The sequence below is a fragment of the Diuraphis noxia genome, unplaced genomic scaffold (genome assembly GCF_037042655.1).
Source record: "Diuraphis noxia isolate RWA-SAM2 unplaced genomic scaffold, SU_Dnox_SAM2 contig0001, whole genome shotgun sequence".
NCBI lineage: Eukaryota > Metazoa > Arthropoda > Insecta > Hemiptera > Aphididae > Diuraphis > Diuraphis noxia.
Genome location: NW_028301711.1, coordinates 91,444,324 through 91,565,686, shown reverse-complemented (window position 1 = coordinate 91,565,686; position 121,363 = coordinate 91,444,324). Strand labels below are relative to the sequence as shown.

At 28.5% G+C, this 121,363-nt stretch overlaps 10 protein-coding genes and 5 pseudogenes across 13 annotated transcripts in view; 6 read left to right on the top strand and 9 right to left on the bottom strand.

The window, feature by feature from the left end:
- Positions 1-1,423: 1,423 nt before the first annotated feature.
- LOC149062443 (uncharacterized) lies at positions 1,424-1,984 on the top strand. Its single transcript, XM_089215328.1, has one exon. The coding sequence runs from the start codon at positions 1,424-1,426 to the stop codon at positions 1,982-1,984; it is 561 nt and encodes a 186-aa protein (XP_089071454.1).
- Positions 1,985-13,714: 11,730 nt separating this feature from the next.
- LOC149062442 (uncharacterized) lies at positions 13,715-16,254 on the top strand (annotated as a pseudogene).
- Positions 16,255-18,533: 2,279 nt separating this feature from the next.
- On the bottom strand, positions 18,534-20,460 carry LOC149062441 (uncharacterized; annotated as a pseudogene).
- Positions 20,461-24,413: 3,953 nt separating this feature from the next.
- Positions 24,414-25,668, top strand: LOC149062440 (uncharacterized). Its single transcript, XM_089215327.1, has 2 exons — positions 24,414-24,758; positions 24,850-25,668. Exons 1-2 carry the CDS (start codon positions 24,414-24,416, stop codon positions 25,666-25,668), a joined length of 1,164 nt encoding a protein of 387 aa, XP_089071453.1.
- Positions 25,669-53,799: 28,131 nt separating this feature from the next.
- Positions 53,800-57,219, bottom strand: LOC149062439 (uncharacterized). Of its 2 annotated transcripts, XM_089217313.1 has the most exons (5): positions 56,767-57,219; positions 55,921-55,965; positions 55,444-55,646; positions 55,235-55,352; positions 53,800-53,968 (listed from the first exon to the last, which is right to left on the bottom strand). In XM_089217313.1, the coding sequence occupies exons 2-5, from the start codon at positions 55,929-55,931 to the stop codon at positions 53,830-53,832; spliced, it is 471 nt and encodes a 156-aa protein (XP_089073439.1). In that variant the 5' UTR covers positions 55,932-55,965; positions 56,767-57,219; the 3' UTR covers positions 53,800-53,829. The 2 variants fall into 2 exon arrangements, with proteins under 2 accessions (XP_089073439.1, XP_089073438.1); XM_089217312.1 differs by lacking the exon at positions 56,767-57,219 and having other exon boundaries at positions 55,444-56,019.
- Positions 57,220-59,647: 2,428 nt separating this feature from the next.
- On the bottom strand, positions 59,648-60,510 carry LOC149062438 (zinc finger BED domain-containing protein 5-like; annotated as a pseudogene).
- A 7,596-nt stretch (positions 60,511-68,106) lies between these two features.
- LOC149062437 (uncharacterized) lies at positions 68,107-71,383 on the bottom strand. Of its 3 annotated transcripts, XM_089217419.1 has the most exons (5): positions 71,074-71,383; positions 70,228-70,272; positions 69,751-69,953; positions 69,542-69,659; positions 68,107-68,275 (listed from the first exon to the last, which is right to left on the bottom strand). In XM_089217419.1, exons 2-5 carry the CDS (start codon positions 70,236-70,238, stop codon positions 68,137-68,139), a joined length of 471 nt encoding a protein of 156 aa, XP_089073545.1. In that variant the 5' UTR covers positions 70,239-70,272; positions 71,074-71,383; the 3' UTR covers positions 68,107-68,136. The 3 variants fall into 3 exon arrangements, with proteins under 3 accessions (XP_089073545.1, XP_089073546.1, XP_089073544.1); XM_089217420.1 differs by lacking the exon at positions 71,074-71,383 and having other exon boundaries at positions 70,228-70,357; XM_089217418.1 differs by lacking the exon at positions 71,074-71,383 and having other exon boundaries at positions 69,751-70,326.
- A 4,840-nt stretch (positions 71,384-76,223) lies between these two features.
- LOC149062436 (zinc finger BED domain-containing protein 5-like) lies at positions 76,224-77,081 on the bottom strand (annotated as a pseudogene).
- Positions 77,082-81,222: 4,141 nt separating this feature from the next.
- Positions 81,223-81,843, bottom strand: LOC149062435 (uncharacterized). Its single transcript, XM_089215325.1, has one exon. It carries the CDS (start codon positions 81,841-81,843, stop codon positions 81,223-81,225), a length of 621 nt encoding a protein of 206 aa, XP_089071451.1.
- A 7,743-nt stretch (positions 81,844-89,586) lies between these two features.
- LOC149062432 (uncharacterized) lies at positions 89,587-103,351 on the top strand. The gene is made up of 3 exons (XM_089217838.1): positions 89,587-89,814; positions 101,611-101,770; positions 102,615-103,351. The coding sequence occupies exons 1-3, from the start codon at positions 89,649-89,651 to the stop codon at positions 103,189-103,191; spliced, it is 903 nt and encodes a 300-aa protein (XP_089073964.1). The 5' UTR covers positions 89,587-89,648; the 3' UTR covers positions 103,192-103,351.
- Positions 91,800-93,959, top strand: LOC149062434 (uncharacterized). Its single transcript, XM_089221830.1, has 5 exons — positions 91,800-92,221; positions 93,043-93,235; positions 93,331-93,453; positions 93,529-93,684; positions 93,760-93,959. Exons 1-5 carry the CDS (start codon positions 92,201-92,203, stop codon positions 93,957-93,959), a joined length of 693 nt encoding a protein of 230 aa, XP_089077956.1. The 5' UTR covers positions 91,800-92,200.
- LOC149062433 (uncharacterized) lies at positions 94,138-96,207 on the top strand. Its single transcript, XM_089217839.1, has 5 exons — positions 94,138-94,270; positions 94,372-94,607; positions 94,674-94,833; positions 94,909-95,052; positions 96,070-96,207. Exons 1-4 carry the CDS (start codon positions 94,219-94,221, stop codon positions 95,025-95,027), a joined length of 567 nt encoding a protein of 188 aa, XP_089073965.1. The 5' UTR covers positions 94,138-94,218; the 3' UTR covers positions 95,028-95,052; positions 96,070-96,207.
- Positions 103,352-105,456: 2,105 nt separating the features above from the next.
- LOC149062431 (uncharacterized) lies at positions 105,457-108,979 on the bottom strand. The gene is made up of 6 exons (XM_089216929.1): positions 108,885-108,979; positions 108,480-108,748; positions 107,637-107,681; positions 107,160-107,362; positions 106,951-107,068; positions 105,457-105,684 (listed from the first exon to the last, which is right to left on the bottom strand). The coding sequence occupies exons 3-6, from the start codon at positions 107,645-107,647 to the stop codon at positions 105,546-105,548; spliced, it is 471 nt and encodes a 156-aa protein (XP_089073055.1). The 5' UTR covers positions 107,648-107,681; positions 108,480-108,748; positions 108,885-108,979; the 3' UTR covers positions 105,457-105,545.
- Positions 108,980-111,408: 2,429 nt separating this feature from the next.
- On the bottom strand, positions 111,409-112,266 carry LOC149062430 (zinc finger BED domain-containing protein 5-like; annotated as a pseudogene).
- Positions 112,267-119,007: 6,741 nt separating this feature from the next.
- Positions 119,008-121,363, bottom strand: part of LOC149062429 (uncharacterized) — a 3,523-nt gene continuing 1,167 nt past the window's right edge. Inside the window, exons 3-6 of the mRNA XM_089216927.1 lie at positions 121,188-121,232; positions 120,711-120,913; positions 120,502-120,619; positions 119,008-119,235 (exon numbers count right to left, since the gene is read on the bottom strand). Of these exons, the coding sequence (XP_089073053.1) occupies positions 119,097-119,235; positions 120,502-120,619; positions 120,711-120,913; positions 121,188-121,198 (471 nt within the window). The 5' untranslated portion in view covers positions 121,199-121,232 and the 3' untranslated portion in view covers positions 119,008-119,096. The remainder of the gene's footprint in view (positions 119,236-120,501; positions 120,620-120,710; positions 120,914-121,187; positions 121,233-121,363) is intronic.

Here is a 121,363-nt window from a genome sequence, read left to right as displayed (position 1 = left end):
TTTTGAAAGTATCCTTTCAAAGGCGGGAGGATTTTGGGTACAGCTCTGGAATGATCGAGAATATTCTCGATATTCTCGATCTTTCTATAATGCACCTGTGTCATTGCGACAGCACTAGAATATTCTAGACGCGGCACCCCCTTCTTCTTCTGCTGAGCTATCCCCAACGGTCCCTATATATTATACGGGCCACCACGACCGTCTGACGGGTTTTTTTTATTCACTGTGACTTATTGCAGTAAGTTCCGCGTCATTTGTGATCTTTTATTTTTACGTTGATATTTGTCGCGTAAACCTTATTATCGGCTGTTGCAGTGGCGCAGTACGTGGTAAGAGTTGTGTTTACTTTAATTTGCTTATTGTTTTTTTATTGGTATAATTTAATTTATAAATATTGTAATTATTATATTGTAATTTCGTACAATTATTATTTTGATATATTTGATCACTTATATTGACTTGGTTATATTTCAAATACATTCTTTTGTATATAGTATATATGTTATATGTATATTTAATTAAACACATACAGTCCACTTGTCGTTATACATATCCATCAAAAGCGTGGTTACCCAGAACAACAATTTGCTAGGGACATCGCTTACATCTCCAGACATAAGCCTGTTATAATTTGGTCTGGTGAAATCGTGTTCATTAAAATGATCTTCACACAGATACTTATTTTTAATTTTTTTCGGCGATAAACCATCTAATGCAATGTTTCCTATAAAAATAATAACTTATTTATACTACATTCATCTTAATGCTTTCAAATTAAAATGTATTTAATTTACCTGAATTAATAATCTATTTTCTACACCAATCTCTATCTGTAGGAAATATACATTTTTTTTTTACAATTTGAACGACTATTTTTGAAAAATTGCAGCTTCCGCCAGGCATATTTATTAATGAATTTAAAATTTGTAACAACAAAAAATTTTAGGAATATCACTATGACGAAATTCACAAAACTAATAAATCCAAAAGTTAATCCTTAACGAATTACCAAAGTTCGTTAAATTATTTTTTAAATACTTACATAGAGAAATTAATAGTTCGTCTTTTCTTCTAATATATATCCGTGTTCTTTTCAAATTACATTTTTGGTGCTCTATGTACAATTTAATTTTACAGTATTTTAAATATGTAGGTACAATAAATGTTATGTATCATTGATAGGTTAGGTAGGCACAAGATATCATGCCACGCCGGTCCACGAACCATGACAGCCCTCATATCGCGCGAGTTCTGGATTGTGGCCATTAAATTTATTTTACACCGTGTTACCCACGCATGTCCGGTCTACGTACGTTTTGATGCTAAGCCACCGCAACCTATAGTGGCAGACCTACCGGCCGCATGGGTATAGCAAAGCCGGCCTTTCGCACGAGTGGGTGTTGATTACGCTGGCCCGATACAAATGCACGAAGTCCGGTTGCGAAAAAGTCGAGTATACAAGGTTAACATCGCCGTATTTGTGTGTTTCTCTGTCAAGGACGTGCATCTGGAAGTAGTCACCGAACTGTCAACTGAAGCTTTCCTCGCCGCTTTTGATCGGTTTGTCGCGCGTCGAGGCCTACCGTCAGACATATTTTCTGATTACGGCACAAATTTCATCGGCGTGGATAAACGGTTCAAATTACTGATCAACAGCCAGGACAGTCATAATGTAATTGCTCAAGTGCGCTCAAGTTGCCGATGGCATTTTAACTCCCCCAGTGCGCTACACTTTGGTAGCCTCTGGGAGGCGGCGATCCGGTCAGCGAAACGGTTATTAGTTCGTACTATGGGCACCCATGTAATCACATACGAGGAGTTTACGACTCTCCTCACTGGCGTCGAAGGCGTACTCAATTCAAGACCCCTGACGCCGCTGACCATCGATCCAGCTGATCTTGATTATTTATCTCCAAGACATTTTTTAATCGGGCAACCTCTATTGGCTCTGTTCCGCCTCGAGTACCGTTCGAGTCACCCATAAATCTGACGACGTTGGTCAACCGAATACCTTACTTCGCTTCAAGGAAGGTCCAAATGGGCTACTGAAGCCCCTAACGTACAAGTCAACGATATGGTAGTGATCATCGACAACCAATCTCCAACGTTGGCAAGGCGCCTCGGACGTATTCTCGAAGTACTATAGTATCGGCTGCTATCCCTTTGCTCGTACCTATCACATATTTCAGCTATAGATGGTCTCTCTATACTATCTATACTCAATGGTACTATGTTGAGCAATGCACAGTAACTTATCTTTGATTGTTGACAAATTTACTATCTTAATTATTTTAGCGATTGTGCGTGGACCACAGATATATAATACAACTAGATAGCCGACTACAAACTAATATTGAAGTCCAGTAAATGGCCGACTTTTCTTATCAAAGAGCCCCTTGTTTACATGATGATTATTGATAATAAAGAATCAACGACTATTTTTATGTAGGTACTGGTACTTCTGTTATGACAAAGTAGTATTTTAATTTGTCGTTATTTATGTTAAATATTCATATGAAAATTAAAATAATAGAAAAAGTTTAGAATATAGGTATTAATTCCAATGAAAAGCCTTTTATTTATTTTTACAATTAATATTTAATACCTAATCAAATTTGAAACAACTAGGTACGTAACATAAAAAAGAAACTTTGGTAGGTAATTAAAACATAGGAACATTACAAATTATTATATATAAGTATAACAAATAAAACTACTAATATTAAAAACTTACTACATGGACATCTTACATAATTATATATAAGAAGTAAACAAACTAAAACAACATACTAATGAAAACTGGTTATTAAATAACATAGGAATAATACACATATAAACATTTTAAAACTTAAAGATTGTTGTAACAAAATAAAACAACCCTTTTATTGGTTCATAAAAAGTATCTGTTTGGTTAATTTTTGTCTGTCACTAACTTCATTCTAAATTTCAGTGGAAAACATTTTTCCAAATGAATGGAGCCTTATACTTAAATATTGGTTGACTAATAGGGAAATTAATATCATTTTGTGCAATGACCCATTGCATGATAAATTGGCTGCATACTAGTTGCGGTCATGACGATTTTTGAGATAAACAGATATAACAGTAGCGGTCACGCCAATTTAGGTAATATCTTAATTGCGGCCATGGCTTTATTAACTCCAATTCCAGGAGAAATTTATTTTATACGATAAACATATTTTTCGATATAATGTACACAGCGTTTATAAATAAAATAGATTAAATTGTATACTCCGATCATAGTTTCGAATATTCGAATAATTTAAACATAAGTATCAACATTTTTAACCATACATGTTGTTATGTAACAAAAACTGTAAAGCATTTGGCTGTCGATGAACTTAAATTGAGCAGCAATTTTAACCTTCATTTTATTTTTTTCCCATCTACTGTGTACACCTGTTAAGTTGTTTGCAAACTTAAAACCCAAGTCGGTTTGCAATCGAAGTAAGTTTTCAAAATAATTCCACTTAATAAAACCACTAGGTGACTCAAGTACCAATGTGTTTCCTAATGTATCCCGAGCTAATTTTAGCATGTGACAAGCGTCAGGTATAATGAAAACTTATGAGTTATCTACAGGGTGCTTAATCTATGGCTTACAATTCTCAACGTTGTTACCTAATTCACAATCAAATATTTTAAATATTGAGAGATTGGTAACTGCTCCATCAAATGTTACCCCCCACCCTCAGTGGCACGAACTATATTTTAAAAGGGGGGGGACAAGTAAAAAGTTATACGGACCACCACCCCTGTTTACAAAATAAAAACCATATATTTTAATAGCTTAGGAGTTAGGAGTTAGGATGGACCGATGGACCCCTACGACCCTACCCACCGAAAAAAAGGGGAGGCGGTCGCCTCTCTTGGGTTATAGGTTCGGTGCCATCCGAGTTCTAACCCCCCATACGCGCAAACCAGAGTTATGAGCAAAAGTAAGTACAGCTTTGACTAACTAAGCTTGACACATAGTATTGAGTTGATTCTGGAAAACATAACCCACCGGTATTTTCCATTTTCCTGTTAGACCGACAAGGATACACACTAATGCTTCAGTAGCAGCAGTTTCTGACCCTTCAATATTAAGCTGTACACCAAAATCACTATAAACTATAAACTTATGTGCTTTTTTTATCCCAGATTACTTGTTTTTTTTTATGGACATTGCATCCAAAACTAAAATGCAATGTCTATTTTCAAGTTTTAAGGTTTTCAAAGCTTCAAAAACCTCAATGAAAAATCTGGGCTCCACATTAACTGTTGAAGTCCAATTTCTTAAGGCAGTTTCATTAGGGAGTTTGAACATTGATCTATAAAGTATTACAAAATAATAGTTAAAAAAAAATTTTAAAAATTAAAAATAATCAATAGAAAACGTATAATTGGTGTTGGAAATTTGTAATTACCAACATGTTTTGATAATATAAATAATGTTATTCATAAAATATAATAATAGCAGATAATTATTATTATATATTGTAAATCATAAATTGTAATAGTTAAGTATATTATTATTTTATTTTACAAACAATATATTTAAACATTGGCTATAATTTCACAAAAGCAATTATTATTCTATTAATATCTAAAATAAAAAAAAATATTTTTATAGTATTCTAATGCTTCATTCAGAATACTATTTTTCATGAATATTCGAGTATTTATTCCAAATACTTTTAAAAAGTTTTTTACCCAAGATTGTTTCTTACTTAGATATTATAGTCTGTTCAAAATAAGAAACGCCTGCGGCGGCCAGCTACTGCGCATGGGCGTGGTTTCACTAAAAGTTCGGCGTTCGAACGATGCCACCACGGTGCGTCGGCAAGAGCGACGTAATTAGTCAATCCTAGACCACTGGCATAGACACTTAATTTAAAATACATTGTATACTCCTGATTGCGTCATGAGGCGATTTATTTTTCGTACGAAAGCGTCGGGTCAGTCGGGCCCGGTCGGTGGAGTGGGGAAAGCAGCTGGAGAATAATGGGCGTGACCTGACCGCCGGCGACGAAAACTGGTCGCCGCCGCAGGCGTTTCTTATTTTGAACAGACTATAGTAGGTACTAACAGACAAAATGTATTTGCCTAAGGCAGTAAGGCAAACAGTAATGAAGTGTAAGAGCAAATTTTTTTATGTCATCGTTTTATCTACATCCGGTAGCCTTTCTTTTTTTATTAGTCAATTCATTTTTCAACATTTTGAGTTGAACGCCTTCAAATTCATTTTCTATAAGATCACATGGATCATTTTCGATCAATCCTTTTTTTTTTTGAATTCTTCCAAAACATCGTTAAGAGTTTTTATTTTAGTTTTTAGTCTTCTTACTTTTTGTTGTATGGTTTTAACTTTGCTTATTAATGTTTTACGAGGTTTAGCTGGACTTTTGATTATAGGTCTTCCTCTTTTTAGCAGCGTGTATGATGACCGAGAAGGGCTAATATTATTTTCAGTTTCAACTAAGACATAAGTAAGTTTTCTTTTCAGTCGCTTACACGGTGCGACTTCAGACTTTTCTACTATATAAGCGTCTTCATGCTGCATATCTATAGAATTATCTTCCAATAACATTGCTGAATCAACTAGTTGTATATTAGTATCTATAGCATGTGTGCACAGGATTTTCATTTGATGCAATTTACTATGTACTGACGATGACGTCCCGCTGAGACATCTAAACACGCATATACACGTAGATATATATAAGTGACTCTGGGGCGTATGATTTCGCCAACCAATTATATTGTGTAGGACCTCAATAGCTATATCGAAGGCCAAACTCCTAGCCTTTCCAAAATATCACCATAGTTGGAATTAGATATACGAAATATTAAATATAAAATCGTAGTATTGACAGGCGTATCTAGAGATATGATTAATGTCGTCGGGTTATTTAGATTACGTATCGCGAATAACCAGGATGTGGACCAACCGGTTGCATGGACGTGGGAAGCTGCGATATTAGAATAATACACGCGTACGCTTTTGCACGACTCGGCCATGGACACATACTTATCTTATCGATAGGAGAGGAAACGCAGGGAGTAGGACTATCTGGACTATATAGGAGAGCCCCGATTAGACCCAATTCAGACGTGAGCCACCAGAGTCAGTGCAAGCACCTTCACGCCAGACACCAGTCTAAATTTAATTATTCGGACTTAAAATATTTTGCAACCAAATAATTTTGTGCAGTAAAAGTGTTTTATTTACATAATAATCAAATAAATATCTAATAATTAATCACAAATTAAGTTCTTATACTTATTACACTCAATCCATCTACCTCAACACCAGTCGTTTGTCCTCCTGTATGCTGGGACGCTACAAATTCCTATGTAATAATGTTGTACATTAATTTTTCCTGTTGTTCACTTAGCAGTAAAAATTGTAGGAACAGCGTCCTTATTAAATAATATATGATTACGACTTGCCACAATAATTTTAAAATCAATTTTAGTAAAATGGTCACTACAGACACTATTATGTTTTGTTTGTACACCATTCTTTAATTTTATAGATTTTAACCATCATTCCTTTTGGCCATCGTCTTTTGGAAATCTATTTAAAACAATACGTTAAATAAATTATATGAAACATAATTTATAGGTAATTTTAACTTTTGTTATATTTATATTTGTGATATTAAATTATTACTTACGAAAAGAAATGAATACCGCTTCCAGTTACTTTTTTATTAAGAAAATTTCCAACAAAACATCTATGCACCTCCTTGAATTAATTTCAAAAAAGAAATTAATTAAAATAAAATAAATTGTAATATTACGATTTCCAAATTTCTAATACAGTATTAAAATTTACAATTTACAGTAATGCGTTAATACGTTATTACAATTTTATCAATTAGAACTATGTAAACAATGGGCCCTTTGATAAAAAAAGTTGGCCATTTTCCCAACTTATAACTACAATATTTGATATCGCTGCTATAAGAAGTCGGCTATCTAGTGTTATTAAATATTTGTGGCGTGGACATTATATTTTATTATAATTTATAGGTACCTAACCTATATTAACCAACCTTTTAGTACACCGTTTGATTTGACCCGAGTATGTTGTATTAGTTTTCGTAATTATACCCGTAATATTCAGTCGGTTAATAACGTGTTTTATTAATTTTTTTTTTCATTTTCATAAAATTATATTTTCCAAAAATTTCGGATGCAAAAAGAAAATGCCGTCAATTGTATACGTCTATACGACATATTTAAAGTTCGGATTTATTCCATCGCAATCCAACATGCAGCTCCCAAAGTATTCTCCAATGAGGCAATGAAACCATCTCGTTTGCAGGAACATTTGCAAAAAGCCGTTGGAAAATCCTTGTAGCACACCATCTGCTTCCATGCAAGTTGAAGCCTTTTTCCAGTTGAGGAAACATGTATGCACAGGTTTTTCTTTGTCCTTCATACTTGAAGACCTTTGACAAATTATGCAATATTTATTTTGAATCCCGAAAAATAAAACTTTTTGGGTTCTACAACCGATTATTGATACCTGTAAACAAATATATAATAAATAAAAAGATTAAATTAATTAATAAAATTAATATATACTATATAAATACTAAATACTAAATAGGTACATTGCACGAACACAAAATATTTTTAATATATAGGTACGATATACCTAAATAATAAGTACGTACGAGTTCTATAATTTTTATATTTCAATATTATTTTCTCAAACTGGGGACCCGAATCATCTAATGATTTTGATTTCAACAAGAGATAGAACAAAAAACGTTATATATTTATTATACTCAGAAGTTTTATAAAATTATTTATCAACAACAATATTAGCATTTTTTTTTTTTGTATCTGTATTCATTTTTAATACAAATATATTTATTACTAATATTAATATTTTTCATTAACCATTTTTTATATTTACTTACTCAATTAAACTAAAATATAAAATTTGAATAAAAAATGTTATATAATATCATCTTCTGAAGGCAAAATAAATAGCTTATCACAGGCGAAGCTGCGACGGGTCAGCTAGTAACATTATACAATTTGTTGAGTAAAAAAGCGTGAAAATTGAATATAAGGCTCCTGATATATTGTTACAATAGCAGTTCAAAAATAATAAAAATACATAGGCACAATGTTTTTTAAAAAAGCATTATAGTTTGAATATTGATAAAATTTATCGACACCTACTTGCCTAACTTTTTTTTCTCTTTATTTTCAATTTAAAAAAAATCAATGTTTTAAATCTTCAAGATCAAAATGAAGTTAAGTGACGTGATGTATGTCGAACCGCGGTGTTTAAAAACTTTAAATTCGACCGTTATATGTTTAAATGTGCGATGGCACAGTGTTGATATTATATATATAGTGTGTAAAATCGGAAGAATGTACTTACTTGAATTGAGATAAAATCTGTCTTATCGCCCTTTTTAAAAACAGGTGTAATAGAGCTTGTCTTCCAGGCTGACGGGAAGACACCTTCTTCTAATGATTTAGAGTATAATATATATATTGGAAAGGATATAGAGTCAGCACAACGAGCTAAAAATTAACCAGAGATTCCATCAGGACCAGGAGACTTAGAAGTTAACCCTTTCAGACCCGAATTAATTGTAGTAGAGAAAAAAAAATTTGCGATTTATATATGTTATTAAAGATACCTAATTAAGATTATTTTCAAGTTTGAAGAGATTTTGACCATCTGGACCAAAAATACAACTATGCACATTATAATGTCCATTGGGCCAATATGGAGATACTTGAGTGCACATTACAATGTGCATTGGACTTTCTAGCATAAAACACTATGCACATTAAAATGTACAAAGGGATTTAGGTGATAAACTTAGTGTTTCAAAAAATATAAAATTTCGTTAATTTATGAAACGAAGACATGTATTGTTTTCTTGTGCACACATAGTAATAAATTATTAAAAAAAAATCGTTTAAAAAAAAAAATATATAATATATTATTGATAAAAAACATTTTATTGATAACAATATTAAAACAATTTCACCAAGCATAAAAAATAAACGTAAACAAATCTTATTTGTGTAACACTAAACATTAATAATTAATAATTAAAAAAATTAAATCAACATTTTAACTAAAAAATACAAAAAAACGCCTACTTGGCAGCATGAAACAAAATTAATATGTTGTCAATTTAATAGGCTTTAAATAAATATGTGTACACTACACAATTTTATTCATGAAATTTACGAAAACAATTACTTTTTTTAGTAAAACACAAATGGGTACCGCATTTTATACAATAAACATGTGTACGTCCTGTACAACCTTCAAACTTGCACCGTATTGCTTCTTTTCGATCATCGTACTCTGGATGGTGTCCGTATTGATCTTTCCTTACTTCTTCGAGCGGTCTTTTATCAACGTTTTTTGGTTATCTAGTTGGAGTTATATTTATTGAATCGGAACTACTGGGACGTCCTCTTCGTTTTGATGTAGGAGTTGAAGGACTACCAATCATAATTAAATTTTCGGCAAGGTGTTGTTTAAAATGTATCAAATCCATAATTTCTTTTGTAGGTTATGTATGGTTATGTTAGTCGAGAGCTTAAGGAGTTGGAATTTTCAAATAGATGACAGGATAAACTACTATAAAAAATATTGGTTTGCTACAGAGATATTATTATCTTTGAAGTTAATGGAAGAAACCTATTGCTGTATAACAACTAATAAATTGTATGAAACAGATCAAATGATAGGAAGTTTAGAAGAAAATCATCTGTTAAAAACCATAAATATAATAATGAATTTTGCTAACCGGATGTTAAGTTGATTTGCATTGTTGTTAGTTGCTTCTAACTATTCATTCCTCAACTTTTCAAATTTGGTAAACCAAGTAGGTGTTTTTTCATGAAAGTTTTGTTTAAATAAAGATTTTGGTGTTTCTGTAATCTTAGATGATACAGATGTTAAAAAAGGTAATATTGGAGATTCTAACCCTGGTGTTGCTACGGAACTGTTGGTGCCTTTTGATGATTCATGTAACAAACCTACAAATTTATTAAAATAGGTATATAAGGATATATATACTTTAAATATACATATTTATTAATCATATATAGAAATTCTAATTTGAATAAAGTATATATTTTTAAATTGTACATATAATACATTTAAGTTTCATTAGTAAATAAACAATAATATTGAAATGATTAAAGTAATTTAAGATAAAATATTTACTTTGTGGTGGAGAAATTGTTTGTAGAGCTGTTGGTGATATGACATTTTCCATTAATATATAATATTGCCATTTTATTCCACCACTCCCAGACTTTTTAGATGCATCTCTCACTTGTCGAAAACGAGTCAATAACCTTCGCCATTTTTCGTCGCATTGCTTAGGGCTCACATTAATATTTTTAGTTTTCATTTTTTTTGATATCACATCCCATTGCTCTAATTTTTTCCCCCTTTTTTAATCTTTTCAAATTTATCATTGCAAGCTCCTCTTAGCATTATTAATAACTTGGTAGCAGTTTATGACCACAAATCTAAGATAAAACACATATATAATCTCAAGTTTAAACATAAATTGTAAATACAATATTTACTTAAATCCCCGGTTTCTTTATCTTGAGTTCCAGCAGCATTTACATCAAACTCCAAAATATTATCGTTTTCCAATACTAAAACAAAAAATAATGGATCATTTTCATATATATTATATATAATATAAATTGGGAATGCGGTATTTAGTTATATTTATTTGAATCTGTTGTTTCTTCATTTTGAATACCAGCAGCACTAATATCAAAGTCAATAACATCGTTTTCATATACTAAAATCAAAAATGATAGTTTATGGGCAGGTTATATTATATTATATTATATTATATTATATTATATTATATGTATATACACATACAAAACATCTCTGAAACATGGAAGTAAGAAAGAAGAGTTAAGCCACCAAAATTAAAGTTAATAAATCATACATGATATTCTAATACTCTAAAGGTTGATTCACACTAACGTAAAATATATCTATGTATAATATAAATATAGATATATTGTACCTATCAAAGGACCGTGACCGTACCTACCATTAGAGTGAATCAACCCTAAATGTGCTCTTTTTTCAAAACTAAAATACCTTTAATGGTTTCTTCAAAATAAACAATTGAAGCAATTTTCATTATAGCAAAATAAAAGTAAAATATGATGCAAACAGAAAAATGTTGAGCTATTAAGAAGAATATTGATTGTTGTATATACAGATGACAGTCTGAAGTCTCTTTTATTTTATAACAATATACCTACAGCAAATTAACAAACATATAGGAGTTATGAATATGCACATGTGGTATTTTTAGTAGGAAAAGTGCATATTACCAAACAAAATAACTAATTTAGGTACTATAATACACAACAAAAATAAACCCAAATAATTCAATACTTATTGTAACTATAGTAAGTTGTACTTCAAATGTAAATAAAATATATTCATTAAGATAGTAGGTACCTAAAAGAAAAATTCCTATCTTTTGTTCAAAAATATTTATTTCAAAATGCATATTTTGTATATTTAATTGCATAGGAATTTGGTGATTTTTTAGAGCTACAAGTTCTCTGCTCTAGCTATTACTAATGAATAGTTTAAGTTAAGACATTATAGGTACCTTGTATGTAGTTATCCATTATATTCTGGTCCTCATCAATATCATTCCAAATACTTGCCATAATGAGTTAAGGCTATATATAATAGGTACTCAGTAGTCGCAAAAAAAATAAAATTTATACGCACAGACGCACCTACCTTTTCAAAACTATTTTATATTAATATTTACTATTTAACATATAAAATATTATAATTTTACACAAAAACAATTATATTTATAAATTCTATGATACTAAAAATATAAATTCGTAAGGGATAAAAAGACATCTATGATAATAGAATAATTAGGGGAATTATTAAAAATTAGGAGGGGGTGAATATGGATTTGTGTTTTTAAACCACCTAGTTATGGTGGTCTAAGAAAAATAAACCAGTGTGTCATATTTTAAATCGGTTTAGTTCAGTGAATTTCTTAAAACCAAACCGCTTTACATTTTAAGGGGAAATTTAAACCGGTTTAGCCTAGCGAATTTCTTGATTATGTGTTTGTTAAAGTATACAATATATTATTATGTATAATATTGTGTAGAAAAATGTAAAGTAGTTTCTTAAAAAAATTCTATGACTATACTGTGAAGAAATATATACATGTATCTTAAGATTATTTAACTATAATATTATCATAATTTTAGTTACTTATCAAGAATTTTTCTATAATTCTGTAGTGTCATCAATTATTGAAAGAATTTAACACATTTTGTTAACTAAAATGTCTTTATACGTTTAAAGTTAGAATATCTAATGATATTAATACTAAATCTATCTAATGAATTTCACTTTGCTTTGAAACAACTTTCAAAATTTAATATTATTCTTAATTTTCAATTTTAACTACTTAACTAATTCCTTTTAGAAAATTTTACATTATGAGTAATCTTATTGTCTAATTAATATTTATGTATTTTCAATAGTATTGGCAAGCATACATTTTTAATTTTATTATTGTCAAAACTACCTAAGTATAATATGTATATATTAATATTTATTATAAATCAAAATATCTCCAAGTGTTCACAATAGTTATCAACTTAGTAATATTAGATGTAAAATATCAGATGTATAAAATAATTTGTATTAAAATATTGCAGCTTATATTATAGGTACATATGTATTTAAATCTTGTGATTATAAAGGTTTCTGAATATTTGTAATTACATAAAGGGATAAAAATAAAGTATATAAAATGTTTAAAATTGAATGTAGATGTACCAGATATTTATGTTACATTTTTATTTCTAGGGGCTTGGATGTTGTTGCAGTAAATATGTATATACTATTAAACTTCTTAGACTTAGTTTTACAAATTATACTTTTTATTCATATTATAGTTTGTTACAGTGTTATAGCTATCTAATAAGATCATGTATACATTACATATTTGTATAGAAACAATTTTAAGTTTGATATGCATAATCAAACAAAATAAATGATGGGTAATTCAATCAATTTTTCAAATTTCCCTTTAAGAATATATGTACATAAGTTTTAAGTTGAAAAACAGAATTAAGTATATTGAGTAAATTTTAAAAAGAAAAAAATTTCATATAAATACAACCTAACTTGAGATTCAATTATCACACAACTAAAATATTTATGGAATAAGTACTATGTAAATATTGTTAACTGACAATAAATTTGAAAAACAATAAATAGTAGTAAATTTTACAGGATCCAAGCCCTATTTATTATTATTATTGTGATTTTAATATTTGGTAAAATCAAAGCTTTAAGTTGTGAAATGGTTATGTTTTTGCAAACATTGTCTGATTTTATAGCATCATTTATTGTTATGTTTTACGCAAAGTTTAATCATTCAATTTTTAGTAAAAATGTGATATTCTTGCAGTTTTTAGAAATTAATTAACATTTATTTATTTTGTTGATACCTACTACAGAAGTAAAGGAATCCAATTATGCAAGTACAAAAACAAATTTTACAGGAGAGATAAAACAAAATAATATTATATAATTTTTGGTAAAATTTCTGTTTTTGAAACTTTTTTCGTTAATAATTTAATTTATAGTAACTGCCAAATAATAAATAATATGACAAATATAGTTGATTTGGTAGGTGTTGTGGTGATACGGTTCTATCGAATCACGGAAAAAAACCAAGGAAAAAAAACAAAAAAAAAAAAAACAAAAAAATTAAAAACCAAAGGAATAAAAGACCAGGGGGAAAAACAAGCGAAAAAAAACCATGAAAATAAAAACCAAATTTTTATATTTTGCCAGATATTATTATGTCACATTTCATTAGACATAAGTTTTAATTTTCTAATTAAAAATGTAGATCAATGATTCAACTGCCCAGGTGTTCTATCTGTTGAATACTTTGGTAACCAAATTTGTAAATTTTGAATAATTAAAAATAATATATATGTTTTTAAATTTAAAAATAATATTTAAATTGTTCAAATTTAAAAATATATGAAACAGCTTAACTTTGTTATGCAATATTTTGGGAGTAGTATTTCCGTGTTGGGGAATTTTAGTTAACATCACTCAATTAACATTCTATATCTTATATCTTATATTTTATACCTATGTATGGCTATAATTTGTGTATATATTGCATGGTCATAAAGGTACAATAGACTCAATAGAGGCATAGAACTATCATTAAGATTCAAAAGGTACTTATACTGGCCTAAAAGTTGTTTGACTTATTTAGACTGTTAAGATTATACAGACGTCAGGCACACCTGCATAATTTTATTGTAGGTATTACCTAGTGGCTAGTTATTATAGAGATTATTTAGTTGTTACACAGTGCCCGAGTAGCAAATTCAGTTCACATTGCGTGCTCTGCCATCAGTAAATGATTGTTAAAAGCACGGTGCAAATTCTCTTCACTGCACAGTGCAGAAGGTTGATTTGAATACCGAACTTTTATACAGAGAACACCGTGCATCATCCGCGCGTGTAAGCGTCAGTACACGGTGCTACTGTGAACATTTTAACCGTGCGTTAATGGTGCAGTTGTCGGTTCAAAAACGGAACCAAGGTGGTTTTTCTGACCGTGCATCATTAGTGAAGAAGTAAATTTATTAACTGTGCCACGGTGTAAAATATTACGGTGCTGTAATTGCTCAACGGTTTGTAATATTACCGTGCTTAGGTTTAGGTATATCTAAATATATATTTTATGCATAAAATATATTTTAAAATATAATATTTTACTATAACATTATTAAAACTAATTTATTGGTAAAAATAAACAAATATATCAATAAAATGCCAATTCATATTATGTTTGACTAATTACCTTATTAGCATAAATATAACATAATATTAAAAAAAAAAATAGTAAAAATAACTTTACACTTATCAATATATTATATATATATAATTATTTTGCATGTCTTAAGTAGTTATCAACTACTTTATGGAATGTTGTTTCATTTTATTGACATTTATAATAATTATAATAAAAAACTAAAAAACTAAAAAAAAAAACAAAAATATGTTGAAAATTGTATGGTGTATATAAAAATCTATATTAATTATTTTATTAAAAAATAATAATAAAAACAAATCATTCTAAAATCAAAACATTCAGTTATTAATTTTATTAATTTATGTTTAGGGGGAGTGGTGTTCTACAGGAGAACCACACAACAAAGTTCTGTTACTTGATGACAACGGGAAAGAAGCAAATGAAAGGATAGTGATGTTTGCAACACATGAAGGGCTTGTCAATTTAGCAAGTTCTTCGAAATGGTATATGGATGGAAACTTTGCTTTGGCTCCAAAACTTTTAAGTCAGCTGTATGTCACACGTGTAGAAATAAATAGAAATTTTACAACATCAGTATACATTCTCTTACAGAATAAAACTTTGACAACTTATGAGAAAATACTCACTACGCTTTTAAAAAAATGTGAAGAACAACATTTATTTCCTGATCCTGTGGTAGTACATGTTGATTTTGAACGTGCAGTTATCACAGCTATCACACATGTTCTTCGACCAGATATACACATTCAAGGTTGTTTCTACCATTTAACTCAGTCGACTTATCGGAAAGTACAAGAGTTAGGGTTGCAGACACAATACAGAGAAGATCAAAACTTAATCGAATTTTGTGGAAAAATGGATGGCTTGGCATTTTTACCCGTTGGAGATGTCAAATATGGTATGGTATATTTAAAAAACACTGTTCCTGAAGAGGCAAAACGTTAATGGCAAGTACAGGCAAGTTATAAATGAAAGTAACAGAATAGTCTTAAGAAACTGCCCCCCTATTTTTCCACCAAACTTATGGAACGTACACAATTCAACTTTAAATGATGAAGAACGTACGAACAATTCAACCGAAGGATGGAATCATAGGTTTAGTAAATTAGTAGGACAAACACATGCAACAATTTGGACTATTATAGAAAAAATAATGTTAGAAGTGGCAGCTGATGAAACAAAGCTATCCCAAATTCAACTAGGAGTACCACAACAGAAAAGACAAAAAACGGTGTACAAAAAAATACAAACCCAATTAAAACAATTATGTGAAGATTATAATAATGGTATACGCGATATTGAAAACTTTTTAACTGCTATCTCATTTACAATAAGGTATCGATAACATACATTTGTATACACATTTTTTTAAATTATTATTTTTACTTATTCGACTGATCACATTTTTATTGGTAATTTTATTATTTTTACTTTATTTAACTGATCAAATTATTTTATTACCGACCTTTTAATAAAAACTATGCCAAATTCAATAAAAAATATATTTTAAAAATTAAATTGAATTGATATTATTTTTTTTTTTTTTTTAACTTAACCGGAGGAGGAAAGATATTATTATAACAATGTTATATGACATAATATAGCAAAATTCAAAAATTTGGTTTTTATTTTTATGGTTTTTTTTCCGTGGTTTTTATTTTTTGGATTTTTTTACTTTGGTTTTTTTTCCGTTTACCGTTCTATCACCAGCATAGCGCGCCCGTTTTGACCGCGTTCACGGTTCTACCGTACTGCTTGTAGTATATTATATGCTCATTGTATTGATTGTATTTATTGTGTCTTATTTGTATTTATTGTAAACTTGTACCATTTATACCGTAGCCATTTTTATTGTATTATATTTTCACCCGTGCAATTATTTCGCGCGTACCGCGCCCCACCGCTCGCGAGCGTTTCGGCGGCGGCTAACAACGCTCTGGTCCGTCTCGAACAATCGCTCGCAACACAGTTTTTTTCCCTACGGTAGTACGGTCTACACGAACGACAGCCCAGTCGCAACGCCGCTCCTGACCTTACGCGTCGCCGTACATTTAATCATTTTATTGTTTTATTTTGTTATAAATATATCGGCGATTCAACGCCTTACCGTGAACCACACGCACGTTGTTCAGTCTCTTTATTTGCCTTACCTTCTGAACAGAGTAATAAAAGTCGGTCGTTAGTGAGAGACGGTTTTTCCTCCACTAACGCCACAGTGTTTATAATAGGCTATCATGAGTTCATTGTCGTATGGAAAAACACATGCTGTTGAAGCTAAGATATCATTCATTGACTTACAATTAAATACTTCAACAATTTTATTTTATATGATTACATCCTGAACCAGAAGATAACTGGACATGTTATTAGGGTTGCCATCATTTCATCAAACAAAACCGGGACAGATTGAAAAATAGTAAATACATTTAGAAATAAAATATCATTAAATTATATAAGCCATTGGGTATGTATTAAAAAAATGACACAATAGGTTATAGTGTTAAAACTTATACACTTTATTACTGTAACATATGAACAATGTAAACTTTTTTTAAAATTTATTGTTTAATAATATTTAACAATATTAAATTCGTCACGAAAATGACATTTTCTTTTTGGTGCCATAATAACAAATAAAATAATAAAAACAAACAATCTAGGCTACGACCTACACTAAAGCTAGCCATACACGTTCCGGTTTGCCGGAGAGGTCGGACTGCACAGTTTAACCTGCACAGTTTTTACCGATTTCCGATGACGACATACACGCCACGATTTGCCGGATACGCAGGACTGCGCAGTCACACGCTTTCCGGCCAAAATAGTCCTCAGCTGCGGGTCGTCGAATGTTCAAAATATTTATATTTTTTCGCCGTTTTTTCAATCAGATTCTTTAACATATTTTTCACATTATTTTTTTAAATTCACATACAATATGTCAGTCCTAGACGACGACGCCATAGCTTTGGTAGGCTTAGCTCTAATTCTTAAAAACAAAAAACAAAAAAAACGCGAAAAATGGGCCAAAGATTGGCTCTTAAAACGAAAAATCTACAGCCATGTCAATTTATTAAATGAATTGAGATTCGAACCACTGGATTTCAAAAATTATTTACGAATGGACGAGGATACTTACCGTAATCTACTGTCAATGGTTGCGCCTTTAATACAAAAACAAGACACTGTAATGCGTAAAAGTATTTCTCCGCATGAGAGGTTAGCAGTTACCCTAAGGTTCCTCGCAACTGGAAGGACTTACGAAGACTTAAAATACACTTCAGTCATTTCATCTCAAGCACTTGGAAAAATTATTCCAGAGACCTGTGATGCTTTGTACCGAGTATTACGTAGGGAATATTTAACGGTAAGTTCTGAGTAGAACGAAGAATGTATTGATTTTACAATGATATGTTTTTTTTAAATTTTTTATTTTTTTTTGTGTCTGTCATCACAAAATTTATCAAAATTATCAATCACTGTAATTAAAAAATTATAAAATGTTCAGTTATTATAACTAAGGATTGAAAATTTAAAACAAAGATTCTCATAAATAATTCATACTGTAACCTAAAAATCTAAAAAATACATAAACACAGTTTTTTTTAAATTAATATTTATTTAAATCTATAATATGTAGATACATTGTTTAGTTTTTATAAAATTAGTTATATAATGAGCAGCATTTTCTGGTTGAGTTTGTTGTTGATTAGTAGCAATATCATCATTTTCTTGATACACGTAGACACCATTTTCAGAAAAAGAACTCAAATTAGAATTTGTACTAAAATTGGAATTTGAACTATCATTTCGCGAGTAACAGCTTGATGTAGTTTCTGCTGCTATTGTTAACTTATGGTTTAATGTCAAGCTACCCATTTCACCCTCGAAAAGGATATCATTCATCAACTTTTCAGCAATGATTCGCTGCCTTTTTTCCAATTCCCTCATTCTCATAGCAAAACCTTTTGCACTAACGTCATACCGATCTTCATCCATTTTCGGTCGTTTAAAATGATCACGCACCGATAGAAACACCTCAGTTTGCAACTTTGCATCGTTTTTTTTGGATTTTTCTGCCCTTGGTGGATTAACGATATCTGATTGCGCAACTGTCGAATTTACTGAGTCGATTCCTTCTACTTCATTTTCCAGATTATCATCTATTCCAATCTGAAATAAAAATGAGATAAATTTAATTTTAAAATTAAATACAATTTTAATTTAATATAATTTTTAATTTAATTTTTTTTCAGTTTCCTACAACTGAGGAAGAATGGAAAGACATTGCACAATTATTCGAGGAACGTTGGAACTTTCCACACTGTATTGGTGCGCTCGACGGAAAGCACATAAATATTGTTCCACCAGCTGGAAGTGGATCCGAATTTTTCAATTATAAAGGCCACCATAGCATGGTTCTCTTAGGTTTAGTAAATGCAAATTATCAATTTCTATTGGTAGATTTTGGAACAAATGGCAGAATTTCTGATGGGGGTGTTCTTCAGAATACAACGTTTTTCGAAAAACTACTAAATGAAGAATTAAACATTCCTTGCGCAGACAACATTGAGGGAAGTTCCAAGAAATTACCATATGTTTTTGTTTGCGATGATGCCTTTCCGTTACGAACTGATATGCTTAAACCGTTTCGACAATCACATTTGGATTGTTATGAAAAAAAAATATTCAATTACAGGTTAAGTCGCGCACGACGAATCGTGGAAAATGCGTTCGGAATATTGGCAAATCGATTTCGTGTATTCCATACTCAAATTAATATTGAACCAAAAAAAATTGAAAAAATTGTAATGGCATCATGCGCATTACATAACTTTCTCATTGTAAATTCTGCTACTTCATACGCGCCTCAAAAATGTTTTTACCAAGAAGACATAGCAAACGGAAGTATAACTACGCTTGGATACAACGTTGAAAATAGTAATATGCACAGTTTACATCGTCGTAACTCGGGGAATATTGCAAATAGTGCAAAACAAGTGCGAGAAAATTTTATGAATTATTTCTGTAATGAAGGCACCGTGCCATGGCAAAATAAGTTTATCGCGTAATTTAGTATATTTATTATAAACGATATATTTGTATATTTGTATTTTTTTTTTATTTGTATATTATTTTGTTTAATTAAATATTTCAAAAAAAATAACCTTAATTGTTTTACCAACCTCAGATATGCTTTCATCTTGTATGTCCAAATTTGATGTTGATCCTCGAGGCGTATCTTGGTCGTTTAAAAAGCTCATCATATCATAATACCACAATTTAGGCCGATAAACATCGTCAGAAGAAGCTCCTGACTTGAGAGAAGCTTCATATTTTTTTTTTCTTTTCGGGCACTGCTTCTTAAATTGTTAATTTTCTTCACAACTAAATCTTTGTTAGCATCTGGTTCAAATTCTTTTAATTTTTCGATTAATGCTTTGTAAGCCGCTTCCCTTAGTGGGCGGTCATGGTAAAGCTTCGATTTTATTTGCCACAGACATGGATATGATTTATATAAATCTATAAATTCTTCCAAATTCCTACGGTTCATTATTATATTATATAATATAATTTAATAAAATATGTATATTATAATATAGTAAAATATGTTAAATAACTTGTAATAAATTGTAAAATAAGTTACATTGACAACAAACAAAAAAAACAAACCTAAACCTTAAATAAACAGCAAAAGTACTATGCCGCAAAAGTGAACCAGCCGGTCGAACGACGGTTATATCAACACACGGGCACACACGATCCGGTATGCCTGTACAGTCATGACTGTACAGGCCAAAAGAATCGTTTTTCAATTGTTTTCCGGCCGCCTGTGCAGTCCCCGAAAACTGCGCAAACTTGTCACACACACGATCCGGTATGCCTGTGCAGTCCGCCTGCACAGTCCGACCTCTCCGGCAAACCGGAACGTGTATGGCTAGCTTAATATACAATATACTACATATTCTACTGTTATAAAAGTCATTAGTCTGCCTCTGATCGAATATAAAAATAAAACGTAAACTGCACAGTGCACACGACTCGTTTGTTGTCCTCGAATATTCCCGATATTATTTTATATTTAGCTTATGGATTTATCAATTATTTGTTGTCTTTAACAATAACATTTTGACTCTCGATTTCAATTAGTATATGAAAAAAAAATGTCAAAATTAAACACTCAACATTTTTCCTAAAACCGGTACATATAGGCGTCCCGAAAACATATTTCGGGACACCGGGACACAAAGTCGAAAACCGGTGACTAGAGATCAGCCCGGGCCCGGGTCAACCCGGACCGGACCGGAAAAAACCCGGACCGGGATCGGGTTAGGTCCGGTCCGGTCACTTGCTTTTATATTCTTGGTTTAGGCGTTTCCGGGCCTGGAAGTAATATAATGGATTAGGTTTGGATTAATCATAAATATATTTTTCACTGGTTTGGTCCGGTCCGGTCTTTTGTTCTTTTGGTCTGGGTTGAAAATAGTATTTTTTTTTTCAATTTATATCTAGTTATTTATTAATAGCATAATATATTCGTATATCTTGAAATAACTTTATAAAATACGGCCATTTCACTATTCGTGTATTATCGGTTATTAATATTATTTTCCTCCGGGCAGGAAATTGTAAAAATAAACGTTGTTTACTGTTGAATAAACCATACTATCTAATACGATACACAATATAATATACTATATATATACATTATACAATTAATAATACTGTGAAATGTGAATGTCTAAAATTGTTTTATTTTAATTCGCTCGTTTGTCGGAGAAGCATCGTATCTGTATTTGATTGATCCATTCCACGAACATAAAAGTAAGCATAAGAATTTAGTAATTACTACGAAATTGTTATTTCAAGTTATAGATATTAGTAGGGCTGGGATTTGTATGTAAATACATAATTTTATTGTAAATGATAAATTCGTTTCACGTGATTTGCAATGAAAAAAGACATATTTTATTTTACATATTTTGGAAAATGTCTGCTTTTTATTACATATTACGTAAATTTTGACGATTTCGGTGATTTAATTCATACTTCGATAATAGTACTCGTATAAATTGTAAGTGTATGCAATATGCATAATATGGGAAATAAGTATTAGTTAAATATTAATAACTTAATTATAGTTTATCTTATTTGTTTCTGTTCGATAACCATACATTAATATTATTAGATTATACTTTGTATTCAACAATTATTAGACAAAATTGAAAATATATAATTTACAAATTTTCAGCAGTGTCAGACGTGTAAATACTTGCGTTCGCATGGTTGTGAACATATCTTTATATTTTATATTTTTTTTAATTTAATTGGTTAGAAATTAAAAACAATTAGGTAATTGTATATTATTCAAAAATTATTTAGAATTTAATTTTAATTTTACATCAAGTTGACATAATTTAAAATTTTTCTTATTACATATTTTTTGTGTGTAATAATTCAATTTCTATAAAAAAATACCTAATGTTGGAGCATGTTTTAAAAAACTTAGTTAATTTAAACATTTAGATATTTTTAGATTTCAAAATTTCAAATGGAATATTAATCATATCAATAATAAGTAGTAGGTACTAGGTACTCTAAATTTTTTTTTACTTTTTCAGTATACACAGAAATATATTATCACCTAAATTAAAAATTATAAAATGTGTAAGTTTGGTTCAGCCCATGATAAGTTATGGGATACACTTTTCAAGAAGTGCTTACCATATTCACATTAATAATTAATAAATTAAAGTTAACTATGAATTCACTTTTAAACTTATATTTTTCAAACCAAGTCTATAACCTAGTAATATTTTAATATCTTAATAATTAATGAACTGTCTATCTAATTTGGATAATTGATACCTACATTGTATTATAAAAAAAATATGTATGTTTATTGTTAATGTTAAATTATAAGGAATTAATAAACTACTTGTGCTACTAGATATAATAGTTTAATTGGGATTATAAACCTTATATTTTACACTTTTACATTGAGAACTGAGTTCAATAAGTTTTATCCGTTATTGGCTTTTTGTAAAATGTGCACATGCCACATGGTTTAAAATTAATATATCTATTTTTAATAGTTAATAACTCTTTTAATTTTAAGCATTACCTACATTGATAAAATAAAATTCAAGGATTTAATAATTTAGTAATATTTGTATAGGTTTTATTTGCATAGGTTATATTTAATTTGACTAAAAACTATTGTTAATAAAGTTTTTTATAAGTAGGTACCTAATAGTTAAGTAATATTTTAGTTATTATGTCATATTATCTGTCATATCTTAACTCTACTCACACCACAGCCACATACTTAAGTGAGTAGAGGAGTAGACGTATGTTGTAATAAAGCATGTTGTCTCATTTGTACTAACATTTTGTTGGTACATAAAAAATCAAATACCAAAATACCACCTAGTACCTACTACCTACAATACTCAAAGTTTTTACTGCATGTTTTTAATTTTTTGATGCACAAGTGCTAAAGTGCATATTGTTTTTAAATGAATGCCTATTTGATGATTTTTTAGTACTCCTTACTCTAATTATAATATATAATCTGAGAACGAGAGAATAGGAATACCTAAGTGAGTAGAAATACAAACGTATAGCATATGCCCTATAGGTACTATCAATGGTAATACATAATATTTTATATTAGTTAATATTATGTACGATTATAGGTTTGTCATTTTGTACAATTTTAGTTCCAATTGTTCTATAAATATTTAATTTACACAATTCTGATGTTAAAATATGGAAGTTAAATGGAAGTTGATGAGTCGAAATCTAATTCTGAATGTGAAGCAGACATACTTCATCAAGTTGAAACAAAAATAAGGATAAAAAAAAAAATATTGAGTGGAGAATGTATTTTAATGGACAAAAAAGGTACAAGTGCCGTTTGGGAGGTTTTTAAAAATGTGGTTTATAATAATGATGAAAATATATTTACGGGTTTTGTTGCATGTACTAAATGTAAAGCGCCGTTTAAGTACAACCATAGTAGTGGTACATCAACATTAAGCAGACATAAATGTGTAATTGTTAATACCAAAGACGGTGCTCAAGCCAGTATGGATTCTTTTGTGTCTAAAAAATTAAAAACTTTTCCTGATAAATTAAAATCTGAATGCATAGATCAATCAGTAAAGTTTTGTAGTTTGGACATTAGACCACTGTCTATAATAGATGGTTCTGGTTTCAAAGAACTTGGACAATTTTTAATAAAAGTTGGTCGTCAATATGGGGATGTAGATATAAATGACTTAATCCCACATCCGACTACTGTGTCAAAAACACAATAAAAATTGCTGAAAATCATAGAAATACACTTTTTGAAAATATTGTACCGTTTATACAAGACAAATGCTGTTCTATGACTACGGATATGTGGTCCGATAAATATAAAAAACGGCACTACATCACTATTACTGTTCATTATATTGATATAAACTGGATTTTGCAAAAAAATGTACTACACACTGGTCAATGGCCAATATCAGAGAAAAAAATGGCAGAAAATATAAAAAAATTCAATTAGTACCTACTTTTTTAACAAGCTTTGAATCTACAAAGTCTCAGATTCCTAATGAATTAATGGAAAAAATCACATTTGTAACGGACCAAGGACCAAACATGACAAGTTCAAGTGGACTAGGAGCATACAACAGATTAAATTGTTGTGCTCATATGCTCAATACCGTATTGAGACATGTTTTTGAACCTAAGTTTTTAGATGCTGAAGATGAAAGAAATAGGAAATTGTTGGAGCCCGTTACGAAACTTCTGTCAGGAGCTAAAAGCTTTGTAAAATACATGAAAACATCTGGAGAGGTAAACAAATTATCTAAAGGGTTAATTCAAGAAGTGGAAACTAGGTGGAATACTAGGTTGGCAATGCTATATAATATCGATACACGAACAGTGGGATGAAATAATTAATGAATATGGTGAAGATTTTTGGCGACTTCAAAATATAGATATCGATTTACTCAAACAAATTACTGAATTTTTCAAACCATTTAAGACGGCTTCTGATGAGTTGGAAGGAGATATTAACCCTACTATACACAAAGTTCTCTTATACAAAGTTGTTCTTGAAAAACACATTAACAAGTACTGTAATTTGGAAGAAGACATGTTTAATTCATCGGATGAATTAAATTCTATATCCATAACTCAAAAACTAGGAATCCGCGCTAGAGAAATGTTTAAGAAAAAATTTATTATAAACAGAACACATGAAGTTGCGCGTTTTCTATGGCCTAATTTAAAAAAACTAAAAATGGTGTCAGACGAGAGTGAAAGGAAAAGAATTATGAACAATGTTAAGTTAGAGCTTCTAAAAATAGAAATTGAACAAAAAGAAGAATATACTGAGACTGAATCAATCGAAAACCCTGCCCTGAATTCATCGCAGTTTTCTGAATGGGGAGATGATGTACCACAACCAAAACAGTCGTATGAACAAGAAATAGACAACTATTTAACCTGTTTTGTAGGTAAAAATGTAGATATCGACATACTCAATTTTTGGAAAAGTCAAAATGAGAAATTTCCTCTACTTTCCCGATTAGCTGGTCGAACTCTCTGTATATCAGCATCTAGTGCAAGCAGTGAACGAGTTTTTAGTGTTGCAGGGAGAATAATTGAAGAGCGCAGAAGCCGTCTAAAAGGAGAAACAGTTGACTCGCTCATATTTCTACATGACTACTCTAAAAACACATATGTTTCATTTTCCTAACAAAATGTATAATATTACATTTTTTTATAATAAAAGTAAATAAAGTGACTAGGAGTTTCTAGTGAGTGGTACTTTTGAGTACTGACTATAATCAGTGTTCGTTTATTGTTAATTAATAAAATAAAATAAACAATTGGTATTCTTAATCAATTTCATGATTTTTTAATTTAATAAATAATTACTGTTCCTACCTCCTATCTCTAACCTAAGTAACAAATAATAAACAAAACTCAATAAATAACCATAAACATGAAATTATATTAATGAAGATTTCAATTGCATGTGTTTAAATTATTGTAAATAGTTATTTATGGGCCAGTGGTAATATTTTAAATTAGCAACTATAGGAAAACTGAGTAGACAATAGACTCGATCTAAGTAAAATAAATAACCCGAGTGGAAGTAATGCGAGAGCAATCCGGTTAAACAAATCGTCTTAAATATTTGGTCCGATCCCATTTTTATAGGACCGGGCTGTTCTCTACCGGTGACAGTCCCGGTTTCCGGGACGTATGGCAACCCTGCATGTTATACTATTGTCTTGTGTTACTTTACTTCTGTGGTATAATAATAATAGTAATACAATTCTCACATGAATTGTCTACAGTTTAACAGTTAAAAAATGACTTCTACATTTTTTCTGAAACATACTTTTTTTTAAATGACTATAAACACGTTAATTTTAGATTGAAAGCAGATTTCTGCGAATAATTATAAACTTTTGGTGTTTACATAAATTAAGGTAAAAGTACTCAAGTATTTTTTCTATTAGAGGAAATAAATTATAAATATAAGGTAAAATTATTTGTTGTACAATTTATTATTACATATAAATTACTATATATTTATAATAAGTGTTCAAATTGTCTTCCTCTTTGATTAAAACATATATTTAATCTTTTTTTAAAGTTATTTATACTGGCTGCTTTATTACTTTTGGTGGAATATTCTTGCATTCAGTTATAGTCCTCTCCTTAAGTTCCATAATGTCTCTTGGTGGAGTTAAATATACCTTTGTCAAAAAAAAAAAGAATGGTATGTATTTAAAGAAGTGTTATACTTTCAATTACACAAGTTCTAAATTATATTTTGATTATATGAATTATGAAAAAAAGTGTAGAAAATATGACAATATCTATGCTTTAAATTAAATGTTTCAATATAAATACATATACATATTGAAAAGTCATAGTTAAAATGTATTTTTTGTTTTGTTCTACATATATTGTAATATTAGGTTCATAAATTATAATTTTAACTTGCAACTCGCTTCATTACAAATTTAATTAAATCAACTTTTTTATATTACAAGTGTATTTAATAAACACAACAAAATTCTGATGTTGAATACCTAACTTATTTTTTAATATCCCCATAAAAAATAATCTAAGCATGTTATATCTGGACTTCTAGGCGCCCAAGGTATGATTTAGATGATTTAGATAGAGCTATGGATTTAAAAAAATACTGACCACTGTAAAAATATGGACCTATTAATTGATCGCACACCAAACATTTACTCCATGAAAGGTTTGAAATTTAGATTCTCTCATCCAATGAGGATTTTCATCAGTCCAGTAATGAGCATTATGACGATTCAGGATTCCATTTGTCATGAATTTTGATTCATCAGTCCATAGTATACTATTAAATATTAAAGGTTCTAATTCTTTTTTATTTATTAGCCATTGAATAAAACTCAATCTTCTATCAGTATCACCAACTCTTAGTTGTTGTACTAAGGTAATTTTGAAGGGATGCCATTTATGTTTTTTCAAAATTCTCTGTATACGACTGTATGAAGTATTAAAATATACTGAAGCTTCCCTTATTAAAAAATGTGAATTTTCAAAAAAATACTTAAATATTTGGTTTTCAATTTCTTCGTTTTTAGTATTTTTTTTTTTTTTTGTAGATCATGCTTACTATTAGGAAATTTACCTTTAAGTCTTAAGGAATCCACTAACCTTTTGAACATCATGTGTGATGGTATACGTCTATCTGGGTACTGTTCCCTAAATGCTGCCACAGAATGTCTACTATTTTTTTTACACTCATAAAATATTTGAACCATATCAGTTTGTTTTTTATAAGAAAAATTAACCATTTCTAACAAAAATTATACTAAAACTTAATATGTGTGTATTACCATTGAGTATAGATAGTATAGAGAAACCATCTCGCCTATATTATGATACGTAATGAATTAATTCACCGGAATGTCAATAGGGCGCGCACCGTGTTTTAATGAAATAAAAAAACTAATATCAATAATAATTATTAATTGTAATTATGTTATAGTGCATATAATTATATTTGATTTTGTAGACATGCAGTTGATACCGCTACGTAATTAATGTTTCATCACTATCATATTCTTTGCTGTTCAACGTTGCCTAATTTAGTCATAAATAAACGTTGCCATTTGCAACCTAAATGTATGAATTAATAATTACAATATTGTGATTTCCGTCTTTCCGATCTGCGGCAAGTTGCGGCCACCCGACCGCCCTTGCTATCACGACGCGCGTTGTGAAGCGTAAAGCTATCCCAATTCTCGATAGTCGATATTTTGTATTTGAATAAAATAACTTTAACATTATAATGTTTTATAAATATATATATGTAAGTCAACTACAAACAATTTTTTATTACCATATTGATATTGTATACGATATTTGAAAGAAAACTTACCTACCTTTATGCCAAATTTCACGTTTCTACCTATACGGGAAGTATCTTATAATTTTGACGATGAGTGAGTCAGTCAGTCAGTAACAATATTACAAATTTTGACATCTTCCCATTTTGGAATGGTACAATATTAAGGGCTCATATTCGTACAGCGTCCTATACTACTTAAGATTAATTTGTGTTTTAAATTTCAAAAGTTTATCTTAAGAGGAAACAAAGATATATGGGTTAGAAAAATTGGTTCGTGTAAAGATACACTGTCATTGCTGGAACTTGGCCTGGCGCACTGCCGTGCGCTCAGATTTTGTTTACTTACTGACATTTATATTTATTTTTATTAAAATAAAATTTGCGCATAAATTAAAACACATTGTTACAACAATCTAATATGAGAGTTCTTTATTAAGTAATGCACTTTTAGATTTTGAGCGGAGCGATGAATGTATTGATTTTACAATTATGTGTGTATTTTTTTTTGTGTGTGGGTGTGTGTACATGATAAGTTGTCGAAATAATGCTTCGATTTTCAACTTCAGTAGCTTTCCTGGTTGGAAAGTGAATCTAGTTGGTACATTAGGTAGGTCAAATTTTTAAATTCCCAGTAGTTTTCAAAATCACCGGGAAAAATTAAAAATAATTAAGGAAAAACGGATATTTTTACACAAAATTAATTCTGAGAAAATTGAATTTTGATATATTGGTGTAACTCTAAGACAATTTGTCACCATAGACTCATGAATTGTTCACTGAATGTTAATGCTAGTATTTTCTATACTTGATACATTTTTCAAAATATTTCAAATCTTTTAAGTTTTTTAGTAAAAAAGCTTCAAAATTTAATACAAAGCTTCTAATATATTGTCACAATTGTAGTTAAAAAATATTAAAAATACTGTTTAAATAAAATACTAATATACTAATATAATACTGTTTTAATATTAGTACTTTAAATTATATATACCTACTATGAATGACTGAGGGGCTGCGCCTGTTTTACAATAGTTCAACTAAGATTAAACCAAAAAAAAACGGTGGGTTAAGCGTAACCGAGGTTTAAAATATAATTGTAAATCCATCACTGAGTGAGTCGTGTGCATAACATAATGAATCTGATTGATTAATTTGGAATTTATTTTATAAATACCTATGTTTTTTTAATGAAATAATAGTATTATAATTAATAATGTATAAAATTATAAAATATCCTAGACTAACAAACAGTTTTTGCTATGTTACGCACTTGTAAGATGGAGACAACACATGCGGCCTTTTAACGAAATACAATGACAATCAATAAATAATGATATTATCAAGAATTTTATTGTAACATTAAGCTATGGAAAAACTCGAAGCGTTATTAATAATCTACTCCGGAGAGAGATTAGGGATTTTTATTGTTCGTATAAATAGAAATACCCATGATAAATTAAATGTAAATACCTAATGTGCGGCCGCAATACAACAACCAATGGACTGTGTGCCCACTGTGTCTGTGTGAGTGGCACTAACGGCAACAGTCGTGTTTAACTGTGCGTTGTGCACTTGTGCCCCTGTTGCTTTACTTTCTAGTATAACTTTGAAGGTAACTAGGTAAGTTTTAAGTGTTTACCTATTTATTTATTTTTTATTTTAACCGATTAAAAACTATTGATATTGTAGAATACTATATAGAATGTTATAATGTAATCCTTATGCACGGTTTTTTGCAGTGCTTTTGCATTGTTTTTTTCAAGACGACACTCATCAGTCATCACTTATTAATTTATTATTAAAAGTATTGTCATTTTAAAACTAGATTTTCCTTTTTGTTTTTATTTAAAAATTTACAAGTATAAATCTTCATAAATTACATAGGTACTCCATTATTTTATCTTATTTTTTAGATTTAACAATTTTATATTTAATAATTAAATTTTAAATTTTAAATATGTAATTATCAATTATCAAGATTTTAAATACTTAGGTACCTAATATAATACAATTAAGATGTTATAAAAATCAACATTTTTTAATTAAGTAATAATTACCATAAGTGGATTATTTATTTATAATATTTCTTATTGTTTTTGGTATATATTATACATTTTTATTGTTGTATTCAATTGAATTTTTAAATAGAAACTGCTGAATATGAAATATTGTTATGGGCTTCCTTGTAAGTGTTAATTTTGTTGAAACTTAATTTAAAAAAAAATCATTTAATAACTCAACACATATTTTAAATTTAGGTACCTATTCGAAACATTTAAATAACAGATCATTATTAATTCCTAATATTTGTATAATTTAATTAATTTTATACTTGAAGTATGATAAATAAGAATAACAGTATAAAAATTATTAACAAATAAAATATAATTATGATTTATGATAATAACAAGTAAATAATAGATATAATTTAAAAATTAATATTTAATTAAACTAGAATTGTATTGTATTTAATAACAATATACTTATATACCTAATAATAACAATTGAGTATAGGCAGTAAATGTATTCTAAATGATAATACAAATATAATTTGGTATAATAATAATAATAATAATTTTAATGAAATATACCAATATAATGTTTGAATTTAAAAAATATATGAACAACAATTGAAAAATCTTTACTTATGTCGAAGTATAATTAATTTAGAATTTTGTTTTCCTTTATTTATATTTTTTAAATTATCCATAGACCATTTGCATTCTTTATAAATTCTAATTGAAAATAAATTATTTAAGATAAATTTTTTTTCTTTTTGACATATATTTTCTAATAAACTGTTTTTTATTTTTTTTTCAGCCATGTTTACTAATGTAGATACCAAAGTTTTTTTCCATTTTATATCTTCATAGTAGTTTTGAAAAATCATCAGACTTTCTTGTACAAAATCTACTAATTCTTTAGTAGGCGCCTTTAAACCTACATCTGTAGATGTCCATTCAATATGATCAAATGTCTTGTGTAGAATAAACAATTGATCTTTGTCATCGAGGCTTTTATTTGTATCAACTAATTGGTTGTAGCATTTATTGCATTCAATTTTTTTAGCACATTTCATAGCTAAATATCCTGCATAATATTCTAAGGAACATTTTTCTAATGACAAAGAAGACATAGGTATTGATTCATTTTCTGTACAATTTAATGTATCGTCTGAATCACTGGAAGATGCTATGGAAGTAGTTTTTGGAATATCCACATCTTTATCCTTTGGTGTATCATCAATTTGTAAGTCACTTATTACTTCTGGTGTTAAAAAATTGTCTTCGTCATCCTCACAATTTGATTTTTCAGATGCACAATTTAAAAGACTAAAAGAACAAATACTTGCAAAACCACATCTGAATGATTTGCAAGTAGGATTTCTATTGTATCCACAGCGCTGTCTGAAAATTGAAAATAGATTTTCCAGGGGATCTTGACACAGTCTATTAGTCAATAGGAAGTATTTTGTTGGTGATGGACTTGTATTTTGTTCATGTTTGTAAAGTTCCAAAACTGCATTCAAAGACCAAACAAATCCAGTGAAGCATGGCGGAATATTGTTTTTGGTATTTGACTGATTTTTAAAACTCTGTTTTCTAATATTTTTAAAAGTATCCAATGCTTCATAAATAACTGTAAAACCTTTTACATTTTTTTCACTGAGTGGTTTTCTATATGGATTTTTGTCTTTTAAATGTTTACTGTTTAGGACATCAAATAGATTGTTTAACTGAAGGAAAAAATTAGCTGTATCTTGTGCTGTGTAAGAAACTAATTCACCTGTTTCCATGGCAGTTTTAATTGCTGTACTCACAGTATTGCTGAAAACTTGTAAAGCTAATTTACAACTCATTTTCTGCCATGGATTCGGATTCAAATGCCGTTGATCAATTTTACACATTGCTCTTGTTGTTTTGCTACATGAGTCAATTTTATATGTTTCACGGAAATCATTGAAACATATTTTTTTCTCTCCGTTATTTACTGTTATTATGATATTTCCTGTAATCAGATTATTTCTAATGCTTTTTATCAAATGAGGAATATCATACATTAAAAAAATTTTTTTGCAGTTTATCAATGCAAACGGATTTTCAGGAGTTCCGCCAAGTAAGGAAAACATTTTGCGGTTATTTGTTCCTTGATCACACGTAATTATACTTGGCGAAAATCCAATTTCGTACAGTTTTTCTATGCTACTTCTTACAATGCTGGCCATTTGATCACCAGTGACTCCAGAACTACTAATGAAGTAAGCAAAAGGTAGTTTCCATTTGTTGTAAAGTCCACGGATCATTACTACAAGAACAAGTTTTGCAGACTTTCCTGATCTACCTAAATGCCCTAGATCTTCATAACCTTCAATGAAATCTAAGGATTTATTATACTCTAGACACATTTTTATTGACATTTCATCAATTAACACAACACATTTTTTTTCTTGTTCAGACATTACTTTTGTCATTAATGTCAATTGAGAATTATATTCTGTTACAAACCCTGGCAAATACATTAATGACTTAAGCCATCGTTGTATGGTAGTCACACCTGGTAGAACTATTTTGTTTCTTCTCATAAACCTATATGTTGATGGGGATTTAAAATATATAGATGTAGCAACATTTTTCTCGGCTTGTGTCCATGGTTTTTTTTTGGTATGCAAAAGCTGCATAGTTACAAGGGCTTTTGAATTTTTCGAGCTAAAGACAAAGTTATTAAACAGAGTATTTGGATCTACATTTTTTTTTGTTTTTTTTGGAATACGCTTTTTGCTTAATCAGACGTGATATTTTAAGACGCTTCTGTGCCAATAATTTTTTTTGTTTCATGACTATATCTAAAAGTTTTTCATATTTAATATTTTTTTTTGTTTTTTTTGGACTTGGTAATTGTGTCAACTGTGACACATATTTTTGTGTACTTGGGGAAACAGTTTCAAAATTATGTGTATGCTCATATTCTTCATCAATAATTTCTTTATTTCCTTGCATCTCTATATTTTTTTCATACGTTTTTTTGGGAATTATTAATTTCAGTTCTTTTGGCGAAAAGTCTTGTATTAGTTTATCACCAAAAGGACTCTTATGAAATAAATTGTGTTCTCCTATAAATAACAATAATGTAATTTTTGTTTTATTGGAATTTTTATATATGTACAATACTTAATTACAAGTAATTTGTTTTAATTTTTACATAAATTTACTAATATATATTTTGTGTCCTCTGTAGTCAGTAGTGTACTAAATATTAAGCAAGTTACTCATACTTTTGTATCATATTTTGTAAGCAAACTGTAATAAAACTAATATCTCATACATATTCTTTAGTTAAACTTATTATGGACACTCGGTACAAACTACAACAGACTCTAATATTTAACACTAGTAAATATTGTTGGATTCTAATCATAAAAAATTAATAACAACTTTAAGTGGTACTAACATATTATTTTGTTATTAGTGTTCGTATTTTTAAAAAATTTCAATAATAAAAATATGTAGACTTAGAGCAAAATGGTTAAATATACATCAGTACAGTGGCATATTTACAGGAGGGGGGTCCATGGGGTCAATCACACCTTGGTTCTACTGTTATGAAAATTAACTAAATGATAGCCTAAGATAATAAGTAATAACGATGACGGACAGTTTCTCTTATTAATTTATAATGTCTATTCATCGGAATATACCCATCAATGTGGTTGCAGTGAATAGTGAACTAGTGAACAGCTTATATAATTTGTTAGTTAAGTATGGTTATTATTATTATTATTATAAAGTTGATGATATAAATATATTATATTATATGAAAAAATTAAAAAATTAAAAACTCAAAAATGTTAAAATGTCTTATAAATAAATATGGTATAGGTACTGAATAATGAATACAAAGTAATTGTGAGAGAGGTGATTTATCTGATTTTTCTAGACCCTCCCCATGATAAATTCCTAAATATGCCACTGCATAAGTAGCATAATATTTGACTTAGTTGTATGGAGGTGAGACACTAAAATTATTTAACACAAGCTTAAATTCTACCATTAAATATAGTATAGATACTAGATAGTATACTATCTAAACTCAATGATTCTACCCTATTTATTTTATAATGAACTGTTTTTATTTTTGTGTCAACTAGTAAAAAGTCAATATGATCTTTATTTATATACTGTGCTGTTATGGGAATCATTCAAATCAAATGAAGGTTCCAAAAAGGAAATAAATCAATAGTAATATCTTATTTTAATTTAATTTAATAATGCATAGAAGATGTCCTTATAATAATGAAATGTATCCAGACTGACTGCTGAGTACTTTTAAATTACAATAGATTAACTGAAATCATTATTATTAGTTCATTAAAATATAAACTTTAAACGTCTAATAAATTTTGTATTTATTAATCAGTGTTTAAAATTGATTTAAAAAAAATTGTAAGTAGAGCTTTTAAATACTTTTTTAATAGTTCGAATGAAAAAAAAAAAAATTTAGAGACAAGTAAACTAAATTATTTAGTTTAAAATGTCATAATATGATCATTGTGTCATAATATTATGTCAAACCAATAAAGAGACAAATTAATATTTAAAAAAATGATATCAAGTTTAAAGATCACTAATTAGCAAATAACATTTAATTTTAAGTCTATTCAGTTATTTTCTTTTGAATGGTTAGACCCAAAATCATAGTGTATTATGTATTTAGTTATGAAAAATATTAATTGATATAAATGTGTATGCGATATATATTATTATTTATTTACCTACCTGTTTCATAAAATGTAAGACTTCTTTTTACTGGTGTCAGGAAGTCTGTAGTTTGTGTTTGAGACACTTTTGATGTAACTTCATTGTCTAAATATATTATTTTAAATTACAAATTATAAAAAACTTTGTATAATATATTTGACTAAACACAATTTTAATTGAGTTTTAATACTTACTATGCGCATTAAACTTTTTAGGAATGGCTCCAGACATAAGCCTGTTATGATCTGGTCTGTTGAAATCATGTGCATTAAAATGATCTTCACACAGATACCTATTTTTAATTTTTTTCGGTGACAATTCATCTAATGCCATGTTTCCTATAAAAATAATATCTTATTTACTCTGCATTAATCTTAGTCATTTCAATTAAAATGTATTTAACTTACCAGAATTAAGAATCCATTTTCTACATGTCTCTGTATCTGTAGGAAATCTGTACATTTTTTTTTTACAATTAGATCTATTATTCTTACAGTTAGAATAATTACAGCTTCCGCCAGGCATATTTAGAATTTGTAATTACAAAAAACCAACAATTTAAAAATTTCACAATTACAGCACAAATTAAAAAATTAAAACTAATAACTTAGAAGGTAGTAAAGTTCGTTAAATTATTTTTTAAATACCTACATAGATAGGTATTTAATTCGTCTTTTCTTGTAACATATAATATCCGTGTCCTTTTCAAATAACATTTTTGGCGCTCTATGTAAAATTTATTTTATGGTATTTTAAATATATACAATAAATATGTATCATTAATATGGTCATACTGCATTTGCTATCCGCGACAAATTAAGGAATGCGACATCTATCGGCTGCTATCCCTTTGCGCGTATCACATATTTCAGCTATAGATGGTTTCTCTATACTATCTATACTCAATGGTATTACATAGTCGTGTAAATCAAATGTCCAGATAACTACATACAAATTGAATGCCCTGTTTCAATAAAACCATGATTACATCATTGATTATCTCCTACTGTAAAAACTTAGATATGACTTTCATATGAGCACTTGCTTACACTCTTCATAAGATAAAATAACTTTCCAATATATATTGTAAATAAATCTATTAATAAAATTAATTTGTTTTTCTACAATTTTTCCACTGAAAAGTTTTAAAAATGTATTAATGTAGGTTTGTTTTATAATAAAAACTTCTAATTGCAGATTAAAGTTCTAGTTATTAATATAAAATAATTAACTACTGTCAAATAAGTCATAAAAGTCACATAATTTATGTGTTTATTAAGATAAATAAATAATATTAACAGGTTAGTCAGAAACATCAAAAAGGTCACTATTTGTAAACTTTTTGGTTGTAGGCTTCATTATTGAAGATGTTGAATCTACGCTTAACTGTCCTGTAACATGGTTTTTAAATATAAATTTTTAACTTGTACAAGCATGTATTTATTCTAACTTTTATAAGCATTCTGTTCAACGAGTTCAGCATTTTCTTTTGGACAACATGATGGTAACACTTATAATGTGGTGTTAGTTTTCAATCTGTCATTTGTACAGCATCGAATCTAAAATAAAATTCATACAATAAACCAAACGTATAATTACATTCAATATTTTGTTTGATATTTTTTTTTAGTATGTTATACATTTTTGTGTTTTAGTTACCTGACCACCCTTCTTCCAGTATGCATTTCTAGCTTTTGCAAGTCAAATTATTTTAATGTCATCTTCAGTTTCAGGCTTAATCGTTTTAACAAATTCTTCAAATGTTGAATGAACTGGGCACCATCATTCAACACATTATACATATAAGCATATTTACATTTTTATTTATTGAGTTATAATTTAATAGTTTAATTTTACATGTTCTTGAACTTTTGGCTTAGTAGCAGTTGATGATCGGCCAAGTTTTAAATTTTCAAACTTAGCACAAACTTGATCCTCGATTTGATTCATTTTATTAATGAGTATTATTGAATTTTTAATTACTGGTTCGATATTTGTGTCTTTCAAAGAGTCCTAGATACAACATACATAAAATTACATTTGACTATAAATATTGGATTTATTGCCAAAACCAAAGAATATAAAGACCATATTATTACTCCACTGATATTTGTATAATCATTTATTTAAAACTGCTTCTATTTGGATTTAAAATGTGATAATTACTAGATTTAAATATTGAAAATTACATGTAACATGTTAAAATCATAGTGATACTAATTTGTGTCATGCTATTCATATAAACATATAAATACACTTATGTATAATATACATACATATAAATCTGATAGTGTTTTTTATACAAATAATTTGTCTGCTTAAAAAAAATTAAAACATTTAAAAAAAGTAATAATTTATTTTTTAGTTAAGAATGTTTACACTCCATGTTTATACTTGTAGGCATAGGAAGTTACTTAGTTATTTGAAAATTAACTATATTATAATTTAAATAAATAAATGAAATGTTTATTATTTAATTTTATGTATTTGTATTCACATACATATTGAATAATATTATGTATATTTGTAATAATACTTATTACTACCTGTTATTTTTCAAAAATGATTTTCTTTTCTAATATATTAATTTGATTGCGTAACTCTAAATTTTCTTTTTTAAGTTCTTTCTAATTGAAAAAAAAAAACAAAATAAAAAGTATTTGTCGTAAATAAAAGTAATCATATTTGATATTTTAAATTCACAGATAATTACTTATTTTGAAATACTAACTTTTTCCAATTCTAACTTGCTGACCTCTTCAATGTATGCCTCATTTTCATTTAAAAATATTGTTGATTTGGAAATAAGTTCATAATTTTTCTAAAAAAAATGTTTTAAGAATACAAGTGTATTTAAGTGTTTATTGTTATTTTTTTTTTATTTGTTTTTTTTTTTGTATTTATGTCTTAATATTGTCAGGTTAGGTACATATACTATTTTTTGTAAAGAAAACTGAAAACTCAATCTTAATTCACGAGTAATAAAAAATATTTTTTGATTAAAAACGTTAAATTAATTTAAATCCTAAATTATTCGTTTACATCTAACTGTAATACAACTAATACGAGTACTGTGTAGTCTGTATAATAGATTACTTACTTGCTTTAATTCCTCATTTTCGATAACAATTGACTTGGCGGCTTCTGCTACCATTTTATAATAATCCAATTCGGATCCAGTAAAAGTCGGGTTATTTGAAACATATGCCGCAAACATTTTGAAAAAAAAAAACTTTCAAGACTAACAAAATATTAGAGAAAATATAAATAAATTTTAATAAAATTGAATGAAATCTGTTTGAGTTTATAAAACGCAATGGTTAAGAAATACGGATTGTAAATGTACAGATTATCTCCAAACGGGTACATGTATGTAGCCATGTAGGTACTAGGTACTAGATAGGATATTATTCGATAAGATCAAACATTGTTATCGATGTCATATTTCTTTACTATAAATAAACGGTATTTCAAACAATTAGTAACAGCAAAATAAAATATTGATTAAAATATTTTTTATTTTATACGTTTTGATCCATTGCAATTTTAAATTTTCATATGACTAGGAAAACTATTATTAGTTTATTAATTGATGTCAATTTTAAAAGTCTAGTAGAAAATGTATTAAAGATTAGCGTTTTTTTTTTAAGGAAAATATAATTTGCAGTACTTAATATGGGTTTAAGTATTTTTTTTTAAACAGAGATCCGAAACTTTATTTTGGCTGGGTTCACGGAGTACCCCAGGTCAACCCTTGCACTCCTGCATAAATATTTAGTATTTGGGGTTAAACATCGACAAACAAATTAAAATTATGACTAATTTTATTCTGATATACGGGTTCGCGGAAGAGATGCGAACCGTATGATAGCAATAAATGACAACACCATTTATTTTGCTACCTGTCGGTGCGCGTTGTGTGGTTAGGCATTTAAAATGCAATTTCTAAAAATGTTGAATAGCTCTCAAGCATAGAGTCTTGCATTGATTAGTGTTATTCATTCACTAAAATTCATTAAAAAATCCCCCCTCATAATGATTGCAAAAAAAGTATAGGGTTCCATTTCAATTTCTAAAGTTGACCCCTAAAATGTTGTTAACAATTATAAAGTGTGAAATCATAATAGATGTTTTTAAATAAAAATACTTTTGTATCATATATTTTGAATATTTATATGATAAAATGGCTGTAACATAAATTTTGAATCACCCTGTACATATATATGTATATATATAATATATAATATTATATATCATAGGGTAAGCTAATAATATAATAAACATAGCAATGGTATATTATTTATTATATTATATTTTTAATATTATATATTTATTATATTAGGTACCTATGTTATATTTATTATTGCTGTACTTATTAAAGATCAAAACATACGTATATTTTATTGTAGAGGATGGGCATTATAATGGTAAAAATCTTCTTTGTTTGGTTGAATACGTACTTCAATAAACTTTTTTATGTTGCATTTTTTTTTTGGCCATGCACGTGTACCTTTGTGATACCATGTATCGTAGGTATTGTAGGTACAACATCCACACTATTGTCCACATCAAAACAGACAATAGTCCACATAATTCTAAAAAAATTATATTTCTTATTAAACTATTAAAATATTAATTTTAATTTATTGGTATAGGTGCAAATGTTTGTTAAATTTAAGCTACTTTTGTTTTACTAATCTTTCATTATTGTATCTGTATATTAAATATTATATTTTATATAAAGCTAAATAATATAGGTTCAAAGTTTAGTTAAACTATCCATAAATATTATTCATAATGCTAATAACAATAAAAGTATAAAACATAAATTAATACACAATACACAGCGGCCATCTGTTTACATCATACTCACTATATTAATTAAGAATGAATAATTGGTATAGCCATAACGAAACCTTCAAAATGAAAAATCATCATTTTCATTTTAATATCAGATAAATCCCATTTACATAAATATTGAGAAAGGCTATTTAAGTTATAAATGTTCAGTTTTGATGATTTTAAAGGGCTAACAAACATTTCTTCCTGGTTTAAATACATTTTCCCAATAAAGATTTTATTATTCGAAGTCGTTGGTGATACAATGACAGTTATTTTTACTATTTCACCACTTTGAGTTGAAAAATAACAATTTGGTTCTTTGGTAGTAAATTAATTTTTTTCGATATCATTATTATGTTCTATATTTCCACTTTTACATTTTTCTTCATAACGTCGAACAACTTGTTGTAAAGGTTTTTCATGTTTACGGAGCGTATTTTTTAAATCCTTTATATAATTTTCAAAAGGGAACGCACTACAACAATCCAGTGGCCCAAATCTATTATAATCATCAGGTAAATGAATTAGGCTATGAAAATTGTATGACATAAACTGATTTAACAAAATAAACAAGAAGTTTACGAGCATAATCAACATATTGTTTATAGTTCGGGCTTAAAAGTATTCTCATTGCAACACTTAAGGCCATACAATTTTCATAACAGTCACTAGATAAGGTGTTTTTTAAAACTACTGGTCCTGTGTACAACAAAAACTGACGAAATTCAATAGCCTTCCAACGAGCTACATCTTCTATTGCCCTTGATTTCCGTGAAAAATCATAAGTCACAACAGTTTTAAGAGCCAAAAGAGAATTTGTATTTTTTCTAATTTTCCAACTAGGCAACCGAACAGTCTTGAACTACCTTGATGGTATTTTTATTACATCCTTTTGCATGATTGACACTAAAGACTTATGATCAGTTAGTGCATTTATTGTGAGACCAAAAATATAGTAATGAAATTTCCTACATGCAAATATTAAGCTAAGAAATTCTTTCTCGATTTGTGCATACGATATTTAAGTTTCTGGCATGCTGCGTGAAGCAAAAGCTATGGGTTTTTTGTCGTGGAGAAGACAGCATCCCAGACCGTCCTTTGACGCATCACATTGAATGGTTATTTCTTTATCTGGATTAAAGATTAGTATTGGTGATGTTACAAGTTCCTTTAATTCTTTTACAAGACGTTGGGGTATAATTGTATTTCATGTATATAGGATCTTGATTGTTGATATGTAAAATATATAAAACAGCGCGTTACAATATTATAATAATTAGTGTTAACAGGTGCACGATATTTAGCAAACGTTTGGGTGGGCGTTGTTAGCATTGCAACTTAGTTCTAAACGTTTTAAAATATTTAATGCACAGTGGATGTAAAACCAAATATATTCATCACTCCGCTTTGAATTTAAAATACAATGATTACATATTGTTATTGAGTCTGATGATTTGTCATAATATATAGTAATTTTATTTCAGGACTATCAGGCTAGGCTATTGTGCGTAGTGGATATATTAGATCGTCATTTGTGCTATGTCACACACAAAACCCAAATTCAAACATTTTCGTCGTTTTCGCAAAACGAACTCAAATACTTGGACACGCATAAGAGAATGCACCTTGAAGCGTGTGCTCAGTCTTCTCGTTTCTCCATTGAGCCGTGCGCAGTGTTCGTGGAGGATGGTGATGATGGTGCGAAGGCAGTGGCCTCAAATGACCTAAAGAGTGGTACTGTAATATCGGAACTATGTGGTAGGCTGGTGACGTTTAGGGAATCATTCCTTAAGCTTGGGAAAAATGATTTTTCCGTTGTCCACAGCACCTACAGGAAGAAATCGCAGTTATGGTTAGGGCCCGCTGCCTACGCAAATCATGACTGCGAAAGTAATTGTGATATATACTTTTTGAGAAGCGGTATGGCGTGCCTCCTTCGCACCAACAGGGAAATTCATGTCGGCGAGGAGATCACCACTTATTATGGGGAAAATTTTTACTATTTTGGGGAAAACAATGTGCAATGCCTTTGCTGCACTTGCAAGGACAAAGGTGAAGGTGCTTTTGCAAACACCGAACCAATAGAAGCGGAATCATGTCTCATGCAATGCGCTCATTGTCCAGCAAGGTTCAGGTTCAAATCGTGGTTGCTACGTCACTTGTTAAGATCCTTAGACATGGCCCAGTTTTCATGTGGGGATTGTGGTGTATGCTTCTTCAGGAAATCTGCACTGAAGAGGCATAGCCTGCAAGTGCATGGTACCGTGCGTAGTAAAGTGCAGTGCGCACTTTGCCACAAAAAAATCGTTAGAAAGGAAGATGCCCTTCGACACCAAGACAGAATACACCACAAGACGTTGCTTCACAAGTGTCCGGACTGTGAAAAAACATACAAGATATGTTGTATCACCACAATAAGAGACACTCAGATATCAAACCCTTTGCATGTGTAAATTGTGATGCGACGTTTCACACGTCGAACGCTCTATATAGGCACAAGAAAGATCGGCATTAAATTGTGAATGAAGTGGTATATAATAGTATATATTTATTAATTAGTAATGTTTTATAAATAACATTTATTTGTTAATTTAGAATAGGTTAGGTTATAATTTAATCTGCGAGCATTGAATTTATATTTTATTTTTTTGTGGCTGTTATTTTTAAAATGTAATTTATAATTATTTTTTTTTTTTAGATCTCACAGGTTCTTGAAGGAGTGGTGTATAGCTGATGTATAGTGAATTAGGCTTAATGGGAATACCATCACTTAACAAAAAAACGACTGCGTAAGTTTGTGCGACGGTCAGATTAGGTGCAATCTAACTTAACCTAGTGGATTAGGCCTCTTGGGGATACCACTTAAAAGGAAGTCGCTGAATTGAAATTAGAACGTCAGTCACGCAGCGATAAAGCCTTTCAACCAAGATCACAATCCCGTTCAAAATCTCGTTCAAGATACCGCCAGTGGGAACAACCGAGAGATGATTTATGTTTTTACCATACCAACTTTAAAATGAAAGCTAAAAAGTGTGTAGAACCCTGCAAACACTACACCACTTTTAAGCCGGAAAACTAGTCATCATATCTTCTATGGCAGTGGAAGATATGCCTTCATCAGACTGCCATAATATTAATGCAAGTCATCGTCTAACAGTACAGGATAAGATATCAGGTCAACAGTTCCTCATAGACACTGGATCAGATGTTTCTATCATACCTTGTACAAAGAGACATGATAGCATTGCCGACTTAAAGTTATTTGCAGCTAATAACACTCCAATCAACACATACGGAAAAACAACACTTACTGTGGACTTAAAGTATAAAAACTTATTTAATAGAACAAAAGTTTTCTGATATAATTGGAAAATTTCCAGAAGTTCTTATTTCACAACCGTATAACTCTGGTTGTAATCATCAAAGACAACACTACATCGAAACAAAAGGACCTCCAGTTTTTGAAAAACCCAGACGTTTATCACCAGAAAAGCTAGCTATAGCAAAGGAGGAGTTCGAGTCAATGGTGGCGTTGGGCATATGTAGACCATCAAAAAGCCCTTGGGCATCTCCACTTCAATTAGTCAAAAAAAAAGGACTAGATCAGTGGAGGCCCTGTGGTGACTACAGACGATTGAACGGTATTACTATCGAACACCGTTATCCAATAGCGCACATTCAAGATTTTAGCCATATGTTAGCAGGTAAAACTATTTTTTCGACTTTAGACCTGAAAAGAGCCTATCATCATATACCAATACACCCTCAACATATTCCTAAGACAGCAATAACAACTCCTTTCGGATTATTTGAGTTTGTTAGGATGAGTTTTGGACTCAAAAATGCAGCTCAATCTTTCCAGAGGTTCATTAACGAAGTGTTCACAGGACTAAACTTTTGTTTTGTATATATTGATGACATACTTATTGCATCAGTCAACGAAGAAGAACATAAAAAACACCTTTATCTTGTATTCCAACGCCTACATAAATATGGTTTGACTATCAACTTACAAAAGAGTATTTTCGGTGAGAAGACTGTAAAGTTTTTGGGATACAATATATCCGAAGAAGGAACATTACCAGATAAGGAAAGAATAACAGCTATTCAAGAATGCAAACCACCCAATACAGTTAAAGAACTGCGCCGATTCTTGGGTATGATAAATTTTTATAGAAGGTGGATTCCTGGAGCAGCTAAAAATCAAGGAATACTAAACAACTATTTGAAACAATCGACAAAGAATGACAGAAGACCAATTCAATGGACAACAGAGGCAGAGAAGGCATTTGAAACATGCAAGAAAGAACTTGCTGATGCTACCTTACTCACTCATCCTCGTATGAATACCATACTTGCATTGACTACAGATGCATCAGATAATGCGTTAGGAGCAGTGCTAGAACAAAAAGAAGTTAACAACAGCTGGGCACCATTAGCTTATTTTTCTAAACAATTATCAAAAGCTCAAAAGAATTACAGTACTTATGACAGAGAACTGTTGGCCATTTATACAGCAGTTAAACATTTCAAATATATGCTCGAAGGTCAAATATTCATCATATACACAGATCATAAACCTATTGTAACAGCTTTTGAACAAAAATCATCCAAAGCTTCACCCAGGCAGCTAAGACATCTTGATTTTATTAGCCAATTTACAACAAACATTGAATACATAGCAGGTAAAAAAAATATTACTGCAGATTTTCTATCCAGAATTGAAGCTATAGATTTTCCAACCACAATAGACTATGATTCATTACAAACACATCAGGAAAACGATTCAGAGCTCCAGCACTTGTTAACAGCAAACACAGGTCTAGTATTAAAAAAATTAAAATTTGGTACAAATGATACATACATTTATTGTGACACATCCACCAAAAATATTCGTCCGTACATACCAATTAACTTCAGAAAAGCAGTGTTTGCAACTGTCCACAACATAGCACACCCAGGCCAACGACAAACAAGCAAACTAATAGCATCAAGATACGTGTGGCCATCTATGCGAAAAGACTGTACAAGATGGGCAAAATGTTGTATCCAATGTCAAAAAGCAAAAGTTCACCGTCATACTCCAAGTCCTTTCCAGAAATTTGATATACCAGCAGTTAGGTTTCGTCAGGTACATATTGACCTGATAGGACCACTACCACTAGTAAAAGGAAATAGGTATTGTTTAACTTGTATAGATAGATATACTAGTTGGCCTGAAGTGATTCCGTTACCAGATATGTTGACAGAAAGGCTGGTACCGAATTCCGTCCCGGGCCCCCTATGGTTCCATAACTGAAGACCGAATTCCGTCCCGGGGGCGGAGCAACTATGTCCGAATTCCGTCCCGGGGGTGGATAAACAATGTCCGAATTCCGTCCCGACTAGTTTTAGACGGTATTAATATAAGTTCAATTGTTATAGAACTTCAAGAGGCTTCGCCTGACATTAAGCGTAGGTATCGTTTTTTTGTACTATCGCAATTATTTGCAATAAAAATTTATATTTATATTTATACTTCATAACCAAACATATTTCAATTCACAGAAGCTGTAAAAGCTGTGCAAACTGAAATTTATATAAAAATGCGGAGTACATTGCCAAAATCAAAAATAACATTGGAGAGAGAACAGTTTTTAAATGATAAAATGATGCTTTGGAAAAGTCGAAACATAGATCGACACCAGTTTGTGTGTCAGGTGTCGTCTAAGTTTTTACCAGCATATTTCAAATCTAAAAAATAATAATTTAAAAAAAAATTACACATAACATATATTATACTTATACACTTAAATTTATTAAAATACTTATATGACTGTCATATTTATACATAAATGGCATATACTGTAAATGGAGTTTTTTTTTGCTCCGTATATTAATAATAAATAAGGCTGTTTTTGCCGGATTTTACATTTTTAAACATGCCAGCAAAGCTGCCAGTCCTAAGCCTGGAGAAAATGTGAAGGAAAATGTTACTGCCACCTATATCATAGTTACAGGTAGTAGGGCGGAATTCGGACTTAGTTTATCCACCCCCGGGACGGAATTCGGACATAGTTGCTCCGCCCCCGGGACGGAATTCGGTCATTTTCAGCAACCCGGGACGGAATTCGGCAATTGCCGACAGAAACAGTAGCAGAAGCTTTCTTCAACACATGGATATCTAGATTTGGAATACCTGAGAAAATCACCACAGACCAGGGAAGACAATTTGAAAGCAATTTGTTCACAACATTTACCAACTTACTTGGCATAAAACGATCTCGCACAACGCCTTATCATCCTCAGGCGAATGGGAAGATTGAACGCTTCCACAGGACACTTAAACAAACAATTATGGCTTGTGAGAAATCAGATTGGGTAAGCACATTACCAATCATATTATTAGGTTTAAGATGTGCATTAAAGAAAGATGCTGACATAACGCCAGCAGAAATGGTATACGGACAAACATTACGTTTACCTGGTGATTTTTTTTAAGAGAATAACACTTCTGATATACTACCCGAAACACTAGTTAATCAGCTAAAAGTAAAATTCAATGAATTGACACCTACATCAACAATTCACAACTCTAGCAGGAAACCATTTATAGCACCGGAATTCAAAACTGCAAACCATGTATTTGTACGACATGACGCTGTAAGAAAACCACTACAGATGCCATATGATGGACCGTTCAAAGTCAATAGCAGGACAGAAAAATATTTTAACATCGACATAAACGGTAATTCAAAAAACATATCCATAGACAGACTGAAACCTGCGTTCCTACCTCAAGAAGACTCAATCCAACATGACCACTCATACGAAGTGAAGGCGAAAATGAGGAAGTCAGTGAGCTTCAAAACATGTTCCTTGAATACTAATATTAATGTAAATTGTATTTAATTTTATTTTCATTATTTTATTTGTACAACAAATACTCAACTCTTAAGACCGAGTAACTTAGATTTTAGAATTTGTTATCATTATCATATTTGTTTATTGTCATTTGTTATCAAGTATTCGACTCCGTCACTCGGAGGGGAGTAGTGTGGGAGCAGTGGTAACACTGCCTACTAGCGTTCCGTTTTCCATTCCTTCGCCATGACACACACACTTTTTCTTTTACTCTCGTTTTTGTTCATTGTAGTGGTGGTAAACTGCTAATAATATTTTTAACAACTGCTATTGCTATTGCTATTGAAAAATAGCAATGAAAAATAGCTGCTATTGCTATTTTTTAACATGGTGAAGGAAATTACTGCTAAAGCACCCGGGTAGAAAAAGTATCAGCAAATAGCAGTCAATATTTTAAGTAAATAAACGTTTTAACTGCTATAGCAGTTTTATTTGTATGCGTTGAGCGTTCATCATTCCAATATTCCATAGTATAAATTATGTATAAATAAATCTAACTAGTAAATATTCGAAGATCAAAACAGATATTACTGATATTAGTTTAATTATAGACTCGAGATACTGTAAATAGCGTAAATATAACAATAAAAATGATAATTTAAATATTCAATATAAATAAAAATAGACATATTATACCCCTCGCACACATACAAAGAAATCACAGGAACTCGTGTATACTGTAATTACTAATTGTGCTGTTAGTCGTAACTCTAGGGCTATAGGCTGAAGTAATTATTTATTTATTTAAAAGTTCCTAGTCAAAAAAAATGAACAAAAAATTAAGTAATGTGTGGTCTCACTTCACGGTAATTGAAAATACTACGTTTGCAAAATGTGATATTTGCAAACGTAAGTATTCATATAAAACTAGTATAACAAATTTAAAAACTCACTTGGCTAGTGCACATTGGATACAAATAAATGCATCAAAAGTAAGTAATTAAAAAGTTGATTAATTTTTTTCAATTTATTGACTGGGGGAGGACAACATTTTGGAAAACCTACATCAATAGAAGAGATTGAGATGTTGAAAACCTGATTCCAAACACCAAAATATTTTTAAATAATAAACATAAACTTAATAGAACACATGTCACATATAACTTCATATAACTTTATAGCACAATTGTTTTTGGTATTTATTAATAATTAGTTATAATTAAGTCAATCTTTTATAAAAGTCCTTGATACCTTTATAACTAAAAATTTGCTACTGCACATAGTAGTCTATAAAATCATTTTAATATTTTGTGTTTTAAAAATATTTAATTTAAATGGTTTAAACTTTTATAGAACATATTATAATATTTTAATATTCTTTTAAGCTTTCAGTCTAAATATTGCACATAAAATAAGTAGCTATAAATCTAAAAAAATTTTATTGTTTAAAATTGATACTTATTATACTTTGAAAATAGTAACAAAATTGATGGTTAAGACATAAAAGTGTATTATTATTTATTATACTTAAAAGTTAAAATATTTTAAATTTTTATTATTGCTAGATAGTAGATAGTCTGTTTTATAGCAGCTTAGTAGCAATAAAACTTAAGACCAAACGAAAGATTATTAAAAGTTCCTCCCAAGAAGTTTACTGTTTATTGTAATGCTTAACTTTTCTATAAATTATTAAACATATATCTAGTTTGAAGTTTCTTTAAATAGCTAAATAGGTATATAAAATAATTTATGAAACTCTATTGTAATATAATATGATGTGTTTATCCTATTTTGGTTTGTAATCTAAAATTAAACCAATAAAGTAAATAATTAGTTGTTTAGAAAATTGTATATTAGGCATATTAAAAAAAAACATTCTGTCTCTAAAAAGAGTACATTTAAATCTAGTTTTAGTAAGTTATTAGTTATGAAAAATTGACAAATCTATTTTCAGGGGTGCCTCCAAATTATAGTTTATTATATTATTATAGTTTATATTATTATTATTACACACTATGGCACCACAAAACCTAGTTGAGGCACTATACCAACGTTTATGTATATATAAATTATAAGTATAAATATTAAATAATATTTTTTAATATGATTAGTTTTTACTCTATCAATTAGCAAGTCCCAGTAATGTGTTTAAAATATTATAATAATAATAAATAAATTGTAAAAAAGTAAATTATGTTTAAAAATATATAATCAAATAATCAAATAGACTTCAATGACAAAAACCATAGTTTATCTATCTCTTAAAATTTTAATCATACAGACTTAATAACTTATGTTATTCAATTGTAATAGTCGATTGTAAATGAAGAAATTATAGATCAACCAGAACCTGTAAATGCAAATAAAACCACTATTGATGAATCTTCAACTGCTACAACGTACCCAGGGCCATCATCATCAAGCAGTAAAAATAATGAAGAACCTCAAACTCAAATTGGAACACGTAAGCGAAAACAAGCAAATATTGCAGGCTACATTCCACAAAAAATGACAATAGATGTGCAAAAAAAAATTGACAGTTCTCTCATGAAAATATTTTACAAAGATTTTCAACCGTTCAGTGTAGTTGAAGATAAAGGTTTTTCAGAATTTGTCAAGACATTAAATCCATCATATAAACTTCCTGACCGTCGTTCGATATCTAAGACTCATATACCATCTTTATACCAAAAATGTTTACAGGAAACTAAAGACTTATTGGCTAATGAACTTATATCTGCTTGTCTTACTACTGACTGTTGGACTTCAAGATCCAATGATGGTTATATCGCAATAACAATACATTTTATAGATACTACATTTAAATTAAGATCTGTATTGTTAGGTTGTTTAAATTTCAATGATCATCATACTAGTCATAATTTAAGTACAAAGATTAAAGAAATATTGATTGATTGGAATTTAGAAAATAAAATTATCTTTTCTGTGTCTGATAATGCCAACAACATTAAAAGAGCTTTAACTATATTGCAACTAAAAAATTTCGGTTGTTTTGCCCACACCATGAACCTAATAGTTCAATCAGCTTTAACATTGGAAAAAGACTTAATAGAAAAAGTAGAAAATATTGTTTCACGGTTTTGAAGGAGTACTAATGCTAGTCAACAATTATTAACTTGTCAAATTAACAGTGGAATGAAAGATCCTAAAAAACTTATACAAGACATTTGTACCCGATGGAACTCTACATATTACATGTTGGATCGATTCGTTGAGTTAGAAATATACATAAGAAGCACTTTAGGACTTATAGATAACCCCCCTGAATCATTAACTCCTGAGGAATGGACTGTGGTGAAAGAACTTATTCAAATATTAAAACCTTTTGAAGAAGCTACCAAAGCTGTTAGCGGTGAAAAATATATGACTGCTTCTATTATAATTATTATTGCAGAAGGGCTACAAAATGTTTGTAATGAAATGCTGAAGAAAGATTTTTCAATTCGAGTAAAGAGTGTTTTAAAAAAATTAGTAAGTGAAATGGTTAACAAAGATAGATGGGGAAATATTGAACAGAGCAAAACTTTACGTTGTTGTACTTTCCTGGATCCTAGGTTCAAAGATGTTTTGTTTTCCACTTCAATTAAACAATGGACTAAAAATGATATTACCGAACAGGTGTCTAGAATTATATCTGAAGAAAGGTCAACTTGTATTCAAAATGTAATAACACCTAACATTCAAGAAACTGAAACTACGGAAATGTTAAGAGACAATGCTAAAAATGAGTTATCAATCTGGAAAACAATCGATGAAAAAGTTGCTAAAGTACAACCAACAGGAACATCTACGTCTCGATCTATAATAGAAATTCAAAGATATCTTGAAGAACCTGTTCAAAACAGAACTTGTGACGCTTTGCAATGGTGGGCAAAAAATAGCTACAACTATCCATATTTGAGCCAGTTGGCAAGAAAACAACTTTGTTGTTTAGGTACTTCAGTGCCATGTGAACGTGTTTTTTCTAAGGCTGGTTTGCTAATAACTGATCGTCGATGTTCTCTAAGTAAAAAAAAAAGTTGAAATGTTGTTATTCCTGAACCAAAATGCATAATTATTAATTAACTACTTTTTAGACTATTCAATAAGTATTTCAATTTGTATCGTTTTATGTTAATTTTACCAGGTATAGGTACTATGATTATTTTTAATTTTAATTCAAATTTCAAATTCAAATACAAAAAGAAAATTGTATGTTTACTTCATATTAATCAGTAATCACTCTTTAATTAAACAAGAATATAAATATTTAAATACTATTTTAATGTCTATTATGTTTTTTTTATTTGTGGTACCTAACACCACAGGGCACAGATTAAGTAAATACAGATTAAGTAATTTACTTAATCTGTGCTAACACCAAGTCACCAACACGATAACATCAGTATAATATAGTAAATAGTAATCACTCACGATATCATGATAATTGATAACAACAATTTACGGTTTAACAGTGTGACAAAGTGAGTAATTTAATAATATAATAACATATATATTATATTTGCACTTTAGCAGCTCTATCTAATAAATAGCAATAGTTGGCAGCAGATAAAATAATAATAATATATATTATATAAACTAGCAATAGCAGCTACTTATTAATTTGTTTAGCAACCTGCTATTGCTAATAGAAAATAGCAGTGCTATTTACTCTGCTACTGCTATTATCATACCACCACTAGTTAATTGTATCATATATGGTTATTAGCCATGCCGTATGTATTGTTAATTTAATAAAATATTTATTACTTTAGTACGAAAAGTATCATTTTTATTAGTCTATACGTACAATATCATGTTTAAGTACTGTTATTTTCAGAGAAAATAGAAGATAATAAAATCTATTATCTATGGTTATTTGGTGTTAGTGGAGGAATACCGTCTCGCACTAACGACCAACGCTGAAATCTGACTTCACGGGCGTGAATCAGAAGGAAAAGGACTAGACACACGGTCATTGGACCGGTCGGTCGAGGGTAAAAACAGATAATAAAATAGAACACCGAATTATTATCGTAGGACACTGGTGTGTCGTTAAACGTTTATTTTGTTGAGACGCAAGTAATATTGATACAAAATAACGACGAGTCGCTTGTCGATAAAACCAAATATCGTTTTCGCGGACAAAAGGTAGTCGAAAGGACGTGGTCGGTAGCTCGTAAAAGACGTAGTGATTTGGTGTCGGGCGCGACGGTGCAACGATCGTCTCGTTGCGCAGCGCGCGCTACGATCGGTCGTACGTCCGGCGGCGAGATGAGCCGGCGGGACGTAGAGGGGGCGAGATGCGAGTTCGGTCGGTCGGTGCAAGGAGCATAAATATTACTCGCGAACACAAGTGTGTTAAAATTTATACAATGCAAAAAGGACGGGCGGTAACGTTGGTACAATGTTGCATGTGATGAGTCGGAGAATAACCACAGTTATTATATATAACAAAATAATGATACTTTTTTTGTTGATAACTGAAACTTATCAATTAATATCTGTACATTAGAATTTAATAATTAGTACATAATATTGTATACAATATCAAAGAGCCATGGGGGCGGATCTGTCAAATACTTCTGCCGGATACCAACGGAATCATGCACATTTTAAGAAACACAATTATTCGTACTTACGTTTTCAACTAAAATATTTAAAATGTTCGTGCAATATTGCCATATTTCTAAAATCTTACGCAGTGTTTGGGAAGAACGTCGTTCAATAACGCGTGTTCATACTTAGTGAACGATTAACGCGAACGTTACTCATTTTTTCAAATTGAACGTGAATAAGATGAATGGCGATTATATATTATTTTAACAATTTTTGAGACTCATAATTCATTTACAAATAATTAATAAATATGTTTAAAAAATATTGATTAATTGTATTTTATAATAATATATTTTGATTATGATACTATGAATATTATGAAAATACGAATGAAATTAATTTAGTGATGAACGACCTAATCAACAATTTCATTATTTTTTTAGTGAACGTTCCGAATATTAAGTTTAATTTAAAAAATGACTAATTTATAGCTTTTTATTACATTCGTATTGTATACCTACATGATTAGAAATCTCAAAGCCTCAAACTATAGTTCTTACGTCTTATGGTTGTCTTTTTGATACACCACGTCATTCATTTAATACTACACCCTCTCTATCATGTCGCATAAATTTATGAAAGATACAATGAAATTCCGCGTATCTACTGAAAGCTAATGTGCATTCAGATCAATTTCATATTAGTATTAGAAAAATTAAATTAATACTGTGATTTTTAATAAATATTAATGGTTGATTTTGACTCTTACTACTCTTAATAACAGCCGAAAGTAATGACAGAAAGTCATCTGTCATTGGTACCTATATAGATAGTAGGTACTGTATTTTTTAATACTTTTTATACACAAAACCTTTTTCAGAGAAAGCTATAACCACGAACTAAGATATATCTTAGTTCATGGCTATAACTAACTCATTAAGCATCACACATGGAAACTAGTATGGTAACACAGTTTCTCAGTGATTACAGAGTTAATATTGTTAACGTAAAACATATCAACAACTATATGAGCTCCATGTAAAAAAAAAAAAAAAATAATTTATCTTAATGGTTTGATAAAGAACTACAATTTTTTTAGACCGACTAAATCAAATAACAATATCTTTTCGAATTTGAAAGCTCAATAGATAAAGAAATCTAAAACATTTTCACGATTATATACTCCAGTCCAAAAGTAAAAATGTGTAAATAGTCGTTCTACACACTCAAACGCTGGTTCTCGCGGCTTACCAAACATTGCATTATTATTCATATGTGTTAAGCATACATATAAAAGGTTACTGACCCATTGTAAAATTAAAATGATATAAAATAAAATAAATAAATAAAAGTTTATTTGTATGAAGAAAATATATCATATAATTAAATGATTCCCATTACTTAAAAAAAATATATATATACATATATGTTATTGATACAAACAATATATCTTAAAAATATCTTTAGTTAAATATTGCAGAAAGTTAAAAACATAAATTTATGAAGATGGCAATAGAAAATAATATTGATCATCATAATAATATTCTGTAGTGGTTGTAGTTGGACGCATGGTGGTTGTTGTAGTAGTAGTTGTAGTGGTAGTTGGAAGACTGGTGGTTGTAGTTTCATTCTTATTACTGTAATTATAAAGGCATAATATTGTTTATTGGACCATGACAGTTTAACTTTTATGAATATGAAGTTCTATCTTTGCTATATAGAAAGATTTATGAGTACATTGACTAGGCCACAGTTGAATTATAACTGAATAACAAGAATAGGAATATATATTATATAATTAATGGCAATTATAAGAAACAATATCTATCGTTATAAAGATTAAAATTAAGTCACTCATAAAAAATGTATATTATAGTGTCACACATATCTTCTTTATAATTTGTAGCAAAAAAAAAAACTGACAAGTGGATACCGCTCATTAATAAATTTAAATTATAATGATATCTTAAAATAAATTTAGTAATATTATAGTCTGAAAGTCTGCCTTTAAATCGAATCGTTTTTTGTATAAAATAATTATTTAATATTACTATTTTCTGAATTAAAGTTAAACACATCCATTACAACATTTTCACAAGGCACCTAATGTTCAGCAGTGTACATATTTACCCATTTGCCCGTTTTATAAACTCCAAAACAAATATTACTCAACCTACCTACCAGTTAAGAAGTTTACAACTAAACATAATTATATTAAATCAAATCATTATTTTAAAATATTATAAATATAATATATTAGGAAGGTAATTTGGATTTTTATAATGTGGTTTTGCAGTAGCGTTGGTATTAGTCGGTCGAGTCGGTGATCATTAACTCTGAGATTTGTCTTTTTATCACTATAAATATTAAATTAAACATAAATTTAACACAATATTTAACATTTTTGAAACAAATTCTTTTTTTTGTTTAATATTTGTGTCAGGTTATAAAACTATTAGAGAGTTTTTACTTTTGAGTCTCAAACTATCAACTAGATTTACTTTTTTGTTAGAAAACGGACTGTTGTAGAAAACATATGTTTAACTAAATTAATTAACTATAATTTTTTATATGATGTAATATAATATAAATATCCGTATAAAATAGTTAATAAGTTCTCCGATTTAAGTTTGCCGTGACAAGGATATGTTTGAGTTTGAAAGATACAGTTAAATGCAATTTCTATGATCATCCTAACCTAAACAATACCCACGTAAATATTGTGGTTGTCTAATATTTTAAAAGATAATAATAAAAAAATTTAAATTTCGTACAACAGATCGTACAACTTCAAATTTTCGAATGGTATAATGCCTACCTATAATTGTAAAAATGTTTAAAATTCAACACAATTGTATTGAATTTTACTAATATTAAAAGTTATCATTAATAAAAAGGTATACCTTTTCCGTGTCCCTGGACAATTTGATTTTATGAAATTTAAGCTGCATTCCATAAGACAGCAATGTTTTTTAAGAAATTTGTGTTTATTTTTCTTGATTTTTGATTTGCCAACAGTATCTAAAACGGGGCACATGCATAATTAGGTACATCCATGCATAATAATAATGTAGTTTTTATAGATGGTGACAAAAGTGACACTTTCATTTACCTCTTGGATTCCTCTGAGATTCCAGGAATTGGAGCCTTCTAGGCATCTCTTCACATAATATTGTTATAGAACTTTCGAGTAATTCTCCGCAATATTTTTGTTTATGTTCATATACATTAATATCACCTCGCACGGCAGCGGTCACCGACGCATCAAAGGCTATGTTGCAGGTCCACATTATAATAAATATTTTTAGACAAATCCTTAAATACAACACAAGAATATGCATAAATATTTTTAATAATTAATAATTTGAGGGTGGCAAACAACTAACAAGAGGCTAAATCATTTAAATAGAGTAGGTACCACTTATTTGTTAAAAATATTTCATTGAACATAATCAAATTATTACAAGATAAACCACCTTATATGAATACTTTAGATGTAAATTGAAACTGACAAATAACTAAGTTATGTAAAACTGACTGGGGTATCTAATGGAAGTATTCCACCTTTAATCATTTTTAAAGTACTTACATCGTCTTCATTTATGGTATCAGCTCTGTGGCAATTTTTTATGTCCTTTAAAAATATAAAAGATACATTGTTTTAACAACCTTTCTAAAACAGTTTGTAACTAATAGTAAAAAGTAAAACTATCATTAATATCAGTAATAATCATAATAATAATAGTAATTAATGTTATACAGGATATAGTTTTGTATATAGAATAATATAACGTCATATTGTTTTACATTTTTTTTTTAAGATATAGTACAAGTTTTTAATTAGGAATCGATTGATTGAAAAACAATTTTTATAACATCTATTCTATAGTAGATTAACTTCAAATAAAAATAATAATAACATCAATAATATGACATTGTGAAACAGTTGAAACTAAGATATCAAACAGCATTAATTCATTACTAAAATACCTATGATGTCTTAATTAAATTAAAATAAATTTATTGCATGTTTTTTGTACTACAATTTAATATATAATTATCATGTTATAATATTAAATAAAATGATTATAAACATTAAATTTATTAACATATTTTAACTGTGACATAATTTATACTTGAGCCAACTAAAAACTGTAATACCTAACTAAAAATTCTTAAAATATTCAAGTTTCAATATTATAAGGATGAAGTCAAGTTAGAATATGGAATAATTTATTCCGAATATTCTATGATTAAAATTTATTACTTTAATGAAATTGATTTTTTTAAAGATATTATATATATATATATATATTGTTTCCTCTCTCCTAATATCGTTATAATTATCAGGTTTTATCCATAAATATTAACAATTGAAAAAAAATATTATACCTCAATACGTTTAAACTTATTAAAATTATAATAAATAACCAACCTTTAAGCCACACGTATCGTATTTCAAAAAGAATTGAAATCAAAAAAAATTCTGCGACGATTGATGAGTAAAATTCACAGCCACTCTATACCGAACAACTGGATAACCGGCGACTGCGTCGGTGTAATTTGGCAACAGTACTTATTCGAGTGATTCGTATATATTATGCCGATCATGGCAATAGTGGAATCGAAATGTCCAATTGCTAAAATACGCCCTCTTCCGGTCGCATCCATAAGTAACAATTAACGTGGTTGCAACGTACTCCTCTACATAACGAGTGTATATATAGTATGATTATAACGATACAGAATGAAAGGGGAATATAGCCATTTTTGATAATGTCAATGAGAACTCCCTTTAGATTCCTATAACATTGATTTTTAAATGTATACCACATTTTACCTGCATTGTGAGAAGAGTATCTTCTTTACTTTAATATAAAATTTTGATGATAAGAGAACAATTAGTAGGTACAATATTATGTCGTGACGATCGATAGTTACGATAACGACTGTGGTCTGTACTCAATAGAAATCATTAAATACATGTTTCAATAACTGTTATCACAACTTGAGAGTTGAGACGTAGAATCATTAAACATGTAGGTTATTCACATTTCTAAAATACAATTTCCCATAACAAATCAGAATACATTTGTATCCTGATTTTACATCAATTTCTTTAAGCGAATACTCATATAATCGTATGAATGAATATCTTTAATGATATCTTTACTGTGAAAAGTTAGGTGTCCACATAGCCAATAACTAATAAGTTCATATTATATATAAAACCAAAAACATGAAGATATTTTTGTGTGATAAGGAAAATTATTCTTATCAATTTATTTTGTGTTTCATATATTTTATTTGTACTGCATTTTTGTCATAACTTAACAGTTATGTTGTAATTCATTATATTGTAAAATAAAACATTTGTGTAATAAAGTGTCATTCATTAATTATTGTATTATGCGTTCATTCGTTATAATAATTATCAAAGTAATGAAGCTAACATGAATCATGGCGCAGTCGCTTTTGGATTGACGTTTCAACAGATCAAGCAGTTAAGCAGTAAGCGCTAAGCACACGATTATTGCGCACCAAGTCTAACCTCAAAACATTGAAACATGTTCGTGTCTACTGTCTGTGAAACTTCCGAAGTTGAACTTTGGAACGGTGATGTCGCTAGTTGGGCTAGTTAAATGTATGCACATGTAGTGACCCCTCACTAACTATAGAAACTATATTTGAGTTCAGCGACGTTGGATTGATGATCAGGATTTTCAAAGGAGAAATGGACAGAGTTTATGATTTGCACAACGTTTGAAAATCGTTAAATGTTTATTAAATGAAAAATAGAAATTATATAAATTTGAGAACAGAACGTAAAGTATATGCCCGAACAATTAGTTATGTAAAATGAAATAGTAATTGAATGAACTAATGTTTAGCGGCACTGTTGACATGCTCAACGATTATACTGAGTTCTACATAGGGTGAGACACAAACTAATTCTAATTCTGCTATGGATGAAGTCCTGAATTTATGCAGAATCTTGAAGTCGTGGTTGTTGTTGCCAAATGTAGTTGAAAGCGTTTCCCATTCGTAGCTATCAAATATTTCTACGAATTGTAATAAATTCGCAGCGGTATTTAAATTACAAGGCTGAAGACGTGCATCGATATATAATATTGCAAATAATAAAACAATTCTGCCGTTTTATTATAATGTTTCCACGAAAATATGAAATGGTAATAAAAAAAAAGTGTTGTTTTTTTGTGATACTGAAGATGCGCATCGGTTTTGGGTGTATATTATGTAATATCGTTGATTGAATAGTAAATTGACTACGTCGGTTTACTACACACAGATTGAAAGAGAGTTACTATCTGTGTACTTTGCTTGTCATAAATTTCAACAGATGATATACGGCCATAGAATAACAATTTACACTGATCACAAGCCATTAATAACAATCTTCAAAATAGAAATAAATGACATAACCGCACGGTTACAAAGGCTAAAGCTAGGATTACTGGAATATGACATAAATCTTGAGCTTGTACCAGGAAAAAAAGTTTATTAGCTGACCCACTGTCAAGGTTATATTTTAATGATTTAAATGTGAAAACTCAGTGTGCTGACATAGCTCGTGAGATAGTAGTAGCACCAGAGAATGTATTGTTAATTTCATCGAAAAACTAAAAATGTTAAAAATTAAAACAAGGGAGGATGAATTCCTAAAAAAAATATTGAACCTCTATCACAATGGGTGGACTAATAGTCTAAAATAAAATAATACTCCATTAAGGCTAGTGAATATAATAACAACTCAGAAATGGGAAATTTGGTAAAAGATTAAAATGATATTACAGTGAGTGATGAGTTAATTTGAAAATATAATATATAATTGAAAATTTATGGAAACATTTTCTTCCATTTGAATCATTGAAGGTTTTTTTTGTAGTTGGAACAAAAAGAGCAAGAAGAACGTACATCACCACACCATTTTTATAATCTGAAAAAAATATTATTTTTGTAAATATAAAAATATAAATGAACATAAAAATTTAACACATATAGTGGTTATCTATATATAAAAAAAAAACATAACTCATTATATTATTATTCAGTGGTTCTCAAACTTTTTTGTTCGCGTAGCCCTTATGTTCATAAAAAAAATTACGGAGCCCCAAAAATCATAAATGTCTATTTGAGACAACAATAATTCATAAAAAATTATGTCAATTGAATATGCTTTGCTTTTAATTTTAATTTTCTGTAAAATATGAATATATATAAATTATTTAATTAATTTAATAGGAAAAAAAGAACATAATATTTTATTAATTTACAAATTTTAATATTTAGTGATTTTAATGTGATCCATGATGTTGGCTTTTTTTATTTACCAGTATTTTCATATTTGGCTTGATAGACGAGAGTTGAATGCGCATATCTGCTTCAGCATCCAATTTATTTCGATATTTGGTTTTCGTTGATGCATATGACGAAAATCCGGTTTCACGTAGATATGTTGTTACGAAAGGAAAAAGTATGAAGATAGCTTTTTTAGCTAGAGATTGATATTCATTAGTAATACTGCTACTGTACCAAAAATGTGTTAATGATATTTTATCAAATAAAGTTTTAAAACATGAATCGGTGGTAATTTCAATAAATTTTTTATACTCCGTTGTAGATAAATCTTCAGGCTTATCGTTGATTAAAAACGGATTTTTATCCCAATTATATCGTTGGATAAATTCTATATCTTTACATTCTGGAAAATATTTTTCTAATGACGATAGTATTTCATTTAAATGTTGTTCAATTTCGCCATATATTTCATTAAAATCTTCAATATTACCATCAATCGATTCTAAATATTCTTTTAACAAAGGAAAACTATCAATTTTATGTTGAGAAAAACACACATCCCAAAATTTAATATTTTTTTTAAAGTTCGAATTTTGTCGTTTGCCGTCAAAACGGTGGTCATTTTACCTTGTATTGATAAGTTCAATTCATTTAGTTTTGTGAAAATATCAGCCAAATAACTAATTCGAAATAACCAAATTTTATCAGTAAGTCTGAGCTGTAAATTAAATAGATGATCGGTGAAAAAAACGTACAATTCATTGCGCAATTCAAGTAAACGAACAATATAAGTGTTTTTTCCCCGAGAAAACCATCTTACTTCGGTATGGTAAAGTAGTGATTTGTGCATACTTCCCATATCTTCACACAAAATTGTGAACAGTCTTGTGCTCATTGGTCGAGATTTTACGAAGTTTATAATCTTCACTGCCTCATCAAGTACATTTTTAAGAGGTAGTGGTATATTTTTAATAGCAAGTGCTTGACGATGAAGAATGCAATGACTATTACTACAATTGTTTGTTACTTCTTTAATTCGTGAAACCACACTAGCAGTTTTTCCAACCATTGCCTCGCTCCATCTATACAAATATCAATACAGTTATCCCAAGTCAATCCTTCTATTTCGAAAAAATTGTTCAGCATATTGAAGATTTCATAACCAGTTGTATAAGTGGACTAAGGTTGACATAATAAGAGGTCTTCAAGAGAAGTTTGAATAGGTATGCTGCTCAAATTTATCACCCTTATGATTGGTCATTATTAATCCGTTTTGCTGGAAAAGACAAATTTACTGTTATTGAAGCTAAACAAAGTCATTTTCAAGATTTTCATAGCTTGTTAAAAACAAAATATCAATTTAAAAAAAAAAATGCGGCAGGACAAGCATTCTTTTTTCGTGATGTACAATGGCTACGATTTAACAAATGTGACAAAAATAATGTGTTTTACAAATTATCTTTGAAGGATGATGAAATATTTCATAAAATGGATTTAACTCGAAGGAATGCTTTATGCAATACACCAATACCCAAATATCGGTTTTCTAAAAATGATTTTTAGAAGAGTATGTTGTAGTTATGGAACCATTGTGCATTTGCCTTGATGTGTTGCAAGGTGAAAATAATATGTATTTTGGGTTTTTGTTGCCTTCTATTACAATACTCTTACAAAAATATGATGATATCGCTAAAAAAAATTTAATTTATTGTGATTCTTTAGTTAGTTTGATTAAAGCAAACGTGGAAAAACGTTTCGAACATTTTTTGACTGATCCGTTTTTATTGTCTGCAACGGTTTCACATCCGTTTTTTAAAACCATCTGGCTAACCGACAATGATAAAAAAATAAGTCATTATCATTTTTAAAAAAAGTTGTTTAGAAATGTTTGAACAGTCAAATTTGCCTGAATCTGAAGTATCTGATAGCAGTATCAGCGAAGATGCAAATAATTACTTTAATTGGTCTGAAAATAAATCAAAAGTGGATCTTTCATTATATCAAGAAATAACCAGGTATTTGTTTAAGTACTTTTGTAAAAGTTTTACGAAAAATCTAAATATATTGAATGAAATGCCCACACTTTAATAGGTATTTTTTAAATTTAACACACCACTTCCTAGCATTGCCGCTGTAGAACGCATATTTAGTGTTGGTGGTGCTGTTTTATCGAAAAAAAGGGGTAAGATGAACGATAAAAATTTTGAAAATGTATTAATGTTCAAGTGTAATAAATCAATAAAATAAAATATACAGTAACTATAATACTATTATAATTAACTATTAATTAACAGTTGGTTTTTTTTTATTGTGTTTTATCAAATTAATTCTTTTTTATTATTACTATTTACTATTATTATTTAATAAACATAAATTTGGCCATTGGCTTAAAGTAGTTGAACAGTTGTAATGTTGTGTAATTAATAGTTATGTTACTAAAATACTACCTAATGTTGATTATTATTTTTTTTCAGCTTATAAAATAATAAATATGTTGCTAGGTTAGGTTCTTGTTATCAACAAGTTATTTAAAAAATAAAATATAATATATTAAAATGTAAAAATGTAGCTACTATTGATGGACGTATAGAAATTATGACGGCAGAGCTAAAATAAATGTTTGTGCGTTAATCCCTCTCCTAAGCACCCCTTTAGCTAATGGTTATTTACTTCCTGTAAAACAAATTAAATTATTGAACGTATAAATAATGTATGGCTTAAGTATCTTTATATGTTTGTGGCTTAACGCTTAGATAATATATTTTATTGATGTTTTTTGTTACAATTACCTAATTATATGAATAGCGTTAAAAAAATACATTTTTATTTGATGGTAAAGAAACAACACATTAATCAAGTACTTTGTGCGACTGTCTGAGACACGAACTTGAGTACATCTTTTTTTTTTATATACTATGTTATTTACAATACATACTTGAAGATATGTTCGGTTGTATATTACGTACCTACATAATATATAAAGATATGGGAACGAACGAAAGTGGACTTATAATGTTATAATATGGTCTGTGGCCTAGCAGGGAGTAGGCGTCTGCTGATCACTACACAGGTATCATATACGAAACAGCCAATAGGTACACAATGCACATGTACAATATAATATAAAATATAATGAATTTGAATTCTACCATGCATCATCTATACCATGACCCGGATGTTGTATTAATTTTATTCTATTGAAGTGAACTGAACAAAATATAGTAAATTGTTTGCTCGGTCTTATATTATATTTTAAAAGTGGGTACTATAGATACATATGATGACAATGAAAGCGGATTTTGGCTTAGGCGTCACATTGTCGTTAGCACGAAACTACATCATATACACCTACCTACCCATTGTAATACAATATAACGCATTCAAAATCGATCACTTACTACCCTTGCCATGACCAGGAGTTTTTTTTTATTATATGATTGCGTGTAACTACTAATCCAACCCAAAAGTAATTGTTTGTTTTGTTGTATGTACCATGTATAGTATACATTGTATACGATGACAATAAAAGTGGACTTACGATCTGCACCCTCGTGTTACGATATTTTAATAGGTACTGTCGTGTGTCGTCTGATACAATTTATACTTTATACTTTGGTCAATGTTATTATTTTAAAGTGTTTCAATTTTTAAAATGTAAAAGTGTTTAAGTTTTAAATTATTTAAAGAGTAGTCATATTATATTGAAAATTAAAAGCGAAGAACCCGGTTCTTGAAATGTATTTTACTTATGATATCAATAAAAACAGTAGTAAATGTAATGTAGTGGGATGTACGAGGTATATATATCTGGTAAACATGCATCGAACTTGAAAAAACACATTTTTGCCCTACACAAAAATGAGTACAAAGATTTAACGGAGGCCAAATTGTCTAAATCTGGTGCTCGTATTGAAAATGTTCAGTTACATGATAAAGCTATGGTAAGTAATGACTAATAAATAATTATTATATTAATATTAAATATAGTAAATTATACATATTATTAATTATGATGTATTAATATAATTTACTAGAGATCCAGAGAGAAAAGATAAAATCATCTACTTAATATTTGTCCTTTTAAATAACTTGTGTTTACTTCTTCAGTAAATGTGTATCTGTTATAGTTAAAACCCGAAATCCGTCTTTTTATTTTTAAATAGAAAAATTGAACAGTCATTATTATTACAATTTGTCAAAGTTAAAAAGAAATCTTTTCGTATAGACATGAACCAACAGAAATTATTTGATGCTTGTGATGGGTTAGTGATAGTTAATGTGAAACCTTTTAGCTTGATGCCGGATTTAAAAAAATTATAAATCTCATCCTTGAAGCATTCGGTACAGATAATACTTACTATACATTACTCATTAGTGTATTTTAAATTTTGTATAACTACCTATTTAAAAGTAATATATTATAGGTGCTACTTAATCTATTTATTATAAAAATGATAATTATATTTAAATGTTTTAGGTATATCTATTAATTCTCAAAAGGGAACATATAACATTGACGGTTCTAGTGTATGTGAAAAAATTTCAAATGATATGAAAAATCATATGGTTTCTTTAAAAATTGATGATGTTACACGTCACAATAGGTCAATTATCAGTAGGTTACAAAACCATTAGGAAACAAAACCATTGTTACATCCCGCATTCTATATTAGATAAGTACCTATATGGTACTTTGTCAAATTTCACCCTTCATAACTATATTTTATCTGTTAGTCATCTGCGGACCTCACCCAACAGTGCATTCCACCAACTAGCCATTAATTGCTATAATTAATTCGAGGAATTTGAGACATTGGCAATAAAACACATATCATAGTATATTGACTATATTGTGTGGCGTGGACGGGAAGTGAGCTATTTCAATCACTGGGGACATTTGCGGAATAGCAGCATTTTGCCAAATACTGAAATTGCCTTTCCGTATGAACTACACATACTATTTTTGTCACGCCTCCATGTTCATCGATCATTGCGAACCAAAAGCATGAATCTATATACACTATGCAGCAGTAAACCTATTCTTATAACACATTCATTTAGACAGTCATTGTTATGCACAACACATTTTAATAGCAAATATTTTGTTTTGTTTGAAGAAGATATGGACTATAGTAATTTGGTATTGATTGATTGAACTATGCAAGGTATTATTAGGCCGTTTCGTACACACCGATAAAATCGGAACCGGAGTGAGCGCCGGTACCGGTTGTTCTCTTTTTTTCACACATACCGGTAAAACCTAGACCGGTGCCAGATTAATTTCACATACAACGACGAAACCATGTTAAACAGTTTTTGTATTCACTAAGGTGAAGTCATGTTAAGTTATTTTCTCTGTTGTTCTCAATTGAAAAGGTACCTTTTATCTTTTATGGATTGTCGCCATTTTCCACTCTCTAGCCAAGATATCGAAAATCGTATTTTCTTTTGTTGTATAATGTATTGTAATACAATCCCGGGAACATTTAGGTATGTTTTTTTTTTTGTTCGATGTCATGGCAGTGGCGTATTTATGATTTTTTCTAGGGGGTGGATGACAAGAGGGGCGTAGCCCCCCACACCCCCAACAACACAACAATGAATTAATTACTTTGAATTACATATAAATATTTATTATTATAATATAAAAAAATTTATATTATTACATATTAATATAATATAAACCATATCAACCATATAACCGTGGCCACGAGAAATGTAATGATAATATCAAAAATCTCTGTTATAGTATATAATCTTATGATAATATGATATCATGTTTAAGTACTGTTATTTTCACGAACCGTTCTTCACAGGAAAAATTGTTCGTATGATCCATTTCCTTATCACACTTATACCATGGTAATGACCACGCTCGTGGTTATTATTTAAAACCGCATCACTTATCACGGTATTATCATAGAACAGTTGTATTATATCAAGGTTAATATGAATTTATATATTTATATTAACCTTGGTATTATATATTGTATATAAATTGTGATTGTAGATTTATTAATTGCTGCCAAATGTCATGATTTTGGCGGGGAAATATGATTTATACGATTACCCATCAATGTATGGCCTGTTTTACAATCATAGTTTAAACCTCGGTTACGCTTGAACCACTGATTTTATCGGCCGAATTCGGTGGTTTAACCTGAGTTCAACTATTGTAATACGGGCCCTAATAATAAGAGCAATAAGAGGATAGTCAAAGCTAAGCCTATTCATTGCATTGTATCTTATCACAATATTAATTGGGTCATAAAAATAAAAGTAGGGCACTCAATAATAAATTGGAGATTTCGGGGTTATTGGAAGATCGCCTTTTTTAGTAGTGTACTCCTTGTTAGTAAACTTTTCTTGTTTAGCCAACGCCGACTAGTAGATTTTCCGGTTTCCCAATTTTAAGTTTTATTTTGAGATACAATTTTTTTATAAATTAGTATATTATTTTTAATATGTTTTCCTGTGAGGTTAGGGTGTTATTATTTGTTTAGTGTATTCAAATTTTTTTTTTTTTTGTTCAAACAATTAATAAATGTCAATAATATTATTCATCAATAATTTATTATTAACAAAATGTCTGTGAATAAAATGTTGTCTTGGGTGTTGTGCAGTGTACTAAACCAAGTAAACCATGAAATATGAAAATACTAATATTTCAAAATATAATATAATATTGTGATAAGGATGTGATAAGAAAATGGATCATACGAAAAATTTTTTCCTGCAAAGAACCGTTCGTGTTATTTTCATAGAAAATAGAAGATAATAAAATCTATTATCTATGGTTATTTTATATAACAAAATTATGATACTTTTTTTTGTTGATAACTGAAACTTATCAATTAATATCTGTACATTAGAATTTAATAATTAGTACATAATATTGTATACAATATCAAAGAGCCATGAGGGCGGATCTGTCCGCCCAAAGTAAATACGCCACTGTGTCATGGCTGATTTATGGCGTTCAGAACAGCAAAGAAAACAACGTAAGTTAGTTCTGCCGGATACCAACGGAATCATGCACATTTTAAGAAACACAATTATTCGTACTTACGTTTTCAACTAAAATATTTAAAATGTTCGTGCAATGTTGCCATATTTCTAAAATCTTACGCAGTGTTTGGGAAGAACGTCGTTCAATAACGCGTGTTCATACTTAGTGAACGATTAACGCGAACGTTACTCGTTTTTTCAAATTGAACGTGAATAAGATGAATGGCGATTATATATTATTTTAACAATTTTTGAGACTCATAATGCATTTACAAATAATTAATAAATATGTTTAAAACATATTGATTAATTGTATTTTATAATAATATATTTTGATTATGATACTATGAATATTATGAAAATACGAATGAAATTAATTTAGTGATGAACGACCTAATCAACAATTTCATTATTTTTTTAGTGAACGTTCCGAATATTAAGTTTAATTTAAAAAATGACTAATTTATAGCGTTTTACTACATTCGTATTGTATACCTACATGATTAGAAATCTCAAAGCCTCAAAACTATAGTTCTTACGTCTTATGGTTGTCTTTTTAATACACCACGTCATTCATTTAATACTACACCCTCTCTATCATGTCGCATAAATTTATGAAAGATACAATGAAATTCCGCGTATCTACTGAAAGCTAATGTGCATTCAGATCAATTTCATATTAGTATTAGAAAAATTAAATTAATACTGTGATTTTTAATAAATATTAATGGTTGATTTTGACTCTTACTACTCTTAATAACAGCCGAAAGTAATGACAGAAAGTCATCTGTCATTGGTACCTATATAGATAGTAGGTACTGTATTTTTTAATACTTTTTATACACAAAACCTTTTTCAGAGAAAGCTATAACCACGAACTAAGATATATCTTAGTTCATGGCTATAACTAACTCATTAAGCATCACACATGGAAACTAGTATGGTAACACAGTTTCTCAGTGATTACAGAGTTAATATTGTTAACGTAAAACATATCAACAACTATATGAGCTCCATGTAAAAAAAAAAAAAAAATAATTTATCTTAATGGTTTGATAAAGAACTACAATTTTTTTAGACCGACTAAATCAAATAACAATATCTTTTCGAATTTGAAAGCTCAATAGATAAAGAAATCTAAAACATTTTCACGATTATATACTCCAGTCCAAAAGTAAAAATGTGTAAATAGTCGTTCTACACACTCAAACGCTGGTTCTCGCGGCTTACCAAACATTGCATTATTATTCATATGTGTTAAGCATACATATAAAAGGTTACTGACCCATTGTAAAATTAAAATGATATAAAATAAAATAAATAAATAAAAGTTTATTTGTATGAAGAAAATATATCATATAATTAAATGATTCCCATTACTTAAAAAAAATATATATATACATATATGTTATTGATACAAACAATATATCTTAAAAATATCTTTAGTTAAATATTGCAGAAAGTTAAAAACATAAATTTATGAAGATGGCAATAGAAAATAATATTGATCATCATAATAATATTCTGTAGTGGTTGTAGTTGGACGCATGGTGGTTGTTGTAGTAGTAGTTGTAGTGGTAGTTGGAAGACTGGTGGTTGTAGTTTCATTCTTATTACTGTAATTATAAAGGCATAATATTGTTTATTGGACCATGACAGTTTAACTTTTATGAATATGAAGTTCTATCTTTGCTATATAGAAAGATTTATGAGTACATTGACTAGGCCACAGTTGAATTATAACTGAATAACAAGAATAGGAATATATATTATATAATTAATGGCAATTATAAGAAACAATATCTATCGTTATAAAGATTAAAATTAAGTCACTCATAAAAAATGTATATTATAGTGTCACACATATCTTCTTTATAATTTGTAGCAAAAAAAAAAACTGACAAGTGGATACCGCTCATTAATAAATTTAAATTATAATGATATCTTAAAATAAATTTAGTAATATTATAGTCTGAAAGTCTGCCTTTAAATCGAATCGTTTTTTGTATAAAATAATTATTTAATATTACTATTTTCTGAATTAAAGTTAAACACATCCATTACAACATTTTCACAAGGCACCTAATGTTCAGCAGTGTACATATTTACCCATTTGCCCGTTTTATAAACTCCAAAACAAATATTACTCAACCTACCTACCAGTTAAGAAGTTTACAACTAAACATAATTATATTAAATCAAATCATTATTTTAAAATATTATAAATATAATATATTAGGAAGGTAATTTGGATTTTTATAATGTGGTTTTGCAGTAGCGTTGGTATTAGTCGGTCGAGTCGGTGATCATTAACTCTGAGATTTGTCTTTTTATCACTATAAATATTAAATTAAACATAAATTTAACACAATATTTAACATTTTTGAAACAAATTCTTTTTTTTGTTTAATATTTGTGTCAGGTTATAAAACTATTAGAGAGTTTTTACTTTTGAGTCTCAAACTATCAACTAGATTTACTTTTTTGTTAGAAAACGGACTGTTGTAGAAAACATATGTTTAACTAAATTAATTAACTATAATTTTTTATATGATGTAATATAATATAAATATCCGTATAAAATAGTTAATAAGTTCTCCGATTTAAGTTTGCCGTGACAAGGATATGTTTGAGTTTGAAAGATACAGTTAAATGCAATTTCTATGATCATCCTAACCTAAACAATACCCACGTAAATATTGTGGTTGTCTAATATTTTAAAAGATAATAATAAAAAAATTTAAATTTCGTACAACAGATCGTACAACTTCAAATTTTCGAATGGTATAATGCCTACCTATAATTGTAAAAATGTTTAAAATTCAACACAATTGTATTGAATTTTACTAATATTAAAAGTTATCATTAATAAAAAGGTATACCTTTTCCGTGTCCCTGGACAATTTGATTTTATGAAATTTAAGCTGCATTCCATAAGACAGCAATGTTTTTTAAGAAATTTGTGTTTATTTTTCTTGATTTTTGATTTGCCAACAGTATCTAAAACGGGGCACATGCATAATTAGGTACATCCATGCATAATAATAATGTAGTTTTTATAGATGGTGACAAAAGTGACACTTTCATTTACCTCTTGGATTCCTCTGAGATTCCAGGAATTGGAGCCTTCTAGGCATCTCTTCACATAATATTGTTATAGAACTTTCGAGTAATTCTCCGCAATATTTTTGTTTATGTTCATATACATTAATATCACCTCGCACGGCAGCGGTCACCGACGCATCAAAGGCTATGTTGCAGGTCCACATTATAATAAATATTTTTAGACAAATCCTTAAATACAACACAAGAATATGCATAAATATTTTTAATAATTAATAATTTGAGGGTGGCAAACAACTAACAAGAGGCTAAATCATTTAAATAGAGTAGGTACCACTTATTTGTTAAAAATATTTCATTGAACATAATCAAATTATTACAAGATAAACCACCTTATATGAATACTTTAGATGTAAATTGAAACTGACAAATAACTAAGTTATGTAAAACTGACTGGGGTATCTAATGGAAGTATTCCACCTTTAATCATTTTTAAAGTACTTACATCGTCTTCATTTATGGTATCAGCTCTGTGGCAATTTTTTATGTCCTTTAAAAATATAAAAGATACATTGTTTTAACAACCTTTCTAAAACAGTTTGTAACTAATAGTAAAAAGTAAAACTATCATTAATATCAGTAATAATCATAATAATAATAGTAATTAATGTTATACAGGATATAGTTTTGTATATAGAATAATATAACGTCATATTGTTTTACATTTTTTTTTTAAGATATAGTACAAGTTTTTAATTAGGAATCGATTGATTGAAAAACAATTTTTATAACATCTATTCTATAGTAGATTAACTTCAAATAAAAATAATAATAACATCAATAATATGACATTGTGAAACAGTTGAAACTAAGATATCAAACAGCATTAATTCATTACTAAAATACCTATGATGTCTTAATTAAATTAAAATAAATTTATTGCATGTTTTTTGTACTACAATTTAATATATAATTATCATGTTATAATATTAAATAAAATGATTATAAACATTAAATTTATTAACATATTTTAACTGTGACATAATTTATACTTGAGCCAACTAAAAACTGTAATACCTAACTAAAAATTCTTAAAATATTCAAGTTTCAATATTATAAGGATGAAGTCAAGTTAGAATATGGAATAATTTATTCCGAATATTCTATGATTAAAATTTATTACTTTAATGAAATTGATTTTTTTAAAGATATTATATATATATATATATATTGTTTCCTCTCTCCTAATATCGTTATAATTATCAGGTTTTATCCATAAATATTAACAATTGAAAAAAAATATTATACCTCAATACGTTTAAACTTATTAAAATTATAATAAATAACCAACCTTTAAGCCACACGTATCGTATTTCAAAAAGAATTGAAATCAAAAAAAATTCTGCGACGATTGATGAGTAAAATTCACAGCCACTCTATACCGAACAACTGGATAACCGGCGACTGCGTCGGTGTAATTTGGCAACAGTACTTATTCGAGTGATTCGTATATATTATGCCGATCATGGCAATAGTGGAATCGAAATGTCCAATTGCTAAAATACGCCCTCTTCCGGTCGCATCCATAAGTAACAATTAACGTGGTTGCAACGTACTCCTCTACATAACGAGTGTATATATAGTATGATTATAACGATACAGAATGAAAGGGGAATATAGCCATTTTTGATAATGTCAATGAGAACTCCCTTTAGATTCCTATAACATTGATTTTTAAATGTATACCACATTTTACCTGCATTGTGAGAAGAGTATCTTCTTTACTTTAATATAAAATTTTGATGATAAGAGAACAATTAGTAGGTACAATATTAAGTCGTGACGACCGATAGTTACGATAACGACTGTGGTCTGTACTCAATAGAAATCATTAAATACATGTTTCAATAACTGTTATCACAACTTGAGAGTTGAGACGTAGAATCATTAAACATGTAGGTTATTCACATTTCTAAAATACAATTTCCCATAACAAATCAGAATACATTTGTATCCTGATTTTACATCAATTTCTTTAAGCGAATACTCATATAATCGTATGAATGAATATCTTTAATGATATCTTTACTGTGAAAAGTTAGGTGTCCACATAGCCAATAACTAATAAGTTCATATTATATATAAAACCAAAAACATGAAGATATTTTTGTGTGATAAGGACAATTATTCTTATCAATTTATTTTGTGTTTCATATATTTTATTTGTACTGCATTTTTGTCATAACTTAACAGTTATGTTGTAATTCATTATATTGTAAAATAAAACATTTGTGTAATAAAGTGTCATTCATTAATTATTGTATTATGCGTTCATTCGTTATAATAATTATCAAAGTAATGAAGCTAACATGAATCATGGCGCAGTCGCTTTTGGATTGACGTTTCAACAGATCAAGCAGTTAAGCAGTAAGCGCTAAGCACACGATTATTGCGCACCAAGTCTAACCTCAAAACATTGAAACATGTTCGTGTCTACTGTCTGTGAAACTTCCGAAGTTGAACTTTGGAACGGTGATGTCGCTAGTTGGGCTAGTTAAATGTATGCACATGTAGTGACCCCTCACTAACTATAGAAACTATATTTGAGTTCAGCGACGTTGGATTGATGGTCAGGATTTTCAAAGGAGAAATGGACAGAGTTTATGATTTGCACAACGTTTGAAAATCGTTAAATGTTTATTAAATGAAAAATAGAAATTATATAAATTTGAGAACAGAACGTAAAGTATATGCCCGAGCAATTAGTTATGTAAAATGAAATAGTAATGGAATGAACTAATGTATAGCGGCACTGTTGACATGCTCAACGATTATACTAATCTCTACATAGGGTGAGACACAAACTAATTCTAATTCTGCTATGGATGAAGTCCTGTATTTATGCAGAATCTTAGTGGCTAAATTGTTACACGTAAGAGACAAGGAGGTGGATCAAAAGGTACCGTCGTGGTTGTTGTTGCCAAATGTAGTTGAAAGCGTTTCCCATTCGTAGCTATCAAATATTTCTACGAATTGTAATAAATTCGCAGCGGTATTTAAATTACAAGGCTGAAGACGTGCATCGATATATAATATTGCAAATAATAAAACAATTCTGCCGTTTTATTATAATGTTTCCACGAAAATATGAAATGGTAATAAAAAAAAAGTGTTGTTTTTTTGTGATACTGAAGATGCGCATCGGTTTTGGGTGTATATTATGTAATATCGTTGATTGAATAGTAAATTGACTACGTCGGTTTACTACACACAGATTGAAAGAGAGTTACTATCTGTGTACTTTGCTTGTCATAAATTTCAACAGATGATATACGGCCATAGAATAACAATTTACACTGATCACAAGCCATTAATAACAATCTTCAAAATAGAAATAAATGACATAACCGCACGGTTACAAAGGCTAAAGCTAGGATTACTGGAATATGACATAAATCTTGAGCTTGTACCAGGAAAAAAAGTTTATTAGCTGACCCACTGTCAAGGTTATATTTTAATGATTTAAATGTGAAAACTCAGTGTGCTGACATAGCTCGTGAGATAGTAGTAGCACCAGAGAATGTATTGTTAATTTCATCGAAAAACTAAAAATGTTAAAAATTAAAACAAGGGAGGATGAATTCCTAAAAAAAATATTGAACCTCTATCACAATGGGTGGACTAATAGTCTAAAATAAAATAATACTCCATTAAGGCTAGTGAATATAATAACAACTCAGAAATGGGAAATTTGGTAAAAGATTAAAATGATATTACAGTGAGTGATGAGTTAATTTTTTTTAATAAACAGGTAGAAGTGTCTGTACTAATAGGTAGTAAGGTCTAAGGATAATATTTTTATCAAAATTACATGCAGATCACATAGGATTTGAGAAAACACTGGGCAAAGCCAAACAAGTAGTGGCCGTTTATGTCTAATGACATAATAATTATGTTTAATAAGAAGGCTAATATTAAAGAACCACTACTAGGTACCACATGAGTTCACAGAACGTCCTTATTGTAAATTAGGTGTTGATTTTGCTGAAGTTACGGGTCAAACATATCTTATGGTAACAAACTACTATTCCAAGTGGTTTGAATCAATTAAAAAAACCTCTAAAAATACAGGCAGGGGCGTCATTTGGGGGGTGGCAGGGTGTGCGGTTGCACCCCTTACTTTTAGAATGTTACAATTGGCCTGCGCCTTGCTGAAGCCTAAAATAATGCACGAGCCACGAATGCACAATTATTTATATGATTAAAATCAAATTGTAATAACCGGTCTATATGGAAATAATTGAATGCAGGATAATATACATATATGTATCTACATCTATTTTTATATGGCCTGGTGAAATTTCAAAATGGCCTGCTTGAAATTTCGCACACCCGAAAAAAAACCTGAAATGACGCCCCTGAATACAGGCACAGTTATTAAAGAACTGAAGAAACTATTTAGATATAGGATACCTGTTGAGATTATATCTGATATTGTACCATTTAATTATTTAGAATTCAAAACATTTTGTTGGGATAATGATATTAAATGTTTTTTGAAATAATAATAACATAATTAATATAGTATAAAATATCATAGACTCAATCCGTCTCCGCTTAGAATCGTTTTTAGCATACAATTATTCATTTATATTCACATTGAACGCTCAGTTTGGAGAATATAGAGTAGCAATTATAATCACCTATTCTTTTATATAATTTATGAAATTATTTTTTTGAGTTTTTTCTGTATAAGAAGATTTATTACGCTACTCGAGATTCATTGAGGCAAGGTGGAATTGTAAATAGTGTAATAGGTATATATCTACACAGAACGAAAAATCTCATTACAATTTACAAAAATATGAGTTGAATCAACAAAAGCATTGTTAACATAGGACCAACATACAACATTGTTAATAACAAAATTGTAATAATGTTCATCTCCAGTTTTACAAAAAGCATTGTTATTTTGTTTAAAATCTTGATTAATTCAACAATATTAGCCTGTCAATTTTACAGTCAACGGAAATTTTGTTTGGTTTAATTAACAAATCATTTTGTAAAATTGATAATAACTGCCATTTAATTGCAATTACTTTCATTATTAATTCAACAGTAATGCATGTTTGTTATAAAGAAGTTTAATTGTTGATAATAACTTAATTAAGTAGGTACTAAACTTTCAAAAAACCAAGTTTTTATTTTATAATATAACATAATTAAATATATTTATATATACTCTATATAAACAAATATATACTTGTACACACACACACACATACATATTCAAGTTTTTTTCTAATATAAGTACCAATTACCTGCATAAAAAATATATACATTCCGTCTTCTAATAAATCCTTGCAGTAGTTGTTTCTGGGTAATAATAGTAATTTCATGGTCCAGGGATAAAAAATATGCGATTAGTTAACTTTTAAATACTTCAAAATATGAAATTGCTTTACTTCCATTCAAACTTTAAATAGAATTTTAAAAAGAATCACTATAATTTAACTAAACATTTTTGCCATTACAGCATGAGGACATTTAAAAAAAATGTAATCTATGCCAACAAATTGGCACAAAGCATCATAATACCAAGGTGAAAAAGGTATAAAAGACATTAGTTTTTTTAATATAAATGTATAAGTTTATTAGATGATTTCTGATATTACAAATATAATTATTTAAGTTCAGATATAATTTGTTTTATCAATGGATATGGTTTATCAAAAGTAGTCTAATATTATAAAAAAATTATTGAATAAACAACCACACAGATATTGACTCTAATGAATATTCTATATTAAACAGATGGTAGATTTTAAAGCACATATCCAAGGCTTTGATAATTGAAAAAAATACATATTTTGAGTCATCAAAATAAATCATAATTTGAGATGGATTTGATATTGAACCCACAATCAACAAGCACGGTTGGATAGGATTCTTAGCATTTTTTCTAGTTTTCAATATTTCATCAAGTTCAATAGCTGTATTTTCAACTATCATAAAAGTGTTCTGAGAATCCTCAATTGAAAATTTATGGAAACATTTTCTTCTATTTGAATCAGCGAAGGTTGTTTTTGTAGTTGGGACAAAAAGAGCACGAAGAACGTACATCACCACACTATTTTTATAATCTGAAAAAATATTATTTTTGTAAATATAAAAATATAAATGAACATAAAAATTTAACACATATAGTGGTTATCTATATATAAAAAAAAAAACATAACTCATTATATTATTATTCAGTGGTTCTCAAACTTTTTTGTTCGCGTAGCCCTTATGTTCATAAAAAAAATTACGGAGCCCCAAAAATCATAAATGTCTATTTGAGACAACAATAATTCATAAAAAATTATGTCAATTGTATATGCTTTGCTTTTAATTTTAATTTTCTGTAAAATACGAATATATATAAATTATTTAATTAATTTAATAGGAAAAAAAGAACATAATATTTTATTAATTTACAAATTTTAATATTTAGTGATTTTAATGTGATCCATGATGTTGGCTTTTTTTATTTACCAGTATTTTCATATTTGGCTTGATAGACGAGAGTTGAATGCGCATATCTGCTTCAGCATCCAATTTATTTCGATATTTGGTTTTCGTTGATGCATATGACGAAAATCCGGTTTCACGTAGATATGTTGTTACGAAAGGAAAAAGTATGAAGATAGCTTTTTTAGCTAGAGATTGATATTCATTAGTAATACTGCTACTGTACCAAAAATGTGTTAATGATATTTTATCAAATAAAGTTTTAAAACATGAATCGGTGGTAATTTCAATAAATTTTTTATACTCCGTTGTAGATAAATCTTCAGGCTTATCGTTGATTAAAAACGGATTTTTATCCCAATTATATCGTTGGATAAATTCTATATCTTTACATTCTGGAAAATATTTTTCTAATGACGATAGTATTTCATTTAAATGTTGTTCAATTTCGCCATATATTTCATTAAAATCTTCAATATTACCATCAATCGATTCTAAATATTCTTTTAACAAAGGAAAACTATCAATTTTATGTTGAGAAAAACACACATCCCAAAATTTAATATTTTTTTTAAAGTTCGAATTTTGTCGTTTGCCGTCAAAACGGTGGTCATTTTACCTTGTATTGATAAGTTCAATTCATTTAGTTTTGTGAAAATATCAGCCAAATAACTAATTCGAAATAACCAAATTTTATCAGTAAGTCTGAGCTGTAAATTAAATAGATGATCGGTGAAAAAAACGTACAATTCATTGCGCAATTCAAGTAAACGTACAAGTGTTTTTTCCCCGTGAAAGCCATCTTACTTCGGTATGGTAAAGTAGTGATTTGTGCATACTTCCCATATCTTCACACAAAATTGTGAACAGTCTTGTGCTCATTGGTCGAGATTTTACGAAGTTTATAATCTTCACTGCCTCATCAAGTACATTTTTAAGAGGTAGTGGTATATTTTTAATAGCAAGTGTTTGACGATGAAGAATGCAATGACTATTACTACAATTGTTTGTTACTTCTTTAATTCGTGAAACCACACTAGCAGTTTTTCCAACCATTGCCTCGCTCCATCTATACAAATATCAATACAGTTATCCCAAGTCAATCCTTCTATTTCGAAAAAATTGTTCAGCATATTGAAGATTTCATAACCAGTTGTATAAGTGGACTAAGGTTGACATAATAAGAGGTCTTCAAGAGAAGTTTGAATAGGTATGCTGCTCAAATTTATCACCCTTATGATTGGTCATTATTAATCCGTTTTGCTGGAAAAGACAAATTTACTGTTATTGAAGCTAAACAAAGTCATTTTCAAGATTTTCATAGCTTGTTAAAAACAAAATATCAATTTAAAAAAAAAAATGCGGCAGGACAAGCATTCTTTTTTCGTGATGTACAATGGCTACGATTTAACAAATGTGACAAAAATAATGTGTTTTACAAATTATCTTTGAAGGATGATGAAATATTTCATAAAATGGATTTAACTCGAAGGAATGCTTTATGCAATACACCAATACCCAAATATCGGTTTTCTAAAAATGATTTTTAGAAGAGTATGTTGTAGTTATGGAACCATTGTGCATTTGCCTTGATGTGTTGCAAGGTGAAAATAATATGTATTTTGGGTTTTTGTTGCCTTCTATTACAATACTCTTACAAAAATATGATGATATCGCTAAAAAAAATTTAATTTATTGTGATTCTTTAGTTAGTTTGATTAAAGCAAACGTGGAAAAACGTTTCGAACATTTTTTGACTGATCCGTTTTTATTATCTGCAACGGTTTCACATCCGTTTTTTAAAACCATCTGGCTAACCGACAATGATAAAAAAATAAGTCATTATCATTTTTAAAAAAAGTTGTTTAGAAATGTTTGAACAGTCAAATTTGCCTGAATCTGAAGTATCTGATAGCAGTATCAGCGAAGATGCAAATAATTACTTTAATTGGTCTGAAAATAAATCAAAAGTGGATCTTTCATTATATCAAGAAATAACCAGGTATTTGTTTAAGTACTTTTGTAAAAGTTTTACGAAAAATCTAAATATATTGAATGAAATGCCCACACTTTAATAGGTATTTTTTAAATTTAACACACCACTTCCTAGCATTGCCGCTGTAGAACGCATATTTAGTGTTGGTGGTGCTGTTTTATCGAAAAAAAGGGGTAAGATGAACGATAAAAATTTTGAAAATGTATTAATGTTCAAGTGTAATAAATCAATAAAATAAAATATACAGTAACTATAATACTATTATAATTAACTATTAATTAACAGTTGGTTTTTTTTTATTGTGTTTTATCAAATTAATTCTTTTTTATTATTACTAATTACTATTTACTATTATTATTTAATAAGCATAAATTTGGCCATTGGCTTAAAGTAGTTGAACAGTTGTAATGTTGTGTAATTAATAGTTATGTTACTAAAATACTACCTAATGTTGATTATTATTTTTTTTTCAGCTTATAAAATAATAAATATGTTGTTGAAATAAACGGTTTAAAAGTATAAAGTTGAAATAATAATATTTTTGGTATTGAAATCTAAATCTACTGAAAAAAAAGTATTCGAAAAATATTTTGGAATACTTTTTGTAAACATTAATGTCAAACCATGACATTATATTCCCCAATCAAAGTCGTGTCCCACCGTTTGTTGGAACTCTGTTGATTCTTTTTTGATAATTCTCATGTTTACAAAATTTCAACAAATAAAATATAATATAGTTATTTAATATACAAACAAATAAGTTATGAGTTTAAAATTAATTCCTAAACGTTTTTTAGTTTTATTTTTATAATTGTCAATTACATTTTATTTGGTGGTCAAAAAGTCTGAAAATGTAATACAAGGTTCCTGATATATTGATAGAACAGCAGCAGAAAAATATTGAAAATACATAGACACGAATTTTTTTTATAAGAAATTTAAGTTCAAATTTATCAAAATTTTGAAAATTATCTACCATTGTAATTAAAAAATTATAAAATGTTCAGTTTTTATAATTAAGGGTTGAAAATTTCAAACAAAGATTCTCATAAATAATTCATACTGTAACCAAAAATCTTAATAATATATAAATAAATTTATTTTTTACAGATATTTTAATTTTAAATTTGGACAAAATTACATATTTAAACCAAGAATAACGATTTTCGTGTAACTTAATTTTAAGAAATCTGTTTATACTTAAATCGAAGTTAACACATTGAATATGTAAACAAATTAACTTATTAAGTTAAAATTTAGTTAAAAAAAATTAACTAGTTATTTAACTTTGGTCTTAGTTAATATTAACTTAACTCGTTAATGCCCAGCCATGCTTTTAAATTCACTTAAAATCAATATCAAACTTTTTGTTTGGTAATTCGTTGGATAGTCAACTGAGAAGAAGCTGATTTTCTGTAAAAATTATTTGTATGTTATCATTTTAAAAGTAGTAATACCAATTTAACCTTTATAATATAGTTATGTTGTTAGATTAAAAGTTTAGTCAGAAGGCGTGTAGAGGAGTATATATTGTGGAGAACCGTGGAGAACAGTTTTGTACAGTTTGTTATGCGTTTGATTTAATGTTGGCCGTTAGTGTGAACTTAGCGGCGGTTTTGGAAAAATGTTTAAATCTTCTTAATGACGGTCCAACAAATTGTAAAACCTTTCCAACAATGTCCAACAAACGTCCAACAAAATTGTTGGATAGGTTTTATTGAAATCTGTTACATGAGGGCCGCTAAGTTCACGAACGTAAACATTTTACTACATCTTCTTAATTTCGCAACTTTATGTAAATACATCAAATCCTACTCAATTTTATCCTCGACAATTGTTCAACACACCCAACCACTCCAATTTTTTCTCATCTCAGCCTTATTCAACTGGAAATCAACAAATTTCATCATGCAGTAAACAACTGACTCCAGTTACTAACAACCACGAGGTCTCTTACACAGAACTTGAACATTCAATAACAGAAAGCATCGATTTTAGTAGATTTTAGTATGTATTAAATTTTTTTTTTAAATTTACATGTAAAAAAAACATTGTAACAGTCAAACATTTTTATTTTATTTTCTATTTTTATATATAAAGTATTATCAATTATATTATAATTACAAAGGTGCGGTTTTTTTTCTATTAAATGGTTTTTATTTTATTTTCTAGCGTAATTTATATAAGTGTTAACAGTATAATTATATTAAGTTAATTAACACGTTGGAGACGTAGGGAGTCACCGGTGACACCCAACTAGTTTTTTTTACTGAACGGCGGGTGTCACCGGTGACTCCCATATAATTCTTCACTTAAGTAAATTTCCTAAAATGAAAATGCAATTATATTGTAAGTTAAGGCCAGAATCATGTTCACTACTATATTATTAAGCTTGTGTTAACCCTGTCAGTGATTATAATGAGTCGAACTTGAGATATTTACTATTTTAGAAAAATTAATAATCTATGCATTTCAGGTTATACCTAAACAAATTTAAGATACAAACCTATTGTTTTGGTTCTAATAATTAATTTTGATAGTCATAATAAACCTTTGGGTACTCATATAAAATTACATAAACATGATATTCAACATACCTGACATAATAATAAACTGTATACAGATACTAGGTAGTAGGTAATAAAAGTAAATTGCTTGTATCTTTACAAAATACAAGAATATTTTAAATTAAAATCCAATTTGTTTTTTATAAAATTTTTGCAATTAAAATAAAAATAAAAACAACTTATCACAATCAAAAAAAATATAACATAACATAAAATTTATATCCTAGCTATAAAAAAAAAACAATTAATAAATGAGAAACACCTTATAACCATGTAAAGAAAATAGAACAACATAAAACTTACATCCTTGCAATAAAAACAATGTATAAATGAGAAACAACTTATAACCAAGTAAAAAAAAATATATAATAACATAAGACTTATATCCTTGCAATAAAAAAAATTATATAAAAATTGTTAGTGACTAATGTTTATGTTGAAAACAATGTAAACAATATGGTTTGTCACAGTCTTGGCAAATTGTTGAAATCATTTTGCATTTTTTCTTGGATTCTGTTGGGCCCAATGTCAACCTCAGATTTTCATAACAACCTACACATTTCCTACGTTTTTTTCTGTTTGAATTCCCAGATTTGCCTTCCATCTCTATCAAGTTATGTGGTCTTTTTACAAATTTTGGAGAGACTGATGGAATTGACAACTTTGAAGAAATAACATCACTAAGTAATTCATGAATGAGATTTTCACGGAATTTTTTTTTTTGCATATTACTATTATTTGTAACACTTTTATAAACGTTCCATGCATTTACAACTGCCGTACCAAAGAGAAACTCAAACGCAACTTTATGGTACCACCGTATGGTTTTTCTAAGAACATTATGGTAGCTAGACATTTGATCTGAGATATCTACACCTTGCTTGAACCTATTGTAAAACAATATTGCTTCTGGTTTCTTTACATTTTCACCTAATCGATTTTTTTTACCTGTATCAATTATGTTTACAGTATGTTTTGTAGTTATGAATCTAACGGATCTTTTATCTTTCCAGTGACCAATAACTATACCATTATCATTTTCCATACCAATTATATCACATTTTTTCAATTTTTTGTCATCTTTCATTACATTTTTTGGAGTGTGTTTTACATTTTTCCTCAGTGTTCCAACTAAATGTGTGTTTTGATTCAGTTGGTCTTCAGCAATTTTCATATTATTATAATAGTTATCAGCGACCAATGTTCTTCCAGTGTTTAAATATGAGTGCATTAAGGTTTTTACAACAGTATTACTAACTCTTTCATCAGATAAACCTGGCTTTTTCATTTTTCCTTCATAAACAATAGATTTAAAAGTATAATTTAAAAATTTTTACTCCATATTTAGATGATTAACCTGGTAAATATTGTTTGAAGACCAAACGACCTCTAAATGGTACCATTGATTCATCAATTGCCACTGTTTCACCAGGGGTTTTCAACTTTTCAAAATTGTTGTTCAAAATATTAACTAGAGGTCTAATTTTATATATGCGGTCTGTGATGTCAGCTGTAGCATTATTTTGTTTATGAAAAAATCTTAAAAAATCTTTAAATCTATCTCTAGGCATTACAGATTTTACAAATTCATTTTTGTATAGGAAACTATTTGCCCAATAATCTGCAATCGTTGGATATTTTACTAAACCCATGTACAACATGATGGTAAAAAAATTTAATAATTCATCAAGGTCTACATCTTTCCAATGAGGTTTTTTAGTTTTAGCATTTTCATTTGTCATACTTACAATTAGGTTTAATAATTCATCATCAACAATAAAACGGTAAACATCTGAAGCTCTTAGATTTAATTTATTACTAATATCTGAATGTATTTCAGTATTACCAGTATATGGAAATTGTTTAAATTGTTGGCCAGATATATTCATCCAATTAATATTAATGCCATCAATATTATTAAGTTATTTTGGAGATGTTGATGTATTATTAGGTGGTACATTTTTGGTGTGAATAGTTCTTCCTCTAAACCCCCTTCTCATTCTCATTCCTCTACCTCTAGTATGAGCTCTTGACTATACTGGGGTGGCTACTGTATTTGTCAAATCATCACACTTATTTAGTGAACTATCAGAAAAATAATCTGAACTAGATTCAGAACCAGAAGGTATATAATCCGAAGAAGTAGTTGTGGAAGTGGCTGTGTTTGGGGAGTAAATAGTTGGTTTACCATCACTTACAATACTGTTTGACGTAGTTGCTACATTCTGTAACGCATGATAAGTTATTATTATTATTATCATCTTCAATGACATCACTAGTCAGTAAATTATTTTCATTTTCAGACTGTGAACTGTTTTCATCTAAACTTTCAATCTTAGTATCTTTATAGCCAATTTAGTACCTTAGTAATATCCATTTTTACAAAATACCTTAATATTATTATTATTATTATTATTAGTTACATAATATAAAATAATTTTTGTAACACTTTGTCAATTGAATGTAATCATAATTGTAATCATAATATTCATAATAATCATATTATTTCAAGTTGAGATAGGAATTAAATTATATTGGTACTTATCTTTATTACTTACTTAATTAAATGTTAACTTACTGTAAGGTTAAGTAAATTTTTAATTTCAAAATATCATATTCTTTTATATTTGTATTTAAGTTTAAAGCTATAAAAAAAGTTGTAAATTAATTTAAAATACATTTTGGATTAGAAATAAAATTTTTAAATTGCATGTTTAATTTTATTTAAGGGCATATTTTGATATTTATTGTGCATATTTGCATGCATTTTTTAGTGTTTTTAAGGTCATAAACATCCTAACCCTAATAATAACATTAAATGTAAATTTTACAATTTTAGGATATCGAAGAGGCTTTATCGCCTAATGTTTCCAAACGACCATCTATGTTAAACTACAGAAAACAAAGTAGACTCACATTTTCAAAATGCCAAGCATTATGGAATAAGCAGAACCGTTCATCATAAATAGCTGATATAATTAAAATGGATTTGTGCGTTTATTTAAAAACTCCTAATTAAACACGTTGGAGCTGTTGGTTTGATTCAACAAAATTTCTTCTTTTGCATTTTAAAAACAGTACTTCCAAGTTCACTAAAGAGTGTGATGCTTTCAAATTAAATCGGTTTTCTAAAAATGATTTTTAGAAGAGTCAGTTGTAGTTATGGAACCATTGTGCATTTGCCTTGATGTGTTGCAAGGTGAAAATAATATGTATTTTGGGTTTTTGTTGCCTTCTATTACAATACTCTTACAAAAATATGATGATATCGCTAAAAAAAATTTAATTTATTGTGATTCTTTAGTTAGTTTGATTAAAGCAAACGTGGAAAAACGTTTCGAACATTTTTTGACTGATCCTTTTTTATTATCTGCAACGGTTTCACATCCGTTTTTTAAAACCATCTGGCTAACCGACAATGATAAAAAAATAAGTCATTATCATTTTAAAAAAAATGTTGTTTAGAAATGTTTGAACAGTCAAATTTGCCTGAATCTGAAGTATCTGATAGCAATATCAGTGATGATGCAAATAATTACTTTAATTGGTCTGAAAATAAATCAAAAGTGGATCTTTCATTAGATCAAGAAATAACCAGGTACCTATTTGTTTAAGTACTTTTGTAAAAGTTTTACGAAAAATCTTAATATATTGAATGAAATGCCCACACTTAAAAAGGTATTTTTTAAATTTAACACACCACTTCCTAGCATTGCCGCTGTAGAACACATATTTAGTATTGGTGGTGCTGTTTTATCGAAAAAAAGGGGTAAGATGAACGATAAAAATTTTGAAAATGTATTAATGTTCAAGTGTAAAAATCAATAAAATAAAATATACAGTAACTATAATACTATTATAATTAACTATTAATTAACAGTTTGTTTTTTTTTATTGTGTTTTATCAAATTAATTCTTTTTTATTATTACTATTTACTATTATTATTTAATAAGCATAAATTTGGCCATTGGCTTAAAGTAGTTGAACAGTTGTAATGTTGTGTAATTAATAGTTATGTTACTAAAATACAACCTAATGTTGATTATTATTTTTTTTCAGCTTATAAAATAATAAATATGTTGCTAGGTTAGGTTCTTGTTATCAACAAGTTATTTAAAAAATAAAATATAATATATCAAAATGTAAAAATGTAGCTACTATTGATGGACGTATAGAAATTATGACGGCAGAGCTAAAATAAATGTTTGTGCGTTAACCCCTCTCCTAAGCACCCCTTTAGCTAATGGTTATTTACTTCCTGTAAAACAAATTAAATTATTGAACGTATAAATAATGTATGGCTTAAGTATCTTTATATGTTTGTGGCTTAACGCTTAGATAATATATTTTATTGATGTTTTTTGTTACATATACCTAACTATATGAATAGCGTTAAAAAAATACATTTTTATTTGATGGTAAAGAAACAACACATTAATCAAGTACTTTGTGCGACTGTCTGAGAGACGAACTTGAGTACATCTTTTTTTTATATACTATGTTATTTACAATACATACTTGAAGATATGTTCGGTTGTATATTACGTACCTACATAATTTATAAAGATATGGGAACGAACTAAAGTGGACTTATAATGTTATAATATGGTCTGTGGCCTAGCAGGGAGTAGGCGTCTGCTGATCACTACATAGGTATCATATACGAAACAGCGAATAGGTACACAATGCACATGTACAATATAATATAAAATATAATGAATTTGAATTCTACCATGCATCATCTATACCATGACCCGGATGTTGTATTAATTTTATTCTATTGAAGTGAACTGAACAAAATATAGTAAATTGTTTGCTCGGTCTTATATTATATTTTAAAAGTGGGTACTATAGATACATATGATGACAATGAAAGCGGATTTTGGCTTAGGCGTCACTTTGTCGTTAGCACGAAACTACATAATATACATGCACCTACCTACCCATTGTAATACAATATAACGCATTCAAAATCGATCACTTACTACCCTTGCCATGACCAGGAGTTTTTTTTTATTATATGATTGCGTGTAACTACTAATCCAACCCAAAAGTAATTGTTTGTTTTGTTGTATGTACCATGTATACGATGACAATAAAAGTGGACTTACGATCTGCACCCTCGTGTTACGATATTTTAATAGGTACTGTCGTGTGTCGTCTGATACAATTTATACTTTATACTTTGGTCAATGTTATTATTTTAAAGTGTTTCAATTTTTAAAATGTAAAAGTGTTTAAGTTTTAAATTATTTAAAGAGTAGTCATATTATATTGAAAATTAAAAGCGAAGAACCCGGTTCTTGAAATGTATTTTACTTATGATATCAATAAAAACAGTAGTAAATGTAATGTAGTGGGATGTACGAGGTATATATATCTGGTAAACATGCATCGAACTTGAAAAAACACATTTTTGCCCTACACAAAAATGAGTACAAAGATTTAACGGAGGCCAAATTGTCTAAATCTGGTGCTCGTATTGAAAATGTTCAGTTACATGATAAAGCTATGGTAAGTAATGACTAATAAATAATTATTATATAAATATTAAATATAGTAAATTATACATATTATTAATTATGATGTATTAATATAATTTACTAGAGATCCAGAGAGAAAAGATAAAATCATCTACTTAATATTTGTCCTTTTAAATAAATTGTGTTTACTTTTTCAGTAAATGTGTATCTGTTATAGTTAAAACATGAAATCCGTCTTTTTATTTTTAAAGAGAAAAATTGAACAGTCATTATTGTTACAATTTGTCAAAGTTAAAAAGAAATCTTTTCGTATAGACATGAACCAACAGAAATTATTTGATGCTTGTGATGGGTTAGTGATAGTTAATGTGAGACCTTTTAGCTTGATGCCGGATTTAAAAAAATTATAAATCTCATCCTTGAAGCATTCGGTACAGATAATACTTACTATACATTACTCATTAGTGTATTTTAAATTTTGTATAACTACCTATTTAAAAGTAATATATTATAGGTGCTACTTAATCTATTTATTATAAAAATGATAATTATATTTAAATGTTTTAGGTATATCTATTAATTCTCAAAAGGGAACATATAACATTGACGGTTCTAGTGTATGTGAAAAAATTTCAAATGATATGAAAAATCATAAGGTTTCTTTAAAAATTGATGATGTTACACGTCACAATAGGTCAATTATCGGTAGGTTACAAAACCATTAGGAAACAAAACCATTGTTACATCCCGCATTCTATATTAGATAAGTACCTATATGGTACTTTGTCAAATTTCACCCTTTATAACTATATTTTATCTGTTAGTCATCTGCGGACCTCACCCAACAGTGCATTCCACCAACTAGCCATTAATTGCTATAATTAATTCGAGGAATTTGAGACATTGGCAATAAAACACATATCATAGTATATTGACTATATTGTGTGGCGTGGACGGGAAGTGAGCTATTTCAATCACTGGGGACATTTGCGGGATAGCAGCATTTTGCCAAATACTGAAATTGCCTTTCCGTATGAACTACACATACTATTTTTGTCACGCCTCCATGTTCATCGATCATTGCGAACCAAAAGCATGAATCTATATACACTATGCAGCAGTAAACCTATTCTTATAACACATTCATTTAGACAGTCATTGTTATGCACAACACATTTTAATAGCAAATATTTTGTTTTGTTTGAAGAAGATATGGACTATAGTAATTTGGTATTGATTGATTGAACTATGCAAGGTATTATTAGGCCGTTTCGTACACACCGATAAAATCGGAACCGGAGTGAGCGCCGGTGCCGGTACCGGTTGTTCTCTTTTTTTCACACATACCGGTAAAACCTAGACCGGTGCCAGATTAATTTCACATACAACGACGAAACCATATTAAACAGTTTTTGTATTCACTAAGGTGAAGTCATGTTAAGTTATTTTCTCTGTTGTTCTCAATTGAAAAGGTACCTTTTATCTTTTATGGATTGTCGCCATTTTCCACTCTCTAGCCAAGAAATCGAAAATCGTATTTTCTTTTGTTGTATAATGTATTGTAATACAATCCCGGGAACATGTAGGTATGTTTTTTTTTTTGTTCGATGTCATGGCAGTGGCGTATTTATGATTTTTTCTAGGGGGTGGATGACAATAGGGGCGTAGCCCCCCACACCCCCCAACAACACAACAATGAATTAATTACTTTGAATTACATATAAATATTTATTATTATAATATAAAAAAATTTATATTATTACATATTAATATAATATAAACCATATCAACCATAAAACCGTGGCCACGAGAAATGGAATGATAATATCAAAAATCTCTGTTATCGTATATAATCTTATGATAATATGATATCATGTTTAAGTACTGTTATTTTCACGAACCGTTCTTCGCAGGAAAAATTGTTCGTATGATCCATTTCCTTATCACACTTATACCATGGTAATGACCACGTTCGTGGTTATTATTTAAAACCGCATCACTTATCACGGTATTATCATAGAACAGTTGTATTATATCAAGGTTAATATGAATTTATATATTTATATTAACCTTGGTATTATATATTGTATATAAATTGTGATTGTAGATTTATTAATTGCTGCCAAATGTCATGATTTTGGCGAGGAAATATGATTTATACGATTACCCATCTATGTATGGCCTGTTTTACAATCATAGTTTAAACCTCGGTTACGCTTGAACCACTGATTTTATCGGCCGAATTCGGTGGTTTAACCTGAGTTCAACTATTGTAATACGGGCCCTAATAATAAGAGCAATAAGAGGATAGTCAAAGCTAAGCCTATTCATTGCATTGTATCTTATCACAATATTAATTGGGTCATAAAAATAAAAGTAGGGCACTCAATAATAAATTGGAGATTTCGGGGTTATTGGAAGATCGCCTATTTTAGTAGTGTACTCCTTGTTAGTAAACTTTTCTTGTTTAGCCAACGCCGACTAGTAGATTTTCCGGTTTCCCAATTTTAAGTTTTATTTTGAGATACAATTTTTTTATAAATTAGTATATTATTTTTAATATGTTTTCCTGTGAGGTTAGGGTGTTATTATTTGTTTAGTGTTTTCAAATTTTTTTTTTTTTTTGTTCAAACATTTAATAAATGTCAATAATATTATTCATCAATAATTTATTATTAACAAAATGTCTGTGAATAAAATGTTGTCTTGGGTGTTGTGCAGTGTACTAAACCAAGTAAACCATGAAATATGAAAATACTAATATTTCAAAATATAATATAATATTGTGATAAGGATGTGATAAGAAAATGGATCATACGAAAAAAATTTTCCTGCAAAGAACCGTTCGTGTTATTTTCATAGAAAATAGAAGATAATAAAATCTATTATCTATGGTTATTTTATATAACAAAATGATGATACTTTTTTTGTTGATAACTGAAACTTATCAATTAATATCTGTACATTAGAATTTAATAATTAGTACATAATATTGTATACAATATCAAAGAGCCATGGGGGCGGATCTGTCCGCCCCCTTAAATACGCCACTGTGTCATGGCTGATTTATGGCGTTCAGAACAGCAAAGAAAAACAACGTAAAGGTATGATTCCTATGTACGCGTCTAGAGACGCGCGGCGACGCGGCGCGATTTAAATTTCAGCCGCGCCGTACTAGATAACGTATTATTAAATTAAACCAATTCCTACAGCAACCGCTTGGCCGCGCGTCGAATCACGCAGCCGCGCGTCGGCGCGGTTACTACCGCTCGGATAGCTGTCAAGACGCGCCGCGCACTTAAAAGCAAATTTTATATTTCAACTTTTTGTGATTTTTTCTTAATTATTTTGTGTTGAAAATTTAAAATGCCACCAAAATCACAAACTCAATTTTCTGTGGAGGATGACATAACACTGGCAGAGCTCGTAAGCAGGCACCCTAGTGTTTATGATTTAAAAAATGAATTTTACAAAAACCTAGGTGTAAAGGAGAGTGTTTGGACACAGATAGCCGAAAAAATGGAGAAGAATGGTAAGTAGTTAATAACTTGTCATAAGATAGTTAATTTATATTAATAATAATAATAATGCTTGTAATAATGATAGCAATAAATAATAATAATATCTACTTCTACTAAAAACAATAGTATTGATATTAAATAATAATAACAAATATTAAAAAACATGGATATTGCACACAGTAGTATATCTAAAGGTATTTTTTAAGTACTTTATAATATTATTATAAGTTACAATTTATATACTAGGTAGTACAATATTATCAAACACTAACTTTCAACATATTATATTTTATTTTAATTTATATCAATTTGTCGAACTTGTTGATTCTGCCATATAACAGCTCCTTGTGGACTATTGAAGAATTGTTTAAATTCGTCTCTGACATTGAATCCATCAAAATTAGCGTATCCTCCTGATCTAGAAATTGAAATCATATTCCTAGATGGTGGCGGTTCATTTGCATCAAAGTTGTAAAAACAATTCCCTGTATTTTCTAAATATCTATCACGGAGAAGGTTATGAAGACAGCATGATGATAATACAAGATAATCTACAGTTTCTGTTTTAAGAGATATAGGTGTATAAAAGACTCGAAAAACTTGACTTAAAAGTCCAAAACTATTTTCCGACGTTCTTCTAGCACGTGACAATCTGTAATTAAAAACCGTTTTTTCGTGATCATTCCGTGCTTCGATTTTTGTATATGGTCGCATCATATGAGGTTCTAGACGGAATGCTTCATCCCCAATATGTACATACGGCAATTTTTTATTTGTATTGGGCAATATTTCTGGGGAAGGAAAATATTCACCAGTCTTTATTATTTCGGAGATACGGCATTTGTTGAAAATCCCACTGTCCCCTTCTTTGCCGTATGCACCAACATCCACAAATATAAATTTACAATTTGCATCAACGATTGCAAGAAGAACAATTGAAAAAAAGTCCTTGTAGTTGAAAAACAACGAGCCACTTTTTCCGGGAGCAAAAATTCTTATGTGCTTTCCATCTATGGCACCTACACAGTTTGGAAAATTCCATTTGATCCAAAAATCCATAGCTATTTGTTTTAGATTTTCTCTTGTCGGAGGTGGTAATAAAATAGGTGTTAGTCTTTCACTTAAACTTTTTAAAACTAATCTAATGATACGGGTTATGTAACTTTGCGAAATTCTAAACGAAAACGATAGTGATCTAAAAGATTCACCTGTTGCCATGTACCTAAAAAAAAATATTAATACAATAGATTTTAAAATTTGTATTATACATCCCTGTGTGCAGAATGATGAACATTAGTTCTCGGCGATGGTCGTTTTAACTCTAAATCGTAACCTCGCAATTAGACTTCTATAGTATATTAAGGATACATTTTAAAATAATTATTAATAACGTTTGGTCTAAGAGACATTTTAATTATGTAAACCATAGGAAGTCCCAAAATATATCTCGCATACATGTACAAATTATATTTATTTGAAATTTAACTTCTCCATGTAGTTAATAATGTGCGCTAAATAAATGTTTGATATAATTTTAAATTGTATAGTTATAGAGAGGTTTAATTATTCAATGTTAATTTCTTAACATATAATTAATATCACATAAGCATAAGCTATAATAGGTTTCAAAATTAATCTCGTATACTAGTTACGCGTAGGAACATTTAGTTCCAACGTCTCCAGGTAGGTGCAAGTATTATAATTTATTGAACTGGGTATTTTCAAACTATATAAATAACTATATGTTATATATTTATAAATTATAAAAATAATTTCAATTGATATTAATTTTTCAACTTCTTTTGGAAGTCACATGTACTGCATCATCACGGTACAATATAATAACGTATGGAAATTTTGCGTGGTATTTACTATTTATATTCATATATAGTTTATAAATATATGTATAGCTATATTTATAAATGAGCGGGTTTAAATTTGAAGTATTTATTTTTATACATATTTAATTTATTAAGATTAATCATTTATTGTCATTACCGCTGTGGCGCTGTTATCAGTTGTTTTGTCATATTTTGTCGTTGCATAGGCGCATAGTGCATAATTGCAGGTTTCTACTTGCTAGGCTGCAGCATTCTGATTTTATACGACATACGTGTCTCAAGTCACAACCATAATATACATACATAATATATTATATATTTTATTTGTTTATGTATACTTATCGTGTACTTATTCGTGTGACGACGTGAGTAATATTTTACAGTTGTTGTTCGTTATACCAATTTGTATTTTGCAAATTATACTATTTGTACCTTGCATCCCGTAAATGCAGAGTGCCTAAGTGCGTATTACGATTTTTTTACTGTTTAATTTCTTTATTGACTATCCGTCAACTGTCAAACACATTTGTTCATCAATACAAGAAGCAGCATTTCAATGGACCCAGTAAAGAAACAGGTAATATTAATAACCATAATAATAGCTATATTTAAAATCCGGCGAGTGCATAATAAGTTGGGTCCCTCATTTTGCAGGTGATTTTTGCACCTCAACATAGAGAGATAAAATTATATATATTTAAAAATGAATTAATGTAAAAAAATTTAACTCTTCTACTGAATTGTGCCAGCTGTTATAACTAAAATCTTTTTAAATATTACCTAATATCTAATAAATGTATACTTAGTTCTTCTACTGTCCTACCTACTGATTATTTTACTAAATCAGTTGGCTTGGTATGATATTTGTCGTTAAGTAGGTACCTATTTAAAGAAGCATTTAATATTATGTACTTTACAATGTTACATATAAACCTTTTCAAATAGGTACGATGCAAATAAAACTTATGGAATAAATTTACAAATCTAGTTTGGTTTTGGTGCTCAAGCAAATATAATTTTTTTTTAAATCTTAGCATATCAGCGTTTTAAAAATGATGGCACAACAATTAACCTGCTGAAACAATTAGTTTTTAAGTTATGTAGTTTTTTAAGGAATAATGTAGGGTTGTTAGGTATTGCAACTTATCTAGGTCTACGTTATTATATAATACTATAATATATACAGTGATGGGTATACGATATACTGGTTATAGGATATTGAAATTGTGATATACCAATATCTAAAATATTTAATTTTAACAAAGAATAGGTACTCAAATAAATAGTAGTTGACTCCAGGCTTTAACTGTTATAGGTACATTAATTCATGTTTAGATATACCTTAATGTACATGCTAACTAAACATATAATTAATAATTTTAATTATAAAACGTTTAGTGGCAAATAGGATTTTTTGAAGATGAGAACAAATATTCAGTTTTACCAAAAAATTGGATATATAGTACACAAAAAGGTGATTTTTGTAGATGGCCAAGGAAACAGAGAGTTACAGATTTAATGCTAATAAAAGCAGATGAGCCAAGTATGGATTGGTTATCTTTTCCCGTCAATATAATTGGTGAAAGTTATGGTATGTTTTAGTATGTTTAAGGTTGTATATAGGTATCCACCTAAACTTAATTGTTTTATATTATTCATCATGGTTTTTAAATATATAATATATAGACTCTTATGAAAAAGCAGCACTTAAAGAAAAAGAAATATTTTTATCAGAATCAGAAAGAAGTCTAGGACGAGGAAAAAGAAAGAGAAAAGAAGTTAAAAATCATCATGAAGATACTGACAGTGGTATGAATGATTTATTGTTTAGTACCTACCTATGAATTTAATGAAATAGGTTAACACATGCAATTTAATTTTTAGACAGTTCTGATTCTCCCATAAAAATTATTCCATCAACATTTTCAAGTAAAAGTATTATTCCTAATAAAAACCTCAGTGTATTGAACTCAAATTTGATCTCTAATGAGCCAACTGTATCATATAGCCAGATAAACACAACTAGTTGCAGCATACCATGTATGTATTATCTTTAAGTAATACAAAATGTAGATTAATTTATTTTTCAATTAGATAACAATCTATTATTTGCAGATGCAATTAACTCACTGAATGAAATTGATGAAAATTGTCATATGTCTAAGTTAGAATTGTCCCAAACACATATGAGTAATGCAAACTTATATGAAAGTACCAGTACATCAAATGTTTTTCCATCTACGTCACAATGTTTTGATACAATTGATAAGGAATTGGTTTCTATTTTTGATAATCCTGGAAAGTATATTTGTTAATTATCTATATTTTTTAATTTAATAATATGATAACTGTTTTTTTTTAAATACCTATTCATCAATTTATTTTTATATTGCTAAATTTTTCCATTACATTTTTTCATATTATTATGTATTCAAGTATCAAATAAATCATAAAATCTTTTACATAACTAACTTTTCAATAATATTATTATAATTTTTTTCTGTAGATCAAAGTTATAGTGAACAATTAAACTTGAATGAAACTTCCCAACAAGAAACTTTAAATACTCAATCAATGCGAGATTCATCAAATATTGCAAACCATAACACAGTTTCAGATAAACTTTGTAATGAATACTACATAAATATTTCTATTCCTATTTTAAATCAATTTAAATATAACCATATCAGAAATTTAAATTATTTATTAAAATTTTATTTTGGTTAGCTGTTTTAGTAGAAACCGATGAAACGATTCTCCTAAAGAATATTTTCAGTTATATTAAAAGACTTGATGGACGAATGGATAGGATCGAAAAACTTTTGGTAGAATCTCCAGTTGGTCCACTTAATAAACAACCATTGGATGATACTCTTTTTTCCATATTCCCTATTAATGACTTCCAACATTTATTGAAAACTGATGAAAAAGTCAAAAATGAAGAGCAGTTTGAAAAGAAAATGGTATCTTAATAGTTTCTTTTTTTTTTTTTTTAATTTTTCTCATAAATACATATGTTTGTTTCATAGGTAAATTTTGTATCTGCTATTAGTGGTAAGAACATAAAAAACTTTGTCAAACGTATTTTACAACGTTTATTTACAAACGAGCTTTCATCAAAATGCTCATGGACTGGATTTCGAAACAATTTCCGTCTTGAGAACCTTAAAATAATTAATATTATGAAAGGTAGGTACCTAAAGTTGGTGTTTAAATCCAAAAATAATTTTATCTTATTTCCAAAATATTGTTTGTTTTTCACAGAAATAGGTAGAGTTAACTTTAGTTGTACTGATGTGGTTTTTGAAGAACATGTCAAAGAATGGTTTCGACATGGTAATCAAAGATTCATTAGAGAGAAAACAATAAATATATCTAAATAATATTCAATACTCTATAGTACTCATGGTGTGTATAAAATTATAGTCCAATACATTTTATAAATTTTACACTCTATTAACAATAGTTATGTATGTACTTACTATTCATAAATATATATTGATTGTATACTTATTATGTAGGTAGTATAGGTAGCAATAGCACATACATTTCTTCTAAAAAGATGATTAGAACAAATATTAATAATTATAATATAATCTATTAGGTTGATAGGTACTTATCTTATACCTACTAAACAGATTGTTTTGCGAGGTTTTTTTTAATATAATATAAATATATTTGAGTATACGAAAACCTACTAAAATATTACTGAAAAATGATGTACAATTATATTATTATTTAATTATTAATATGCTAAAATGCTTAAATAATTTATGTTTTGCACAATAATTTTATTTATTGAATTTAACTGAAAATAAAATAAATATATAATGACTCAGTATATAGAAGATGTTAGTTACAATATGGTATTACATTACAAGCTACGTAATTTTTCATATCAGAAATTTATTATTTATAGTATATTTTGGGTAGGTATTATAGATGTAAAATATTATTTTTTTTTTCATCTCCATAGTTAAGTTATTTTAGAATAAAAACACTAGAAATATATTAAGATTTAAAATAACAATTTTGATTTGGTTTTACAATTTTGATCTTGCCCCTGGTGGGATTTCATCCTGCGGGCGCACTTCCCTATTTATTTTAATATGAACCATATATTTATATACTATTACTATCTTTGGCAACCTATGAAGTGTGAAATTTACTTAACCAACATAAAGAACAAAAAATTATATTTAAATATTTTTATATTTACATGTAAATTATGATATAGATACCGATCAAGTTATATTCAATTATTATATGATTTATTAGTAGGTTCAAATACATTAGTTAGTAGATAGTTATATTTAATATTCAAGTATTATTACATATATTTAGCTTGATCCCTACTTATATTATACCATAATTACTATACATCCTTCTTGATTATTAATTATATAATCTACTGTTTAATTATAGTTGAAAAAAAGAAAAGAAATTCATGTTATGTCGAGAAGACAATTTCAACGTACTATTCTCACAAAAAAAATTAAATGTTCTAATACACTTGAAAAGGACTCAAGTTGTTTAAACATAGAAGTAAAACTACCAGAAGAGGAATTTTCAAAGAACTTCTCTTCCATTCCAGTACCAACATTGTTTGAAGATACAGCAGTGACCGTATGTTCAATTAGCCTTTCAAAATCTACCTCAACTAATTCTACAGAAATACATCCTACTACTGTATGTGTTGATGAAAATTTCCCATTATGTGATAAAGATTGTGACAAAAATATTTCACTAGAAAATAAATTACAAAATTTAATTTCTAAATACCATGTATCGCATAACTTTGTAAATGACCTTTTAATTATTTTAAGATCAGAAGGTCTTAAATTGCCCAAAAATTCAAGAACTTTATTAAAAACTCCAAAAAGACATGATATTATTAGTATAGAACCAGGATCCTATATTCATATAGGTATTGAGTTCATGATCACTCCAATTTTAACTAAATATTTTGATAAATTAAAAAATACTTCGATAATTAAATTAAGTTTAAATATTGATGGTCTTCCTACAACAAAGAGTTCAAAATCCAATTTTTGGCCTATTTTAATTTCATTTGTTGATATACATGAATTATCTAAAGAAGTTATACCAGTTGGAATTTACCATGGTAAATATAAAAAACCAAATTCAATATCTGATTTTTTAAATCCATTCATTTCTGAAATGGAATTATTAATGGCCAATGGTTTGAGTATCAATAATAAAATTTTTTTTTTAAATATTAGCCAGGTAATTTGTGATGCCCCAGCAAAGGCTTTTATTTTGAATGTAAAGGGACACAATGCTTACCATAGCTGTAATTCATGTATTGTCGAAGGTGTTTTTCTAAGTAATAGAATGGCTTTTCCTGACTTAAATTCTACTTTACGAACAAATATTTCATTTCATAATCAAAGTGATGAAGACTATCATAAAGGCTTTTGTCCTCTAACCAAATTCAATATAAATATAGTAGATAATGTGGTATTAGAATATATGCACAATATATGTTTAGGGGTAATGAAAAGATTATTATTATTTTGGAAAAAAGGCAAAAAACCAGTTCGCTTTATAAATGATAATATTTCAAATGAAATTTCTTCAGAGCTTATTACTCTTAAAGCATTCTTCCCTAAAGAATTTAGTCGTTCTCCTCGATCTTTAGAAGAACTAGAGTTTTGGAAGGCGACTGAGTTTAGATCTTTTTTGTTATACTCTGGCCCTATTGTACTAAAAGGTAGATTGAAAAAATCACTCTACAAACATTTTATGGTATTACATTGCGCTATTAGACTCCTGTTATCGAATGAAACATGTATTGCTTACAATGATGTTGCCAATGATTTATTAAGAAAATTTGTGATAGAGTATTCCTTTTTATATGGTGAAGAGTATATTACATATAATGTTTATGGTTTAATTCATATGGCACATTTTGTAAAAATACATGGATCATTGGACAAATTTAGTGCATTCAAATTTGAAAATTGTCTACAGAATATTAAAATGTCGTTGAAAAACTCTCGTTTTCCTCTTCAAGATGTATACAATAGAATAATAGAACAAAAAAACATTGAGATAGTTGCATCAATTGTTAGTTACCCAATTTTAAAAAATGAAATTGATTATAATCTTTTATCTCATCCTGATCCTACAGATACTCTTTATGAAAATATAATTACTGAACATTTTACCGTGAGTTCTGTAAACAAGAAAGATATGTACTTTTTATTGAAAAACAATGGGATTATTTGTATTAAAAAAATTATAAAAAGGGCTAATGGAAGTATATATTTTGAAGTTGTCCAGTATAATACAATCCCATTTTTTGATAATCTGTTAGTGTCTGATATTATTGGAGACTTTTATGTAGATACATTTAATGAAACAAATAGTTTTCTTATTAATATGTGTGATATTAAGCATAAATGTTTATTTTTTAATATTTCTAATGTAAAAGCAGTTGCAATTACTTTGTTACATGATCTTTATTAAATAAAATTATGCTTTTACATGAATAAAATACTGTTGTTTGTTATTATTCCTATATACTATATGTTTTAATGTTTTATGTTAATGGGAATAATTAGTGTAGATTTTTTTTATAATCTTACTAGATCCTTATATAGAATTCTTACATTTATGATTTATTATTAAACTATAATTTCTGTTATGGTCATCATCACTTGTTACTGTATGTTAATATATTTATTTACCTATCTATAGTTATAGCCACTGAAGATTTAAAAATAACATAAATCATAATTTAAAACAAAGTGAAAAGGTAGTTTATTTTTTTTTATATAAATTTAACTAAATTTACATAGGTATAAAAATTAAATAAGTCAATATTTATTTTTAATGCTATATAAGTAGTTGTTTAATTATTACAAACAATATAAATAGTTATTCATTATTAAATAATGAATAAATAAATATTTTATTATTATTTATTCATATATAAACTTTATATAATATATATCTAAATTAAAGCATGGCCATAAGAGGTTAATAATGTGATATCCATGTGAATATAAATGTAAGCATTTAATAGATTTTACATAGTTGTTTATTCAACAGTAGAATATAACTACTATTTGACCATTGTTGTTACTTAAATATAATTACTATGTGAGTTTATAGAGATGTTTATAATACCTCTTATAACTTAATATTGTATTAATAACATCAATCAACCTGGCGTTTGGCATACCAGGTACATCTCAAAGAAGTAAATAGGCATTAATTTAGAACTTCACATTACAAAAGAGAAGTCTATGTGATATTTATGGCACTAATTTTTGCACACAGGGGCATATATGTAATGCACAAAATATTTAAATTCTAAAAAAAATTAATCAAATTGGCTGCCAAAACTGTGATAATATCGAATTAAACATTGATTATTTCTTAAAAAATCATGAAATTGTTATATATATACATTATATATATATACCTATATATTATGTTACTCATTACATCTTCATAAGTCTATTTTCTCTTTGGATTTTACGAAATGTAGAAACTTAAATAGGTACCGAGTCTTTATAGATAATTAAAATGATTATACTTAAAGCTACACGATAGGTACACCCTTAGTAATTGATACGCGTAGGTGATTACTTTAACTGTATAGGTATCTTATCGTAAGTAAAACTATACTGCCCTTCACGTCTATATATCGCATTATGTACAATACATTATATTAGGTACCTATATCTAATCGGTAAACAGAAATATTTGGATACTCATTTATTGCTTTGATCTTATCTATAACACTTTTATTTGTATTTAATTTGTTAATATCTAATTTCATGACAATGATAGTCCAGTACGTCAGTACCCTATAGATATTAAAGAACGGGTAGGCCATGGCTATAAGCCTATAACAGCATAACATGCCGGAATGAGGAAGAGAGAAAGACTGAATTTTATCATTACCTCTCATTCTGGCAGAGGTCTTATCATAAATTATGTACAATAATTACATACATGTATATACATTTATGTTAAGACCTCTATATTTTTATGTTCGTTCCCGTATGATAAGCATAAATGGCCTATTCATTTTTTAAATTTTTAATATCTATGCGGTACCCAAACAAATATTGTATTTAACTTTAACACGTCATACAATTTAACCTACTACTATATTTAAAATCAAATGAATAATATTAAATAGGTACCTTTGATAAAAAAAACACACTATTTTCAACAAACCTCATATTTAATAACAACACTAATATATAAGCATTTAAAATGTGACACAAATACAAAAGTTTTTTTTTTAAATTACTGTAATTACAGACAGATTATATTAAGATAGGTACATAATATTATAAATGCCAATTATCAAGTGATTCGTTTAATACAAACAGTTATTATTATCTTTTTAAAATAATTTCAAGGCATTATAAAACAACGAAATTGTATTTTTTATCGTTATAATTTTAAAGTTTTTATTTAAAATTTAAGATCGAAGGTTTTATTTTTGGAACGAAAATAACAAAAATTTTTACATTCATAATCAAAGCAGAACATTTTTTTGAAGTGTTTTAAATCATAAGAAATCGAATTTTAGATGAGTGGTTTATTAGTAATTAGTATATTAGTTATAACTAGAGTTCGGATTTCTATGCGATTGCATATGTTTTCCTCTTCACATTGTGAATTTTCGTCAGTAATCTTTACGAATCATATAATAGTTTGAAGTTATTGGTAAATTTTTTTGCATATTTCTACATATTTAATGGTTATTGCGTATTTTTGAATATTTTTATGAAATTCAAAATCTATATTGAATAATGAAAAGAAATTTAAAAAAAAAAGCGGGAAAGTGGATGTCGCTTTGCTGTACAGTAGGTTACTGTAATGGATGAAATTAAATTTGAATCCAATGATATTATATCATTGTATACGAAAAACGATTCTGAGCGAAGACGGTTTATCTGTCTAGGATATATTATAGATTATTAAAAATTTTCAAATCTTAGATTTAAAATAACATTTTTTTATGAATTTCTAGCTTAAAATAATTTGAACATTGCCGTAATTTTTACGCATTTAATCAAAATTTGAACTTTAAATGCTTATAAAAAAAATCGTGCCTATATATTTTTAATATTTTTTAACTGCTATTGTTACAATGTGTTAGAAGCCTTGTATTAAATTTTCAAGTTTTTCTGCCTAACAAATACATTTTTATCGATATGAAATTTAAAAAAAACTAATAACGATCGAAAATTGCAAATACCTATGAATAGTTCAACTTAAGTCGAAATTTTGAAAATTGCATGGTGGATAGAATATACTTATATAAACATTCGGTGAAAATTTCATGTATCTATGTCATTTGTTTTAAAGTTACATCAAAAACCAAAATCAATTTTGTCGAAAAATGAGTGTGCGTAATATTTCCCGTTTTTCCCTTAATATTTAGTTTGTTTTCATTTGTTTTCACAGTCGTCTTCACTAAAAAAAAAAAATAAAAACACACATCATGATAAAATCATATAAAATTATAAAATATTGTGATGTAAATAATTGAAATGGTCTTGTATATATTGTATTATGTTTTATTCATTTAAATAATAAATAAAATTTAAAATATATATCAATTTACAATACCTTTTTATAAGATTTAAATATATAAATTTATGTTATAAATAATTTAAATTTAATTGTATATTTGTTGCATATTATATTCTACGTATTTGTATATTTGTTGCATATTTTTACGATTTTTACTATGTATTTTTACTATGTACTTTTTACTATATTTTTACTATTTTTATATTCATAATATGAAATGGCATATTTTGATACTATTTAGTGCATAAAAATCCGCGCTCTAGCTTATAACTTATTAACTTATAAGAATTTGAAGTGGAGTAAGTATGGTACGCGAGGGTATTTAAAAAAAAATGTTTTAAGTTTAATTATTCATAATGTTGAAATTCTAATTTTTAGTTGATGATTGTAAAAGACGGTGGAAGAACATGAAGGACACATACAACAAAAACAAAAGACAACGAAAATTAGGAACTGGATCATCGGCAAAAAATAAGCCAACAAAATGGGCACTGACTGATGTATTATCCTTCCTCGATGTTGTTTCTTACGAACGAAAGTATGTGTCGTATCTTATAGTTATTAATCTAATTATTTATCATAAATTAAATAGGTTAGGTTTAGGTTAGGTATTAATAAAGTTATAAGTGTTAGCCATTTGCAGGGCTAGGATTTGTATGCAATAAAAAATTGTAAAATATTCATTTAAATTTTTATAATTTATAATAATTTTTACACACAAAAATATAGTTACAAAAAAAAATGTATTTATTTATTTAAGTACATCAGTAATTATTGGCTATCTTAATAAAATATAATTGAGATTAAAAATTAAAAATTATTTATTGATTTTTACATGCATATTTATTTAGAAACAAAATGTATAATTCATAATTCAATAGTGGAAATATGTATGTGTTACATGCTACGCGATCTCATATTTTTTTAAATACCTATATACTTTTATTAATTGTGTGTTAACCTTGTCTAACTATTCAATTTCTTATCACATGTCCGTATAGGATTGTGTTTATAAAAATACAATTTATGTTTGAAAAAAAACCAAATTATATACTTTTATCAGTTTAATTACTACGGGCTCAAATACAATAAATACGATCATAATAAATATACAAAAATATGCATTAAGCTCAATATATACAAAGACATAACAGAATAAAAATAGTCGCAATTTCATCAGAATAATATAAATTTTAGACATTACTCACAAAAACTCCATTTGGACGTAGGTAGCATAAAATAAACTGCTGTTGCATACAAATCTGAAATCCTAGCTCTATAGTGTATACTTCATAAATAAAAGTATTTTATGCTATAAATTCATATTTTATAATCAAATAAATATTATATTAATATTCCTATAATTTATTTGATTTTTTCAGAGGGTTGTCTAATATCCCAACAGCGACTACTATTATTACCAGTGAAGAAATAAACAGCGAAGAGGAAAATAATGTTATAGTAGACGATGACGATTCACGGTCGGATTTGAATGTAGAACCACTACAATCTACATCTCAAATAGAGTTGGACATGGAACGTAGTAGAACTGGTGAGCCAAAATTGGCGAAAAGAAAACTGCCAAATGAAAAAATACGAAACACAGAAATACAAAAAGAAGATCTAGCCGCATTATTTTCCAAAAGTATGGAACAAAGACAACAAATGTTTCTTGCGCTAAATGACGAAAAAGAAGATCCAATCGACACTTTTTTTAAGTCAATGGCACAAACTGTTAAAACATTTAACCCTAATTTAAAAATTAAAGCTAAGACAGAAATTTTTAACATTATTACCAAGTTGGAAATAGAAAATATAAATCCTCTTACATCAACACAAAATTATCAGGTTCCGTTTGAAAGTTCAAGTTTTATTCCAGCACAATCTCAACACTTTTTTTGGCCTAGAGAAAATATATTGCAGTCTTCTAATTCAAATTATCAAACGGCACAGACATGATTTGGTCAAAATTATACTTACAACGCGTCAATGACACCACATAATGTACCAGAAACTCAGTTTGGAGAAAATATTGAGCGACAAGATGACAATCTATGATAATTAATCGATCTGTATTTCTAATAGGTATATGATTTTGTATAATAGGGACTCGATTAGTTAAACGACTGACTTATAAATTTTTCATATCTGAATTTTATTTTATTATATTTTATTTAAAATAAAAAAAATATTTAGATTTTAATGATAAATTCGTTTCGAGTGATTTGGAATAAAATAAGACATATTTCATTTTATATATGTTTACATATTTAACTTACCTTAAAGTAACTGCAAGTTTTTCAGCAGCAGTTATTGGCTCTGGAACTTTAATGCTGGGACTTGTTTTTATGTCTTCTTCAATCAAGTTCAATACATAATTGAATTGGCCCCAATTCAACCGAAAAAATTCCCGAAATTTTTTACCGTCTCGCCACAAATGTCTCTCAATAAGTATATTTAAAAACCCTTCGGTTTTTCGCGACAAAAACATCAGATGGGCATCGTTTTTTTCATTTGTTAAAAAATAATTCACTATAGCCTCTTCTTCTTCAGCTTCATGCAAAAGAAGAAGTTTTAAAAACTCTTTTTGTTTTTTTGTCTTGGGCATATTTGACTAAAACAAGTGTTATTATAGAAAAGTAGAAGAAACACACTTGCGACTAGTTGCAACCGTTAAAGGTACACTGAACTAAAAATAAAAGTCTACTCAGTGATCACTAGGAAATGTTAGTATAAGCTCCCTTACTAAAATAGAGTAAAATTTTGATTGGTTTTAAAAATATTATTTAAAAATACAATATTTATAGACACCACGCCATACCGCCGCGCGGTTGTATAGGAATCTATATTTTGGGCGCGCGGTTGGAAAAACAACCGCGCGGCTGAAATTTAAATCGCGCCGCGTCGCCGCGCGTCTCTAGACGCGTACATAGGAATCATACCTTAAGTTAGTTCTGCCGGATACCAACGGAATCATGCACATTTTAAGAAACACAATTATTCGTACTTACGTTTTCAACTAAAATATTTAAAATGTTCGTGCAATATTGCCATATTTCTAAAATCTTACGCAGTGTTTGGGAAGAACGTCGTTCAATAACGCGTGTTCATACTTAGTGAACGATTAACGCGAACGTTACTCGTTTTTTCAAATTGAACGTGAATAAGATGAATGGCGATTATATATTATTTTAACAATTTTTGAGACTCATAATTCATTTACAAATAATTAATAAATATGTTTAAAACTTATTGATTAATTGTATTTTATAATAATATATTTTGATTATGATACTATGAATATTATGAAAATACGAATGAAATTAATTTAGTGATGAACGACCTAATCAACAATTTCATTATTTTTTTAGTGAACGTTCCGAATATTAAGTTTAATTTAAAAAATGACTAATTTATAGCTTTTTATTACATTCGTATTTTATACCTACATGATTAGAAATCTCAAAGCCTCAAACTATAGTTCTTACGTCTTATGGTTGTCTTTTTGATACACCACGTCATTCATTTAATACTACACCCTCTCTATCATGTCGCATACATTTATGAAAGATACAATGAAATTCCGCGTATCTACTGAAAGCTAATGTGCATTCAGATCAATTTCATATTAGTATTAGAAAAATTAAATTTACACTGTATTTTTTAATACTTTTTATACACAAAACCTTTTTCAGAGAAAGCTATAACCACGAACTAAGATATATCTTAGTTCATGGCTATAACTAACTCATTAAGCATCACACATGGAAACTAGTATGGTAACACAGTTTCTCAGTGATTACAGAGTCAATATTGTTAACGTAAAACATATCAACAACTATATGAGCTCCATGTAAAAAAAAAAAAAAAATAATTTATCTTAATGGTTTGATAAAGAACTCCAATTTTTTTTGACCGACTAAATCAAATAACAATATCTTTTCGAATTTGAAAGCTCAATAGATAAAAAAATCTAAAACATTTTCACGATTATATACTCCAGTCCAAAAGTAAAAATGTGTAAATAGTCGTTCTACACACTCAAACGCTGGTTCTCGCGGTTTACCAAACATTGCATTATTATTCATATGTGTTAAGCATACATATAAAAGGTTACTGACCCATTGTAAAATTAAAATGATATAAAATAAAATAAATAAATAAAAGTTTATTTGTATGAAGAAAATATATCATATAATTAAATGATTCCCATTACTTAAAAAAAATATATATATACATATATGTTATTGATACAAACAATATATCTTAAAAATATCTTTAGTTAAATATTGCAGAAAGTTAAAAACATAAATTTATGAAGATGGCAATAGAAAATAATATTGATCATCATAATAATATTCAGTAGTGGTTGTAGTTGGACGCATGGTGGTTGTTGTAGTAGTAGTTGTAGTGGTAGTTGGAAGACTGGTGGTTGTAGTTTCATTCTTCTTACTGTAATTATAAAGGCATAATATTGTTTATTGGACCATGACAGTTTAACTTTTATGAATATGAAGTTCTATCTTTGCTATATAGAAAGATTTATGAGTACATTGACTAGGCCACAGTTGAATTATAACTGAATAACAAGAATAGGAATATATATTATATAATTAATGGCAATTATAAGAAACAATATCTATCGTTATAAAGATTAAAATTAAGTCACTCATAAAAAATGTATATTATAGTGTCACACATATCTTCTTTATAATTTGAAGCAAAAAAAAAAAACTGACAAGTGGGTACCACTCATTAATAAATTTAAATTATAATGATATCTTAAAATAAATTTAGTAATATTATAGTCTGAAAGTCTGCCTTTAAATCGAATCGTTTTTTGTATAAAATAATTATTTAATATTACTATTTGCTGAATTAAAGTTAAACACATCCATTAAACATTTTCACAAGGCACCTAATGTTCAGCAGTGTACCTATTTACCCATTTGCCCGCTTTATAAACTCCAAAACAAATATTACTCAACCTACCTACCAGTTAAGAAGTTTACAACTAAACATAATTATATTAAATCAAATCATTATTTTAAAATATTATAAATATAATATATTAGGTAGGTATTTTGGATTTTTATAATGTGGTTTTGCAGTAGCGTTGGTATTAGTCGGTCGAGTCGGTGATCATTAACTCTGAGATTTGTCTTTTTATCACTATAAATATTAAATTAAACATAAATTTAACACAATATTTAACATTTTTGAAACAAATTCTTTTTTTTGTTTAATATTTGTGTCAGGTTATAAAACTATTAGAGAGTTTTTACTTTTGAGTCTCAAACTATCAACTAGATTTACTTTTTTGTTAGAAAACGGACTGTTGTAGAAAACATATGTTTAACTAAATTAATTAACTATAATTTTTTATATGATGTAATATAATATAAATATCCGTATAAAATAGTTAATAAGTTCTCCGATTTAAGTTTGCCGTGACAAGGATATGTTTGAGTTTGAAAGATACAGTTAAATGCAATTTCTATGATCATCCTAACCTAAACAATACCCACGTAAATATTGTGGTTGTCTAATATTTTAAAAGATAATAATAAAAAAATTTAAATTTCGTACAACAGATCGTACAACTTCAAATTTTCGAATGGTATAATGCCTACCTATAATTGTAAAAATGTTTAAAATTCAACACAATTGTATTGAATTTTACTAATATTAAAAGTTATCATTAATAAAAAGGTATACCTTTTCCGTGTCCCTGGACAATTTGATTTTATGAAATTTAAGCTGCATTCCATAAGACAGCAATGTTTTTTAAGAAATTTGTGTTTATTTTTCTTGATTTTTGATTTGCCAACAGTATCTAAAACGGGGCACATGCATAATTAGGTACATCCATGCATAATAATAATGTAGTTTTTATAGATGGTGACAAAAGTGACACTTTCATTTACCTCTTGGATTCCTCTGAGATTCCAGGAATTGGAGCCTTCTAGGCATCTCTTCACATAATATTGTTATAGAACTTTCGAGTAATTCTCCGCAATATTTTTGTTTATGTTCATATACATTAATATCACCTCGCACGGCAGCGGTCACCGACGCATCAAAGGCTATGTTGCAGGTCCACATTATAATAAATATTTTTAGACAAATCCTTAAATACAACACAAGAATATGCATAAATATTTTTAATAATTAATAATTTGAGGGTGGCAAACAACTAACAAGAGGCTAAATCATTTAAATAGAGTAGGTACCACTTATTTGTTAAAAATATTTCATTGAACATAATCAAATTATTACAAGATAAACCACCTTATATGAATACTTTAGATGTAAATTGAAACTGACAAATAACTAAGTTATGTAAAACTGACTGGGGTATCTAATGGAAGTATTCCACCTTTAATCATTTTTAAAGTACTTACATCGTCTTCATTTATGGTATCAGCTCTGTGGCAATTTTTTATGTCCTTTAAAAATATAAAAGATACATTGTTTTAACAACCTTTCTAAAACAGTTTGTAACTAATAGTAAAAAGTAAAACTATCATTAATATCAGTAATAATCATAATAATAATAGTAATTAATGTTATACAGGATATAGTTTTGTATATAGAATAATATAACGTCATATTGTTTTACATTTTTTTTTTTAAGATATAGTACAAGTTTTTAATTAGGAATCGATTGATTGAAAAACAATTTTTATAACATCTATTCTATAGTAGATTAACTTCAAATAAAAATAATAATAACATCAATAATATGACATTGTGAAACAGTTGAAACTAAGATATCAAACAGCATTAATTCATTACTAAAATACCTATGATGTCTTAATTAAATTAAAATAAATTTATTGCATGTTTTTTGTACTACAATTTAATATATAATTATCATGTTATAATATTAAATAAAATGATTATAAACATTAAATTTATTAACATATTTTAACTGTGACATAATTTATACTTGAGCCAACTAAAAACTGTAATACCTAACTAAAAATTCTTGAAATATTCAAGTTTCAATATTATAAGGATGAAGTCAAGTTAGAATATGGAATAATTTATTCCGAATATTCTATGATTAAAATTTATTACTTTAATGAAATTGATTTTTTTAAAGATATTATATATATATATATTGTTTCCTCTCTCCTAATATCGTTATAATTATCAGGTTTTATCCATAAATATTAACAATTGAAAAAAAATATTATACCTCAATACGTTTAAACTTATTAAAATTATAATAAATAACCAACCTTTAAGCCACACGTATCGTATTTCAAAAAGAATTGAAATCAAAAAAAATTCTGCGACGATTGATGAGTAAAATCCACAGCCACTCTATACCGAACAACTGGATAACCGGCGACTGCGTCGGTGTAATTTGGCAACAGTACTTATTCGAGTGATTCGTATATATTATGCCGATCATGGCAATAGTGGAATCGAAATGTCCAATTGCTAAAATACGCCCTCTTCCGGTCGCATCCATAAGTAACAATTAACGTGGTTGCAACGTACTCCTCTACATAACGAGTGTATATATAGTATGATTATAACGATACAGAATGAAAGGGGAATATAGCCATTTTTGATAATGTCAATGAGAACTCCCTTTAGATTCCTATAACATTGATTTTTAAATGTATACCACATTTTACCTGCATTGTGAGAAGAGTATCTTCTTTACTTTAATATAAAATTTTGATGATAAGAGAACAATTAGTAGGTACAATATTATGTCGTGACGATCGATAGTTACGATAACGACTGTGGTCTGTACTCAATAGAAATCATTAAATACATGTTTCAATAACTGTTATCACAACTTGAGAGTTGAGACGTAGAATCATTAAACATGTAGGTTATTCACATTTCTAAAATACAATTTCCCATAACAAATCAGAATACATTTGTATCCTGATTTTACATCAATTTCTTTAAGCGAATACTCATATAATCGTATGAATGAATATCTTTAATGATATCTTTACTGTGAAAAGTTAGGTGTCCACATAGCCAATAACTAATAAGTTCATATTATATATAAAACCAAAAACATGAAGATATTTTTGTGTGATAAGGACAATTATTCTTATCAATTTATTTTGTGTTTCATATATTTTATTTGTACTGCATTTTTGTCAAAACTTAACAGTTATGTTGTAATTCATTATATTGTAAAATAAAACATTTGTGTAATAAAGTGTCATTCATTAATTATTGTATTATGCGTTCATTCGTTATAATAATTATCAAAGTAATGAAGCTAACATGAATCATGGCGCAGTCGCTTTTGGATTGACGTTTCAACAGATCAAGCAGTTAAGCAGTAAGCGCTAAGCACACGATTATTGCGCACCAAGTCTAACCTCAAAACATTGAAACATGTTCGTGTCTACTGTCTGTGAAACTTCCGAAGTTGAACTTTGGAACGGTGATGTCGCTAGTTGGGCTAGTTAAATGTATGCACATGTAGTGACCCCTCACTAACTATAGAAACTATATTTGAGTTCAGCGACGTTGGATTGATGGTCAGGATTTTCAAAGGAGAAATGGACAGAGTTTATGATTTGCACAACGTTTGAAAATCGTTAAATGTTTATTAAATGAAAAATAGAAATTATATAAATTTGAGAACAGAACGTAAAGTATATGCCCGAGCAATTAGTTATGTAAAATGAAATAGTAATGGAATGAACTAATGTATAGCGGCACTGTTGACATGCTCAACGATTATACTAATCTCTACATAGGGTGAGACACAAACTAATTCTAATTCTGCTATGGATGAAGTCCTGTATTTATGCAGAATCTTAGTGGCTAAATTGTTACACGTAAGAGACAAGGAGGTGGATCAAAAGGTACCGTCGTGGTTGTTGTTGCCAAATGTAGTTGAAAGCGTTTCCCATTCGTAGCTATCAAATATTTCTACGAATTGTAATAAATTCGCAGCGGTATTTAAATTACAAGGCTGAAGACGTGCATCGATATATAATATTGCAAATAATAAAACAATTCTGCCGTTTTATTATAATGTTTCCACGAAAATATGAAATGGTAATAAAAAAAAAGTGTTGTTTTTTTGTGATACTGAAGATGCGCATCGGTTTTGGGTGTATATTATGTAATATCGTTGATTGAATAGTAAATTGACTACGTCGGTTTACTACACACAGATTGAAAGAGAGTTACTATCTGTGTACTTTGCTTGTCATAAATTTCAACAGATGATATACGGCCATAGAATAACAATTTACACTGATCACAAGCCATTAATAACAATCTTCAAAATAGAAATAAATGACATAACCGCACGGTTACAAAGGCTAAAGTTAGGATTACTGGAATATGACATAAATCTTGAGCTTGTACCAGGAAAAAAAGTTTATTAGCTGACCCACTGTCAAGGTTATATTTTAATGATTTAAATGTGAAAACTCAGTGTGCTGACATAGCTCGTGAGATAGTAGTAGCACCAGAGAATGTATTGTTAATTTCATCGAAAAACTAAAAATGTTAAAAATTAAAACAAGGGAGGATGAATTCCTAAAAAAAATATTGAACCTCTATCACAATGGGTGGACTAATAGTCTAAAATAAAATAATACTCCATTAAGGCTAGTGAATATAATAACAACTCAGAAATGGGAAATTTGGTAAAAGATTAAAATGATATTACAGTGAGTGATGAGTTAATTTGAAAATATAATATATAATTGAAAATTTATGGAAACATTTTCTTCCATTTGAATCATTGAAGGTTTTTTTTGTAGTTGGAACAAAAAGAGCAAGAAGAACGTACATCACCACACCATTTTTATAATCTGAAAAAAATATTATTTTTGTAAATATAAAAATATAAATGAACATAAAAATTTAACACATATAGTGGTTATCTATATATAAAAAAAAAACATAACTCATTATATTATTATTCAGTGGTTCTCAAACTTTTTTGTTCGCGTAGCCCTTATGTTCATAAAAAAAATTACGGAGCCCCAAAAATCATAAATGTCTATTTGAGACAACAATAATTCATAAAAAATTATGTCAATTGAATATGCTTTGCTTTTAATTTTAATTTTCTGTAAAATATGAATATATATAAATTATTTAATTAATTTAATAGGAAAAAAAGAACATAATATTTTATTAATTTACAAATTTTAATATTTAGTGATTTTAATGTGATCCATGATGTTGGCTTTTTTTATTTACCAGTATTTTCATATTTGGCTTGATAGACGAGAGTTGAATGCGCATATCTGCTTCAGCATCCAATTTATTTCGATATTTGGTTTTCGTTGATGCATATGACGAAAATCCGGTTTCACGTAGATATGTTGTTACGAAAGGAAAAAGTATGAAGATAGCTTTTTTAGCTAGAGATTGATATTCATTAGTAATACTGCTACTGTACCAAAAATGTGTTAATGATATTTTATCAAATAAAGTTTTAAAACATGAATCGGTGGTAATTTCAATAAATTTTTTATACTCCGTTGTAGATAAATCTTCAGGCTTATCGTTGATTAAAAACGGATTTTTATCCCAATTATATCGTTGGATAAATTCTATATCTTTACATTCTGGAAAATATTTTTCTAATGACGATAGTATTTCATTTAAATGTTGTTCAATTTCGCCATATATTTCATTAAAATCTTCAATATTACCATCAATCGATTCTAAATATTCTTTTAACAAAGGAAAACTATCAATTTTATGTTGAGAAAAACACACATCCCAAAATTTAATATTTTTTTTAAAGTTCGAATTTTGTCGTTTGCCGTCAAAACGGTGTTCATTTTACCTTGTATTGATAAGTTCAATTCATTTAGTTTTGTGAAAATATCAGCCAAATAACTAATTCGAAATAACCAAATTTTATCAGTAAGTCTGAGCTGTAAATTAAATAGATGATCGGTGAAAAAAACGTACAATTCATTGCGCAATTCAAGTAAACGTACAAGTGTTTTTTCCCCGTGAAAGCCATCTTACTTCGGTATGGTAAAGTAGTGATTTGTGCATACTTCCCATATCTTCACACAAAATTGTGAACAGTCTTGTGCTCATTGGTCGAGATTTTACGAAGTTTATAATCTTCACTGCCTCATCAAGTACATTTTTAAGAGGTAGTGGTATATTTTTAATAGCAAGTGCTTGACGATGAAGAATGCAATGACTATTACTACAATTGTTTGTTACTTCTTTAATTCGTGAAACCACACTAGCAGTTTTTCCAACCATTGCCTCGCTCCATCTATACAAATATCAATACAGTTATCCCAAGTCAATCCTTCTATTTCGAAAAAATTGTTCAGCATATTGAAGATTTCATAACCAGTTGTATAAGTGGACTAAGGTTGACATAATAAGAGGTCTTCAAGAGAAGTTTGAATAGGTATGCTGCTCAAATTTATCACCCTTATGATTGGTCATTATTAATCCGTTTTGCTGGAAAAGACAAATTTACTGTTATTGAAGCTAAACAAAGTCATTTTCAAGATTTTCATAGCTTGTTAAAAACAAAATATCAATTTAAAAAAAAAAATGCGGCAGGACAAGCATTCTTTTTTCGTGATGTACAATGGCTACGATTTAACAAATGTGACAAAAATAATGTGTTTTACAAATTATCTTTGAAGGATGATGAAATATTTCATAAAATGGATTTAACTCGAAGGAATGCTTTATGCAATACACCAATACCCAAATATCGGTTTTCTAAAAATGATTTTTAGAAGAGTATGTTGTAGTTATGGAACCATTGTGCATTTGCCTTGATGTGTTGCAAGGTGAAAATAATATGTATTTTGGGTTTTTGTTGCCTTCTATTACAATACTCTTACAAAAATATGATGATATCGCTAAAAAAAATTTAATTTATTGTGATTCTTTAGTTAGTTTGATTAAAGCAAACGTGGAAAAACGTTTCGAACATTTTTTGACTGATCCGTTTTTATTGTCTGCAACGGTTTCACATCCGTTTTTTAAAACCATCTGGCTAACCGACAATGATAAAAAAATAAGTCATTATCATTTTAAAAAAAATGTTGTTTAGAAATGTTTGAACAGTCAAATTTGCCTGAATCTGAAGTATCTGATAGCAGTATCAGCGAAGATGCAAATCATTACTTTAATTGGTCTGAAAATAAATCAAAAGTGGATCTTTCATTATATCAAGAAATAACCAGGTATTTGTTTAAGTACTTTTGTAAAAGTTTTACGAAAAATCTAAATATATTGAATGAAATGCCAACACTTAAAAAGGTATTTTTTAAATTTAACACATCACTTCCTAGCATTGCCGCTGTAGAACGCATATTTAGTGTTGATGGTGCTGTTTTATCGAAAAAAAGGGGTAAGATGAACGATAAAAATTTTGAAAATGTATTAATGTTCAAGTGTAAAAATCAATAAAATAAAATATACAGTAACTATAATATTATTATAATTAACTATTAATTAACAGTTGGTTTTTTTTTATTGTGTTTTATCAAATTAATTCTTTTTTATTATTACTATTTACTATTATTATTTAATAAACATAAATTTGGCCATTGGCTTAAAGTAGTTGAACAGTTGTAATGTTGTGTAATTAATAGTTATGTTACTAAAATACTACCTAATGTTGATTATTATTTTTTTTCAGCTTATAAAATAATAAATATGTTGCTAGGTTAGGTTCTTGTTATCAACAAGTTATTTAAAAAATAAAATATAATATATTAAAATGTAAAAATGTAGCTACTATTGATGGACGTATAGAAATTATGACGGCAGAGCTAAAATAAATGTTTGTGCGTTAATCCCTCTCCTAAGCACCCCTTTAGCTAATGGTTATTTACTTCCTGTAAAACAAATTAAATTATTGAACGTATAAATAATGTATGGCTTAAGTATCTTTATATGTTTGTGGCTTAACGCTTAGATAATATATTTTATTGATGTTTTTTGTTACATATACCTAACTATATGAATAGCGTTAAAAAAATACATTTTTATTTGATGGTTAAGAAACAACACATTAATCAAGTACTTTGTGCGACTGTCTGAGACACGAACTTGAGTACATCTTTTTTTTTATATTCTATGTTATTTACAATACATACTTGAAGATATGTTCTGTTGTATATTACGTACCTACATAATATATAAAGATATGGGAACGAACTAAAGTGGACTTATAATGTTATAATATGGTCTGTGGCCTAGCAGGGAGTAGGCGTCTGCTGATCACTACATAGGTATCATATACGATACAGCCAATAGGTACACAATGCACATGTACAATATAATATAAAATATAATGAATTTGAATTCTGCCATGCATCATCTATACCATGACCCGGATGTTGTATTAATTTTATTCTATTGAAGTGAACTGAACAAAATATAGTAAATTGTTTGCTCGGTCTTATATTATATTTTAAAAGTGGGTACTATAGATACATATGATGACAATGAAAGCGGATTTTGGCTTAGGCGTCACATTGTCGTTAGCACGAAACTACATCATATACACCTACCTACCCATTGTAATACAATATAACGCATTCAAAATCGATCACTTACTACCCTTGCCATGACCAGGAGTTTTTTTTTATTATATGATTCCGTGTAACTACTATTCCAACCCAAAAGTAATTGTTTGTTTTGTTGTATGTACCATGTATACGATGACAATAAAAGTGGACTTACGATCTGCACCCTCGTGTTACGATATTTTAATAGGTACTGTCGTGTGTCGTCTGATACAATTTGTACTTAATACTTTGGTCAATGTTATTATTTTAAAGTGTTTCAATTTTTAAAATGTAAAAGTGTTTAAGTTTTAAATTATTTAAAGAGTAGTCATATTATATTGAAAATTAAAAGCGAAGAACCCGGTTCTTGAAATGTATTTTACTTATGATATCAATAAAAACAGTAGTAAATGTAATGTAGTGGGATGTACGAGGTATATATATCTGGTAAACATGCATCGAACTTGAAAAAACACATTTTTGCCCTACACAAAAATGAGTACAAAGATTTAACGGAGGCCAAATTGTCTAAATCTGGTGCTCGTATTGAAAATGTTCAGTTACATGATAAAGCTATGGTAAGTAATGACTAATAAATAATTATTATATTAATATTAAATATAGTAAATTATACATATTATTAATTATGATGTATTAATATAATTTACTAGAGATCCAGAGAGAAAAGATAAAATCATCTACTTAATATTTGTCCTTTTAAATAACTTGTGTTTACTTCTTCAGTAAATGTGTATCTGTTATAGTTAAAACCCGAAATCCGTCTTTTTATTTTTAAATAGAAAAATTGAACAGTCATTATTATTACAATTTGTCAAAGTTAAAAAGAAATCTTTTCGTATAGACATGAACCAACAGAAATTATTTGATGCTTGTGATGGGTTAGTGATAGTTAATGTGAGACCTTTTAGCTTGATGCCGGATTTAAAAAAAATTATAAATCTCATCCTTGAAGCATTCGGTACAGATAATACTTACTATACATTACTCATTAGTGTATTTTAAATTTACCAGTCATTGTTATGCACAACACATTTTAATAGCAAATATTTTGTTCTGTTTGAAGAAGATATGGACTATAGTAATTTGGTATTGATTGATTGAACTATGCAAGGTATTATTAGGCCGTTTCGTACACACCGATAAAATCGGAACCGGAGTGAGCGCCGGTACCGGTTGTTCTCTTTTTTTCACACATACCGGTAAAACCTAGACCGGTGCCAGATTAATTTCACATACAACGACGAAACCATGTTAAACAGTTTTTGTATTCACTAAGGTGAAGTCATGTTAAGTTATTTTCTCTGTTGTTCTCAATTGAAAAGGTACCTTTTATCTTTTATGGATTGTCGCCATTTTCCACTCTCTAGCCAAGATATCGAAAATCGTATTTTCTTTTGTTGTATAATGTATTGTAATACAATCCCGGGAACATTTAGGTATGTTTTTTTTTTTTGTTCGATGTCATGGCAGTGGCGTATTTATGATTTTTTCTAGGGGGTGGATGACAAGAGGGGCGTAGCCCCCCACACCCCCAACAACACAACAATGAATTAATTACTTTGAATTACATATAAATATTTATTATTATAATATAAAAAAATTTATATTATTACATATTAATATAATATAAACCATATCAACCATATAACCGTGGCCACGAGAAATGTAATGATAATATCAAAAATCTCTGTTATCGTATATAATCTTATGATAATATGATATCATGTTTAAGTACTGTTATTTTCACGAACCGTTCTTCACAGGAAAAATTGTTAGTATGATCCATTTCCTTATCACACTTATACCATGGTAATGACCACGCTCGTGGTTATTATTTAAAACCGCATCACTTATCACGGTATTATCATAGAACAGTTGTATTATATCAAGGTTAATATGAATTTATATATTTATATTAACCTTGGTATTATATATTGTATATAAATTGTGATTGTAGATTTATTAATTGCTGCCAAATGTCATGATTTTGGCGGGGAAATATGATTTATACGATTACCCATCAATGTATGGCCTGTTTTACAATCATAGTTTAAACCTCGGTTACGCTTGAACCACTGATTTTATCGGCCGAATTCGGTGGTTTAACCTGAGTTCAACTATTGTAATACGGGCCCTAATAATAAGAGCAATAAGAGGATAGTCAAAGCTAAGCCTATTCATTGCATTGTATCTTATCACAATATTAATTGGGTCATAAAAATAAAAGTAGGGCACTCAATAATAAATTGGAGATTTCGGGGTTATTGGAAGATCGCCTATTTTAGTAGTGTACTCCTTGTTAGTAAACTTTTCTTGTTTAGCCAACGCCGACTAGTAAATTTTCCGGTTTCCCAATTTTAAGTTTCATTTTGAGATACAATTTTTTTATAAATTAGTATATTATTTTTAATATGTTTTCCTGTGAGGTTAGGGTGTTATTATTTGTTTAGTGTATTCAAATTTTTTTTTTTTTTTTGTTCAAACAATTAATAAATGTCAATAATATTATTCATTAATAATTTATTATTAACAAAATGTCTGTGAATAAAATGTTGTCTTGGGTGTTGTGCAGTGTACTAAACCAAGTAAACCATGAAATATGAAAATACTAATATTTCAAAATATAATATAATATTGTGATAAGGATGTGATAAGAAAATGGATCATACGAAAAATTTTTTCCTGCAAAGAACCGTTCGTGTTATTTTCATAGAAAATAGAAGATAATAAAATCTATTATCTATGGTTATTTTATATAACAAAATTATGATACCTTTTTTGTTGATAACTGAAACTTATCAATTAATATCTGTACATTAGAATTTAATAATTAGTACATAATATTGTATACAATATCAAAGAGCCATGAGGGCGGATCTGTCCGCCCAAAGTAAATACGCCACTGTGTCATGGCTGATTTATGGCGTTCAGAACAGCAAAGAAAACAACGTAAGTTAGTTCTGCCGGATACCAACGGAATCATGCACATTTTAAGAAACACAATTATTCGTACTTACGTTTTCAACTAAAATATTTAAAATGTTCGTGCAATATTGCCATATTTCTAAAATCTTACGCAGTGTTTGGGAAGAACGTCGTTCAATAACGCGTGTTCATACTTAGTGAACGATTAACGCGAACGTTACTCGTTTTTTCAAATTGAACGTGAATAAGATGAATGGCGATTATATATTATTTTAACAATTTTTGAGACTCATAATGCATTTACAAATAATTAATAAATATGTTTAAAACATATTGATTAATTGTATTTTATAATAATATATTTTGATTATGATACTATGAATATTATGAAAATACGAATGAAATTAATTTAGTGATGAACGACCTAATCAACAATTTCATTATTTTTTTAGTGAACGTTCCGAATATTAAGTTTAATTTAAAAAATGACTAATTTATAGCTTTTTACTACATTCGTATTGTATACCTACATGATTAGAAATCTCAAAGCCTCAAAACTATAGTTCTTACGTCTTATGGTTGTCTTTTTAATACACCACGTCATTCATTTAATACTACACCCTCTCTATCATGTCGCATAAATTTATGAAAGATACAATGAAATTCCGCGTATCTACTGAAAGCTAATGTGCATTCAGATCAATTTCATATTAGTATTAGAAAAATTAAATTAACACTGTATTTTTTAATACTTTTTATACACAAAACCTTTTTCAGAGAAAGCTATAACCACGAACTAAGATATATCTTAGTTCATGGCTATAACTAACTCATTAAGCATCACACATGGAAACTAGTATGGTAACACAGTTTCTCAGTGATTACAGAGTTAATATTGTTAACGTAAAACATATCAACAACTATATGAGCTCCATGTAAAAAAAAAAAAAAAATAATTTATCTTAATGGTTTGATAAAGAACTCCAATTTTTTTAGACCGACTAAATCAAATAACAATATCTTTTCGAATTTGAAAGCTCAATAGATAAAAAAATCTAAAACATTTTCACGATTATATACTCCAGTCCAAAAGTAAAAATGTGTAAATAGTCGTTCTACACACTCAAACGCTGGTTCTCGCGGTTTACCAAACATTGCATTATTATTCATATGTGTTAAGCATACATATAAAAGGTTACTGACCCATTGTAAAATTAAAATGATATAAAATAAAATAAATAAATAAAAGTTTATTTGTATGAAGAAAATATATCATATAATTAAATGATTCCCATTACTTAAAAAAAATATATATATACATATATGTTATTGATACAAACAATATATCTTAAAAATATCTTTAGTTAAATATTGCAGAAAGTTAAAAACATAAATTTATGAAGATGGCAATAGAAAATAATATTGATCATCATAATAATATTCAGTAGTGGTTGTAGTTGGACGCATGGTGGTTGTTGTAGTAGTAGTTGTAGTGGTAGTTGGAAGACTGGTGGTTGTAGTTTCATTCTTCTTACTGTAATTATAAAGGCATAATATTGTTTATTGGACCATGACAGTTTAACTTTTATGAATATGAAGTTCTATCTTTGCTATATAGAAAGATTTATGAGTACATTGACTAGGCCACAGTTGAATTATAACTGAATAACAAGAATAGGAATATATATTATATAATTAATGGCAATTATAAGAAACAATATCTATCGTTATAAAGATTAAAATTAAGTCACTCATAAAAAATGTATATTATAGTGTCACACATATCTTCTTTATAATTTGAAGCAAAAAAAAAAAACTGACAAGTGGGTACCACTCATTAATAAATTTAAATTATAATGATATCTTAAAATAAATTTAGTAATATTATAGTCTGAAAGTCTGCCTTTAAATCGAATCGTTTTTTGTATAAAATAATTATTTAATATTACTATTTGCTGAATTAAAGTTAAACACATCCATTAAACATTTTCACAAGGCACCTAATGTTCAGCAGTGTACCTATTTACCCATTTGCCCGCTTTATAAACTCCAAAACAAATATTACTCAACCTACCTACCAGTTAAGAAGTTTACAACTAAACATAATTATATTAAATCAAATCATTATTTTAAAATATTATAAATATAATATATTAGGTAGGTATTTTGGATTTTTATAATGTGGTTTTGCAGTAGCGTTGGTATTAGTCGGTCGAGTCGGTGATCATTAACTCTGAGATTTGTCTTTTTATCACTATAAATATTAAATTAAACATAAATTTAACACAATATTTAACATTTTTGAAACAAATTCTTTTTTTTGTTTAATATTTGTGTCAGGTTATAAAACTATTAGAGAGTTTTTACTTTTGAGTCTCAAACTATCAACTAGATTTACTTTTTTGTTAGAAAACGGACTGTTGTAGAAAACATATGTTTAACTAAATTAATTAACTATAATTTTTTATATGATGTAATATAATATAAATATCCGTATAAAATAGTTAATAAGTTCTCCGATTTAAGTTTGCCGTGACAAGGATATGTTTGAGTTTGAAAGATACAGTTAAATGCAATTTCTATGATCATCCTAACCTAAACAATACCCACGTAAATATTGTGGTTGTCTAATATTTTAAAAGATAATAATAAAAAAATTTAAATTTCGTACAACAGATCGTACAACTTCAAATTTTCGAATGGTATAATGCCTACCTATAATTGTAAAAATGTTTAAAATTCAACACAATTGTATTGAATTTTACTAATATTAAAAGTTATCATTAATAAAAAGGTATACCTTTTCCGTGTCCCTGGACAATTTGATTTTATGAAATTTAAGCTGCATTCCATAAGACAGCAATGTTTTTTAAGAAATTTGTGTTTATTTTTCTTGATTTTTGATTTGCCAACAGTATCTAAAACGGGGCACATGCATAATTAGGTACATCCATGCATAATAATAATGTAGTTTTTATAGATGGTGACAAAAGTGACACTTTCATTTACCTCTTGGATTCCTCTGAGATTCCAGGAATTGGAGCCTTCTAGGCATCTCTTCACATAATATTGTTATAGAACTTTCGAGTAATTCTCCGCAATATTTTTGTTTATGTTCATATACATTAATATCACCTCGCACGGCAGCGGTCACCGACGCATCAAAGGCTATGTTGCAGGTCCACATTATAATAAATATTTTTAGACAAATCCTTAAATACAACACAAGAATATGCATAAATATTTTTAATAATTAATAATTTGAGGGTGGCAAACAACTAACAAGAGGCTAAATCATTTAAATAGAGTAGGTACCACTTATTTGTTAAAAATATTTCATTGAACATAATCAAATTATTACAAGATAAACCACCTTATATGAATACTTTAGATGTAAATTGAAACTGACAAATAACTAAGTTATGTAAAACTGACTGGGGTATCTAATGGAAGTATTCCACCTTTAATCATTTTTAAAGTACTTACATCGTCTTCATTTATGGTATCAGCTCTGTGGCAATTTTTTATGTCCTTTAAAAATATAAAAGATACATTGTTTTAACAACCTTTCTAAAACAGTTTGTAACTAATAGTAAAAAGTAAAACTATCATTAATATCAGTAATAATCATAATAATAATAGTAATTAATGTTATACAGGAT

What these genes read in the sequence shown, in the direction of transcription:
- LOC149062443 (XM_089215328.1), top strand. Translation starts at nt 1,424, where the DNA reads ATGCACGAAGTCCGGTTGCGAAAAAGTCGAGTATACAAGGTTAACATC.
- LOC149062440 (XM_089215327.1), top strand. Translation starts at nt 24,414, where the DNA reads ATGGCCAATATCAGAGAAAAAAATGGCAGAAAATATAAAAAAATTCAA. An exon ending in ACATGAAAACATCTGGAGAG is followed by an intron (nt 24,759 to 24,849) that starts GTAAACAAATTA and finishes ATACACGAACAG; the next exon opens with TGGGATGAAATAATTAATGA.
- LOC149062439 (XM_089217312.1), bottom strand. Translation starts at nt 55,672, where the DNA reads ATGCATATTCTTGTGTTGTATTTAAGGATTTGTCTAAAAATATTTATT. An exon ending in ATCTCAGAGGAATCCAAGAG is followed by an intron (nt 55,353 to 55,443) that starts GTAAATGAAAGT and finishes GCCCCGTTTTAG; the next exon opens with ATACTGTTGGCAAATCAAAA. An exon ending in TGTCCAGGGACACGGAAAAG is followed by an intron (nt 53,969 to 55,234) that starts GTATACCTTTTT and finishes TTATAATTACAG; the next exon opens with TAATAAGAATGAAACTACAA.
- LOC149062437 (XM_089217418.1), bottom strand. Translation starts at nt 69,979, where the DNA reads ATGCATATTCTTGTGTTGTATTTAAGGATTTGTCTAAAAATATTTATT. An exon ending in ATCTCAGAGGAATCCAAGAG is followed by an intron (nt 69,660 to 69,750) that starts GTAAATGAAAGT and finishes GCCCCGTTTTAG; the next exon opens with ATACTGTTGGCAAATCAAAA. An exon ending in TGTCCAGGGACACGGAAAAG is followed by an intron (nt 68,276 to 69,541) that starts GTATACCTTTTT and finishes TTATAATTACAG; the next exon opens with TAATAAGAATGAAACTACAA.
- LOC149062435 (XM_089215325.1), bottom strand. Translation starts at nt 81,843, where the DNA reads ATGGAAAATGATAATGGTATAGTTATTGGTCACTGGAAAGATAAAAGA.
- LOC149062432 (XM_089217838.1), top strand. Translation starts at nt 89,649, where the DNA reads ATGCCACCAAAATCACAAACTCAATTTTCTGTGGAGGATGACATAACA. An exon ending in CGAAAAAATGGAGAAGAATG is followed by an intron (nt 89,815 to 101,610) that starts GTAAGTAGTTAA and finishes TCTAATTTTTAG; the next exon opens with TTGATGATTGTAAAAGACGG. An exon ending in GTTGTTTCTTACGAACGAAA is followed by an intron (nt 101,771 to 102,614) that starts GTATGTGTCGTA and finishes TGATTTTTTCAG; the next exon opens with AGGGTTGTCTAATATCCCAA.
- LOC149062434 (XM_089221830.1), top strand. Translation starts at nt 92,201, where the DNA reads ATGGACCCAGTAAAGAAACAG. An exon ending in TGGACCCAGTAAAGAAACAG is followed by an intron (nt 92,222 to 93,042) that starts GTAATATTAATA and finishes TAAAACGTTTAG; the next exon opens with TGGCAAATAGGATTTTTTGA. An exon ending in AACTAGTTGCAGCATACCAT is followed by an intron (nt 93,685 to 93,759) that starts GTATGTATTATC and finishes TATTATTTGCAG; the next exon opens with ATGCAATTAACTCACTGAAT.
- LOC149062433 (XM_089217839.1), top strand. Translation starts at nt 94,219, where the DNA reads ATGCGAGATTCATCAAATATTGCAAACCATAACACAGTTTCAGATAAA. An exon ending in AGCAGTTTGAAAAGAAAATG is followed by an intron (nt 94,608 to 94,673) that starts GTATCTTAATAG and finishes TTTGTTTCATAG; the next exon opens with GTAAATTTTGTATCTGCTAT. An exon ending in AATAATTAATATTATGAAAG is followed by an intron (nt 94,834 to 94,908) that starts GTAGGTACCTAA and finishes TGTTTTTCACAG; the next exon opens with AAATAGGTAGAGTTAACTTT.
- LOC149062431 (XM_089216929.1), bottom strand. An exon ending in ATCTCAGAGGAATCCAAGAG is followed by an intron (nt 107,069 to 107,159) that starts GTAAATGAAAGT and finishes GCCCCGTTTTAG; the next exon opens with ATACTGTTGGCAAATCAAAA. An exon ending in TGTCCAGGGACACGGAAAAG is followed by an intron (nt 105,685 to 106,950) that starts GTATACCTTTTT and finishes TTATAATTACAG; the next exon opens with TAAGAAGAATGAAACTACAA.